This window comes from Ochotona curzoniae, unplaced genomic scaffold, assembly GCF_017591425.1.
Source record: "Ochotona curzoniae isolate NIBS_2020 unplaced genomic scaffold, NIBS_Ocur_1.0 contig_1071, whole genome shotgun sequence".
NCBI classification, from domain to species: domain Eukaryota; kingdom Metazoa; phylum Chordata; class Mammalia; order Lagomorpha; family Ochotonidae; genus Ochotona; species Ochotona curzoniae.
Genome location: NW_024464939.1, coordinates 14,009,450 through 14,153,628, shown reverse-complemented (window position 1 = coordinate 14,153,628; position 144,179 = coordinate 14,009,450). Strand labels below are relative to the sequence as shown.

Here is a 144,179-nt window from a genome sequence, read left to right as displayed (position 1 = left end):
TTACATTTTGAAGTGATTCAAGTTATTTATATTTTCTATATATATCATTGTTTTGGTATTATTTTGAAGAATTTATTGGTTAAATCTACACATTCTTCCCTACAATTGTATCTGCTTAGCTCTTACATTTATGATTACTTTGAATTAATTCTTGTTCATTGTTAGGTAAAGGCCCAGCATCCTTTTGTGTATTTGTATTCACTGTCTTACCATCACTTGTTCAAACTATTGTCTCATTTTCATTGAATTGTCTTGATACCCTTATTGAAAATTTAATGACCAAAAATAAGAGAGTAAAACATGGACTTCTAATCTTATTTCAATAATCCACACATATTGCTATGTTTGCTTCACAGTGTCATTTGTTTTTGAGGATTTGTTTATTCTCTATTGAAAGGCAGATTTATAGAAAGGAAAGACAGAGAGAAAGATCTTTCATCTGCTATTTCACATGCCAAATGGCCAAGCTGAGCTCAAGTCTAAGCTGGGAGCCAGGAGCTTCTTCCAGTCTCCCACAAAGGTGCAATGTCCCAATGCTTTGTTGCTTTGCTGTTTTCCCAGGATACAAGCAGGGAGTTTAATGGGGAGTGGAGTAGCTGGAACATGGACAGGTGGTCATAGAGCATGCCAGTGCTTCCAGGTGGAGCATTAGCCTGTTGAGCCACTGTGCTGGCCTGATGGTTGTAGTATTGTACAAAGCTTTGGAACAGAGCAGTGCAAATTGTTCACCTTGGTTCCCCTTTTCCAAGATGTTTTAACTATTCTGTGTACAACAATTACTTTTGAATGTGGCAAATGTGCTTAGGAAACATTAATTCTTAATAAGTTTCAGTAAAGGTTGTTGCAACTTGTGGTTCATGTTCTTAGCTGTTTTTACTTATCTTTTGTGCATATACTAATCCTTTATTTCCAAGAGAACCCAGAACTCCCAATACTTTTTCCACAAAAGTAAGTGGAAAGATTTTTGTCTTCCATCTCAGGAGAAGCAGAATAATGTTTTTATAATGTCAAAGATATCTATGTATGACTTGAATGTAAAGAACAGATTGAGAGAACTGCCCGTTACATATTGCTTATTCTCAATTGCCTAGAATATGCCTTGTGCATGTAAATCATTAAAAATAACTAGAAGATTGAAAATCAGCTGATAGTATGCTAATCATGGCTGAAGTTCTTAGTTATGACCTAATCAAAGGTTTTTTAAGATATTAAAAACAACACATATGTTTTTATATAAATAATTTATTACTATAAACATTAATAGTTATTTCACATTTACTCTTTTTAATTTTTTTCTGATTAAAAATATTTTATCATTATTATTATTATCATTTTATGATGCAGTTCCACAGGCTCCTGGGATTTTCCTTTATCCTCTCCCCAACCTCCCCATCTAGTTCCTCTATATCATTGCTAAAGTATAATTCTTCATACACAGTCATATGTCCATCATTGTGGGCATGGAGAATGGCAGAGTCCAGCATCCTATTGTCAAAATATAGTAAATAGTTTCATTGTAAGTCAGTCTTTGTCTCGAAGTAGAGATGATGCTACATTGTATCCTCACATCTGGGTATGACAGTCTCCATTACACAGTTACTAGACATCTCCTTAAATGAAAAGCCACAATAGAAAATCAACAACAAGAAGAAAAATAGAAATTTACAATGCCATGACGTTAAATGACATGTTACTAGATATGACAGTCTCCATTACACAGCTACTATACATCCCTGTAAATGAAAAGCCACAAAACAAATTCAACAACAGGAAGAAGAAAGAAATTAATAATACCATGAACTGAAATAACATTCTAAAAGTGTCACTGAAGAAATAAAAAAGAAAATCAAGAACCTTCTTGCAGAAAATGATGCTACCGTATAAGTCATTGAAGAATTTAATCAGCAGAAGAAACTGTTTTGAAGAGATGAAACTAACAAAAACATCAAAATCCATGAGATATAGCTTCCGCTGATTTTGTTGGTGAAATGTGTCTCTTCTAGACAGCAAGTAGATGGGTTTTGTTTTTTAATCCAGTGTACTAATTTATGACGTTTGATTGAGCTTAAGCGTTTTACATTCAGGGTTAATATGAATGGGCGGTAATTTAGTTCTGTCATTTTAGCAATGGGTTGTTCATTGATTTAGTCTTCTGTTGTCATTTTGCTAGGATATTCTTCCCGTTTGCCTTTGGTTTTGGTAGGTGCTATTCCTCTTCTCTGTCAAGAGAACATCTTGAAGTATCCTTTGTAGGGCAGGTTTGGAAGTGGCAAATTCTTTTTTTTTTTTTTTAAGATTTATTTTTATTATTATTATTTTTTTTATTGGAAAGGCGTATATACAGAGAGGAGAGACAGAGAGGAAGATCTTCCGTCCAAAAATTCACTCCCCAAGTGAACACAACGGCCAATGCTATGCCGGTCCGAAGCCAGGAGCCTCTTCCGGGTCTCTGGGTGCGGGTGCAGGGTCCCAAAGCTTTGGGCCGTCCTCAACTGCTTTCCCAGGCCACAGGCAGAGAGCTGGAAGGGAAGCGGGGCTGTGGGGATAGAACTGGCACCCATATGGGTGTGCAAGGTGAGGACCTTAACCACTGTGCCACTGCGCCGGGCCCAGTGGCAAATTCTTTTAAGGTTTCTTTACTGTGGAAGAATTTTATTTCATTTTCAAATACAAAACAAAATGTTGTTGGATATGTTATTCTAGGCCAACAATATTTTTTCTTTTAGAATCTTGAATATGTCACTCCATTCTCTTCTTGTCTGTAGAGTTTCCTGTGAGAAGTCTCCTTTATATGCAATTAATTTTTTTCACGTACACATTTAAGAATCTTTTCTTTATGTTCTGTTGAAGAGAGCTTAATGATATCGTGTCTTGGTGAAGATCACTTTTGATCAAGCCCATTGGGAGTTCTATTCCCTTCCTGGAGGTTGTTTCTCAGTGCTTTCTCTAGGTTAGGGAAAATTTCCTTTATTATTTCATTAAATATAACTGTAAAACCAGTTTCTCTTTCTGCACCTTCCGGGACTCCCATAACTCTTATATTTGGCCTCTTCATAGTGTCTTTCAATTCGTGAATACTTTTTCTGGTCTGATCCAACTCTGCTTCCAGGTTTTTGTTTCCCCCTAATGACAGGAAATATCTTTCAATTCTGAGATTCTTTCTTCTGCTTGCTTCATTCTATGTTGGAGACTCTCCATTGTACTTTTAATTTGCTCTAATATGTTCTCAATTTCTGATATATCAGCCTTGGTTTGCTTTATTGCTGCTATTTCTTGTGTAACAAATTGCTTAAATTCTTTGAACTTTTGTATGTGCTTATCATTGTTGATCAGGAGGTTTATAATAACTTTTCTGAATTCTGTGTCCCCCATTTTCTCAATGTCTTCCTCAGGCAACTCTGAGGTTGGCATAGGGTTTTGCTCCTTTGCAGGGAAGTTTTCAGTAATATCCATTGTGCCTTTGTCTCTTCTTTTGCTCTTGATCATTGTACTTCTAGTTATCAGATTCTTCTCCTTGGGGCAGGCTTCTAAGCTGTGTCACCCACAGGTTGACAGTTCAATTTTACTTACTGCAGTTGGTACACAGCTCTTTGCAGCCAATTGTACCACTCCCTCCAGAAAGTTCCAGGTCTGGGTTTTTATGTTAGATCTCCACCAAGGTTTCTGCAGTGCCAGCTCTTGGTTCAGCACTCTCTACCTCCTGTGTATCATGCTGAGGTTGCACTGTTGTCTCTGCAACCTTTCTCCCACTTCCACTTGGAGCAAGTCCTCGGATTAGGGAGAGACCAGGTGTCTTATATAGCTAGGTTGTTGTTGGTTTTGATCTTGCTGGAACCTGCTGGCAGTTAGGTTTAATCATTAGCCACAGGGACCTATTTTGACTGGTACGATGCCACGGTCGGTATTATTTTCCTATGGGACCAGTGCAATCTATGGAACTCAGTGAGTTCTCAGGAGCTCAGCACATGCACAGTTCACTGTTGTCACCTGCAGTCCTAAAGTGTTTGCCACAGTGTACAAAATGGCGCCTGACATACCACTACTAGAATTCTTGATCTGCTGGCCATCAGTTTTGAGGGCTACCCAGACCTGTCTTGGGTGGAACTTGTAGAATGCCATGTTCATGCAATTCACTGAGTCAGAAATGTGTTCACTCCCAGCTCAGCATATGCTCAGTCTTGCCTTTGACTCGCCTAATTCAGCTGTAGGGGGCTGACTGTGCTGTGAAATCCACCCCGTTCTCACACCGCTGATCTGGGATCTGCTGCTCTGTCTCTGCTCCTGGTCAAATCAAACATACCAGCAGGATGGGCAGTTCTTTGTCTGGGTTCACCTCCCAAGCTCCCAGTGAAAGTCCCTTCCCACCTGATTGCTGGTGGAGTTCAGATCATCATTAGCTAAATGTCACTGAAGTACCAGTCACTGCAACACCACACCATTGTTTTTACTGCTTTCCTGTGTCTGTCAGTCTCCAGGTACCCTCTGCTGTTGTTCTGTCCTCTCCTATTTCCTGGAATATGTCCTCTCTGCTTCACCCTGATTAAATCTTTCTCTGTCCATTCAAACGTGTCCTTACCCTATTCTGGCATCTTGCTTCTCCACATTTACTCTTAAATTATGCTGAATTAATTTAAAATGTTACTTTGATGTTTGCTTTTGTTCTAGACTTATAGACATTTGCTAGGCATAGTGCATTTAAAAGATGACCCGCAAGTGCACAGAGTTGAGAAGCACCATCTTAGAGATTAAAGAAAACAGTTAAGCAATGAACATACTTTGTACTTTCTAAGAGAAATCCTGTGGCTTGAAACTATGTGATATTGCGAGAATTCTCAGAAAACTATTTTATGCAAATCTTAGCAATAAAACATGCAGGACAAAAATAAACATTCCATAATAACTCACATGCAAATATACTTTGCCTTTGTATCTGGTGTTATGATTACTAGAGGACTTTTTACTATCCTTAGCAAAATAGAATTGATTTTCTAAATGAAATGCATCACAGAAGAGTGTCAAGTGAATAATTTTCATAACATTTTATGGAGCTATCTGGGGACTAGCAGTCCTCAGCCACTTACTTGCCCTTGAAATTCAGAAGAAATCGTATCTCTAGTGCTCATAATAAGGGGCTAATTTAACTGAGTTCAAGTTAGCTGTGAACAAATGGATTAACAAGCACCTTATTACATTTTTAATTTACATTTCATTTATCATATTTAATAGAATCAACTTTGTTATTCCACAATGGAGAAAATCATTAATTTCCAAGCATAAATTTAGATGCCCATAAATTTCAAATGTTTTTATTGTTAGATTTTGTAGTTGCTGTAATTATGTAGCCTACATAGCATGGAACTATGAGATACATAATAAAATATTGTACTATTAAAGACCATTTAATTATCTAACAAAATAAAAATATTTATGTTTATACTGCTCATGGATTTTCTTGCCACACTAAGTATGTTTAATTGAAGTAAATTTAAAATTTTAGTTTTATTTTTTAAATATGTAACTTACATGGTTACATATTTTCATTTTGACAAATACTCTGCATCTCTGTTTATTGTTTGAATCATGTTTTTTACTTGCATTACTTATTTTTAAACATATCTGTTTTCCAAATGATGATTTTCTTGGTAATTCATAGTGCATTAATAAAACAAAATGTTATCAAAATGCAGTTTTCACTTGAATATTAGAGGACCAGAAAAATGGATATAGACAAAGTAAACATCGACTCTGATAGGTTTCAGATGGTATTTCAATTATATTTGCTAGAAGTTACTATTTTTGATAAAGTGTGTTGATACTAAATAAAAACTACCATTCATTCAAGAAAAATATTCTGTGTGAAAGTATTTTGTATAATATCAGTGGATAAGAAATTGCAAAAAATGTTGTAGAATACAAGTTTTAGTTTTGATAGAGAAAAGGAAAAACTTTGACTCAATCTCTGGGTGTACTAACTCAGATCTAGCTCTGAAAGCATATCAGTTGACTTCCTAAGTCATATTAAAAGGATATTTTTACCCTTCGCACCTTCATTTGCTCTTAAAATTGACTTCTAATTATAATAATTGAACTTTGATGGTCTTATGAAAAAACTCATGACTCCATTTCCATTATGTCAATCAAAAGGACTTGATATACTTGAAAGAACAACTTTAATCACTTTATAGATTTCTGAATAAGGAAAAATATGTATAGATTTAAATGCTTGTATTCCATTTTCACAATTAGTATCCTGTCAAGATATTTTTTAGATTATATCATTGAAATGGTAAAAAGTAACATTTCCTTAAAAAATGAGACAAGTGATCTAATTTTAATGACAGCAGCTGTTAATGTCAGGCACCAAGATATAGTTTATAATGCTTAGTAATTACTGCAATTTTTCTTCTCTTTTACTAATTATTTCAAGAGAAAGAAGTAAAAGCTTTAAGAATGGGCACAAAAGACAGCTATATTGGATCTTTTTTTGAAAAGCAAATAGCTTTCAAATCATTCCATTAGCTGTCATCAGAGTACAAAAAGAATTAATCAAAAATGACATCAATTTTAAAGGCCTGCCAAAACCTCAGGAGAAAAACAATCTCATCATGAGATGAAAGAAATTAAAGATACTGCCCTGATTCCATAAGGGGATTTCACATTTTCCTACTGTGCACCCTTATTTATGTTATACAAAATCAGATATGATATATGTTTCAAAGTTTCTGCTATGTTTATTATAAGTAACTTATGGGAATAGTATATTAGTTGATTAGTATATTTGTATGTTTTCTGTATGTACCTGGGTTACCAGTTTTCAATGCATTTCTTTTAATTTTGCCTATTTCTCAATCTAATACTTGATCAGATTCTCACAGAATTGTGTAGAATGACAACAGACAACTAATCAAACAGTTCTTGAAAGATAAAGGGAAGATTGTAAACTACTAGGGATGTAAGAAAAAAAATGTCTACAAAGTACTACTTTAATACAATTTATGGCACATTTTTTAAGTACCTGTTTAAATAATAAGACTTTATGCTTTGTGAGAGCATTCCAAATACACATCATTATGCTTGTTAATATCTGAGAACTAATATCCTTTCAGGGATAAATATTATCTCTGTTAATTGCAAAAGTTAACTGAGGATCAGAATCACAAGGTGGCCAAGCTAATTCCTTAATGAAAGGGTGGGTTTTCCGCTTATGCTTTTGTTCTTACATCTTTGTTCCTCCACTCTTGTCTTAGTCTTTGCAAAACACCACATATCTTAATTTTTAGCAAAAAGTAAAGGCAGAAAACACAGTACAATGATTTTCTTTCCTCACAGCTATTTCCTTGAGACACAATTAGTGATCAAAGCAAAAGCTTGTGTCCTGTGAAACATCATAGCAGAGGTAGAATATAATTGAGTAATAAAGGAATAAAACCAACACAAGTAAGATTTGTCCAAATTGCACAAAAAAGTTGGTGTATTAATCGGTTAATAAAAACTTTGTGTTAGAGGCTCATAGGAACCTTTCCCTGTATTTCCCAAGACAATGATTTATATTTACTGAGATTTCACAATCACTTTGTAGAACATAAGTACATTGAATAAGAGAAGCAATTGCACAAGGCTCTAAGATAATTAGTACTAGAATTAAATATTTAATGGCAAACAATTCTAATTATCTTCACCTTCAGGTCTCCAATTACTTTCTATAGTTATTTGCTGAATACTTTGTTAGTACTGTTATAAACACGGTCTTAAAACATCGTTTTAAAAACTACTCAGTAGTTCTGACTTAAATTTCTTAATCTGATGTGATTTGCAGCAAAAACTTCAGCCCTTAATGGTTCTGTTACCTAGAATTTTCTCCTTTTATATATATGCCTCATTTCAAGTCACTATGCCACTAAGCTCATTTCTCTCATTTATTTAATGAGCTCCTCTGTTTGAATTTTTGAGTGTATCCTCATCTACTTAAAAGGCAGTGCAATGAGAGAGAGAGAGAAAGAGAGAGAATATTCTGTCTTCTGGCTTATTCCCCAGAGCAAGGGTATGATCTGGAAGTACAGAAGTCTTTGTGTCTTTAACAGTGGATGGAAGATCTCACTGCCTTGCCCTTCACTTTTTTCTTTCTTTCAAATAAATACTTTAAAAAAAATCTGGCTGAATGGAATAGCTTAAAAAGCAAGATCAGTCTACAGGAAACACAGCTCAGCAATTAGCATGCACAGAGACCCAAGTGGAAGAATGGGACAAGCAGTGTCTGCACATTGAAATAAAAAACCAAAAAACAAGTTTGGGTGATTTTCCTAGTTTCAGACAAAATCACTGTTACAGCATCAAGGATTTTTAGAACAAGTGACAATGGTGTAAAGGGAGACATAGATTCCAATAAAATAATGATGGAGACCAAACAAAGCAATAACCGAGATAACCTACTCTATGGACTAACGGTCTTAGTTGACGTCTATATGGTGATTTATCCTACAGCTTCAGAATACACATTTTCTTCCTTAATGCATGGAGCTTTCTCAAGGATAGATGATACAGTAAAGCACAAAACAAGTATGAACAAGTAAATAAAAGAAAAAGAAAAATTGTACCGTGTCACTTTTCTGACCACAGAGGGATGAAGCTGGAGACTGGTAACCTAAGAAGCTGTAGAAGATGTGCAAGCACATGAAAATCGAATAAAATGCCCCTGCGTAAGCAGAAGGTCAGGAAGAAATCAGAAGGAAATAACAAATTCCTAGAAATAAATGAAGATGATAACACAGCATATCAGATGTACGGAATACAACAAAAGCAATTTTAAGAGGAAAGTTTATAGTCATGGGTGCCTTTATCAAGAAAGTGGAAAGGCATCAAATTAATAATTTGATAATTCATCTGAAAGACAGATGAAATAGGAGAAAACCCAACCCAAAATCAGTAGCAGGAAAGAAATGATTAAATCAAAAAAGTACTCAATACTGAAGCAAAATTACACAAAAGATCAGTGACCTCAAGAGCTTTTTTTTTTTTTTTGAAAAAAAAAATGAACAAAATTGACATACCATCTGTCCAACTAGCCAAGAATGAAAGAAGATAGAAAGTAGTGAAGTCAGTGGTGACAAAGGAGATTGGACAATGGATATTTCAGAAATGCAAAGAATCATCAGGTGTTGTTACAAACTGCTATATGCCCACAAACTGGAAAAATCTAGAAAAAAACTGAGAGATTTATGGATACACACAAACTACTAAAATTGAATCATCAAGCCATAAAATATTTAAACAGATCCATACCCAAGAAAAAGACTCATTCGATCACTTCCCAAAAGACAAATATCTCATTTTCCGACATAGGGTCATTGTATAGGACTCAAAAAAATTGTAGGAATAAAATGGACATCTTGTGACTTGGTTTCATTTTTAGCTCTTGTTTATACCCCTGTGGAACTGTGGTCTTTCTACTTTTCGCTTGTTGAATATCATAGTTAGTGGCACATTAAGCCTGTGATTATAGAGTGGTTTGGAATGATATTTATGCAAAAAAATTTTTTTCAAGAAAAAGGAAAGAAAGTTGGAGATTGAGGAGGTAAAAAAGAGGGGGAGATAGTTATCTTTTAGAACAGTATATTTACTGCTTCTTAACATTTTATTGTGTATGTTTTATAAGTACTTAATTTGAAATTTTATAAATCTTTAATTTAAAAAATTACTTAGTATAATCACTTTAATGTTTAGGACAATTATACTGCACACATGCCACCATTTTGCCAGGATCCAAAGGAATCGCCGGTACCCTGAAAATTGTATTGCTTGTAGGTTAGTAATCTTTGAACTTAAGAAAAAAAATGAATGATGGCACATGATTATTGCTACAGAGAGAGGGACTGGAGTCAAGAGCAAACATGAAATTGGATTCCTGCCTCCATGTGAGAGACCTTGATTGAGTTCTATACTCCCAATTTCTTTCCAGTTGTGTTCCAGCTAGCTGCAGCTAGTTGTAGTGTTGCAGGGTTTTGAGATGAATGTGTTGATGAGAGATATTCTGTGTTTCTGTCTCTCCTTGTCTCTCTCACTGTCTCCATCTCTGTTTGATCCCAGTCTCTCCCACTTTCTCCTTCTCTTCCAATTGTATTAAAATGCTAATTTCATTCCCATGAATGTGTATCTATGTACATTTTGGCCTAACTGCAACGTTATAGCATTTAGTGTTTGCCTTGACCATTTGATTTTACTAAAACTCTAAAAGATTTGAGATTTTACTCTACTGGGAAGTCATCAATTTGTTTTGTTGCCATTTTGTGTATGTTGGAAAAGACATCTAAGATTCTTGAGATGTATTCACAGGACAGGGCACAGTGAGTGCCTGAACATTGACATACTTGTATCATTTTCCCCTTGTCTGATGATCCTGGGGACATTGTGCATGCAGCCAGAGATGTACCCACCCATGATGTATATAATATGAAAGCTTTGGAGAAGATATTTGACTTTATGGAATCTGAATCTTTATAATGGGTGGCATTATGGACCTTTGGTTCTTGTGGAAATCTCTCTCTTCCCCCCCCTCCCACTTTCTTTGACCTTCCCTCCCTCTCTCCTTTCTCTCTGTCTCTCTCACCTTCCCGTTCTGTCCTTTAAGCAAGCAGATTTTGCTCAAGTTGGAGATGATATATTTTCTCCAAGGTTTTCTATTGCACAAATATCCTTGAAAAGAAAATTAGAGAAAAATACAGTGGGCTGCTTTACAAGACATACAGAAATGTGAGAAATCCATGGAGAGTTCTCTCTAAATAGGCAACAGAAATTTATCTTTCATGGAAACTTTGAGGATTTTTTTCTAAGAGCTTATTTTTTTCTGTTTTAATTGCTTGGTATACTATGCCACTCAGTCAGCTTCCCTGCTTAGAAACACACATTTGGATCTTATTATACTGTGGGTATGATTATCATATGAATCATAAATGATGGTATGATATGATCACCACCTTAAAGTAGCAGCAACTCTTATTTCTCTTTAATTGTATATAATTACCCTTAGAAAATTGTATTGAAAGACTAATTTTACATTGGTGTGTCATTTAATTACATATTGCTAGTGACATGGAAAAATTCAAAATATTCTATAAATATTCCTCAAGAAAAAAGGAGAAGCCAAGACATTTCTCACCCTAATGTTACCAAAATAAAGAGTTGTGGATCACTTAGTTTTTTATATAAACTTAGGTCTGGTACTCAAAGTGAGTAACTGAGCTTTGTACAAGTTTCTGATTTCGCTCAGCAAAGCTGTGGGAGGCCCGACTGTCTGCCGCATTGAAGCCCTTTTCTTGGGCCCATAAGTTATTCCTGAGAGCTTCTTCCTTCACAAAAAAAGCATCAGGGACTCAGCATTCTATTTTTTTTTGTCCTCAGATCTTGTGCTCTCATCTGTTCCATCTCCTGAAGCAGTGTTTCCCCTCAAGCCTGATAGCAGAATATAAAGCCATCTCCCCTACTCTCCCTTTTCCAGCTTCTTCAAAAACGAGACACTGCAATGATTTTGTATTGGAGAATTTCAGTCAAAGTCACCAGGAAAAAAAACAACAATGATTCATTCAACATGGAAAACAAATAATTGCGAATTTCTGATGAAGTTTCATGCTTAAAAATGGTACAGAAGCACACTATTTCAGGTTCTGATCCAAACACCCCATCCATAATAGAGCGTTTACCTCTGCTCTCTGCTCATCTCATTATGATTCCCCTAAATGCACCCAAGAGCACGCAGCTAATTTCCACCTCCCATCATGACCTGCTTCTTGTAGCTCATCCACTTCTCAGCACAGAAACACTAGGAATAAAACCCCCAATAGGACCCTTAAGGACCACACTGAAGACACATCGTAGCCAAAGGCATATTTGCATTTGTAGAGTCTTGTGGTTTTAAAAATCGCTTAAAATACTTAAGACATTGTAAAGTCGTGGGTTTAGTCACTTCTTGAGAAGCCTGCAATTCATATAGAATACCAATTCAACTCCCAAGAACCTGTGGTTGACACCTGTGGTTATTAAATAATTGGTTGTTCTCCAGGAACTGCTGGTTATAAATGATCCAACCTGGACTTCGTGGATTTCCACAGGATGGTGAGGAAGGTGAGATATATTTTAGTATTAAATGCTGAAGATGTGAAAAAGAAATGTGTGCCATTGGGGCTGGAGTAATGCAGAGAGATCCTCTCTATTAGTATTACCATTTCTACTATTTCCCTTATCAAACTATTTCTGACTGGATGTTTTCTTTCCTTTCAGCCGATACCTCACATCCTTTAGGAAATTCATCATTACGTTTGTTAGAAGGGCATGTTTTTGCTTTGCGGGAGATGTTGTTGTCCACTATTTTCACTTAGAAGCCATTGGCAAACTTACCCTGCAACCTTATCAATATTGGGTTGAAATTCTTATCAAATCATTTGTTTCTTCTTTACAGAATATGATTTAATCTTATCTTTGTAATCTTGATTGGAACAACCATACTACAGGATTTGACTCCTCCTATTGAAAGACTGATTGAAAAAATCCTTAAGTTCAATGACTCTCCTTGTAGGTGTGTATCAGGGTCATGAAAAACTGCATATAGCGGATAAAAGTCAGGATACCAATACAAAGACTGTGGAGGATTATCAGTCTTGCCAAGGTAGCAAAGCAGTGGGAAAATGGTGGCTTGGCCTAACTTTCTGGTGTATCAAGTGTTGTTTGGTTCCATCTTTTCTCTTAAAATTTTTATGTTAATTTGTGTTTATTTCAAAAGAGTGCATATACACTTTGTATATTCAAAGTGCCTGAAGTCTTTTTTTGAAAGATTTATTTATTTTTATTATAAAGTCAGATATACAGAGAGGAGGAGAGACAGAGTGGAAGATCTTTGGTCTGATGATTCACTCCCAAAGTGACCACAATGGCCGGTGCTGCACCGATCTGAAGCCAGGAGCCAGGAACTTCTTCGAGGTCTCCCACATGGGTGCAGGGTCCCAAAGCTCTGGGTCGTCCTCGACTGCTTTTCCAGGGCACAGGCAGGAAGCTGGATGGGAACTGGAGCTGCTGGGATTAGAACGGCCTCCATATTGGATCCTGGTGTGTTCAAAGCAAGGACTTTAGCCGCTAGGCCACTGCGCCGGTCTGGTGCCTGAAGTCTTTATCAATTAACTACACAGTTATTTGGTGAAGCTAAATACCATTTAGGTAACCACGAAAGATCTTTATGTTTTGCCAGCAACCAAAATTTCAAGATTGGCAATGATCTTTGTTAAGCTTTCAGATATTTTATTTGAAAAGCTTAGGTTATACACACATTTCTATTGTTTGATAGCTACATTAAAATTATAGTTTTTTAAAGAACTTGGTTAGGCATTATATATGTATGTATGTCAGTTTATATGTATCTATCAATCATAAGTCAGTAAAATCTCCATTTGGCAGCTAAAACAATTAAATTCAAAGGAGGAGCTTGGTTCAGTGATTAAGACATCACTTGGAACAGCACATCTTGAAGGCCTCCTTTTTGAGTCCCAGTTAATTTTTTTCCCATCCTGTGGCTCAAACACTTGTTTTCCTGATGCTCAGGTAAGGAAATAAGTCTCTGGGCTCACCCTGGCTCAACTTCAGCTGTTTGGGGCACTGGGAAATGGATCAGAAGAACCATTCTTTCTCTGTCTCTGTCTCTTTGCCTTTTAAATAAAATTAAACACAATAAAAATGAAGGGAAACCTTTAGAAAATGCCAATTCCTCAATAGTAAATAATGTTTTGTGAACAGAAGCGTCAAAACTATAGCTAACATATCTTTCCTTGCAATACCTTAGTTTTCCTCTTCCATTTGAAAGCAAATGTATGAATATCCAATATGTAAAATAATAACACAGATTTTGAAATTTGCATATTTGAGAGCAGACCTCAATGATTTATAGTAAAAGAGACACATAACTTTTTCCAAACCATTTTGAAATTTGAGGGACACAAAGCTCTTTCAAGACAACCTCTCCTATTTTCATTAGAATTCAAGTGCTCATGACCTCATGTGCTGAGTGACAGCTTGTACAAGAGGAGAAAGAAGACTTGTTGTCTTCGGAAAGCACACAACTTCGGCTCAGTGCAAGCAGTGACATACCAGGGAGAAGCCCTCCTTCTCAACGGAGCTCAGTTGCTCAGACATATTTTAGGTTATAGAAACTTTCCTTCAAAAGTTTCTGATTTTTTTTTCTTTTTCTTTGAGTAAAGAGTATTTGTTAAGGGACTAGGGATGAGATGGAGAATCTTGGAGTTTTAGAAAACTAGAATTAATCCTGTAAAGGAAGTACACTGACATGCATTCCACAGCCAAGACTTGAAGCCTTCCATTTTACAGTACACTTAAGATCAGCTCTTTTGTTAAGAAAGGAATATGATCAACTTACAGACCAGGTGACTGTCTTCAAAATTAAAGCTGCATTTCCTGAGGACAGTTTTGTGAACTTGGAATGCAGCATCAACTAATAACAGAGATATTTTTCACTGTGCTCTCTTGGACAGTGGTCCCAGTAGTCTAATATAGAGATACAGTCATTGTTTCACTGTTTAGTTATTCTACACATATGTAATAGATTCCCATTTGCTGCCAGATTCTGCCATGGTACTAAGAGTTCCTAAAATAACCAGCCAGCCATAAACACTGCCCTCCAGAGGCTCCTCCTTCATACTAGGATTGATTTCTCACCTTCTTTGCACTATCTGAAACCCCCAACCAGTGGCATTCTCCTCTTTTTAAAAGTATGAATTTATGTTATTTATTTGAAACACAGAATGATGCAGAGAAAGAATAAGGAATCTTTTATTTGCTAATTGCTGCAACAGACAGCTGTAAACAAGAACCAGGAACTTGATGTGGGTCTCCCATATGGATGACAGTGCCCCAAGCAGGGACCTTCCCCCAGTGCCTTCCAGGTGTATTTGCAGACAATAGAGCAGCTGAAACTTGAAACAAAATGAAACAAAATAAAACAAACAGAAACAAAGCAAAGCAAAAAAAAAAAATCCTCCCCAAACAAACAAAAAAACAAACCCACCCTCTGATGTAACACGGGTTATTGTTGCAAGTGGTTGCTTTACCTAGACAGAGCTGGCCCTCCGGCCTTTATTTCCATGCATTTGCTTCAGTTTGCACATGTAGAAATATGAATAACTTTCTTTAAATCCTATTGATTTGAGTCCTAAGAAAGACTGTTTCATCTAATGGTCCAGGTGCCACAAAAGCACAATTTCCTGCTGTAAGAAATAAAATCTGCACTGTTACCTCCATGTGATCAGGTAAGCAGAATCCAGGTTTGCAAATGAGAACATGTTGGTGCAAAAATCAGAGCAGAAAGTCTATAGTCTCTGTGTGTCTGCAGGTGTTGAGGACTATTAAAAGCAAACTAGTGTTAAGGCCTAAAAACTAGTGTAGACATTTTTAAAGGATTTAAAGTGAATCAAGGATGGAAACAGAGAAATCTGAGCCATGATGACATCACTGTCAAATATTGCGTTGGAAACAAACCAGGGCAAAGTGAGATGCAGTGTTTAAATAACAAGTTAAAAGGATGTCTATAAGCTATATTAGGTGAAAGAGATGATGAAATATTAGGCTGAGGTCATAATTACTGAAATTTATTTTCAAAAGAAATTACACAAATCAGAACATTGGATCTGACTGCAAAAAATATTATTGATTTAAAAGATAAAGGAATAGAGTGACAGTCTCCCCAACCCCATCAGCTGGTTATCTCTTCAAATGCCCGGAAGCCAGGAACTCAATCCATATCTCACCAGTGGGCGACAGGGACCCAACAACTTGAGCCATCCTCTGCTGTACCTCGAGGTAGGCATTAGCAGGAAGCTGCAATCAGAATTGGAGCCAGGACTCAAAACCAACCAGTTTTATATGGATGAGCGTGTCCCAAGCAGTGCCTGAAGACGCTTTTGTGTCAAATGCCTTCCTGGATCTGACCTTTTAGTGTTTGTGCTTGACTTAAAAAAGTTGGACTCAAATATCAGTTTCATTTGTATTCTAGCTTTTCACTTCCAGATAGCTCAGAATGCCATGATGAAATATCATCTAGTGGGTGGCCTATATGTCAGGTATTTATTTTCTTGCAGTTTCCTGAGGCTAGGAAGCTTAAAATCTAGGTGAAACGTGACTTGATTCCTTGATGAGGGTTCTGTTTCTGACTTGCCAATAGCAACCTTCCCCCGAGTTCTCACCTGGTGACAGAAAAGGAAGAGGGAGAAGTCTCTTGTGCAACTTCTAATAAAGACAATAATCTCATGATGAGAATTTTATCCTCATGACCTTCTTTAAATCTAATCACTCCCGATCCCAAGGTCCTATCTGCAAATACTAACACAGTGAATGGAGAGCTTCATCATATGAATGTGTGTCTAGGGGTACAATTCTTTACATAGCATTCTATCTCCAGTCCTTCTTGTGTATCAAGTACCTTCATTTCATCCCCACAGCCCCAATAGTCAGTTTCATTCAGTATCAATTCTGAGTTCCAGAGTCTTATCAAAATATCATTCAAATCCAGTATGAGTGAAATTCGAAGTATGATTCATTTTCAGGTGAAATTTCTCTGCAGATGTGAGCCTAAGAAACAGACCAATTATGTACACACAAAAATGCAATAGAGTACAGCCCTAGTCCCACGCTTCACTGGGACTGGTAGTTTATTGCAACCAGAAAGACTGAAGGAGTGAATTTCACTCACCCAGCTTGATTTCCATGTCCTACAGAAATGTTGACCTCTCCATAAGATATTAGTGATTTAGGTCCTCACAATTGTCCTTTTCTCTTAACTCCTCCTTCTGTGTACTAGCCCTGTTTTGCAACACACATTGAAGAAACTCCTCTGCTTCGGAAATGGACTTAAGATACCCACTTCTACGTAAAATATTCATAGGCACCTTAAACATTACTGAACATTTTTAGTTTAAGGAACACACCCACACACCATGTATGAAAACATTAAGTTCTAGTTATTTTATCCTCAGAGTGTTCTTTAATGCTTTCACTTCAGGGACATTTGCTTTAGTTGATTTTCCATATTTCCCTGTTTCCATTTGTCTTCCTTCATGCCCTTGATGGGTCTTCACCTTCTCTCTCTTCCTGCTTTCTGTTAAGGTGATGATGTTTGGTGTAGCAATTAAGATGTTTTTTGGGATACCCGTGTCCCAGATCAGGTTACCTGGGTTCAAATGTTCATTCTACTCCCAGGTCTAATTTCTTGCTAATGTGTCTTCTGGGAATCAGCAATTTTCTCAAAAATTGTTTCCTGCTTTAAAAGAACTATGATTCATAATATAAAAGTATATAATATTTGCCACCCTAATTGTTGGTCCACATGGGATGCATCCCTCTCAACTAAAAAATAAAATGAATCTATGATTTAAAAAGATAGATAATATTTGATAGATGCATTTTCTCTTCGAAAAGATGGCAGAGCACAAAGAAGAGTAAGATCATCTCTGATCTTACTACTTCCAGATAGATTATAACATTCAAAAATAAGACTTACTTTTTATTTGAAAGAATGAATGACACAAAGGGACAGACACAGGGAAAGAGAGGGGGATCTGCTACTTGTTGGCTTATTAGCCAAATGCTGGTAGCAGCCAAGGTGGGTCAGACTGATGCCATGAGCCGGGAATTCCACTGAAGGCTCCCAAGTGGGTGGTAGAGACTCAAGCATTTGAACCCTCATCTACTGCTTCCAAAATGCCGGGAAATGGATCAGTAGTGGAGTACCTGGGACTCAAACCAGCACTCTGATATTGGACGCTGACATATCATATCAGACATACCATGACCTGCTATGTCAAAAGCCCATTCAAATTCTCATATTTAAATTTTAATTAAAAATATAAGAATTTGAATCTGCCTTCATATTCCATTCTTTTTGTTTCTAATTTACTTTATATATTCATATATGAAAATTCACCAGATAACGGAATATCACCCAATAAAACATTTGAGCATTTTTACCTGCTTAAATTTAACACATTTTTCCATGCCATGAAATATTTTTCTGCCTCATTGTTTATAATGATTCTTAGTATTTTGCTATATGGATATAGACGTGTATTGGTTTCCTACTGTTTTACGTCAACATGTGTTTTTAAGTTTTTGTTAACATAAATATAGCTTTGAAACACATTCTTAGATGTATAACTTTGCTCCATGTGTATCTACCATGATTTTAAAAGATTAATTCCCAGAAGGGAGATAGCTGCATCAAAGGATATTTGTTGCTGCCTTTGACTAGTGTTACAGAAGATAATCCACCTTGTGTTTAATGGGGCCATGTCCTCTAAGCAGATGGGGATGCCAATGGATCCCTGGTAAAGTGAATCTGAGCCAAGAGTTATTTATTGTGGTCAAAATGAGGTTAGGACTCTTAAAGTGAATCCTGTTTTTTCATGACCTAGGGACAGGGACAAGACATTTTTCCAAATGTGTCTACTACTTACAGTGTATATAAATTCTCATAGACAAATATATTGCTGCCCCCACCCCATTTCAGAGCTCGCACAGTCGCACATACATACAATGTTCCACTTTTGGACTGGACAGTGCATATTGAAGATGTAATTGTTGCTTTCAAGCAGTTCCAAGATCTTTTTTAAAGTTTAATTTTAGTTTAGAATATCTTTGGCTTGCTGGAAAATTGTGAAGTATGTAAAAATCACCATTTATCCTAGAGATGAATTTAAAATTGAATTCATACATAGAAATGTAGAGAGGTGTTTGTGTGAAGTGGTACTAGACAATTGTTATCATTGCAGTATCTGTAAGTATCTTTTCAGATGAGTAAAATATTCCCTGTTGTGTCAAGTGCCTTGGAGTTGCACTACAGCTTCCCTCCCTTTAAAGTACCACTTAGTACAATGGGGCGCAATTAAGCCAATCGAGCCTTAGTGGCCTAAAAGGTAGTTCTTTACCAAAGTGCTTCATTTACTCCTCTGTGTTAATAATGAATGGTTTTCCCATTTCAGGATATCAGGGGCAACATAGTAGTAAGAAAATATTTCAGATATAGATAATTGGACATAAATTACTCCATTTCATCAGTATAGCATCAATTCATGTATTCTTTGTTTTTTCTTGCTCTGTTGTAAGGACCAGTAGGGCAGTATCACCTGTACATTGTATAATCCAGCATTTTACAGGGCAAGTCACACCTAGCTCTTCCCTGCAGGGTACTTACTTCTTTCTTTTCTGTATTTTGTCTGTCATTTGAATCATACATTCAGTTAGAAGTGGTGATTTGCATCTTAAATATAACCCTAATGTACTGTTGATGCTCAGCTATATTAATGATAGCATGAAAATTTAGTCCCTTGAAAAATTATTACATTTTCCTTGATCTTAGATTTTATGCCATCCTGCTCATTATACGTGGTGGCTGAGTGATGTGTGTGTGTCCTCAAACTTTTCAAAATATTTCTCGGACCTCATCTCTCTGTGTGGAAAGAACTCCAGCTTTTCAGTACTTCCCAACTCTACAGATACTTAATTTCTTTAACTTTTTGACTGAATGGCTGCTATGAAATGTTTTATAATATCTTGACCACTTTCTAGTCATAACAAATTTTACTCCCCTTTTGGTTTAATAGGTCTATGTTGTCTCAATTATCTTTTCCATATTAGACTTTTTGTAAAATTTCATCTTGATGCTGTATACTGGTGGCTAGCATTTTACCTTTTCTACTTTAAGTTGATGTTATATTCTTTGTTCTCTTTGATTCTATTTGTAAGATCTCTAAGTAATATTTCTTTTCTATATACTTTCCTTGAACTCCTGTTGTTTTTTAAGAACCTACATGTAATCCTGTTTAAAAAATGTTCCAAATATGATATGATTCTAGGCAAAATAATGCTTTCTAAAATTTTCAAAAATACAATCTACGGATTGCTTAACTCCTTTATTTATTTATGTTGAACTTTATTAATATATGATTGAGGTAACTTGATTCTGTTTCCTCCTTACCAAATCCAAAACTCAACACAAACTTTTCTGAATTAGAGAAAGTTAGTTTCTAGATATGTCAGTTTAGAAATTCCAGGTATTGCCCACATTTGCGAATTACATGAGTTCTTGAATGACGTGCTTCTCAACTGTGAGCCCTGGACCATCCCTACCTGCTTGCCCTGGAATCTGGTTTCAGAGACAAATCTCTGCTTTCTCTATGGACCTGGAGTCATAATCCGGTTTAACAAGATATCAGATCAGTCCTGTATTTAGAAGCTTCTCTCTAAAGTCTTGAGAGTTTTGAGTGAGCTTATCAAGGAGGTGCAGGAATATAATCCTCACCTGAATATGGACCAAATGTTCAATGGCTGGATGTTGAAACCAACATTTGTTTTAAGCCAAGGCAGAGAACAACCATTATCCTTATTATAGAGTATTTGGATTAAAAAAATTAATTAGAAACTTTTACCAAAATACATCAATATTAATCATTTAAAGATTTCAATTTTTACAATGTGACGTAATTTGACGTTGTGTTGCTCAACAATACTTTTTCAACACTGCCATGTTTTAGATTGCTCCTGAGGGTAACTAGGTGTTGTACTGTATGTGGATGATCTCTTTCAACTGCTGCCATCGGAAAAACAAGATAGGACTACAGAAAAACTTATTACAAAAACAAAGTTAAATCTTAGAATATTAAACAATTTTGAATAATTTGCTATAGTGCTATTATGATAATGCTATGAATGCTAGCACATGTAATAGTACTTTAAAGACATGTAATTGTTTCTATTATTTAAAATTCTGCTTCATAGGATTATTTTAAATGCTTGTAAATATTAATGTTTCAAAAAGTATATAATATGCTTTGTAATATTATCTAATTAATTTTTTAATATCCATTTACCTAAGTACTAGTCCATGTCCAGAGTGCTCCATTTCTGATCCAGTACCTTGCTTATGGCCTGGGACAGCAGCAGGGGATGGCTCATTTGCTTAGACCTCAGCATCCATGTTGGAGATGCAGAGGAAATTTTTGGCTCCTGGCTTCTTAACCATCACAGCTATTTGGGGAGTGAACCAGCAGGTGGAGGATCTCTCTCTCTCTGTAAAATCTACTTCTCAAATAAAAATAAATGGATAGTTAAAAAATAAATTTTATGTAACTGCTGTTTTAAATATAATTCATTTTGAATTTAAAAAATTGCTTCAATAAAAATTGACAGCTTTCAAAGAGCTCATTTGTTATTTCATTTTATTCTGACACAAAAACCATACAATTATGTGTCAATTACAAACAAATTTTAATGTACCAAACCAGATTTTCTTCAAAAGGTATATTTTTAATATTTTGCCATATATTAAAGTAAATATTAAGATACTAACAACCATTGAAAATTCATGATTTATGCTACCTATGGTTTTGTGACTGGTTACAAAGGATGATAATTTTTGTAATTATATTAAATCAGTTGAGCACAATTCCCAAGCTTTTGAAAATTATACTTAATTGTGAGCTTAAACTACTTAAGCCATAGCATTGACTGAACTCAATGGGCATAAGCCAAAAGTCTCTATTTTGCTTATTTATTAGCAAAATTAGTTCAATGTTTCGCTCAGTGAGTTTTTAAAAACAGTTTTTTGACAAATGGTTTTGTCATACATAACAGCATATATGTTAGTTTTTAGTGTATTAAATTTCACTAGCTTTGATGATATAAACAAAAAAAATTCCTATTTGAAAGGGAATTAAAAATAATTTCTTTATTAACACTACTTAACAAAATTTAAGAAACATTGTCCCATACTTATGATAATTAAGACATTTAGACCCTTTCTAACCATATACAGATAAATAGAACTCGTATTTTTCATCTGTGTTCTTCAACTTTCCGTTTATTTATTTGTGTGAGGCATATTAGAGATGGGGGAAGAGAGAGAGATTAATCTGCTGGTTCACTACCCTAACTCCCACTGCTTCGAAGTCCTGTTTAGAGTTTGAGAGTTTTCAGGAGTGGGCATTTGGACCAAGTCCCTGTGAGTGCCTGGTTTGAGTACAAGCTCTGGCTCTCAACATCCTCTTTAGGATGGTGTAGAACTTGGGATGGAGCAGTTAGCAGTAGGAGGGCTGGCTCTCACACTAACTTAGTGAACCTGAATTTAATTCCGAGCTGCAGGTTCCTCCCCACATATGACAATTTTACCTCTGAGTATCCTTAACCAGCTAACTAACTAACCAAATAATGGATTTTTTTTTCATTTGCTAGTACATTGAAATTTTAAAATTTGAAAGTTAAAGCTAAATAATTCCTTTCATTTTATTCAATTTTATGTACAATTTAATCATTTATAAGTTATTACTTGAATTTCAAAAGTTGCATTTATTATGAATTGTCAAATTCCTGTGAACAGATATTGAATCATATTTTTAAACAACAGAACTTTTTTTTCCCAAAATACACATATTTCTTAGTTTGCTTGTCAACCTAGCTGCTCTAAGGAAAAAAAAAAACTCTGTTTATTATTTATATTACTACATTAAATTTTGTAGTCAAACTAGTACACCAGTAGGTAAAAAGAAGCAGTAATACAGTTCAAGTTTAATATTCAGCAAGCGATCTTAATACTAGATAATTAACTAAATCTCCAATGGTCAAAGAGACAAATTAAGGACTAAATATTGATTTGACAAGGATTAAAAACAAAATCATTCATTTATAGGAATTAGCATCTGAATGTACCAATATCAGATGGCTATCAACTCAAGTGCCAATAATGTTGGCTATCAAGCAATCATAAAAAGGAAAAAATTGTAATCATTTGCATATTTCCACTGGATATTTGAAATGAGGAGGTACGTTAATAGCTTGCAAGTATAATTTCTTGCAATTATGAAACAAAAAACAGAAGGCAGTGGATCAAGGCATAGGGACAATAGATGCTCAGATTTCTGCGGACTAGCTGATACCATAGTTCTTTAATCAATGGAAGAGTATGAGTTGCTTTTGTAATTTATTTTGTGTTGGCCACATGTTGGAAACTGTATAAGGAATGAATTTATATATAAACTTTGAAAGCATAAAGAGGATTATGTATAAGTCTATTAATTGGTATTCACTTTTGAAAGCAAATTGTAGTGTAAATATATATGGCAAAAATATTTGTAAGTGTCTTGCCACTATTTATAATAGAATCAAGATGTTACTATACTCATTAAGTTATTAAAATAGCATGTAGTTTTATCAATTTATCAGTTATAAATTCTTCTAAAAATGTAAAGAAAAAATTGTTGTCTTTAAAGGTTATCAAAAAAAATTTTTTTTCATATAAGGTGACCAATTTGATATTGGTTGTTTTCATAATGGCCTGAACCATGTGCCCTTTGTACTTAGTTGATAGAATAGATGAGATTTTTGCTAGCTTGGAGAAAACTATGCCTTGTCTGCTTGCATATTATCTCTTATTTTAAGTTTTTAACAGATTCAATATAGTTCAGAGATAAAATTTTTTAAAAAAATTAATGTTATAATTTTCTCTCTTATAACCCCAAACCGTGGAACACAGCATCCTTTATCTGCCATTTGAAGAAATACATTTTAAATAGGTCAGGGTAATAAATACTGCTTCCAGTCACTGAGCTCTCATTATTGCTTCATATTTCTGTTTATATATATATATATTTTTGCAGGTTGCAAAATGTAGGATTGTAAAAAGGAGTGATTAGATGACCCCACAAATCTCTCTTAGAAAAGGATCCAAGATCCCTATTGTCTTAAGCCATGTGACTATATCATGACATGGCATGGTGATTATAGAATTTATTGTTCAAACTGAAACACTTCTGAAACGTGAAGGGAGCACTATTAATAATTATACCTGGACAACAGACATAAACTACAACTGTCCTGGACAAACCTGGATGTATGGTCATCCTATTAGCTAGTGACAGTGAAATGACGTATGAATGGGATCTTTCAAGCCTGGCAGGTAGCCTGGTTTGATGCTATCCTCAGTTAAAGTCCTGCCTTGTCTATTTATAAGTTCAACATTATCGTTAGGGTGTTACTTAACTATAGGAAAATGAACCTTGTCTTCTCAATTTAAAATAAATATAATCCTTCATCTATGCTGGAAGCAGTTTAGATGTAGCAGATTATTTGGTGATAGACTGATGTATAGTATCAGTAGTTTCTTGACATTGATAAGAGCTTACCAGGATGTACAGTATCAAAGTGGTTTTTACCCAAAACTCAATCTAGCAAACCTACCATTTGACTCTTTTTAAATGTTTTGTTAATTTCAAGTTTTATTGAGTTATGTCAAGAGGCAATAAGCTTAAAAATGTGTTGAAATTATCATGTGGTGAATTTGAATATAAAGGAAACATATTTTCAGTTTATTACACCTGTCACATTCTACGATACCATAACTTTCCATAGTATGCTCTATTTTAATAACAGTTTATCACACTTTGAATAGCTTTTGTTTTGTCTCTTTTTTTTTCTTTCTTTCTTTTTTTTTTAAAGATTTATTTTTATTATTTTTTTATTGGAAAGGCGGATATACAGAGAGGAGAGACAGAGAGGAAGATCTTCCGTCCGATGATTCACTCCCCAAGTGAGCACAATGGGCCGATACTATGCCAATCCTAAGCCAGGAGCCTCTTCTGGGTCTCCCACTCGGGTGCAGGTTCCCAAAGCTTTGGGCCGTCCTTGACTGCCTTCCCAGGCCACAGGCAGGGAGCTGGAAGGGAAGCGGGGCTGTGGGGATTAGAACCTGCACCCATATGGGATCCCGGGCGTGCAAGGTGAGGACCTTTAACCACTTGCGCCACCATGCCGGGCCCGTTTTGTCTCTTGAAAGGATCATATTGTTGGTATATAGTATAACATGTTATTGATATTATGTAAATTTGTTTAGGACTGTATATATCTTCTTCATGATTATGATATTTTCAGTGCACAATTTAGTCTTTCATTCTGTTTATTTCTTTATTTACTCTATGATACAGTGCATAGACTCTGAGAATTCCCTTTCCCACTTCCCAAAATATTCCCCACTCCCAACGATGCATCCTATATTATTACAATAGTATAGTCCTTCATAAACAGTCACAAACCCAGTATTCTGCTGTTTAAGTACATCCTGACATTGTAGGTATAACAATGAGAGTCCAGCATGCTATTGTCAAGGTACATTTAACTGTTTCATTGAGAGTCCTTCTTTGATTTGGAACTTCAGGTTGTATACTGCATTGTATCTTCATACTTGTATGTGATAGTCTCTATTACACAGTTACTATACATCCCCTTAAATGAAAAGCCACAAAATAATATCAACAACCTGAAGAAAAATAAAAATGTACAACAACACGAAATTAAATAACATGGTACTGAAAGACCAGTGTGACACGGAAGAAATGAAAAAGGAAATAAAACACTTCTTGAAGAAAATGATGGTTTTGCATTACCTATGTAAAGAAACCAATTAGGAAAAAAAACACTTTTTTTTAAAGAAATGAAAATAAAAACAAAATATCAAAACCCGTAAGACCTAACAAAAACAATATCCAGAGGTACATTTGTAATATCAGGTGCTTACAAAAAATGAAAATATCTCAAATAAATGATTTAATAATGCATCTCAAGGACTTATTGTAAAAGTAAAATGTGAGAAGGCCCTAATTTTACTTGGGTTTTCTCTCTTGCTTTTCATTGCTAGTCTGGCTAAAAGTTTATTTTGCTCTTCTTAAAAGATTGCCCTTTCCCGATGCAATTTTTAGTTTTTTTTTTTTAATTTTTCAATTCCATTTATTTTTGCTGTGATTTTTAAAATCATTTCTTGCTTCCTGCTCATTTGTTTGCCTTTCACCCTTATTGGTCCCATTCTCCTTACTGCCTGCACGCCTCACCCACTCTCCGTGTGTCCTTTCTTGCTCTCCTTCTCCTTTCCTTTTTTATTTCTGACATTTAAAAAAAATGCAATTGCATTCTTTCAGTTCACTTGTAGTCACAGTCTTAACACTCCACTAGGTAAGGAATGGAACAACTGGAAAATATAGTAATAATTCATAGTAACAACAACAACAAAACCCTGTTGTTTAAGATTTAAAAAAGGCTGTAAAGAATCCTCAGTTCTCAAAATGTCAATGTCACATGATTAGTGGTTTTTTTTTTCTTGGTATTCCGCATCCCATAATCTTTTAGAAAATCATTCTGTTTTATTTATTCATATCAGTGAAAGTAGGGAAATCTATGTTACACTAATATTTCAGAGGGTGAAAGTCAAAGTTTATTTTCATTTCTCATCCTATCCAATTAACTTTCAAATTCATTTGCCTTCCAATTGCTCTGTCCATAATAAAGACTGCCTTGTTTTAAGAGACTGTTGTGTTGAGCAAAGCTGCTGCTTTTAATGTCATAATTCTACATGGGCAATGGTCGGAGTTCTCATTGCTCCACTTCCATCCATTTCCCCACTAATGACTTGATAAAGCAGAAGAAGATGGCCCAAGTGGGAGACCTGGAAGAAGATTCTGGTCCTGGTTCTTCCTGGCTGAAATTTGGCTATTGTGAAAATTTGGGGAGTGAACCAGCAGATCAAAGATCTCTACCCTATATTATTACAATAGTATACAATAGTGCTTCTACCTAATAAAATAAATCTTTAAAAAATTAAAGAAAAACTGCATTCTAACTCTTCTAATCCTCATTTTTATGAAGACAGTTCATCTTGTTGATTTGCTTGATCTAATACTTTTTGTCTCTTTTTTCTTATATTGCTTGCTCATAAATTTGCTGAGTTTTTCTCACTCCATTCTAATTTCAATATTCATTTTTATCTCTCCCTTCTATTAATCTTCACTTTTTCCTTTCCTTGTTGTTATATAATCAGATGCATGTATTTTTTACTATTAGAAAATAAAATACCAATTTTTACTTCAACAAAATTATAATTACTGGGTTAGATTGCTACTTTTGACATAACAGAAGTATTACAAGTGGTGGTTTAAACAATTGCATTTTAAAAGATTTATTTATGTTTATTGGAAAGAAAGTTCAGAAATATGGAGAGACACAGAGACAAGAGAAAAGGTCTTCTATCTGCTGATTTACTCCCCTAATGGCCACAGTTGCCAGAACTGAGCCCATCTAAAGCCAGGAGCAAGGAGCTTCTAGGCTTCCCACAGGGGTGCAGGGTCCCTAGGCTTTGGGCAATCCTCTGCTGCTTTCCCAGGCCACAGACAGGGAGATGGAAGGAAAGTGGAGCAGCTGGAAGAAACGCAGGCATCCATATAGGTTCCTATTGCTTGCCAGGTGAGGACATAGACATTGAGCCATTGTACCAGGCTACAAACAATTTAAATTTGAGACTGGTGTGGTGACATAGTTGGTAAACCTGTTGCCTATGATGGAAAAATTCCATATGAGTTCCCACTCATGTCCCCACAACTCCACTTCTGATTCATCTCACTGCTAATTGCTCAGAAAAAGCATTGGAAAATGGCCCAAGTGTTTGGGTGCCTGACTTAGTCTTGATCCATTGCCATCATCCATAGAGTGAACCAGAGGATGGGAGATGCCTTTCAATTCCTCTTTCTGTAATTCTTTAAAGGTAAATAAATACATATTTTTTTAAAAGTAGAAATTTGTGATGTCACAATTCTGGAGGCTGAAAGTCCTGAACCAGCGTGTCCACAGGGTTGACTCGTGGTTGTGAGAGGAGTTGGTTCCATCTCACCTAACTTCTGGTGGGAAGTCCTTCGTCTTTTTGGCTTGTAGACATATCTCCACTGAACTCCAACTTTTTCTTTAAAAGATGTTCAATCTGTGTGTGTTTCTGAATTTAAAAAGATACTAGTTATTTTGGATTAGGCTGTCCTAAGTCAATATGGCACCATCTTAAGTAGAGATATAATGATTACCTTTGGAATTAGGACTTCAACATAGAAATTCGGTGAAGTGCAGTGTAGCTCATAGCAAGTTTCCCCCCCCCCCTTTTTTTTTTTTGCCTAGCAGTGAAAGTAGCTCATCTGATTGAAAACACTAAGGAACAGAATTAAGCAATCTTCAGCAAAATGTTAATAGTCACAGGGTAAACACTCAGTTGCCTGTCCTGTGTTGTTGAGTGTCGAGAGCTCCCGTAGCCTCTGGAGAATGAACAATTGTCTTGGTGAAGGTGGCTAGTGTCTAGAAAGAAAATCCATTTACTGATTTGAACAAGTAGTTCCTTTTACATATGTTAACATTATTTGCTACTTACTGCCCTAATCATGTTACAAGTCAACAAATAAATTGGCCCATGCTGCGCCGATCCGAAGCCAGGAATCCAGGTCTTCTTTTGGGTCTCCCACATGAGTGCAGGGTCCCAAGGCTTTGGGTCATCCTCGACTGCTTTCCCAGGCCACAAGTAGGGAGCTAGATGGGAAGTCGGGTCGCCAGGATTAGAACCTGGGCCCATATGGGATCCCGGCATGTTCAATGTAAGGACTTTAACTGATAGGCCACTGCCCTGGGCCCAATTCTTTACTCCCTTTTTAAAATTATGTTTTTTATTGGAAGTTAGATTTTATGAAAAGAAAAAGAGGCAGGGAAATGGATTTTAAATCCATGGTTTCACTCCTCAAGTGACTGCAATGACAGGAGCTTAATCAATCTGAAACCATGAGCCAGCAGTCAGGAGCCTATTCCAAGTCTCCCACAGCAGTGCAGTATCCTAAGGCTTTGGGCCATCCTCTATCATTTGCCCTTGCCTTAAGCAGGGAACTTGCATTTTTAAACATATTTGTTACTCAATACCATGGCAATTAATTCCATAATGTTGTAAATTGTTGTTGATATCATATTGGGGCTTTAAATTGATCGGGATGATATTCTGCCAGCTCTACCTTCAGACCAGAGATGGTCTCCCTAAGAAGCCATTAAACTTATCTGGACAATAAGATGCAGGACTCTATGCTTGGTATGTGTTTGCAAAGAAAGAATCTTGACTGAATTTGAACTGTAATACTGCAACAAGGTGGAAGACTCCACCACGGGGGGGAAGACACGGGGAGGGGTTGGGGGAATCCCAGAGCCTATGAAACTGTGTCACATAATACAATGTAATTAATTAAAAAAGAAAAAAAGTCCAGCATCCTATAGCCAAGATATATTTAACAGTTTCATTGGGAGTTCTACTTTTATTAGGGAGTAGAAATGTATACTGTAATAGATCTCTACTTCCTAGTTTGATAGTCTCCATTATACAGTTCAGCTATGAGAACATATGTATAGCCATGTTTCCATAAATATCTATCTTACATTTTGCATGAATATTACCTTATATCAAAGAGAACATATGACATTTGTGCTTTTGGGATTGGCTTATTTCTCTGAGACAAGTAATCTCTAGTTGGCACCATTTTTTTTTTTTTGCAAATGGTTGCATTTCATTATTTTTGATGTCTGAGTCATATTCCATGGAATAAATGTACCACAATATCTCCAGTGAGATTAGTCTACATTGAGAAATCTAAGAACATCTACTGCTATGAATGTGGGGGGAAAAAGATACCCTACTTCACTGTTGTGGGAGTGTAGGCTACTAAACTCATATGGGAGTAAATATGGAGTGTGCCAAGAGAATTGACAATTGACCTGCCACATGACCCAGCTACCCCAATTCTGGGAATACATCCAATGGAAATGAAATCTGCATACAAGAAAGTGACCTGCAATCTCTATTTACAACAGAATTTAGGCATGAGTAACCTACTTAATTATGCACATAACTGTTCTTTTATCCTTTATTATTGCAAATCTGATTAGCTGATTCTTCTCCTTGGGTCCAGTTTTGAAGCTCTGTGTTCTACAAGTCTGAAGATTGACTTTACTAATCTCTTTCGTGTCCAGTTCTCCATTTGCCATCACTTGCACAGCTCCCCTAATGAATCTTCAGACTCAGGATATCTTAATTTTAGGGAAATTTACTTCAAATACCATTTGAGGCTAATGCATTTTATTTGCATTTTGCTGCATCTGATTTCCTATTGTTTTAATGTTTGAGTTCACACATTTACCTCTTAGTTTTTTTTTTTTTCCCATACACTTTTCAATCCTTAATGTTTTTGCTCTAAATATTAGAAAATTTCTTATGTATGAGGACTCATATGTAATCTTCAAGTAATCTAAGTTTGATTTACTGCTTTTTTTCTTCTGAATGCTTCTGATTAATACTCAAATTGCTTTATCCATATTCCTTGCTTCTACAACTTGAGCTGTTGCATTTGTCTTAGTGCATACACTAAACATATTTTTTACTGGCCATCTCAAAAGTAGATCCAAGTTACTTTTACTGCCTTATATTTCTGCCTCTCTTATCAGACATTCCCTCTTTTTGTTTTAATGCAATGCTTTCCAGTCTATCAACTTGCCTTTTAATAACCTTAGGACCAGGGAACAGGTGACTGGGGAAAGCACCTTTGATCCAACCTCGCTGAAATCATGTAAGTTAGGCAGTCAGATAGTTCCCTACTGTGAGTACCCATTCCTTTCAGTAAAACTGCAACAAATACTCAGTGTGGATGTGCTTCTGCCTTATGATCAATTTTAGTATTTCCCTACCACACACTTGGGTGCTGTTTCTCTTGATATCTGATTGAAAACTCCTCCTTTAAATATAAGTATCTCCTATGCTTTTGATACAACCCCTTGCTAATGTGATTCTGGGATATAGCAGGTGATAGCTTAAGGAGTTCAGTTTGCCAAACTCATAAGTAACCCACATGGCATTTTAGACTTCTGTCTTTGGCCTGATTTATGGCTGTTGATGTGCATTTGGGGAGTGAAGCAGCAGTAATAGGTTTTTCGTTCTCATTCTCTCTCTCCTTTAAATAAATCAATAAACACAAAACTCCCCCAAATCCACGTGTTATAGGTTAGCACAAGTGCTATCAATCTCCTATTTGTAATACTGGTGACATTAGTCTGCTAAACACCTGTTAAAGTATCAGTTTCTCTTCTTGTCTCAAAAGATAACGGATGACATATCGATTGAGTTATCAAGTTACTTTCATGTTCTGACTACGTGGCCACTGTAAACTTGTTTGCAGACATCCACAGTTGTACAGGTTTCAAACTGTCTCCACCACTGTTACTATCAGAATTTTCTTCTGGTTTTTTAGCACTGTTTCCTGGGACGCTGCTCAAAGAGTTGCATCCGGAGCTCTCTTGTTCTACTCCAGGGGCCTTGATATTTTCAGCCCTTGGGTTTAGTGCTAGGGTTGTGAGTGAAGAGTTGGGAAATCACTTCAGGTATCATATTATGACCAAGGAACTTTGTTAAAGCTCAAATCCTAGTTGTCCTACTCACTAGGTGTCCAACTGTAGTCATGCCACTTAAACTCTTCATGCTTTAATTTTTTCACTGATAAAAAAGATGTGATGATGATAGTAACTGTTCTTAATACATGTGTTGTATGAATCAAAAACAGCAGTGGGTTATTCACAATATGTGGAAAGCATTTGGTGGTTATTAACTACTGCTGATAATGTTCTATAATGTAGTCAGATTCCCAATTAAACATGAGAAAATAATGAAAGGAACTTTTTGGCTTCCTGAAAATGTTAAATCCAGCTGTAAATGCCTACTGAAAAGATCAGGGTGGTAGAAAAGATGAAAATCACACGTTTCTATAATTATAACTGAAATTGAAAGCACATGGCTGTGCATGACCTGAGATATAAACCTAAATGCCAAATTGCTTATTTATTTCTGTGCTCATAAATTCATTTATTTTGAAAGCAAACATTCCATTTTAAAACAAGCAATGGACCTGAATAAATAGTGCACAGAAAAATAAGAGAAGAATGTGAAGAATTAATTAATGTTGAACCTCAATTATAGTTTGGAGATCGTTGGAACCCAGGCATCGTTCAGGATCTTCAGTGACTAAATACATAATGTATGTGTAGGACATCTAAACAAACAAGTATGAAGAAAAGAATAAACAAATTATCTCACAAATAATTCTCATTAGTATTTTAGCCTATTGTCATTTTTCCCTATTTAGTTACTTCATATTTTATATGGCAATGCATGTACTCAGTCCTCTGTTATAATTTTTCGAACCTAATTTTGCACTATGAGTTTGCTTCATACCATGAAATTTGAAAATAAATTTCAATGTGTTTAATAAAATATTTTGTGTTATTTTTATTGATGCATACTTTCTCTTTTCAAATTTCACCAGTTAAAATAGTACTTAATTTAAAATAACTAATAATTACCACGTTGGCATTGTTTAACTTTATTTTTTTTAAATTTTGCTTTCAAGCAGGATAAACCAACTTGAGTTGGCCTAAGGAAAAATTAGAATAGAACTATTAAAAGAATGTACTAGAAATTGTACTAACATGCACAAAATTTAAGTTAACATAATGGTTATTATTTTTTATCCTGTGAAGTTAAAATTGCTAGTTATTTAAAATGAGACTTATTTTATATTTGTTTACAAAGCGGAGAGAGAGAGAAAATGAGAGAATCTTCCAACTGATAGTTCACTCCCTAAATACACACAATGGGCAGGTAGGGCCAAAGCCAGGATCCTGGAACTCCTTCCACATCGTCCAGGTGGGCTGCAAGGACCCAAAGCTTGTGACTTCATCTACTTTCTGTGTAGGAATGTTCAATGCAAACTGTATGAGAAGTGTGGGACAAATCAGGCACTAAGGGACAGGCTAGAGTGAACCTACAAGGCAGATTAACCTGATGCGCCACAATACTCATTCAAAATGGCTACTCTTACAACAACTATAGTATTCAAAGCTTACAAGGGCGTGACGGGCAAGATGACTGCAGTCCATCTTGGGGGCAAAGCGGCTGCTCATAAATAGGTTTCCTAAAACTTGCTAACGTTTTCATGAGCCTCCAAAAATAATATGCTTGACCAAGTAGTTTTATGCAAAGAATCTCGTGTAGAAGCAAGCAGATAGACCCAAATGTCTCCATATTAAAAAAAAAAAAAAAAAAAAGCAGTGATTTTTTTTTTTTTGGCAGGCTCATCTGTATACTCTTCACTTTTCTGGTTCCCCTCGAATAGAACTGACCACCTTGCACAGGCAGTTGATAAAAGCTGAATCACGGGCCGGCATGGTGGCGCAAGTGGTTAAGGTCCTCGCCTTGCACGCCCAGGATCCCATATGGGTGCAGGTTCTATCCCGGCAGCCCCGCTTCCCTTCCAGCTCCCTGCCTGTGGCCCGGGAAAGCAGTCAAGGACGGCTCAAAGCTTTGGGACCCTGCACCTGCATGAGAGACCCGGAAGAGGCTCCTGGCTTCGGATTGGCATAGTATCGGCTGTTTCGCTCACTTGGGGAGTGAATCATCGGACGGAAGATCTTCCTCTCTGTCTCTCCTCTCTGTATATCCGCCTTTCCAATAAAAACATAATACAAATAAATCTTTAAAAAAATTTAAAAAAAATTGAATCACAAAATTCCAAAGATTTTGTAGCACTGATATGGTTAAAAGGTGACTGGCATTATTTGTATCCCTAGAACTGATCTATCAGAATTTCAAAAGATTACTGTGATAACATGCACCTCAAACCTCAAAAGAGATTCAACCTTATTTTGTTAGTTGTTCATATTTTTTGTTTTATTTCCTGGCACATTGTTGATTCATGTCCATTCCTCATTAAGTATGATAGTTCTACTTTCAAAGTAAACTTGTAACAACAGAAACAAACAGGTAACTTGAAACTTCAGTCTATCTCCAAGTCATCTGTGATATGCACACAAAAGCTTTGTGATTAATATCATAGACAGTTATTGTTATGATCCTTCCTTTCCTTAATTTTCTTAGTAGATGTCTACCATCTATTGAGTAAAAAAAAGATAAAAGAAAAGAAAAAAAAGTGCAGGAAGCCAAAAAGAGTGTTCTCATCATTAATTTCTCATATTTCATTAGGAAACTCTGATTATACTAAAGAATAATAATAACACAGTTTCTGATGATACTGCCAAATATTACTTGACAATAACATGCTAGGTTTTCAATGTGTATACTTATAACATCATGACACACTTAAAAAGCAGAGTGTTTAACCTGTGACTGATTTTGAGGGGCTGTACCATTTTAATAATATAGGAGACAACAGTGGGGATTGGAATGGAGGAGGAAGTTAGAGGGGGGGATTTCCTGTGCATATGAAAGCCTATTTTTGGAAATAATAATGCAAAAAGAAAGAAATCATTGGGGAGCAGTTATTTAGCAAGTGATTCAGATGCTGTTTGGGATACCTGCAACCTGCATCAGTTTCTTGTGTTGAATGATGGCTCATCTCGACTTTTGGATGGGGGAGCTCTCTGTGTGTCTTTCCGATATGAGTGAAAATCTGAAAGATTTATTTTTGTATCTATCCATAGTAATCTATGGAAACATTTTCATTAATTTAGTTGTTTCTTTACGAGAACTTTGAAGGACTCTTTATATTTTACTCAGCAGCTAGCAAGGTGGTATGTCACAGTTTCACAGATGTTAAATTAGGAATGGACTCCTGGGTTACAAAGGACTTTGTTACTGTTGGCCAGAATCCAGCATGAGACTATTTGTACAAATCTGTTTGGCATCAAGTCCTCTGCAAAGCACGCTCCAGTGTCTGCAGAGGCAGAAAAATCTTGAGATCAGGGAATCTATATTTTTATGGTGGATAGTTCTGTTCTTTGCTCTGAAGTGGATTGTGTCCTGTAGGGCCAAAAGCATGCCTGTACTTTACTCTAGAGGAAGTCACCACCAATGCTGCTCCTGACATACATTTGCTGGAAGATAATTTGGAAAAATTAGGTATCAAAGCACCTCTAAAATGCATGAAAATGTGAGATGGTTGTGCAGGTCAGTCTGTTCTAGTTTTATATTAATTAACATAAAGTGTGTACAAATAATACTTCTAATATTTATTGACATCTTATTCTGTAAAATAATCTTAGACACTGTTGCATAGGAATATGAAATGATGTGAAAACTATGGCTCAGTTCTGATAGAACAAAGGCACACACACACATACTGTAAAATACAGTGTTATACATGTTGCATCTCAGGTAATGTCACATAGAATGTAAAGTTTCATGTTAGGACTTGGTGTTGTTACAGCTGGATTGCTTGCATCCCATATGAGGTTGCCTGGATTTTTTTTTTAACATATTTTGATTATCACTTAATCAAAATACGTATAGGACATTACTTTTTCCTTTAACAAATACAACAATAATAGCACTCAATGCTACTGGTAGAAAATTCAGAGCTTATTTGTAAAATTCTAAGAAAAGAAATTTCAATTATTACTGAATACGACAATCTTATTGTTAAAGATATAAAAGATGCCAGGAAAGAGACAACTATTTTAAAACAGGCCCACCATCTCTGGAACAAAGATTCGCTGTGCTTCCTAGGTATCCTTTCAGAAAAGTTCTATCTGTATATTAATGGAATGACTTAGAGTACCACAAAGTAGATGCAAAACAAGAATTTGAGCAGGTCCTCAAATATATCTGCTGTTACTCCAGTCACTAAAACGAAGTCCATAAAAACACCTGAGGAAGAAAACCACGCATTCCAACAACCAAGCTGTCGGATACCCACAGCAGTCCGCTGCCATTTTTCTTAAGACCTGAGAGTCACTTGATTAGCTAGATAAAAGAAATACAGTTGAATGAAATTTGAAGAAACTGGAACCAAAAGATACAAACTAAAATTTGTTTACTTTTGGAGAAGTCATATGGTTACCACCACTGAGCAAACTGCAGGGCTTTCTTCTTCTGGTCCTCAAAGTTTTCTCGGATCCTTTTCCTCCAAAGTCTTGGGTCTAAATCCAGCATTCCTCCAATGATTTCCTTTCCAAAGTAAGGAGGGAATTTGTGTTGACCTTCAACAACATAGGCAAACCCTCCCTCAAGGCCAAAGTTCACAGAGAAGTATGGCAAGCCTCTAGGTACAGAGTTTCTAATATCTTTTGAAGAGAGACCAATCAACTTCTTATTCATGGACCATTCCTCATCAGATTCCATTATGGCTTTCTTAAAATAGATGGGAACCATATCACCCACTTCCTTAGGCAGAGGAATACATTCATACACCATGTGATACTGCTTCTTCAGGCTCATATCAGTTTCTAAGAAGATGCAGTCCAATCCTTTATCTTCAAACATTTTTACCAAGGATTTCCTGAACATCTGAATTTTCCTCCCAGATGTCTTCGCCCAATAAGGTGGCTGCTCTATGGTGCTGCAAGGGAACTATCAGGCAGTGCCCCTCAGTAAGAGACTGAAAATTGGGTAGACATAAATAAACCTTAACACCTATTGCAACAATGAGGTGCTTAGGAAACTGAGAGCTGTCAAAACAGTAGAGGCATTTTTTCCATTCGTGCAGCAAGACTCTGATGCTCTGCAATAGCTCTTCCGCTCTGATGCTCTTCCTCGTCACCAAGTCATTTTCTCTCAGCTGCTCTGGATACAAACATGTCATCCAAAGTATAATAGTCTCCATCTGCTTTTCCCATAAACTTAGGTGCCATTCTCCTAAAAAGTTTGTTCTGATTTTCTGCTGTTCCCATCTTTTCATTTTTGACTAAATCATTTAGGCTCAGATTATCATCATCATGAAAGTTTCTGACTCTTTCTTTTTTCCTCATGGGTTGAAACCATCTGTCTCTTCCTTCTTCCTCCTCGTGCTTCCAGGGAATTTTCTGACGTGTTCACAGGCCGTACTCTTCCAGACTGATCCGTTCTGACAAGGACCACTTCCTGCCGGTCTTCATTGTCCACTGCAGATTTTTTGGAATATATCTGTGTTACAGTGTCTTTGAATTTATTTGCCTTCTCAAGCTGGGCTTTAAGTTGTTCAGCTAATTCCATATTCCCCATCATCTCTGCCTTGATGATCTTGGCTCCCGGCTTGTTCCTCTCATCAATACTTAGAACGGGGATGGACTCACCCTCTGGACCACCAGCCAATGCAGACTTCGTTTCCTGTAGAAATTCTTTTTTTCCGGGAGTTATCTTGCAAGCTTTCAGGCTGTGATTTCTCATTCACATCCTCTGAAATGTGTTGACAGTCGCTGCTGCTGCTTTCTGATGGCTTCTGGTGCGAAAGTTTCTTGCAGTCTTTACTCCTGTCAGACCCACTCCGTGATGCTAACTTTTCCTCACTGTTTGCTATGGGTTTTCGAAAACCACAATGCAAAGAACCCTCTGCTGCCCCTGATGTCGATAAATGAGATGGTTCAAAGTTTTTGCTTTTACTGTGAAATGATAGTTCTTCATCATCACAGGGCTTTAAGAATTTAGGTCTCAAATTTCCAGGAGAAGAAAACTTTTGATTTTTCCTTCGGGTACGTTCTCTTCTGCAAGTTTCCAAAGACCCAGATCTCATCTTTTTCATCATCCAAAAGTTTCTGCTTACTGCTACTGTTTTCAATATCTGCTGTATTGTAACTATCCCTTGAACTTTTGTTACATTTTATGAAGTCTGATTTTCTACTTTCTTGACTATTCTGTGCTTTATCTGAAAAAGCTGGTTTCCTCCACCATTCTCTTCTATAGTCTTCTTTTTTGGATGCAATTTTTTAATGCTTCTTCTAATTTCAACTGAAATATTTCCATTGACCCATATCTTTTAACTACAGTGTCCTCCAGATTTTTATTTTGTTTCTCAGCTTGTTCTTTCATTCTCTGATAAGACTTCTTTAGCCAGCTTAATCCACCATCGTCTATTCCTGAACTTTGGTAACAAATGACACACTACAGTCTTCCGGGGGAAGACCTGTTCCACCATCCTTTTAGTACGGATTCAGTTCTCTTTTCCAAGAGTTTGGATTGTTCAAGTGCCTGGCCTTTCTCCTGTTCTGCTCTCCTTGGTGACTCCCTTTCAGCTCTTAGTGAAGATGACGACACAGTTTTAATGGACGTAAAATCTACAGTCATCCATTCATCCCTCTGAATAGCTTGGCTGTTGTCTTCCTTTTCTAACTTGTCATCTTTTATTTTCCAGGCCTTTTCCTTGGAAGAAGTCTGGGATGGCACAGCTTCAACCCGCTCTTCCTCAGAGCTAGATGAACTAATGGTTGATTCATTGTGTTTCTCATATTTCTGTTTCTTGCTCTTTTTTTTCTTCTCTTTCTTGGCTGTTTTTGAATGTTTCTCTTTTTTCTTCTTTTTTTTCCACAGAATGCTCCTGTGAGAGTTGTTCAATTCGCTCATTCATCTCAGGTTGCAGCCACGTTTCCTCACCCCGAAATCGCTTCAGTTCTTTCTGCCTTTCTTCTTTTTCAAAGTTGGCTTTAGCCTGCCTCGGCCCTGGCGAGCCGGGTCTGTTCTTTCCTCTCTTCGATACTCCTCTCACGTTCAAATTTACCACTGGCCGTTTGCCTGGATTTTAGTCTAACCTTTGTTCCTCTTCAAGATGCATGCTAATGTGCCTGAGTGGCATTAGATGATGCTTCAAACACTTACATTCTTTGCACCAATGTAAGAGATCCAAATGGCGTTCTTGGTTCTTAGGTTCAGTCTAGTGGATGTTCGAGAAATAAATGGATGGAACAGTCTCTTTCTGTCTGTTTTTCTCACTATCACTTTGGTTTTTAAGTGATAAACTAAAAATTGGATCTGGATGTCAATGGTGCTAAAATCTTAATAGCATAGTGTTCTGAAGTTGGAAATGAATCACTTGAATTCAAATCCCAGCTGTGCCAATCAGTCTTGTATGCAGTGTTTGCCCTCCTAGTTTCTAAACATCCTCACCGTTGAAATTTATATTAGTACTTACCCCTTAACATAGTTTGGAGAATTATGTGACTTACTATGAGGAAGAACCTAGAACAGTTCTAACACATATTGTCTGCTCACTAAAGCTGAACTCTGTAAAATCTGTCATCTATTGCATTTTCATTGTGACTTTAGGAAAAGTTACCTAACTTTCTCTGGGTATCACATTTTCCTTATTTACAAAAGATAAATGATAACGGCTCATTCATTGATTTACTGTTTTTATAAGTTAATAAAAATTAAAAACTAGTAGCTGCTCTTATTAATATGCAAGAAATATTACACGTAATTCATGTATCTGGATTTCATTCTTTTCACCTATTAAATTGTATACTCACATTACAGCTGAAGAATAATGCAAGGGGAGAGGGCAATATTATCCAAGCAGTTAATATCTGGTTGTATTATCCATTTTCTTACTAATTCATTGAATGAAAACAGGGACTGGTATAAGATAAATATGTTTTAGTCCTTTGCCTTCAAAAGGCTCTCAGTTCTGGCTAAAGTTGCTTAGTCTTATATGTAGCCCAGGAAAAGCAAATACGATCAGGAAACAGTATTTCTTTCTTTTTTCTTTTTAAATTTGCTCAAGGAGGACAGCCTGGGAAGTATGTTCATTCACTTGTAGTTTACAATTGAAACGAAGCTGGGATCTGAAATTCCATCTGGGTGTCCCATGTGGCTGACAGGGACACAGATACCTGAGCCATCTCCTGCTGCCTCCCAGGGTGCACATGGACAGGAAGTGTGAATTGGCATGAGAACCAGGCCAAATGCCCTCTGCAGAAGGTGGTGTTTGACCTTAATCAGGAAAAATGAATTGGAGCTTTAAACAGTGTGAACATAGTTAGAGATTAAAACAGAACAAAACAAAACAAAAACATTCTACGTGTTTTGAGAACATCCAAAACTCAGTTTTAGTCACCTTGTAGTCAAAGGAACAAACTGATTTTAACCCGTAGAAGCCAAGCAGTACGAGCTCCAAAAGCCACTCTACATTTTAATTCCATAGGCCTTGTGGATCTATTAATGATATTACTGCTGTGGCTTTAGAGCAAACGGAGGCCAGAACAAGTCGAGAGAAAAAAAGTCATGTTCTCCATCTATAAAGTCTGAAGACACAACACATTCAGCTGTTTGGGAGTTATTTTAACAGGTGAGAAATGCTTTGAATTTAATAGGAAGTCTCTTAATCTTCCTCAGTTGTGAGAAATAAAACTATCTGAATGAAGCCCTAAAATGTAAATACAGTACTGGCTTATGGGCAAAAACAGGCATTTGAGATTAATCTCAGTGTATGGTCCAGTAGCTCAGCAATAAGTGCAGAGTGTAGCTAAGGGTTAGAAGGAACTGCCTTGATGTTTGTGGGGGATGTTTTGTCCCCTAGGCCCCAAGGACTTGCAGTCCTTCTGTTTAGCCACTTAATACAAAAAGTCTGTTCTGTGGGAACTCACTTATTAACACATGATATATTTGGTCAAATGTTTACGTGGCTTTACTATTTTTAGTAGAGTTCAGTATTGAATTGCTAACTGTATGTATTTTAGTATAATGCTGTTACATCAGTGTCCAAACTATCACAAAAATATACTCATTAACTGCTATTACATTCATCAAACATATAACCTCTCTGCAGGGCTCTAGCTCCCCAGGCAAGCCCATCATCAGCCCCCTCACTTCAAGCAAGTGCATAAGCACCAGCTGTCAACGGTGCTTTCAATCCAGCTGTCAAGCCAGGTGTGGTAGGCGCTGAGCTGTGCTCTGATGTTAATGATGGATTAATTAAGGCAGTGTGTGCATGCGTGCGACGGAATCTGGAGAGCAGTTTGTGCACTGCTTTTGCTTGGGCTTCTCCTGTAGTTCTCAGTGTATTCCTTGGGGGCTTCCTCTCAACTTGCCAAAAGGTCTGTATACTACAGTTCAAAAGCAAACAGTCAGCTTATCTGAATGAAAAACAAAGAGCTCCATGACTAATTCTGCAGGGCGTGTGATCTTGACAGAGGAAGCACAGCACTACGTGACAGATCATTAAAGGAGGTGGAGGTGTTCTTTTCGTCTTTACTTTTGCAGCATGATCTGTAGGTATATTGCACATACTTCATAAACCAGTGGCATGATCTGTCATTTATAACTCGTAAGAAAATAAGATTGTGCTATATGTAAGTTTTCTGAAATGTGTGTGTGGCTTTCTCTCTCTCTCTCTGTGTTGTCTGTGTTGGTAAATTATTGACAGAATGCCCCTTGACAACATTGTTGGCTTTTGGATTTATTTCACCTTCCCTAATAGATACTACCTTGTTAGCAATTGAACTCTCTCAAAGGCAATCTGTATTGTTTTCTACAGAATTTGAAACTAGCACCTCTGTCTCACTCACTGATAGTTACCCCCATTTTAGTACATTTTTAAGACTTGAGGGTCTGTTATTTAGGATATCAAATGCATTGATCAAGCATTTCTTCCTTCACATGCTGGCTAAAAAAATAACCTCTACTACGATAAGCTCAATTCAATATCTATTTATTACATGTTGGACTCTTAACTGTAATATTTATATTATCTCAAAGTTAACATAAATGATTATCTTTATTTTATATTTATTAAGACATTTTATAGAAGTTAAAGCCTAGAGCGATTTACTAATTTATATAGAGTTGAGTAGCTCCAATTGGAATGTGTTTGGGTAAGTTGGTTAGTAATTATTTTAGGGAGGAAAAAGGGGAGAAGCAGGTAGGTAGACGACCTGAGAAGTGAGCAGCAGAGTATGGAGAGTTTACAGACATAACTGCGGTGAGGAAGCAAGAGGAGCCTGGTGCTGCCGTAACACACAAATCTTGGGTAGAGAGATGGGATGGCAGAAGATTGGAAAGTGTCATCCTTGGGGAGTGTGAGCCTGAGGTTCTCACAAACAGTGGTGAAAAACATCACCTTCACAAAGTAACAGGAATTAGCCAGATGCAGTGAGATAAGAGGACTTGGTAAGAGAGCAACATTAACATTTCAGCCTTTGCAGTGTACCCTGTACAGGTACTGAGTAAAGCACCAACATGAACAATGTGTGTTCATGCACTGCCGTCTGCATCTAGGAAGATGCCAAAATGGGGAAACGGCAGATAACTGAATGCATGGGTATGCACCTGTTCAGAGTAATAACGGACAGTATTTACACGACTGGTGCAGAGAAAATCCTTCTTTGAAGGTCTTAGGAGGAGTTAAGCATGTCAATTCTCTCTTAAGCTTAAAGGTTCACACAATGAGTTGGAGGAATTATGTGATGAACCTGTAGCAGGTAGGTGTGAAATTTTCTGCATTAACAGCCGCCTGAAATGATATTTTAGGAAGATATCTTCTTTGGTATGTTTATCTTTAGAAGTTCGCAAGCCAGCTGCATTCCCAATGCAATTTTACATTTGAATATTTAGCTTACTTAATGACGAGGTATCCTGTTTTGTATGGGAACTCTCTGAAGATGTTTGGGAGAATTCTTGAGACTGCTTTTATTCATGGATGTTTGACATTTAGAAAACAACAATTAAACCATATTATATCTGGATATTCAGAACTATTTTATATACTGCATCACAAATTCTCACCAGAAAAATAAATTTTGAGTGGCTTGAATGTTCCCCACTGCCAAGTGGATTTAAAACAGAGTAAGAGGCCCCCAAGCAAAAGGGTAATGATAGCAATAATAATGATAAATGGCGATGCACTGAGTGAGGACCAGTGTGCACAGTTGGCTGCTTTTATTTAAGACGTCTTGGTAATGTTCAAGCTGCAGAAACAGTGAGTATGTTGTGTATTACTATCCAAACTATTTTTGCAGATATCTTCATCCTTGCTGAATGCAATTATATATTTTTATCATTACTTAATTAAACATAAAAGTACATTTTAGCCTGCCGAATATCTTAAGTTTGACAAATATGTCAACTATCATTAGTTGTTTGCTTATTGTTGTGCAAACCAGGATGACTGAGCTGCCCAAATGAACATATTCTAAGTTTCAAGATGAAGAAAAAAAATAAGCCTGAATCACCTTTAGTTTCAATTGATATATAACATTTTTCCTACGTTATTACTGTAGGGATTTTTCTGGATAAATGTCATTAGATAAACATACAATGAAACTAATTAGTTTTTGTATAGCTTAAAATAACTATAGTAGACAAATGAAGATAAATTTTAAAACAAAAATATATGTTTTTAAAAGATTAACAATTGGATAGCATTATTATGTATATGCAAATTTTCTTTTCTATGACTCCAATTCTGTAATGGTATTCAGCCTGACAATGTTTACACTTCTTAATGACTTCCTTTATGAGTGATAATTGATCTACTTCATTATCATATTAAATCCTTGATCATATGCCATTAGGTTTGATGTAATAAATGATCTGTGTGATTTTTAGTGTAATGAACTAATTAGACTAATTAAAATCAATATGTGTGCCAATATTATACTTTGAATTCAAATGCCCCTTCTTACTGTTGCTGGCTTAAGATCAGCAACTCAGTAAAAAGGATCTAATGCTGATTTATGAGCACTTGAGGAACATGAGGCAGAATAAATTGCTTGTGGTAGTAGAGACAGCATTAGTGAAGTATAAGATACTAAGTGCATTGTAAGGTCAGCAATAAGTATGTACTTACACATGTAGTTATATAGAACCTTAAACCTCCTCTTAATATATCAGAGCATCCTAGAAAAGAATATTTTGCTCAAATGTCAGCTTGATTATGCTACACTTATTCATAAATAAAAATGCAAAAATGCCAGTATCTCAATTAGAAAACCAATTTACAGCTAATGAAAATATGCATGGTAACGTGGATATACAATTTGCAGCAATCAATTTATTTTTTGAATGAATGAAGGAAATATTCTAAGGTGAAGTTTAAATAGAAACCCATGTGTAATTCTACAACTTTAAGTCATCCATTATTCTTTCAGAAACCTATAATATTATAACATAGAGAAGCAAGGATGTTTAAGAAACTGAGTCACCTTTATATATACTTTCTCTTTTTTTCTAATTTGATATTTATTTATTTAGAAGCAAGGCAGAGGCAGAGAGAGGGAGAGAGAGCGAGAAAAAGGAATTATCTTTATTTCTGCTTCACTGCCTGAATTCAACTGCCTGGCTTGAGCTAGGAAGTCATTCTGGGTAACACAGCTAGGTGTCAGAAACTTAACTGAGAAATCATCTATTCCCTTTCCGAGTTGTAAATTAGCAGGAAGCTGGATTTGGATTTGTACCCCAGACAGGAACCCAGGTATTCTGGACATGGGTTGCGGGTGTCCCAAGCAGCAGCTTAAAGTTAGTATGCCAAATTCTGGTCCCTGATAATTGTTATTAAAGATTCTCCAGAGAGGTTTGTTTTCCATGCAGTTTTAGTTAATCCAAAGTCAGGCAGATAATTTATGGCTGACGTGTGACTTGCCTGTGAAAAGAATCTTTAGTGGTGTGGCTATTAGGAAACTTTAAAGAAGACTCTCAGGGTATATTCTTTAGTCCAAGCAAAATGTCTTTTTTTCTTTTCCCTCTGAATTTCCTATGATGTGAACTCAATGTGCATTCCAACATTATACATACTGATTGATAATTTATGCAAAGCCTTATGCCACATCTTCTGCTACAGCATGAATTTCTTGGTACAAAGCTACTTCCAATTAGAAAGAAAGCTCAGAATGTACATAAATATTTCTGATTTGAAGAATATTTGGTAACTTGTGGAAACAGCTCCAAATTGTAATATATATGTAAAAGTCATCTGAGAACTTCTAGTGTCATGATTTGGGACAAGTTGTAATAGAGGTAACATGCAAATTTCATCTAGATTATTGAGAAAAAGTTTGTCTGGGTAGCAAGAGACCTGAACATTCTGGGACTAATGGAATACACACTGCCTATTCTCGGACAGGGTGAAGTATGAGGGTAATTCAAAAGTTCAAAGAAAATGCAATTAAAAAAATTTAGGTACATTTCTATAATCTATGCAGATTAGAAGGTCTTGGGCCCAGCGTGGTGGCCTAGCAGCTAAAGTTCTCGTCTTTAACATGCCTGGAATCCCATATGGGTGCAGGTTTTAATCCCGGCAGCCCCACTTCCCACCCAGCTCCCTGCTTGTGGCCTGGGGAAGCAGTAGAGGATGGCCCAATGCTTTGGGACCTTGCACCCGTGTGGGAGACCTGGAAGAGACTCTGGGTTCCTGGCTTTGGATCAGCTCAGCAGCGGCAGTCACTTGGGAGTGAAATCAGTGGATGGAAGATCTTCCTCTCTATCTCTCCTCCTCTCTGTATATCTGACTTTGCAATAAAAATAAATAAATGTTAAAGAAAGAAGGTCTTCAGTACGTACAAGAAAACTACATGTTATGGAAAAGATATCTAAATATTTTCAAACTGTATTTTTCCAAAATAAATATCTCTCAGTTGCATATATTTTATGAAATTTTTGAAGGACCCTTGTATTGTAGTCTAGACTAGCTTAGTGGCGGGGATAACAGCCAAAATTAGCACACAGCTATGAATTAGACACTGTTGTTTTGTATTGCTTTTCAATACCTTCAATATTTGTGACCCTCATAAGCAAATTGACATCTAACAAAATCTGAGTAATTTTTAAAATGAAATACAAATATTACTGATTGTTAAAACTTCACATATATAAATTATAATTGCTGTAACAGAAAACTTAAGTTGTAGAATCTGATCCCAGTTGTAGGAACTGGGATCTGTTCTCCATTTGTCCTTCTCTGTATCCTGACCCAAAACTGAGGAGTGCCTCACGTTTCTGTTCTATACAAAGTAAGTAAACTTGTTGAGTCAGTGGGATGTGGTTTTGGATCTGCAGAGCTGTGGCTAGGCGCTGGGTGCCTCGGATAGAGGACTCAAATGTGTTGTTTCTTACTGTGAGGGTTGTGCCCCTCACCTGCCCCTCACCTAAGGGCTCAGTTTTCTTTTATTTATTTATTTATTTATTTTATTACATTGCATGATGTGACACAGTTTTATGGGTACTGGGATAATTCCCCAAACCCTCCCCCTATGGTGGATTCCTCCATCTTGCTGCATAACCACAGTTCAAGATCAGTTGAGACTCTTTCATTGCGAGCTTATACCAAGCATAGAGTCCAGCATCTAATTGTCCAGATAAGTTCAACAGTTTCTCGGGGAGACCATCTCTGGACTGAAGGTAGAGCCGGCAGAGCTCAGTTTTCAATCTGTTAGGATTTTTGTGATTTCCACAAAATATTTGGAACTCAGAAGATTTTATTATCTTTATGTTTCATTTGGGAACTTTGAGCTCAGTTGAAAAGTTTTATCATAGTGATGTCATATTATTCTACTAGTAATCATTTTTTAAACTTTTCCAAGGATATTGATTTTCTAAAAAATATTTTATTTTAAATTAGGGAATGATATTTTGTGATATTAAGACTATTTGATACATAAAGTTAACCCATTCAAATATTTGTGGGGACTAGTGATTTGGTACTGATGGGCTGTGGTTGGCAGAGCAGTCAGCTTGGAATGTGTACCCAGACAGAATATTTTTGCTGTGTTCTTGTCTAGATTTTTTTCCTTACCTAACACCCCACATGTATTTCCAAAGTTGTCCCTCTTAACCCCCTGTTTGTTTTCCTAACTCTCTCGCCTTCCTCCCACACCTCTACTCAGATGAGTCACGAGGATTCAACCATAAGGGCATAGGCAAGATTTCACATTGACAAGATGAGCATACAAATCTCATTTTGCTAAGCATTCATATCTGCCAATTGAAATGTAATTCTTTTGATAGAAAAATGTGTTTTATATTTATAGTATTACACCTACTAGAAACAAAAGATAGTGTTTTTTTTTTTTTTTGTGGTTAATTGTTTGATGTCCTCCATGTGACTCTTCAAACAAGTGCTTAGTAGAAATGCTTGATTCATTCTTTTTTTTTTTTTTGATTCATTTATCGTTATTGCAAAGTCAGATATACAGAGAGGAGGAGAGATAGAGAGGAAGATCTTCCATTCGATGATTCACTCCCCAATCAGCCACAATGGATGGAGCTGAGCCAATCTGAAGCCAGCGGCCAGGAGCTTCTTCCAGGTCTCCCTCACACGTGGCGGATCCCAAGGCTCTGGGCCATCCTCTACTGCTTTCCCAGGCCACAAGCTGGGATTTGGATGGGAAGCGGGTCTGTTGGGATTATAACCAGCACCCATATGGGATCTTGGGTGTGCAAGGCGAGGACTTTAACCACTATGCTATCACGCCGGGCCCAAAATGTTTGATTCATTCTTTCAGGCTTTCTGGAGATCTTTGATTTGTATGTACACTGTAGATACAGGGAAAAAATAGTTGCCTGAGTGTTTCACTTCTTTGAGACAAGCCTATCATTTGATTCCACTAAATGAAAGTGGACATAATTGACAGAATAATAGTAATACTGTTACATTGTAATGATAGACTTTCAGGTCTATTTCACAAGAAAATGGTACCAAATTAGAGGTCATTGGTCTTGAGTTATGCTTTGGGTTGGCCTTGGCTCTACTATTTGTTAGTTGTGTGATACAAAACAACTCTATGAAAACAAAGTATGATGGGATGTCCCACATACAGTGTTATAAAGATGGGATGAAATAATAATATTCATGAATACAATTCATAAAGTTCCAAATATTCATAAATCAATAGAAGTTTACTACACACAACATGCACACTAAATTTTACTTGCACATTCAAATGTGTCATACAATATTAAACTTTCACATGTGTAGGACATGGAAAATGAAAGTCAAAAATTTCTATTTGTGTACTAAGCACGAAGTGTATAACTAAGCCCTTGTCTCCTAGAACTGAATGATGCGAAAACAACAAATCTAGAAGTTCCATGCAAAATATACTCATCTTTCTTTTAAAGAAATTGTTCTTTGTATCTTTTTCTGTTAATTTAAGAGGCAGAGATATCTGCTGTCTGCTACTTCACTCTTTAAAAACCCACTACTTCTGGGCCACTGAATGCGCTGCAGTCAGTAGCCAGGAAGGCCGCCCACATCTCCCGTGTGCCCGTGAGGAACACAGTGCTGCGAGTCCTAACCACTAGCAGAGAGTCTGTTAGCAGGAAGCTGGAGTCTGAAGCTGCGTCAAGTTTCCTCTGGGACTGTAATATGAAACGCAGACATTTTAACCAGCATCTTACCTGCTAGGCTCAAGGCACATCCTCATTTATCTTATTTCTCATAGAGGATAAACTGACTATTCATTTTGAATTAAAAATGTACAACATTTTAATAGTATATCAATGTGTGCCTTTATGTAATCTATACATATTATCATGAGACAAGGGCACAATTTTTAGAATGTAATGTTACAGTTTTGAAATACACACAAAAGAATATCATGAGTGCTTAGGCAATTTTCTGCTGCTTCCAGACTCTTTAGTAGGAAGAGGACAGCCAGATTTGAACTCATGTTTATCTGTGATTCAGAGCTGCAAGTGCTGGCTTTACCCACTGTAGCACAGCACCGGCCACAGGACATTTTCGGGATTAATTAAATACTCTGAATTTGGCAACATCCTAATTTTAGCGTTATTTTGAAAGCGTCATTTTACAAAAACGAATGACTAAAACAAATCATTTTTTATTTATGTATTCTGTGTGTAATTTAGGATCATTTATTTTTAAGGAACTTCCATATTTGTTTCCATTCATAAGCAAATTTGTACTCTTCTGTTTCCTGGGTTGTATTTTGTGAATCTTCTAGAACTCTTTCTTGATGGCTTCCACATGTGACCTGACTCAGAACATATGTCCATGTGGTATTCTACCCCAACCCTGTCCCATCCAACATGAGATATGCTTGCACTTGTTTACTTCTTTGTTTCTTAACATTTAAGTGTATGCGTTATTGTTTTTCTCACTACACCTAAGATCTTGATTTGATAAGATATAAAATTATGTTAAATATTTGAATTATATTGCTTCTACAAAAAATATTACCAGATGAAGAAACAATTCTAGCTTTTCAAGTTTGAACCTATCAGCAGTGTGATGTGGTTTTGGATCTGCAGGGCTCTCTCCAGGCACCGGAGAATATTCATGTTCTTCATTCATGTGAGCAAAAATGTGTCTCTCACATGTTGCTGCATTCTTCACATGCAAAAATTATTATATATTTGGGGTCCAGTAGGTAGCCTAGCAGCTAGAGTCCTTGCCTTGAATGCACTGGGATCACATATGGCCACTGGTTCTAGTCCTGGTGGCCCTGCTTCTCATCCAGCTCACTGCTTGTGGCCTGGGAAAGCAGTCAGGGATGGCCCAGGGCCTTGGGACCTAACAACCGGCACCCACGTGGGAGACCTGGAAGAGGCTCCAGGCCCCTGGCTTTGGATTGGCTCAGTTCTGGCCATTGTGATCACTTGGGGAGTGAATCATCTGATGGAAGATCTTCTTCTCTGTCTCTGCTTCTGTCTATATATCTGATTTTGCATTCAAAATAAAATAAATCTTAAATAATCTTTAAAAAATTACTACATATTTGTACCGAATGCTTCCTAAGATTTTATGAGAATTAAAGAATGGAAGCTGCATGGTGTTCCATGTGTGTCCTGGTGCTCCACTTCCCTTCCACCATGGAAGAACAGTGGAGAATGGCCTGATGTCTTGGGATGCTGCACCTTCATGGGAGACCCAGAGGAATCCCTGGCTCTTGGTCGTGGATCTGCTCAGCTCCCGGCATTTTTGCCATTTGTGGAGTGAACCACTACATGGAAGTTTTCTCTAGCTTTTATTTTCTCTGTAATCTGACTTTTCAATTAAAAAATAACCTTAAAAGAATGAAGGAACAGTCTCTCTGAGAAAGCATTTAATAAATGATAAATTGTTTGGAAATATACTCATCAGTAGAAAAAAATCGAAACTTTCAGTATTGATAGTTACCCATGACGTTATTAGTGATTTTGCTTGTTCTATGAGATATTTAATTGTCTAATCTATTTTCTGTAACCCTTTGACATTCCTGAATTATCCCTATATTTACATTCATCTTTATCTTTATAAATAAGCATGGATTAGATTCCTTCATGAATTTTGCTTCGATGATATCACGGGACATCAGGCATGTGGCACTCACGTTTTATGCACAGAATCCACTTGTTGGGACCTGGTATAACGGGTTCAGCCGGCCCTGGGCCACTGGTTTCCCATATGGGTGATGGTTTCAGTCTCAGCTGTTACTGCACAGAGATGTCTGCTGACATGTCTGGGAAAGCAGTAGAAGATGACCCAAGTACTTGGGCCCAGGCCACTTCTGTGGGAGATCTGGGTGATTCCTGGCTTCGGTCGGACCCATCTCTGGCTGTTGTAGCTGTTTGGGAAGTGACACAATGGATGGAAGATTCTCATTCTCTCTCTCTCTGTCTCTCTCTCTGTCTCTCTCTCTCTCTCTCTCTCTCTCTCTCTCTCTCTCCCTCTCTACTTATCCTGTTCTCTGTGATTCTGCCTTTCAAGGAAGTAAATGCAGTGTTTTAAAAAAGCATCTGTTATCTTTTCTGATAGTAACAACCTAAACATTTGTTTTGGTGTTTTTGTAACGCATTCCAAACTTGGACAGATGAAACAGAGTAGCTAGATTGAAATTTACCTTCTCTTTTGGTTGTTGATTTGAAATACAGCTTCTTAGAAGAGCTGGTTGGAACGGTTCATCTCAGTTTGTTGTTCCTGCACATATTTCCTCAAGTTGTTTACATCCTTTCTAAAACAATCCTTCTTCTCCTCCTTTTTCTTCTACTTCTTCCTCTTTTTTGACTGTAAATCATTCTATATTTTGCTGATAAGTACCCTTGGTACAAATTAATTTCAGTGTTGAATGAAGAAAAGTTCTACATACGTCTAGGTACTTATTAGTATTACTTGTGCCTAATTAGAATGGTTATATGTATGCCTTTATATTCCTCTGAGTACTCAAAAAGTTTGATTGTGATTCTTAATTTGGAATGCATGTTTCTTTACACATTATTTAATGAATAGTTTATCAATAAATGATGTTGGGTTGGAGTAGGAAAAGCAGGAGCATGGATTTGAAATTCTGTCATATTTAGGTTATAACATCAGCCTGCCTTTGTGTAACTAAGGAGAATGACTCAGCATGATTGCAAGAAGATTATTTTGGAATTTCTACATTTTCCGTGTTTAATAGGAATTCCACAATATTCCTTTCTGAAAGAAATTGGAAGTGTTATGTGTTTATGGTCCTAACCTGTTATGTATAAAAAGGCTTGTGTCTCTATTAGATCACTAATTTGCTGTTTATCCACAAGATTTAGCCAATTTTCCTGTTAGAATTCTGAACCTGGTTTTGAACCAAAATAAGATTCAGTAGCAATTTTATTATCTAACCAGATTTCAGTTTTTAATATTTTCACCGATTGTGTTGCGGTCTCTTCTTATTGACCATGTCTGTGTGTATGATGATGGAAAAGCAAATTATCACCTGCTCACTACTTTCCTAAATGATAAAAAAACCCAGAAAATAATAATTTCATGTCTAAGTATGTTTTCTGAAACAGTCAGCTTTTGTCTGAAGAGCACATAGGCAATGCTTTGTTGCTTTTCTAATGGCATGATTTGCGAATGTCATTTTTTTTTTGAAGATATATATTGAAATACGCCACTTAACAGATGGAGAATTAGGTGAAAAAGTTCAGTGATTTGGTGCGTTGTCAGTGCTGCTTTCACACTTGTATTGAATTATAGCCATATTGTGTTTATTTATGTTATGATTATTAGCATCATTATTTTAAATTTGTGTCTCTCTGCTTGCAGACTTCCTCTTGATTGGTACAATGTGACAACAGGTAATAGATACAATGGCACTAAAACAGTCATCATCACTGCTGGGAGGAGAAACCCCTCCTCCTTGCTGTTTTTAACCTTCCTCAGCTGGAAAGTTTTGACATCTGCTGGTTTGGGACATGGCTGAGCAGCTGTCAGCAGTGGGAGAGCTGCTTTCAGCGGCAGTTGGTGGGATGGCGGGGTGCCAGCTTGTACCATCTGTGCGCCTGACATTTCATTCTAATTAACAGTAGGGTTAATTGTTCTGGCAGGCTCAAATGTAGTGTCTAACATTACCCAAGGGAAGCATGTACAAGTGCAGAAGTGGCAGGAAGCTGGGGACAGCATCGCTAACAAACCCATTGAGGAAGAGTGGTTAACAACTAGCGATGATTTTACTAGCAGGCCACTTGCAATAAGGCGGAGGTATTTTTTATTCTGATGAATTATGCCAAACCTGTAATGATGTAGAAGGAAGAAAGCTTAGAAAGCCTGAGACTGCTGCCTTAGGGCAATTGGGAGAGAACAATTTGCATGTTATTACTGCATATTCATACCTAATTGTGTTAGGCTTTGCTAATAGAGCAGAATGACAGTATGAAAAATCGAGCAACTGCTTTAGCGGCAACAAAGCCAATGTTGGTTTTTTTTTTTTTTCACTTCCTACACTATGAGTGCTGAATGATCATTTAGACATTTAGTTGCTCAATATGACAAGTCTACCATTTGTTAGCTTGACATATTATAATTTATAAGCCAGTATTCTAATTTTACTTTTAGTTTATTCTTCTCATTTTATACAATATTCATGATAGCAATTTGAATGGGATATTCATAGCTATTGTGAATAGTTGTGATTCAAATAAAACTATATTTTATATGAAGCATTGCCATTGTTTTATGATGTATTAATTTTAATGTTTAAATAGCTTTTTCTTATGTTAATATAAACCAGGGGTTGATGAGAAATTCTTATTATAGTGGTGCTCATTCACACCGTTATATTTAATGTCTCAACATTTCCATTCTATAAAGACCTATTTTTAGTGTGAGTTGGACAAAGAAATTGTCAAGTGGTACCAAGCCAAGAGTCTACAGTGTTAGAAAAGTGTGTATAGATTCATTGAACATAATGTCTGAAACTGTCTTTAAGTAGATAATATTAGGAGGTTTCAAACACAGTAGCACATTTTTATATTAGTCTGCAATGTGTTTTAAAATATTTTTAAGGAATCTCAAAGAAGACAAAGAATTTAAAAAATAGACTTTTAGAAATACACAATTAAAAACTGGTAACATGGAACTTCACTCCAATTATTTTTTAATCTATAAGGATTTTTGAATCCTTAGGTTGCTCCAATTTGATATTTCAATGTCATTCATTTCAAATTATGAACCATAGTTCATAGCTCATAATTCATATTGCTTTCCAAGTTCAAAAATGTTGCAGAATATACTAATAAATTAACAAGAGTTCCAATAGTGCTGTTTTGTTAAAGTATATGGCAATATAAAAGTTTTAAATACATTTCTTGAAATTTTTATTTTTTGTATCTGATGCGCTTATCTAATAATTTATTTATTTATTACATAGTATACAAAGTTACAACTTAACCTTACTGTAGTATGCTTTCTGATAATATTTAAAAATTTTTTTTTGCTTATGACACACAACTATTTTCCAAAATAAAATGTGGTTGAGTAAAAGATATATATATCATAATTACTTTTCTAACTTGGATTTAAATTTTATACCAAGAATTATGTAAATCTGACATACTTGCAGCTTAATCGTGTAGTAAAATATTAAACAATTGTGATATACACCACATGATAAGGCTTAGTTAATTTATGAGGCTTTAAAATGTTGGCTGTTGGTTGATAATTTCATGACTTTGGACACAGACATTTTGTTTTCCACATATTACATTTCTGTATTGGTAGTTTTCTGAGTTACTGGCAAACAGAGACCTTTGCTGTATGTGCGTCATCTCTGTGCAAGGAATTTACTTAGTTTTCTTCAATGTGATTTTGTTAAAGTCTTTTTTTTCTTTTCCAAGAATGAATGAGAATTAATATATCCATTTGAAATAATATTCTAATATGTCACCTAAATTTTATGCTATTTAGAGAATGAAGTAGAAACCTAAGCATAAGAATGGTCATAGCTTATAAATATGAGTATTCTCTTCAAAGATATGCTCCATTAGATTTTTTTTTCTGTATTTGCATCTGAAGGACTAAAATCAAAACTTTGCAAAGTAAAACAAAAATGAATGCCAGAACAAAACAAAAGCCAAGAGATGAGTTTGACCTGTTTTGTATGAGTTCACATAGAAGAGTGTATTTTAGGACCAAATAAATAGATGCCAAGTAACCATACATTTTCAGCATATTCCTGGTGAACTTTCATTTAAGGGGTTTGCATACTTAATAACTTTTAAATCAGACCATTTCACTTTTGGATATCTTTGATGTACATTGGATTGTGTTAATCATCTTTTCACTACAATGAAATCCTCAAAGCAGACTAACTTCACTAAAATAGGTATTTCTTTAGGTTAGTTTTTTGTGGACAGGGAGTCCTAGATGGGGCAGCTTCATTGACTCTGCCTCTGGAGAGGAATTTCCAGCAGTCCAAATGCTGAAACCGTGTGCAGGATGAGGAATACTTTCTCAACCAGGTAGCAAGAAAGAGACTTTGTGGAGCAAAACAGGCTTTCATTAACAACTTGCTCCCAGGGAATTAACTGAATCCCATGAGAAATAAGGTAATCATTTTCAAGGGCACAATCCAATGAACAACTCTACTTCAAAGGTTGCATTCCATCTTCTGAGAACACTGTCTACCTTGGGGATTTTGCTCCCAACATATGCACTTTTGGGGAAACCAGGCAGTGTTAAAGCTGTAACAGTTGGTGAAGCATTTAATGTGTGCTTATTTTTTTAAAAAGGCAAAGGTAGATGATTGAACAAGAATCATTTTCATTTTATAATTAAGTTCCAAGTATGAGGCATATACTTTGAAAATTTGTTAAAGCAATGAACAACGTAAATGCAGCTAAAAACTTTTGTGGGCATTATTTATAAAACAAAAATTTACTTAGAGAAACTTTCTTTTGCATGATTTATTTGTTTTGTTTGTTTGTTTGTTTGTTTAAGGCAGATTTTCAGAGAGAAAGAGAGCAGAGAGATAGAGCTTCCATTTGCTGATTCACTTCCCAAGTGGCCAATACGGCCGTAACTGAGCCGATCCGAAGCTGGCTGCTACTTCTGGATCTCCCACAAGGGTGCAGGGTCCCAAGGCTTTGTGCCAGCCTCCATTGTGTTCCCAGGCCACATTCAGGGAACTGGGTGGAAGTGGAGCAACCAGGACATGAACCAGTACCCATATGGGATCCCAGTGCATGCAAGGTGAGCATTTAGCCACTGGCATATCTTGTCAGGCCCAAGAATCTTTATCTTTTCAGTTAAATCTTAGCAATTGAAAATACTCTGAAGCTTTTCACTGAAGAAAAATTGCTACCCTAAAACAATAAATGCTTCTGTGGTTGCTTCCTGATTTGGTTTCTCCAGTTTAAATCACCATCATCATATTTGTCACATTTACCAACAACTGGAAGCTTTTATAAACTTTTTTTCTTTCTCATTTTCTCCTTGTGAATGCACTACAACCAAAAAGTCACCAAATGCTGTCCCTTAGAAATTAGCCCACAATAAGCAACATTTACTGAATAACTATGCTTTGGAAATTATCCTAAATTTTTATATATCACTTCATTTAATTCTTACAGTTCCATTGCATGATTGATCTGCACTTTGCCTCAGTTGCAATACAGTAACCTGTGGCTTGGAGAGCCACAGTGACTTTGACCCTGCAATGAATCAGAGAGGAACCATGATAACAACTTTGGAGCAAGTCCTTTTAATTACTACAATAGACACATGAGAAACTAGACAAGGAAGATAAAGAAAGAGGAAAATATAAATATGTCATAAAAACATTCATCAATAAATATAGTTTACCTACACATGTTTGTAAAGAGGACAAAGTCTTGGGAGCCATTTATTCAGAAACAAAGGGTTGGAAATTAAGGCTTTCTGCTTTAAATGCAGCATGATCAAGGTCTCCTCTCTGTGGATGCCTATGGCTCCTCTGAAGGAACATTCTAGGCCATCTGGTAGGAAGAATCTTGGTGCAGTGTTTGGGCCAGGAGCCCTGGGCCCTCATTAGGGATTAATGCCATTTGTAAAAAGCTGAGTTTGGCTGCTGTTTGCTGCTTTGCTCTTTCATACTGTCATGTGATGATACATCAAGAATGCCCTCACTGGATAGCAAGGCCTTAATCTTGCATTTCTGAGCCTCCAAAAGTGTAAGAAATGTTTTCATGTACTGTAAATTACCTGTCTCATGTACCTTGTTATAACAGAAAACAGACCACAGCTTGCAGATTTTGCTGAAGGAAGTAAAAAAAAAAATGTAGTTCAGAAGATTTGTGTGAAAATGAGTAAACTATTTTGTCCTCTGAAAATCAGCAAAAAGGATGTTAATATAAGTTCCATCAGTATCAATAAATGTTATTTAATAAAGATGTGAATTTTAATGTCAAAATTAGAATAAACTCATTGATATTATGTGGAACCATTTGTTCAGCACATTGTTAGTAGCGTTGAGTAACTTTTCCATGGTGTAAGAAACACAAGCTACTATTATGATATTTGGTTGAACATATTCATAGTCTAATCAACCCAGATATAGTAGTACATACACATATTTGTACAATTCATTTTTTGAGACTTCAACTGGTTGGATCCTGAGAATTCAGGACTTCCAATTATTCTCAGATTGGCTCAGCTCCGGCTTTTCCGGCTTTTGTGGCTACCTGGGGAGTGAGCCAGTGGACAGAAGATCTTTCTCTCCTTCTCTCCATAAATGTGATCTTTCTTTCCAAAAAAAATAATTTTTTAAACAAAACACAGTACCAGCTGATTTCCAAGTGTTCTGTGAAAACACCCAACTCAAATACTTTTCTCACTAGTTCTTGAGACTAACAGGAGTCTATTGTTCCAAACGCCTGAGAACTGGGAATACAAGCTTGTCTCTCAAGTGATTGTGGGACACACAACCACTTATGTCCCCTCTGCTCCTTCCCAGGATCTGTTTCGGTAAGAATCCAGCATTGGGAGTGCTTCAGGGAATCAAACGTACGCACTTAGATATGGCATCCAGACACACTAAAGTGTATCAAGCACTACACCAACATGCCATCTCCAATTCAGTTGCTTGGAATTTCCCTGAAAAGTTCTATCCTCTTCAGTTGATCCAGGCTTAGCAGTTTTGGCATTCGTTAGGGAAAATTTGCTCAACTTTGGTTCTGTCACAATTGTGCATATTGACTTGTCTGTGGCTTTTGTTTTTGTTTCTGTCTCTGCTGTTAATTTTCAGTCCTTCTAAATTAGGAAAAGACAATGAGATTTTTTTTTTCTTGAAAATAAATGCAGATTATCTGTTGATATAGTTTTTGCTTTCAACATGATCCCCTGCCTTATGAAGTCAAGTTACCTGTTTGTAAACTGTTGATTTCTTCAGGATATTGGATTCTTTTAAGCACCAATATTTTAGTGCTCTTCCAGCCATGGCTACCATCAGTTTTATGTGTATTTTTGCTTAATTTTCAGTAGATTTTGTGTTTCTCTACAAAGAGCTATTTTTTAAATGAAAGCCTTGTTCTTGTAAGTTTCTCAAACTAGATCCAACCCAAGCATGTTATAACGAGCTAATGAAATTTATTTGGTGGAAAACATTTTTGAAGCCTCTGCAAAGGTTTTTCATAATATGCATTTCCATGAGTTTTTGAATACATTACATATATTATTTCATATAAATAAAAATCTTATAATTAAATAATATAATTCATTTATTAGATAAAGACATTCTCACTGAGAATTCAATGTAAGTAATGTCACGAGTTGAGAATGCTCAGATTAAAGAAATTATTTTGGGCCCAGAGCGATAGTGTAGTGGTTAAAGTCCTTGCCTTGCACGCCCGGGATTCCATATGGGCGCCAGTTCTAATCCTGGCTGCCCCACTTCCCATCCAGCTCCCTACTTGTGGCCTGGGAAAGCAGTCAAGGACAGCCCAGAGCCTTGGGACCCTGCACCCGCGTGGGAGACCCAGAAGAGTTCCTGGCTCCTGGCTTCTGATCAGCTCAGCTCCGGCCATTGCGGCTGCTTGGGGAGTGAACCATTGGACAGAAGATCTTCTCTGTCTTTCCTCCTCTCTGTATATAGCTGCCTTTCCAATGAAGATAAATAAATCTTTAAAATAAAAAAGTTATTTTAATTTTGAAATCGTTTTCATATAATCAATTTTCGAAAGATAAGGTAAGAAGTGAGAAGACTGCTTGTGGAAGTAGGTAAAGAGCTTTATCCTTTGGCTCAATGAGGAAGAAACACATTTTATCTAAGTGGAATACTTGGATCAATTATGTTATTCAGTCAGCTAAATGGGCTGAAAATTCAAATGAAAAGATCATTTAGAAACTTAATGTTTCATGATAGGCTTGTATCTGTGGAATTAAAGAAGTAGTAGATAGGCAATGATCAGTTGAGTTGAGCAAGTGAGTGAATGGCTTTATGGAAAGAATGCTAAAAGATCATTTTGAATCAGAAGATGGATAGATGGGTGTTTGAATTAAATAAATGAGAAGCATACAAATATATATTAGAGAATTAAGAAGCCGGGTTTAGTACTGAACATTTAATCTGGAACATTCATAGGTGCTTGCCATTAGGATATTGGGAATTTGTTTCTGTATAAATTCTGGCAAAAGCAATCCAGTGCTTCACTTGAAAAACTCATTAACGACACTGAAAAACTAATCAAAGCATGAGTGACAAAATTATGAATTTTGCAATGGCTTTTACATTCTAATGCAATAGAATAAAGTAGATGTACCACACTTTCCCTATTCTGCATCGTTTCCATGTCTTAGCCAGTCTAAATGGTGCTGCTGTAAGAATGAATTCCAGGTAGCTCTCAAATACAGATTTCATTGGGTTTGAATATATTCTCAGAAACGGATGGCTGGGTTAAATGGATATCTGTTTTCAGTTGTCTGAAGGATTTTCATACTGATTTCCATTGTGATTGTACTACTTTATATTCCCACAAATAATTGATTTGGGTACCTTTTTTTCCCCCCTCCATGTACCAGCCAGTAATTGTGTTTGATGATTTCTATTATTTAGGCCAGTCTCAACCAGAATTAGGTATGCCTCAATGTGGCTTTTAGTTTGTCCTGTGCCCATTTCTCAATTGGGTTGTTTATTTTGTTGTTGTTGCTGTGTTTCTGAAGTTTGTGGTTGTTGTAATATTGAACACCACTCCTTTATGTTTTGTATAACGTGCAAATATTTTCTCACATTCTGTTGGTTGCCTGCTCATTTTGTTGACTGTTTCTATTACAGTGTAGGTGCTTCTTAGCTTGATTTAGTCCCATTTGCTTATTTTTGTTTTAACTGCCTATGTTTTTTTGTGTCTTTGCCTAGACCTCTGTCTTTGGGCAAGCTTGCCAGTCTAGTTAAGGTTCATCATATGCTCTCATAGCCTAGTTTCAGTGTCATCTCTGAGACTATAATTTAATACTTATAATAGTGGTTGTGATTTGGTATATTCTCATGTATATAAAAGATAAATCTTCAATGGTTGTTGGAACAATAATGAAAGTTCAGAAATTAACATTTCTTAATTCTATCCTGAATACCCTTGATTAGATAGACTAAGGCATTAAAGGGTTTTATGATTAATATGATGATTTATAAAGTCATTTTTTTTAGTTTTAATCAGTTTTGTTGGATATGTAACACTTGATTGTTTATACTGAGGGCAGTGCCACACCTCTGTACATATATACAAATGAATCACTCAAGCTGCTGTTTCATTTCCTTGTGTTTGGAATCTTTCAGCTCTTTCCTTCCTTTCCATACTTACATATCTATAGGAAAAACAAGAAGGAATATAGACTTGGTACATATTTGCATGTGAACTATGAAATAAAATTATTTTTATTCAAGTGGATATTTCTTTAAAATAATTGTCTATTTCATTCATATCAATATTTGCAAGATATTTTTTTGAGTTGACACTGCCAAGTAGAGAAAAATGCCAATATGCTCCTCATAATTATGAAAGTTAAGTATATTTATACCTGAGTATAGATAAATCTCAGAAGAAATAGCAGACAATGCTCTGTACTAGCTTAACCTCATCACAAGACTCTATTTTAATGTTATAATATAGTGCCTCAAAACTCATAAGTTTTGAATTTTGTGACCTCCTACAAAACTTACAAGATAAGTAATTGGCAGTGATATATAAGCATTTTCTGATATTGTGAAAGTGTTACAGATGGAATTACGTTCCCCCATAAAAATATGTTGAAGTTTTTTCTCCCAGAATCTAAGGATGTGAGCTTTATGGGGATGATATCTTAGCAGATGCAATTAGTTAATACAAGATCATAGTACAATAACAAGGCTTCATATTGTAGTGAAACTGGTGTCATTACAAACAAAAGGTGGTAGGAAGACAGAAACACAGGAGGAGAAGACCATTGGATGATGAAAGCAGAGCTGGGCATTATACAATTGAAAGCCAAGACATACTAAGGCTTGACTCCAAATCCCCTGAAGCTAGTTTGTTTTAGGAAAGGTCTCTGTGTAGGTTTCAGAGACAACAGAGAGAAATGATCTTGTAGACAAAGTGTATAAGACTTCTAGCTTTAGAAACTGTGAGGCAAGAAAATTCAGTGGCTCCAATTTGTGGTGTTATGTTACAGAATCTCAGGAACATTAGATATTAAAAATCACTCCAGGGTACCCAAAGCTATTAACTGTAGTTACTTAATGTTCTTATACATTTTTATGGAAGTAGCTACAAATGAATACTTTCATAATTTCTTATATTTAGAAAACTATAATCAAAGTCACAGGTTAGTGTTTAAAAAAATGTCCCTTGATATTTATTTCCAGATACTCTTGTCTCAGTGTTTTCTGTTTGTTTTTAATTGATGACAGTACTTTTAGAAACCATATGCCAATTTGTAATTTCTTGGAATTATTTGTGGCATTAGAGACTGGGCACAAGATGATAGCACAACAAATTCACTCTATATTTAAGTAGAACATTGATAGGTTTTGAAATGAATGACTGATATAATTTCTGGGTTAATGGAAAATCATCAAATATTATAACTAATGTGTTTATTATTCTTTTGTACATATTAGCTTATCACATAAAGTGTTTTGATGTGAAAATATAGTCACTGATTCTTGCTTGAATTTGAAATATGCCAATTAATTTTTTTTTATTTGGCCTATGCATGTTCAAATAATTATTTTGGTGGAATATTTTGGTATGAGATATTATTAAAAATCATGATATCCTTTGAAAGTATCACTCAAATTTAATATTCTAAAATATGTAATTATATATTTTTTCATAGTTAAGAAATATTTTAAAAATTTTTTATTATCATTTTATAACAGATCCATAGGCCTTGGGATTACCCCAAATCCCCTCCCCCCCACCGAATTCTCTGATATTATTACTACAGTATAGTTCTTCATGAACAGTCATATGTCCATCATTGCAGGCATGGGCGAAGGCAGAGAGTCCAGCATCCTATGGTCAAGATGGAGTTAACAGTTTCACTTGGAGTCCATCTTTGTCTGGAAGTAGAGATGCATATTGCATTGTATTCTCACATCTGGAAATGACAGTCTCCATTACACAGTTACTATACATCCCCTTAAATGAAAAGCCACGATACAAAATTAACAACAGGAAGAAAAATAGAAATTTACAATTCCATGAAATTCTCAAGAGGTTTTGATAGTTCAGCAGTCCTGTATTGCTTTCAAGTCTACCACTTGTCTGCCTAGATATTCACTGCTAATGCTTTGGTGGGATGTATGATCGATTTGTTCTGTTCTCTGCCATAATACCTGCTGTCCTCTGGAGGCTCCAATATACTGCCATATCGTCCATGTACATTTGGATATGCTGTCCACTGCTTCGTCCAAGTCACTGAGGAGGCCCAGCTCCGACACATGCACTCCACGGCCAGACCATGGGACCTATCATTTTCTCCATGGTTGGGGTTCTGAATCTAGTGGTTCAGTTATTGGGGAACCTCCAAAGAAATAAGCTTTAATTTAACATTTCTAGTTGAAGAAAATGCTCAGCATAAGTAAACAATAAAAAAGTAGGCTCAATTATAATTTAACCATTTAAAATATTTTTTCACACTATTTCTATTGCCTTATGTAGAAGATTCATATTTTTCTATGATTTTTTTACTTGTCCAATGATAGATTTAGAAGAAAATTATCTATATCTCTCATGATGTTCTCAAAGTAAGTTGAAATTTCTTAAACCATTGTTCCAAAGAAATCTACTATTATTCCTTCATTAATATGTAGAACTATTACACATCACACTTTGAGTTCATATCCTTTGCCATTAAAAATGGAAAACTTTGACGAAATTATAACATCTCCTGTTTTGAAGACCTTTGATCATTCCTCTGTACCTCAGTAACAAAAACACATTAAATGATGATTCATATGCATAGTGTGTGTATCTATGTGTGAACAATTGGTATAGACTGAGCTATACTCAATATGGAGTGAATTATCCATTATTTTAGGAAGAAAAGAACCAATGATTTTGATATGTTCTGAATGTCGGTAAGGCTCGGCTTAGAGCAGTATCTGGAGAACAATAGCTCCTTAGAGAGTGGAAAACATGGTACTCTCATTATCCATAATCTCAGCTGGTCACCATAGTAACAGCCTTTTATTTTCCAAGATGTAAGCCTTTACAGTTTTGTAGAATTCACGTCTGAGGCCTGCAGACACATCAGCGGCATCTAGTGGCTGAGACCTCATCTGATATTTTTGCGCATTTCCGCCTGCTACGTGCGGAAAAGCTGATGTCATATACCTGTGGCTGACTACGTCTATATCTCTTATGTGTCATGAGGGTTGACTTGAATTTTGCACAGAAATACTTTTGTATTGCATTCCAATAAAAGAGAACGTAGGTGCAAGAGAGCTGTTTTACTAGTACTATCAGAATTTTGCAGGTGTTAGGGGAGTGGTAGAAACATCATAGTTCCCTAGATGTAGAAGGAAGTTGGAAAGCTGCAGCCTTCAAAGATGATAAAATGGTTGCTAGGAGAACGTCTGGAAAAAGTTCTGAAATCTCTAGGGAAAGAATGCCTTAAACATCCAAAGTCATTGTCAGTGAATACTGAAAATAGTTAAGTTTACCCACTTTATTTTCTTATTTAAACGTCTAGACTTCAAATGTTTGTGCTTTCTATAGGGTTCACATCATTATTAGGATCAAATTTACTCTTGATCATTAATTGGTGACTCAGAAACTCTGTTTTGTCTACACAAGTTATACCAATTTTTGAAAAAGAAATGGATGCTAAATTGAAACCCAGGTGCAGTCCCATTTTCTACCACTTTGTGGTATATATTCTGGCCCCAAACCTACAGCCATCATTTTAAATCCTGGCTGCAAATTAAGAAAAATGGCATTAACCAAAATTTGCCTTTGACTAATTAAATCAGAGTTGCTGGGAGCAGAGTCAGATATTGGGGTGAGGTGTGGCGGTGGGAGATAAATATTAAATGAAGTCTGGATAACCACACATGAAAATCTCCAGAGGCACTATGTAACAACAAGTGGTCACAGATCTATTTCTTTACTTTCTCCTTACAGCATAAGCCTCTGGCCATTGATGCTAATTAGAGATTTATTAGCAAACAGCTGACATTTAAGTTTGAGTGGCAGTGAAATCTTATGATATACCCAATTCAATATATCTGGAGTGAGTCTGGGAATCTATGCGGTGGAATATTCGGATTTTGCAGTGTATACAGCGCTTTGTTGTAGTTGATATTGTTTCCTGATAGTAACCTGGAGTGCTAAATAAAACAGCATAGTAAAGGAGTGTGAGTTGCAAAATTGTCTATAAGTGTCACTGCTCCTTCTAATCATTATATCAATTGACATTTATTGAATGCCTACTATGTTCCAAATGTTATTACAGAGAAAAAAAGAAAGGGTTGATGTGGATGACATGCCAGGCTAAAATTAGCACACGGCTACGTTTTGGCTTACGCATGTTTTTGAATTTTTTTATTTGTCTAGTCTGTAAGTATGAGAGGAATTTTAATAGAATTGAACTGCAAAGATTATATGTTACTAATGCACAGAATGAGATAAATGCTTATCTTTGACATAAATCTGAATGCATCTTCCCTTTTTATATGAAGTTATACCCTTTTCTTTAAGAAATGGTTATCCTGTTTTACTTGAGTATTTAAAGCAGACATATATTCAGTGAATAATACCAGAGTATTATAAAACGAATGAAAAAGTACATTCTGAATTGTTGGGTCTGATTAGTGCATCACATTTACTACAAAGTTCTCAGTGTTTATACACACTCAGTAGTTATCCTCAACTTGATTAACGAGACATCTCGTAACCAGCAAAAATGTTGTCACCCTCTGAGTAAAATCCTTTTCTAAACTCAAATAGCAAGTTCAGCTCTGCTAGAAATATGTCTTTAAATGTGTTTTGGTTTTCTTCTGATCAGCTGCTTGAAGTTCCCCAAACTCCTTTTCTCTGCTTTTCTAGGCTTACATTTTTGTTAAAAAAGTGATTTAATTTCCATCTTTCCAATGAGTTTATCTTCATCTAATACAGGACTTCTCAGTTTGAAAGCACATGTGACTCAAAATCTGAGCAGCATTAGATGGCACATTTTGATTCAGAAGGGCTGTGGCTGTGGCTGGGGCTGAATTACTGTTTCTCAACAAGTTGTGAGCATCTTAAATTACTGAATATTTCAGTAGTGAGAATTTTATCTGTAGCGTCTCATTGCATGTAACTGACTTTCATTTAAAGTGTAATTTTTCTAATAGAATTAAATTTCATAATTAAATCACATTTTACATTGCAGTGATTGCGTTTGGCATTTTATGCATTTCTCATAGCAGTTAACATATTCCTGGTGTGGTTGAGGGACTTGGATGATATTTGTTGTTTGATTTCAGTAAAGACAGACCAGTATGTGGTTTGTGACATTTTTCAGATCAAGCTTCTGAAGTTTTCAGTGTTCTGCTTGTTGAATGGAAGAACAAAATTAGTGAACAACTTGTTAACGACAGATAAAGTAGTCTTGGTTTCATGTGTTATCCACCCCAAATTGCAACTATTTCTATGTGCTACATGATAAAAATTCAGATACTTCTCTGGGTGTCTTGTCGAGCTAACTATATATCTCATTGGTTTAAGGAATAGATCTTATGCCTTTACTAATGCTCAGAGTTCAAGAACAAATACTTATAATGGAGGACCAAGAAAAAATAGAGTTGTTCATTTTCAATGCTTTAATCCATGTTATCCATTTCCTGTACCTACCAAGGTACAGGGGAAGATGACATCAATGACATCAATGACCAGTCTTACTCTCAGAGGATTGAGAAACAAATGGGCTGTTCCTGAAGAACACCAGCCAAACAATAGTTTTAAAACCAGTTCCAGATCGCACTTGATCCTAATATCTGAGTGATAATTATAACTGAGACTGTTCCAATTTTACTCCTCTGATTAATTCCACCTCCTCTTTGCACTCTCTATTTGCCACTCACTTTTATTGTTCTGTTACTTTTGTCTTGATAAAAAAAAAGTTGCAGATATGAAATGTAACTCTTTTAAATGAATTTATTAGAATGGGCATATGCATAATACAGAAGCCTTATGGAGGATAAACAAGTAGAAAATTCTCTTTAGCTAACTTTAAGTTGTGAGTTTGTTAGTGAACTTGATTCCGTTAATAATGTACTGTGTCACAACTGACTGACTTGGGCTGTTGTCCAGGTAGATATTTCTGCTTTTGTAATCGTTATAACTTTGCATATGTTGGTATAAAGTTTTTGACATTCCACTTATGAAAGAATTCTAGAGACACTTTATAACATGCTTCTAATTCTTTGGGAGGCCAGGGGAGTTAAAACTAAATATGTAATAAGGTACAATATTTTGAAAGAACTCTAATAAGCTCTTTTAGTCAGAGACTACTGAGTTGTGATGACTTTTGCTTGCTACTGGTTGACAGCACATGTATACTCATAAATTGGTTATTTTTTGGAAATTCGGACAGCAAGCATAGCTGTGCATATTGATGTTATTATACAAATCAAATATGTTTAAAGAGACTGAGTTAGCAGAGTTTCAACTTTAAAAGGCCATGGTTGACTCTCTTTTTCTTAATTTCTATATCTCTTTATAATTGATTAATGTTCATGGGTATAGCAAATATGAATAATTAATGATTCATATAACTGCTGGCTTATTAATTGTTTAATTTCAGAGAAAGTAACTATATATTAAGGAAATTTAACTTGTCATTCTGAGCATCCAAATGAATTTATACACTTTGTTAGTGCATAGTATAGAAGTACATCAAGTGCATCAGATATACACATTGCTTTTGCTTCAGTGCTTAAAAACCAGCATATTAATAAAATGTTAAAGACATTTTTATAAGTCTAAAGCAACTGACTTGTCATTGCTGAGGAACATGCCGTATGGTTTGCTATTCACCTCTAACTCCTTTACACATTTTATTCTGCCTCACTGAGTCTGTATAATGTGCCAACCATAAAATGAAATTAATGGAATGAACAATGCTTATTCTTAACAGGGGAACATAATTAAATATGGAAAAGAAAGTTGTAATTAACCTTAGCTGTATCACTACTTCTTTGGAGTTTGGAGAAATGATTTATTGCAATTCTCAGAAGTTCAAACCGGAGACAAAGAATATAAGATAAATTTACTTATTTTAACAACAGATAGGAAAAACATTGCAATCTAAGAAAAATATATCTTGTTCTCATTAAAATTTACAATTGTAAAGCTTTCTACAATTACTGATATACCCAAAGATTGTTATAAATTCTATTTAAAATATTTGTTGACTGCCTCTCCTTGCTTGAAAGCATATTATCAAATACATTTTAAAAATAAAAGTTTTAATTAGCTCAGCATGGAAATAATCAGCAATTTGAAGTACATAAACTTAAGACTTTCACCTTGTTGAGGGGTCACTTTTAATTTTATGTATCAAGGATTAAATTTTTAGTAATGATTAATTAGATTACCGTTTTCCCCATTTTAGAATATTTTTACTGTGAGACAAAATCAGTGTCACGTTAGTGAGTTAAGATTTTTTCTTAAGGTGAAGGATATTTATGGAATGATTTCAATAATTTATTCCCTCATTTATTTAATACAAAACATTTAGCAATCCAAAGAACTGCTACTGAACTCATTAGTGTATAGTGCTAAATTTTGGAAGGAAATGGAGTTTAAGTTTTGGCACCCCGATAGATATTCCTGTTTTCCCATGTGCCTTCTTTAGAAAATTGAAAAGGAAAACTATTAAAGGATGCTGTGAGATTGCAAAAATGAAAGGAGGAAAGAACAACATAGCTTCAAGTTGGAGTATTCAGAAACTTTCATGCAGCTATATATTATTTTTAAATTACATTTTCCATGAATAAAAATTATATTTCCATATTTGAAAGGCCAGATGACACATACAAATGTGCATATAGACAGAGAGCAAGAGAGTGAGAAAGAGAGGGAGAGAAGGAGGAATAGAGAGAGAAAGAGAAGGGGACAGAGAGAAGAGGACAGAGAGGAAGATATTCTATCTGTTGATTCATTCTCCAATGGCTTCATTGGCCAAGGTGGGCAAAACTGAAGGCAGGAGCCAGGAACTTTATTTGGGCCTCCCATGGGAATGAGCCATAATCCACTGCCTTTCCCAATATATTAACAGGAAGTTGGAGTGGAAGCCAAGCAACTGGAACTTGAGTTGATATTTGTATGGCCCAAGCAGCAGCTCAGATCACTGTATTACAATGCTTCCCTCATCCTGCAGGACTGAAGTGCTTACTTATGTGATTTTTGTCAAGGAGGGATACATTTTAGTCATCATACTTATGTCTTACAGTTCTTGCTAGACTGCGAGCTTCAGGAGGATATAGGGCTGCTTTTAATTCAGTGTCATATATACTGGTCTGCATGAGCCAGGAATGCTAAGCCACAGTGTCTAAGGCAGAGGTTGGGACAGGTGAGGGGCTGAGTCAAGCTGTGGCATCAGAGCAACCACTGGCATGCATGTTATCTATGGCTGGGAACAGGCCCGGTTGGGACAAGCCTAGCTGGGTTGAGGTTCCCACCAAAGGGCACGTGGCTTGGAATGGGGGCTGCGTTCTGAACGGGAAATGGTTGTAGTCTCCCTTGGTACAAGTGTGGACTGGGGTTGGATGCACCGAGCCAGGCCAGACTCCAACACCCTCTGGTGTCCTGGAGGATTAGGGTAGAAGTGGGATGGACTAGACTAGGTCTCAAACCCTACTGAGCCATGTGTGAGCCATATGTGTGTATGGACGAGCTATGGCTGGGCTGAAACATCCAACAGCAAGGACCAGTTTGGGTTGAAGGGCAGTCAGGAAAAGCCACTGTTCCTACTAGGACAGGAGGTAAACTGAGTAGGGCTGGCTCATGGACCCCCTGTTATGTGCAAAACCTGACATTGGGAGAGGTTTTGATGGAGGAGCCTGGGCAACTCCTCTAGCAGGACACAGAGCCTTCAGGTAAGCACAAAAACATGATAGGAAACAGCTCAGAACAGGCCATGGAAAGTTACCCATGGGCATACATTAGGCATGGGTCGGGGGAAGACCAGGATGAATCTGTTCACATCACTCACTGGTGCATCCAAGCTCCAGAACAGAGTGTGGGTTGAGCCAGGTTTGGTTACAACAAAAACCAGTGCACAATACAGAATGCCAAGGTGAGGTTGCCTGTAAGGGAAGGGACCGCAGCACCCAATCAGCATGAGAACAAGGAAGGGAGGGGGCAGAGCCGGTAGGGGAATAGTTGTGGTTCCTTTGCTGGACAGCTACTCCCACTGGAGAGTGTGAGCTGGGATGGGGGCAGACCGGACTAAGAAGGGCTACAACACCTGTGGGCCTCATGTGGACTAGATCAGGGAAAAGCCATGCTGGGCTGATTATTCCTACTGGTGCAAACAAAGTTAGAGTGGGTGAGGGTTGTTTGGGCTTAGCCACAGCATCAGCTGGCAGAAGCTGGCACTGGGGACTAGTTCTGTCAAGTCAAACCACAGAACCACCTGGCAAGTGCATAATCCAGGAGTGGGAGAGGCCTGAGAGGGCTACTCCCTCTTGGGTTACCGCTTCCATGGGAAGGCAAGAAAACCAGGACAGGGGCTGGGGTGCATTGGGATGTGGGACAGACTGTACATAATGATGCATGTAATGGCACACACGGGTATCAGGATAGGGGGTGGGACTGGTGGTTATTGTGGGTTGCTCCATCTAGACTGCAGCTCCCATTTGTTTATGCGAGGGCCGAGTATGTGCTGGGCAGAACCAGGCTGGACTACAACACCCATTGGTTCCAGTGGAAGTCCGGGCTGAAAACAGAACCAACCCAGCAATTGTAATCACCAGCTGATCAGGGCGATGGACTGTGCTGGGCCCTGTACTTGCTAGTACATACAAGAATCTGTTCTGGGAACACCTCAGACAAAATATTTTTGGAGATTTCCGCAATTGAAATGCTGGATTCAGAACCCTAACCAAGAAAAAAGAGAAGACAGAACAGGTCAATCAACCATCTCAGCCATATTTTGGCAGCGAAATACGGGGCAAACAGAGACTCTATGATGGACTATGTCAATCAGCAGATTCTTTGGTGCCGTCTTCGTGCTTGCAGTGGCAAGATTGACAGGGATTAATAACTGGTGAACTATCAAAGAGCAAGAACCTCGGAGCATACCCTACCTCTGGGACCTGGGCAGGGTGGGAAATTGGGTTGGGATTCTCCCTTAATACCCCCCTTTATACATGAAGGAAACAATATGGAAATAATAGTCTTACCCACTTTCCTGTAGCCCTTGAAACTTTTTACCATAATTAACTATGTAAAGGTTGTCAAAAATACAATAAAAAAATAGAATATATTTCCAATGCTTATCTGGTGCTATTTTTATAAATTTCAAATAACTTCTTCTGGGATTGTAGATTTTGGGCTTCCTCCTAAAGTACTGGCAACAGGTTAATCATTTGGATTCCATATTTTTGTTTTCTTATTCCATTAACAATTATTTCAGCCTTACATCTTCAAATATTTTTAACCTTTTAACACATTGATTATTAATTTACAATACTTGTTAACATTGTTAGTTAAGGGCATATATACCTCCTTTAAATAACATTTTATCATTGCCTTAAACATTTGAGAAATAGTTTCACTATTATTTCAATGCTACATATTTAACATAATTGTCACTATTTATTTCTGAAACATGTGCTATTTTGTATTTTTAATCTATAAATATGGTGAACATTTTTTTGTTTTTTCTTTTAACAATTACAGTTCATATGTAAACATACAAGCATGTACCAATATGGGAGACTAGGCGGAAGCTCCTGGCTCTTGGCTTCTGTCTGGCCTTGCCCCTTTGCTGCCACTGAGCGGTGGGATAGGGAATAAACCAATAGCTGTAAAAATCTCTTTCTCAATGTAAACCATCTACCAAGTAAATGAAATATGTTTTGTAATGTCTTAAATAAATAAATCTTTAAAGGAAAGATTCTACAATTAAGGACATAAATAGAATAAAAGCAAATCTTGATAGAGCAAATATATGAATGTTTATAATTATCAAATTTTCTTCAAAGGAGATCACTTTACTACCTTGCTTAATTTTCTTTTTTAACATTAATAGTTGTGTGTTTTTAACTTATTATTACTTTTTATTTTATCATACAATTCCATAGGCCTTTGCTTAATTTTCATTGATGGCATTTTTGAAATAAATATTGCTTCATGATAACTTTTTAAGAATTTTGAAGCAATTGAACTTTGAAAATTAGAGAAAATTAATATATGCTTTTCTGGATTCTGAGTCAATATTTTCACCATAGAAATGTTATATATATATTTTCAGTATTTCCTAGTTCCATGTTTTATTTGTATTCTTACTTTACTGAGTGATTTTACTTCTTTATGAAACTATTGAAAAAGTCTTGCTAAAACTGACTAAAAATATGTTATTAGGGGTAATTTTGAGGTAAATGCATGACTATGATTATCTGTCAAACCAAATTTTATTATTTAATGAAGATTTTTTTAAATTCTGAAAATTGTAGCAAATGATAAAATTAGTATTATTCTTTAGAGATCATTGCAGATTTTTTTTTTGTAACAACATAGCATTAAATCTTTATATGAGAAACTGATAGTCTTCTCTGAATCAGTCTTTATTGCCTTAGGTGTTGTCTGTCACTGCTCTCATCAATATTCTCCTAGCGTGGGGAGGGGGCAAGACAATGAGTGACCCAGAGGGGAAGAGGCGACCTGGTGAGCTCTTCAGCGTGTGGAGCACCTGTTATCCATAGATTTCAAAGCACTTAATCCTGTTTGATGGTCCTGTGAGTTAAGAAGTGCTTTACCACTTGGCTGTGAACTTGTCATAGGTCTCCAGTACATATTGGAAAATACAAGCCCTGGGGTATTTTCCTGACTCCTGGGTCAATGTTCAAGTCAAGAGACCGACACTTAAGCCTGGGCTGACAGGAGGATTGGGTGCTGATGGCTAAAACTGCTTGTAATCGATCTAGCTTCCTGTTTACCCATATGTACAAAACTTAGAAAAGTCAACATGTCCGCAAGACAGGATCGCAGAGCATGAAGAATCGTGATCTGTTTGTTTGCATGGGAATCTTTTAAGACATACACAACTGTTCCATGAGCAACTGAAGTAAAGGAATAAAATCACTCAAAAACTGTAGGATAAAATATAATTTGGAGGAACTATGTCATAATATAAATGGTTAATGAGATATTTGTAGACTTTTATTTTGTAAAGCGACTTTGAATTTGAATGTGTTATTATAGAATGGCAATGTATTTCCCCATATTGAATGAGCATTTCTTTGCAGGCAAACTGTGCACAGGCTACAATGAGCTTCAATGAGGTGCTTTCACTGTCCCTTCCCACTGAGTTGAAAGCCTTCTTACATTCTCTCAAGTGTGTTTCTTTTCTGATGGAGGATGTCTTTGTTGAAAATTGCTTCCTCTCCTCTTGATTATTGAATCAGATATTATATTCAGTTCTCCAATACTTTATAGACTGTTGGTGAAAATGAAATATAATGAATGTTATTCTTTTATTTTGAAGACTATCTAGATGCAGTTCTAAAGAATTGAGTGAGGCTAAGCCAGGATTGGAAAAGTGATATTATTTAACTCACTTTTCTCTTTCTCTATAATTGCTTTCCCTAGTGTCTTCACCATAATGATACTCTTCATTCACCATTCCAGAATTTTCTTCTTCATGTTCCTTTGGCCAGAGAAAGCCCTCAACATCTGTTTCCCTTTGTTCCAACCCAGGGGATAATTTGGATGAAAAATGCTTTGTAACAATTCCCTAAAAGACCAATGTCCTCAATTCTGAATTCAAATTTACAGTTTTTCTTTCTTCATTCACCACTAATATTAACCTGATCTAGGAATGCTCTTCATCTACAAAGAAAAAGCAGAAAAAAATTAATCAAAGTGAATTTAGACAGAGATTGTAAAAGTCCTAAACTTTTAGTGTACCTAAAATTTGCTACTTCCGAATTATATTGTTTATCATAAAACTGTGGATTAAATATATTCATACCTATACTTTTGTAATTTTTTTTGTTTCTTTGGGGGGTGATGTGGCAACACTTTTATTTTATTCTTCAAAAGTAATTGAATGCCCGGTGCCGTGGTCTAGTGGCTAAATCCTTGCCTTGAATGTACTGGGATCACATAGGGACGCCAGTTCTAGTCCCGGCAGCTCCTCTTCCCATCTAGCTCCCTGCTTGTGGCCTGGGAAGGCAGTCAAGGATGGCCCAAAGCCTTCGGACCCTGCACTTGCGTGGGAGACCCGGAAGATATTCCTGGCTCCTGGCTTTGGATCTGCTCAGCTCCGGACATTGGAGGCATTTGAGGAGTGAATCAATGCATAGAAGATCTTGCTTCTGCCTCTCCTCCTCTCTGTGTATCTGCAATAAAAATAAATAAATCTTCTATTGCAAATACTTTTATTTGCAATAAAATTAAATAAATCTTCTTAAAAAAGTAATTGAATGTAGTTGTTGAACACAAACTCTGCAGGCAAGCTATCCTAACAATGTGTAGGTCAATTTCTCTATTCTCTGTGCCTCAGAATTCTGAACTATACAATAGCGGTAATATTTCTGTATTAAGCGAATCAATGTATCTGGTGCTTAGCATGGTGTGCATGCTGTGTGGACATTCTTTTTAAGATTTATTTATTTATTTATTTGAAGAAAAACAGTGAGCGAGAGAGATGAGGGAGCAGAAGACACGGAGATCTGTCACTTGCTGTTTCAGTCATCGAATAGGTGCATGTGCCAAACCTGAACAGGTGTGTGGGCAGGCTGAAGCCAATGCCATCGTGGTCCCCTCAGGGGCAGGGCACAAGTGCATCCGCCGTCTTCCACTGCCTTTCCAAGCACATGATCAGGAAGCTGGTTTTGAACTGTAGCAGAGAAGACTCAAGAGGACCCCACCTTGGTGTGGGGTACATACATCACAAGTTGCAGTTTACCTGTCGTAGCACAAACTTAGTCACAATAGCATCAACTAGTGCTAGTTATTAATTATAAAGTACATATTAACTTCTATTGTGTTCCCTCTATGAGTCCTTACAAGTCTAAATAGTGTTAATGGAAACACATGCTAATCCAACTCTAATTCTTTTAAAGATTTATTATTATTTTTTTTTATTGGAAAGGCGGATATACAGAGAGGAGAGACAGAGAGGAAGATCTTCCGTCCGATGATTCACTCCCCAAGTGAGCGCAACGGCCGATGCTATGCCTATCCGAAGCCAGGAGCCTCTTCCAGGTCTCCCACGTAGGTACAGGGTCCCAAAGCTTTGGGCCGTCCTCGACTGCTTTTCCCAGGCCATAGGTAAGGAGCTGGAAGGGAAGCAGGGCTGCAGGGATAGAACCAGCGCCCATATAGGATCCCAGGCGTCCAAGGCGAGGACCTTAACCACTGCGCCGGGCCCCTCCAACTCTAATTTAAGCAAACAATTCCAAATTGTGAGAAAGAGACATGTTGACAAAAGTAAAGAAAATAAATTCAGTTCATAGTACCCAAGGCAGAAATGGGAGACTGAATTTGTTTAAGAATAAATAGTATGTCTTGACTCAGAAATATTTGAATAAAGATACAAAGTTTGACAAAGTTCATCGGGTTAAGAGCAGGAGGAATGTTCCGGAAAGAGGAATTATAGAACTTCAAAAATAGACTTTTGATAGTGAAGTTTCTGAAAAAGCATAAGGAAGATGGATCTTACCTGGGCAGCAGGAACACACCTATTCACTCAGGGAAGTTGTAAGATACTGGAACTAGATTAGCACTGAGGTGGGTGAATGTGTAGGGTCCATGGCAATTTTTCTTTTCATTAAATCTACTTACTCTAATAGGAAGCAAAGCAATGTGCTGTGAATGCCGGTTCCACAAAAGTTATTGTGGGTTGAGGACAGAATAGAAAGTTGAAATCATTGCGTGATGAAATTTATTTGACGAATGGATCCTCTACAATGACTGTGAAGTACAAGCTATCCTATCCAGATGGATCAATAAGTCATACAGAGATACCAGAATTCCTTTCTGTGTGTTTTTGTATGGCAAGATTTAGTTGTCTGAAGTTAGGATTGGAAAAAGTCTTTTGAGACCATTCTTGGGGACTTTCAATATCAGTAACATTCAAATCTGAATCTTTCAAATGAATAAAATGCAAAGGAATGAAGGATAGAGAGTTATGTATTGGAAGTACAATGGTTATAATGATATAAAATTCTGATATAAAAATCTGAGTAGGAATGTAGGTGAGATTTAAAAAAAATAGTTTTAAGAAGTTGGTGAAGGGATGAAGAAGTTGGAGCTTTCAGTGGTAACATGCTTTAGAAGTATAATTAGTACTGCTAGGCAACAACACAAATTATAATTAACAGGGAGTAATCAGAAAATAGAATTCCTAAATTATTACATTCAACATTGGAAGTATTTCAGATATGACAAGATCCAGTGCCTGGGAGAGCAGATGGCCAAAAAAGATTGTGGATGAGAGTCTGCAGAAATTGAGAGCCAGCATATGGAGGGAGTTTTCCATGTGGCTTTTAAAATCTCCTAGGATGAATAAAGAAATTGTAAGCTAAGCGCCAGAGATATTTTTTAACAATTGTGAGGACTAGAGGGCTGGAATCTGACAGATGTGAGTGTGCGCGTTATTCGATAGAATGGAATGAGCTTCAGAAAAGCACAGTTTTATTATGAAAGCATAGGGAATGATTGTCTAGAGATATTGACATGAAAAAGTTCGTAAAAGAAAAGGCAATTTTGTAACTCCTGCTTTTTAAAGAAAATATGGTTTTTGTGATTTTCTCGTAATTTGTCATTAAAATACATTCTTTTGATTTTCACATAATTAAAGGTGAAATGTCAGTTTTGGCTTAAGGCCTAAAATGTCCTTTTAAAACTTGCCTTTCCTTGGAAATTTTAGTATTATGTACTGAGCTCTGATTTCTACATAAACATATACACGCAGAAATACTTTCTATAAGAAGAAACACCATCATGTTACTTATCAAATAATAGCAGATATTTGGTAATATGCTGTAAGATTGTAAATATTTAAAGATTAAGAAAATACGTTAGAGCAAAGTATGTTTGCCAGAATATTCTGAAAAAAACACAGAAACTACATTTTGATAAAGTATGCATGTGTTAAAACAGTAACATACAGTGATTAGTGTTGTGATTCAAAGTTTAAGATACTCATCGCAATGCTGGCATCCCATGTGGGAATGCTAGTTTGAGTCGCAGCTACTCCTCTCTTGATCCAGCTCTTTGCTCATGATGAGCCTAAGAAACAATGGAAGCTGGCCCTAAGTACAAGGTCTCGGCCTTTTCTGTGGGAGACACCAATGGATTTCCAGGCTTCTTGTCTTGAAATTGCTTATAGTAGACATTGCTGCAATTTAGAAAGTGAACCAGTGGATGCAAGATGTTCCCCTTACTTTTCAATGAATCAATCAATGAATGAATCTTAAAAAATAGTTGCATATAGGTCTAGTGCTTTCCCCTAGTGGCCAAAGTTCTCACCTTGTACACATGCTCTGGGATCCCAAGTGATTGACAGTTCTAGACCTGCGGTCCTGCTTCCCATCCAGTTCTCTGCTTATGGCCTGGCAAAGCAGTCAAGGACAGGCCAATGCCTTGGGACTCAGCACTCGCATGGGAGACCTGGAAGAAGTTCCTGGCTCCTGGCTTTAGATTGGCTCAGCTCCAGTCATTGCAACCACTTGGGAAGTGAAAAAACAGGAATTCTTCCTTTCTGTCTCTCCTCGTCTCTATATATCTGACTTTCCAATATATACATATAAAGTTTAAAAAGTTGCACAGTACTTTGTTCATGGTGATGCGTTAGAAAAGTGGCATACTCATTCATAAGATTCCAAACCTCTCTGTGTGTAAACTATAACATTTCAATTGCACAATCAATAAAGGAAATATATGAAGAAACTGAAAAGATTTACTGAAAAGATTAAGACCTAAGTTACCACTGGGAACTACCTCTCTGTACAGCCAAGATCAAGTGAGAATGGTTAAAATCCATCAGTATTAATCTTGTAAGGAAATACTCTGAAGATGGTCAGCTGGATTCATTCTTAAATAGTAAAAATGACTGTCTTCTACCTGTTACCTTCTTTACCTGTAAGAATATCTGTGACAAATTCAATCTATAAGTTAATATTAATATCTTTTTCTCTGAAATTACTAAAGGAATATCAGTGTTTCTCAGAACTTCATAAACTACAGCTGTGCATTACAACTGTTTCCTGAAAATGTTTATAGGCTAGGAAATGTCTACACATTTTTAATGTGCCTTAAAAAAGACTCCAGCTATATTATGGTTTTTAATGTTTAACCAGAATCATCTTTATTGTAAATCTTATCTTTATTCCATTGGGAGGGAAAGGGAGAAAGAATATAAATAGTCTACACATATTATAAGAAACTGTTATGTATAATTAATACCTTAAAATATGTTCAAAATTCTGGGAAATTCATATATCGCTTGCTTCGGATATGTTTTGTTGATGCATAAAAAGAGAACTGTGCTAATAAATGTCTTTTGAATTACACATGGTGTAAGAAAATGAAAGCCTTTGGGTTATGAATCTTGGATTTAAAGAGGCAATCATCAAATATTTAAGATGAAAATGCAGTAACACATGCTAGCTGTCATATGTAAGTTGGGTGAATGTTATGACAAGGTTTTTAAAACATTCATACTTGGAGTATTTTTATGAAAATATTCATTAATTCAAACAGACATTCATATCTGGCAACCTGCATTTTAATCGTGATTTCTGGCTGCGTGAGAAAATCAGCAAAGCCAAGAAGGAATGGGTGAAATATATAGCAATCATGTTTAAATTATACATTATAAGACGTACATATCTGTATGGTGTCATATTATGCATTAAATTTAATGCATAAATCAGATTGTTATAATTCTGATGTCGCCAAAAGGCGCAAATATGACAAACAGGAATAGGCATGTAGATATTATCATATTCAATAATTCAATGAGCTTTTATTTTATGTAAATTAACTTTCTGTTAATAAAAATTATGCTCATTTATTACGCCACTTCCATATGATAATTAAAAATTGTCTTTTTTCCCCTGAAAATCATTACAAAATGTGAATAATGCATTTGTTTAATATCTACATAAACAAGATCTTACCATCAGATTAGTCCTGGAAATGAAAGCTTTATTGATTTCTGTAATAATTTTTAGAATATTGCTGCACTGCACTGCTGTACTGTAACCTCTAATCTCATTTTTGCAGAGAGCTGTATGCATTTAAAGCAATGTGAAAAGTTTTTGAAAGTAAATTATAGTTTCTACAGGGACTGGTAAATGGAAACTTATAAAAAATATTTTTGAAAATAATCAAAGCACTGTGAATAACTTAGCAAAAAAATTTAAGTCTCTATATCAGTACTCTACTGTATTATCAATTAAAGTAACCTCAAAAACGAATCCAAAGAAATCTTGAGGCTTGAATATGACTTTCTTGTTATCTATGAGAGACGTATTGTGGAGGATAGATTAAATAAATTCCCAAATGATTCATCTGAAAAATGTTAATATTATATTATTTTAAATTAATGAAAATGATAATGTTCTTAAAATGTGATGCAACATTTTGTAATGGGAGATATGCTTCTTTTTATTTTTCTTACATTATTGCATTTTAATGGTTTATTCAGGTGATATTATTACATGCATGACAGTTGAACAACTGAAGCATTGTATAGTTTCTAATCAAATCCTGCAGATGTTAAAAAGACTAAGTAAGACTGACTTATCTGTTTGATGTTTTATAATAATATTTTTTCATTTTTCTCGAATGGAGATATTGATAAGCATTGGAGTTATTTTAAGTAAGCTAGAATTTCCCTTGGAAGTAAAGCAAATGTAAGTAATTCACAGAAAAAAATTTACATTTTCAACTTTAGGTGGTAAATATATGAATGAAGTTACAGAACACTTGAGGTACACTACATATTACATATATACTGGAAATTACATAGCTGAGGATTTTGCTTTTGCATATTTAATCATTGAACAGAAATGCTTGAAAAAATATCCACCTGTACTGAGCATGTACAGATGTGCTATTCCTCTTTTTTGTTGTTGTTTTTAAGATTTATTTATTCATTTGAAAAGCATTTATTTGAAATGGCAGAGAGAATGAAAGAGAGTTATAGAGATATTCCATGCACTGGTCCACTACACAATGGTCAGAAAATCTAACATTGAACTAAGCAGTTAGAAGTCAGGAGCCAAAGGCCATGCTGGTTTCTCACAGGGGTTTTTAGGAACCCTTTGGACCATTTTTGCCCATGCGGGCTAAAAGTAGAAGCAAAGTAGCCAGGACTTAAACTGGCACTCTGATATGTGATATGGGTATTACAGTCAATAGCTTAGCATGCCATGCCACAGCACAGCCTCCTAATTATTTTCTCAACAATATATTATAATAACCAATATAGAGAATTTGAATCATTAACTACTGTAGAAATTACTTTGTGTCTGAGGAGGTGATGTGCTTGTAGACTTGTGCAATAACTTTTATAAGACTTAATAATTTCCAGAATTTTTGTTTCATTGAAGAATTTTGGGACTAGTTCCCTGAAGATGGTGCTGAATGATTGCATGTGTTTTATTGCAGCAGTAGATTGTCCATAAAATGCTTATGGTCAAGGCCCAGTGCATTAACCCAGGGCTAAAGCTCTCGCGTCGATGCGCTGGGATCCCATAAGGGCACTGGTCCTGATTCCAGCAGCCCCACTTCCCATCCAGCTCCCTGTTTCCGGTCTGAGAAAGCAGTTGGAGATGGCCCAAAGCCTTAGGACCCTGCCTGTGCGCGAGAGACCTGGAGGAGGCTCCTGGCTCCTGGCTTTGGATTGGCTCAGCTCTGTCTTTCGTGGTTACTTGATGAGTAAATCACTGGAGGGAGGATTTTCCTCCCTGTCTCTTCTCCTTTCTGTATATCTGACTTTCCAATTAAAAAAAAAATTATGTTCAGCCACATGATATCACTATTACTGGAGCATCTTTGAGTCTCAACAGTATCCATTTCATATGTATTACTACACATTTGAGCTTCTGTTTTATAAAATACTTTCTACACAGTACCGTTTCGCAACATGCAATCAACAGTTTGTGCAAGTATCAGTCTTTAAGAGTCTTTACAATGTAAAGGGATTGAAATGAACCAGAAATTTACACTCCAGCCCTGCACAGGAAGGAGTTTATCCATTTTTTACTATTCTGTTTTGCCTACCTTCAGTTCTTTATAGTGGACAATGATATAAATATGTTAATGGCGGTATTCTTGAAATAAACAGAATTTAGAGTTGACTGTTATCTGAGGAGCCTAATGTGATCTCACACTGTTTCTTTCCGTTCTGTTCCGTTCTGCTGAGAATCTTGTTCTTTTTGTCAAGAGGATCCTACCTGTATATGCTACCTGTCTGATAGTCACATGGCCGTCTTCTCAGGTTTCAGATGGAAGATCTCAGGGTTTTGTGCTCCCACTGGGGTAGTCCTTGTTTTGGTTAATGATGGCACCAGAACATTAGAGAAGCAGTACTGGCAGGTGAAAGAATTCAGAAAATGCGAAGTGTTTCTTTGAAGTGAAAAGTTGAAGCATTTTCACTTAATAAAGAAGGATGGAAGGATGGATGGATGGAAGGCAGGATGGATGGATGAATGGATGAATGGAAGGAAGGAAGGAAGGACGGAAGGAAGGAAGGAAGGTCCTGAGCAAAAAAGAAAACTTGAAGTATTTCCTGAAGGTTTTCCAATTTCATAAAAAATACACAGAGGTAGCTGAAATAGACAAAAAGAATGAGTCTTCTATTCTAAAAAGAAGGAAAAGAAGTTAGTGCTGGTGTTGCTGCTGTACTTCAGTTTGCAGAAATGATGGCCTCAGTGGATGGGTGATAAGCAGTACATGACAGATGAAGTAGGCCGTACATAACAGGGTTTGACAATATCTGTAATTCCAGGTATTCACTGGGCTTTGGAACATACTTTCCACAGATAACCAGATACCTGCTCTAATTTCTCTGATTCTGTTCCTTTATTTGTATTACAGAGATGTCACTGAAAGACAGACAAGGTGGCCCCAGTATAAAGGTCAGATCATCTCAGTGGACACAAAATTGGCAATGCTCCCAGGTCCTTCAGGACTCTAGCAGTGCTATAAATCCTAGAATTTTAAAACTGTTTCAGTATGATTCTCTGTAAGTTTTGCACTCAGAATCTCCTTTTCTGTTGGAGAGATAGATGTAGCAGAATCATTTTCCATTATAGCAAAATCCAAACAACATATAATTATATCATCTTTTCAACGGCAAAAGAAAGTCATCAATTAAGCAATGACTAAACAAACCTTCAATCAGCCAACCAACCCAAATTTGTTTTCCAAGATTAATGTCACCTCACATTTTATTGTCTGCAATTGCATCACAGGGCCACACCTAAAGTAATCACAGGCAAAGAGAAACATAACACTAGTATTGTGTGAATTTAATGATAGAATATACTTCAGTTTTTGTATGTAAAGAAGATGCACATTCCAAAGAAATGAAAGCCTGACCACAAGGAGAAAGAAAACAGATGTTTCTGTTGGAATCACCAACAGTTTTATTACACCAATTTATGCAAAGCTTAACAACAAACAAAATTGAAGAATAATAAAATAAAATTCAAGTATTTTTCTCTAATCTATAAAGATACACTAGAAATTACACAGTTGAGGTGAAATGATAGAGATAATTGATATGAAAATATATACAGTAATAATCTTAAGGCAGTTATGAATAATGGTGAATATAAAGTTGTATAAATTGTTCGTGATGTCATTGGAGTGTGGAAAAACCTTAAATTCCAAGACAAGGCATTCGAAAGAAGAGAAATAATATAAGGGCTTTTCTCCAACTCACAAAATTTCTCATAATTTTCAGAAGTTTTCGGAAGTTTGTAGTTGTCATGCATCTAGGAGTATATTTTAAAAGGTATTGAGTTTATAAAGTTTAGGTTTAAGAAACTATCCGCAATAGAAATCCAAAGTTAAGAAAATCACAACCAACAGAAGATAATATAATGGCAATATGATGATGAAACTTAAACATGATTTTGAGGAATAATTTAAATAATTTCAATATAGTTTCAAGAACAGCTACAAGGATAGGAGTTTGTCATCAACTCCGGGATACATTTTTACAAGTTATAAATATATTCTACCTTAATAAAAGAATTTTTAATGTTTTCCAAGGTACCATTGTAAATAAAAAGCTCAAGAACCAAAAAATACTAAAACTGCATCAGAGTTCCGGTATGATTAAAAGCATAATTTAATATAAACTTAGTGTATAAAACTACATGAGCAATTACATTGTATCCTATGTAATTGGAAACTGGCATTGTTTCAAATATTGATACACAAAATATAAATGGTAGGACAATGAATTGAATTATACAGCTGAGCTAGGATAAGCCATTCATTGCTTTTTGATGTCATAAACAATCAAATGAAACTCAACAGCCACGCAAAAATATAATTACCTTGCTTTAAATGAGCATATCTTTTTATCAAGCATGGTTGGAACTCTTCAGTAGCGATTGTATTGATAAGAATTTTTCAATACAAGTGTTCAGCCTGCACTCCCATTTAGTACAATTCTTTTATTGCCCAAACACCTTTTACATAAAGATTGTGCTAAAATGTTTTTATTCTACTTACACAGTGTTTTTAACCTAAGAATTAAATTAAGTCAATTTGTTCATACTACTAAGAACAAAGAGTATGTAGAATTCTAATATAACAAACTAGACATTTCAATCTAGTATGTTTTTGGTACTTAAAAATGCGTGAATCACTTGAACAGTATTTGGGATGACAAGAAATAGGATAAAATTGGTAAGTAACATAAAATAGATTTTAATTCTTTTTAAGTTTTACTGTTTAGAAAGCCAGAGTTACAAAGAGAGACATTGAGGGGAAAGAGGAAGAGGTAGAGATAGAAAGAGAGAGAGACTTAGAAAGATCGTTCATTTTCCCAAATAGTTCCAATAGTCAAGTTCAAGTCAGGTTGAAGTCAACAGTTAGGAACTCCATTTGGTTCCTCCAGTGGGTGGCAGAGGAACAAGCACGTGGGCCATCCTCTGCTGCCTTATCAGGATTGTTAGGAGGAAGCTGAATAGGAAGTTGAACAGCCTGGTCTGGAACCAGCACTCTGAAAAGAGGTGCCTGCAAGTAGTGACTTGACCCCTGTGTCTCCTTAACCTGCTGTGGCACCATACTGCAGCCTAAACTCAATTTTTAAAAATTACTCCGATAAGGTGGTGTGGGGTAAATACCTTGTGGTGCAAAGCAAGGATTCTCAATACCATACAATTGGTGTATTTCATTTGTAATGAATTTTCAGTAATCTGGAAGATAAATGAGGAAAAGTCATTGTATCTTATACATATTAGTGTAAAATGATGATTCTTAAATTTCACCTGAGATATGTTTTTCCTATTTTTTATATTTATCTATTTAATTGAAAATAAGAATTACACAGAGGAACAAACATACACACAAATTTCAATTCTCTCTTTCTCTCTCAATATCTATATCTATATCTAGATCTAGATCTAGATCTTTCTATATCTATATCTATATAGCTGTAGAAAAAGGAGAATCTCCCATGTGTTGATTCAGTCCTCAGGTCCTCAGATCCTCATACCCTCACATGGCTACAATGACTAGGGCAGAGCTAAGCCCAATCCAGGAACAAGGAGTTTTATCTCTTGATCTCCTATATGAGTACCATGGGACCAAACACTTAGGCTATCTTATGCTTCTTTTCCTAGGCTGGGAGGTGGAGTAACTGGGACATGAATGCCTGGATTATAGGATGAGGATTTACTTCCATACCACAATGTTGGCCCTTCTCCCTATCTTTTTGAAATTAAAATGACCTATCTTCAATCAAATTATGTTTTTACCAATCTTCTTACCTTATAAATTAAATAGTGATTGTATTATATTTTGATTTTTAAATTTTCATATATTTTATTCCATGAAATTTGAAGATTTTGGAATAACTGGTATAAACCAAGCACCATAAAGGAGGAGTTTTGAAAATTCAGTTACATTTCTACTTTGTGCAAGAGGAATTATGAAGTTTCTGATTTTTATATAAGAGTTTTTTAATGTACTCAACCATGGGAAATGTTATTCTCCAGTGTGCTAGAGAAGAGACATACAAATGCATGGTTATATGTCTGTTTAAAAGAAGGAATTGGGAGGGTATGTGTATGCAATTACAATTCATTGAGTCATAAAATGTTACTATTCATACTAAACAGATGAAAAAGATTTCAAATGGTATTAATTCAGTGTGTATTCTTAATTATTAATTAATTATTCTTTGTAAAATATATTAATAATTAATTACATTCTTTATTAATTTAATTGTATTTATTAATTAATTTTTAAATTAAATTTAATTATGGTCTTTATTAATTATTCTTAATTAATTATTCTTAAACTTGTTATTCAGTTGCATATATCCTGAAAAACCTAGGTATCCTATATTTTAGAGGAAACATCAAAATTTCTCTGGATTTTTACAATGAAGAAAGCGAACAAGGCAAACACAAGATGATCACAAAATTTCTATGTCCCATCTGATGATATTTGTTTAGTTTATTAAATATTCATTTTTAAAATCCAAACAAAAAATATTATTTGATGTTATGTGGACAATTTCCTTCAGAAGTGAAAAAAATGAAAAATTAGAACGAGGACAGTAATGAACAGTACTAGTTATTTATAAATAAAATGAATATTGTTATTAATTGTCAATTTGATGGTAATCTTACTGTCTCAAAATATAAGGAACTTGTATTAGGTCATACAGATAGGACATTGTTACTGAGTAAGTTTTAAACATTTTAATTTGGACAGAGTGACAGAGACAGGGAGGGATACAGACATGCAGAGAGAGGGGAATGAAGGGTGGGAGAAGCAGAGGGAGAGGGAAAGATCTTTCTGCTCCCCAAGTGATTGAAAAGGGCTGAACTGAGCTGACGTCAGGAGCTTGGAGATCCAGCCACGTCTCCCACATGGGTGACAGGGATCCAAATACCTGAGCTATTCTGTGGGGCCTCCCAGGCACCTCAGCATGAGGTTGGCCCGAAAGTGGTTTCAGAATTCCTGCATGCAATAGGAGCATGCCAAAGAGCAGCGTAATACCGTCTGCACCAGTACTGAGTAAGTGAACAATAAAAAAGAAAAATTCCAGGGTATCTCCTCAGTAGATAAAATTATGGTCTGCATATTGAAATCTAGTATTCTTTTTGAATTGACATAGATCTACCACAGACCATATGTTTCTTAGCTTTTACTTCAACAGAATTTCTTTCTCGTTTTCTTTAAAACTATTATCTTTTACTCAAGATCAAAAGAATAATTAACTCAATATTTTATATGCTAATTTTAAATTGCAACTGTAGCTTGATTCATCAAAAGTGGAAAGACATGAAGTTTATAAATTTGATCACATTTCTTGATTATTTACAGAATGGAGTCTAAGAACTTTGCTGCACAGAATGTAAGACCACACACAATCCTTCAAATGCTAGAAGAAAGCCCAGTGTGGTAACCTATTGGCTAAAGTCCTCAACTTGCAACAACTGGCATCCCATATGGATTGCTGGTTGCTGGTGTCCCAGCCACCTTGCTTCCCAAACAGCTCCCTGCTGGTGGCATGGGAAAGCAGTTGAGGACAGGGGCAAGCCTTGGAGCCTTGCACCCATGTGGGAAACCCAAAAGGTCCTGGCTTCTGACTTCGGATAGGCTCAGCTCTGGCCATTGTGGCCACTTGGGAAGTGAATCATTGGACAGAAGAGCTTCCTCTATGTTTCTCCTCCTCTCTGTATATCTGACTTTCCAATAAAAATAATCTTTAAAAAATTATATAAAGAAAGTATTAAATAGTTTTGTATATGTTACACAAAGAAACCCCTGTCTTGATTTCATTATTGAAAGAAATAAAATAGTTTTCATTCAAATTACAAAGAACTGGGAATTGAGAGTTAGCAAAAAGTGAAAAACAAACAAACAAACCAACAAACAAAAAAAAAAAACCAAAAAAGACAGTTTTAAACTCCATGTACTGCCTGATATTTTTTCCATGCATCACAAGAAAATCATTGAGGCAAATAATTCTGTTATTTGGCAAAATTGTTATAACCCTCATTGTTTGTAAAGCAGTAGGTGTCCTACCAGCAAGAAGAACTGAAATCACCTTTTAAAATAATATCTACAATTGGGAAGAAAATCTGAGGAGACGATAATATGTATAAGGAGATATCCCTCTTCCTAAATGTGAATATGACTACTCTATCTTGTTGAAATTATGGCTCAGTTTTGGAACGTGTGTGTATGTGTGTGTGTGTGTGTGCGCGCGCACACCCAATAACTGAAAGATAGTTGGAGGGCAGATTAAAGTAAAGATATGGGGAAAGAAAATAAACTTTGCTCATTGTTATACCAGGGAGTCAATATATAGTGATAATAATACTTTTTTAAAAACTGTCAGTTTTTGGAAACAATTTCAACAATTTTAATAAGGACAAGGTCTATAAGTTTTGCATTTTGACATGTTACCTTAATCCTGGTTATTATAGATCTCTGAATTCCATGATTACATTTTTCACAATAATTTAATGATTTTTAACTGAAGTTTTTGATTTATCTATTAAACAGATTTTTATGCTCCACCACAGAGCTTTCATCCTTTTGTTCACTCCCCAAATGAGTATGACAGCTGGAGCTTGGTGCAGGCTGGATCCAGGAGCCTGAATTTGGGTCATGACATGCTCCTGTTCCAGACACACTGACAGGGAGCTGAACTGGAAGTGGAACAGCCAGGGCTCAGCTGATGTGGGATCTAATGTCACAGGTGGTGGCTTAACATGTCCTGCCACAATGCCTGCCCTACTTTTGTTTTTTACAGCATAAAAGGGCATAACACATTTTTACTTGTACTTTTCCTTCATATTATTATAGATGTTAGTGATTCTGGACATTGCTCTTCTGTTTTGATGTTTCTGAATGCTTCTGTGGAGACATCAGATACCCAGCTCATCTCTCCCTCGTCTGAGTGACTTCCTCTTTGGCTCACGCCCATAGTAGTCTTTTTTCTTGTCTGTTGATCTTTACAGTTTAATTGGAGATGCAAGGAAACAGGGAGAAAATATACAGAAAAGAGTTATCCATATATAGGTATATAGAGAAAATATGTAGGAAAGAGAGAGGGAGAGAGAGAGAGAGAGAGAGAGAGAGAGAGAGAGAGAAATTAGAGATTAGAGATCTTCCAGTAGCTGAGTTTTTAGATGCAAAGCTGAGATGTGGAAGTCAATCTGTGACAGGAATCCAAATACCTAAACCATAATCCGCCTCCTCTCAAAATGCACATTGGTAGGAAACTGGGATAGGAGGCAGTTTTAGGACTCAAATCTAGTCCTTCTAATATGGAATGCATGTGACCCATATGGTATGCCCCTAATCATTATTATTGAAATTCAGTGATTTTTCGAAGACCATCTTGGTGAGATGATTCCATGTCACTGCTCTGCTAAACTCAGCCTACTACTTCTAACTGAAAATCCATATTTTATTCATGTCAGAAAAATATCTTCTGGTATATCACTAAATATATTTTAAGCTTCATGCTTTTTCTCATAGATTCTAATTTTGTGTTTGTGATTGTTTTATCTGTACTCTGTAGATATAATTTTTATAGGTCTATTCTATGAAGGCTATGTGGAAAATATTATACTAGAAAATGTATCTGTACTTACGTTAGATCAATCTTCTTCACTACATGCTAGTCATACTGCTTATCTGATATACTGAGCGTAGTCTCAGCAACTCATACTTTTCTCCAGAAAATATCTAGGAAAGCAGCACACAGCTTGTGTCAGCTCTTCAAGTGTACTTTGGTCTGGAGTATGCCATGTTCTTTTGGTTCAGCCTTAAATGGATAAAAGTGCTCTTTCAGGAAAAAAAAAAGTGATCTTACTATTTTATGCAGATAATCTTAGAAACAGTGGAAGATAAAGATGAAGAAATGTGTAAGAAGTGGGCATTCCTCCTAAAAGAATACTAATGAAGACTGCTTCCCCACCAGAGTGCCTGAATCTGATGTCCAGCTCTACTCTTAATCCTGGTTTCTTCTTAATGTACATCCCTGTAGGCAGTGGTAATGATCCAAGTGATTGAACGACTCATGATTGAGTACCTGGGTTGAGCTTCTGGCTCCCAGGCATTTTGAGTAAGGTACAGAATGGGAAGATGGGAGCACTCTTTTATCCCATCAATCAGTCCTGAAATATAAAAAAATAAAAATCTGCTGGAAGACCATTAAAGATCTGTAGATGAAGTAACTAATAGTTGCATGAAAGGAACTATTACGATGAAAAGGAAATACCACTAAAAACTTTGAGAATGTATTAGCACTTCCAAATTAATAAAAGAATCAATGTGTTTTTCTATACCAACCTTGCTGAGTATTTTTGTGTGTCTTAGATTGTGGTTGCTTATTCCTATGCTCATTGAAATTTTCCAGCCCGAAACAAGAGACATTATGGATGATTTCACCCTGTTTACCCTTTAAGTACTAACTAACTCCTGTGAATTAAAACTGACTTTCTTTCCTATGATTTTACTAATCTTTTAGTTAAGTATTTTTTTATTCCTTGCTTAGACTATACCAATAGCCAGAAGTTAAATACATGATTCTGTTTTTTCCCTTTAAGTTTCTTACATTCTGCTTCCATTTGCAAACACTGTAATATAGAATTCTTTTGTGCTTTTTATCTGTGTTCAAGAAAGTAAATTGTTGACATAGTTCACATGAACTGTTTCTTGTTAACTATCTTGCTTTTATGTCTATAATTCTTTTTTTTTAATTATCAAAAAGGCAGATTTACGTAGAGAAGGAGAGGCATCAGACAAAGATCTTTCATCCTCTGGATTGCATCCCAAATGGCTCCAAAAGCAGAAGTTGAGAGCCAGTTTGAAGCCAGGAGTCAAGACCTAATTTTGGATCTCCCAAATTTGTGTTCGACACCAACATCTTGGACTATCTTCCACTGCTTTCCCAGACCATAAGCAGGGAGCTGGATGGGAAATGGAGTAAACTGGAAATGAACCAGTATCCATATGAGACACTGACACGTGCAGACAGGGTTAGCCAATGAAGACATCGTTCTGACCCCACCCACCTATTTCTATTGATTTAATTATTGCCCCTCTCTGCATCTCTCTGATACACCATTGTTCACCGACAAATGCTGTAAGCCCATAAGCCCTCTTCCTGCTTCATCTTTTATTCCCATTTTTAAAATTCAGAGCTGCTTGACTGGGAGCTGTTGAGAGCTAAATAGTACGTATGCTAGTTAACTAGCCAACAGCTAGAACTCAACTTAGTTCCTTCATTGCGTGGTAGCAACACAGATCTGAGAGGCACTACTGAGGTTAACAGGAAGCTGGTATCAGGAACTGAAGCTAAGTGTCAAACCCGAACACTTTGATGTGGGCCATAGATGTCCCAACCAGGGGACTGATTCTTGAACCAAATGCCCACTCCTGCTTAATTTTTTAAAGTTTTATTTATTTATTTATTTATTTGAAAGGAAGATTTACAGAGAGAAGGAGAGACAGAAAGACCTTTCTTTTGCCATTTCACTCCTCAAGTGAATGGCTAGTGATTAGCAGATCAAAAGCTAGGAGCCAGGGCTTCTTCTGGGTCTCCCACGTGGGTGCAGGGTCCCAAGGCTTTGGGCCATTCTCTACAGCTTTGCCAGGCCACAAGCAGGGAGCTGGATGGGAAATGCAGCACTCGGGATTAGAACCGGTGCCCATATGAGACATATGAGATCTCGGAGTGTGTAAGGCAAGGATTTATCCACTAAGCCACCATGCCAGGCCCCTGCTTAATTTTTTTTATTTTTAAGTTTTATTTTGTGAATAAATATGCAAAAGCAAATTTAGAAAACAGTAGTACAACAGCTGTTTGCTTTACAGTCAGGAATTATTGTCTTTTCATAATGTGTTTAAGACATTATTTTAATAAGGAAAATAAAATGTTATATGTTAAGATGAATAATTTGCTTCAGTCATGTCTGCTACTTTTTTCTTTGCTCCTTCCTGCCCTATTGATATACATGCTTCCTCATTTATTTACTATATCTTTTTGATCCTTTAAGTATAACTGAATACATGAGTATGTGTGTCTGTATGTCTGAAATCAAGAACACACATAAGATAACTTTGCTTTTTCCCCCAAAAAATATATAAATGAAAGCTAATTATATAAAACTATGCAACTGTATTATTAAATCAAATTATGTTTTAGAGATATAGTGATACTGTATTTCTTTTAAATGTTCACTTGATTTTTCATTTTACAAAGTCTTCTAATTTAAAATACTAGAGATTTTATTTAATTCTGAAAGTATTTAACAACACTCTTGTAAAATAACTTTATTGGACATTTTAGCATCAGAGCAGGATTCTATTAAAATAAACAAACTATTCCTTTGGACAGGTTTTCTTGATCTCAAAGTACTTTTGAAACAATGGATTATATCTAGGATCATCATCTGTATGCTGTTTCTCAAATTCTAACTCAAAATTAGATTTATTTTTCATGTAAAAGAAGATTTAAAATTATGTAAGCCAAATTGAAACCAAACTTTAGAAGTTAGGAGAAGAATGTATAATTTAATATAGAAATTCAGTTGCAACATTTTCTTATGGCCCTTTGTTTTGTCTTATTTCATTCTGTTTCTCTGAAGACCCATCAGGTACATGTGTGAAGAAACAGAAATTATGTATACAATTTCAGGAGCCTGCTTGTGTGTGAGCACGCACACACCTACTGAGTTTGTATATTATTTCAGCAGTGGGAAAGAGTGAGTGCAAGTCATATCTAATTAAAAATGAAACTCCCCAAAGAAATATGCATAGTATTAAATTTCAGTTTTCATAAGCTTAATGAAAATTAAATAACTAAATTAGTATATATACTCTGGAGTTCATCTATCCATCAACATAATTGTTTTTCTTTGTCTTTATTACTTTACTAATCATTCTTCAGTAAGTAAGTGACCTAGCAGTGGTTGAGCATATTCTTGGTTGCTTTCTTTTGTCTGTTTGATGGAGCTTTATGATAATTCAGACTCTCTGTTTTAACCAGTTCAATTAATGTATCGTTATTGAAACAAACTGACTGATTGTGGTATTAGTACCAGCTGTCATGTCCACAGGCTTCTAGAGGAATTAGAATACGATAAATGTCCCCCAAACAATACAGCTGGTTTTCTGTTCTTTGTACCCCCGTGATAAAATTCAATTGCCACGTTTTGCTTCTGTTTGCATGATCTGCTGCACTGAGAGGTCTGCCTTTTGTCTGTCTGGCCTATGTAGAAACGATGGATGCCTTCTGTGTGGTTTTATAGCTTTGACTTGCAGAAATATTTTCTTTCAGCCAACGGTCTAGACCACAGCTTCTCAGCCTTAGCACTTGTGACTTTTTGGACTCCATAAACCTTGGCTTTAGGTGTGGTGAGGGGGGATGATCAACAGAGTCCTTGCTTTTGTTCACTGGCTACAGTAGCTATCCCTTCTCTCCCATCATAACAAAGAAAATGTCTAGGGACATTGTTAAATGACACCTCGATGGGGGAAGAAAGGCACTGTTGCTCCTGGTTGAGAAGCACTGCCCCAGTACTATCTTCTATGTTCGTTATACCAGCCTTTTGTACTTTTGATTCTATTACTTGAACTAAATTTCTGTGCAAAGTATCTTGTTTGATTTAAAGTTTTATTTGATGAAAAAGATGTCCAGTAGATCTGTAGATCCATGAGTCATATCTGCAAAGTCACTTAACACTCTAGCTGTTCTTTGGGATATTTCCTTCATATTTCAAATAATGTAAGAAGGAAAGTATGTGACTAGAACTATAATTGTATAGCTTTGGTTTATTGAAAATAACAAAGCGATGAAAATGCAAAAGCCTGCAAAGTTTGTACAATAGTATGTTAGGGAATAATGTATAAAAAAAGTCACCTGTGACATATTGGAAAATAGATAATGAATTTTATGATTGTTATAATTTTGATAATGTTGTATAATTTATAGTGTTTTTTTTTAAGATTTATTTTTATTATTTTTTTATTGGAAAGGCGGATATACAGAGAGGAGAGACAGAGAGGAAGATCTTCCATCCGATGATTCACTCCCCAAGTGAGCGCAACAGGTCGATACTATGCCGATCCGAAGCCAGGAGCCTCTTCCGGGTCTCCCACGCGGGTGCAGGTTCCCAAAGCTTTGGGCTGTCCTCGACTGCTTTCCCAGGCCACAAGCAGGGAGCTGGAAGGGAAGCGGGGCTGCTGGGATTAGAACCAGCGCCCATATGGGATCCCGGGCGTGCAAGGCGAGGACCTTAACCACTTGCGCCACCGCGCCGGGCCCTAATTTATAGTGTTTTTCTACAGAGTGAATATAGTATAGCCTATTTGCCAAGTTCTTTCTGCAATACAGATTGCAGTATATGTTCAATGACGGTTGGATAGTATGTAATCTCAAATGTAATTAAAGAGAATTGAGTAAATTTTCAATCAGTAGTTGTGTTCAGCACAGTGCAAAGATCAGGTAATTGGGAATGATTTCTTACTCAAAGCTTTTGTGCTTTTGAGAAAGAAAGATGGTTGATCTTGTGTTTCAGTCTTTTGTTTTCACTTCCTTATTTTAATCATTTCTCTTGGGATTGCTTTGCTATTGTTTTTCTAGCTCCTTCAGATGTATGGTTAGCATATTTACCTGGTGTCTTTCTAGTTTCTTGACATGTGCACAAGTTGCAATGAACTTCTCCTGTTAGCACTTCCTTGACTGTGTCTCCAATCTCGATATGGTATGTTGATGCCTGCATTTGCTTCAAACATTTATTCTTAATTTTCTGTTTGAATTTTTTTCTATAACTTGCTGTTTATCCAGCTGCATGCTGTTTAGTTTCCAAGTATTTGCAGATATTCTGGTCTATTTTTGACTTCCTGATCTCCAATCTCACACCAAGCTGGTCTGAGAAGAAGCATGCTTGTTATTTTGATATTTTTACAATTTGCTGAGGCTTGCTTTTGGGTATATAATATGATCAGTCTTGAGGAAAGTTCCATGTACCAATGGGAGAAAAAAAGGTTATTCCATATCTAAAGGATGAACGGTCTTGAAAATATCAATTAATTTGATTTATTCTATTGTCTGGGTGAGCTTTGTTGTATTTTTGCTGAGTTATAGAGTTATTTTTAAGGTGCTTTATATATTAAAAAAACTTCTTGATACAGTAGTTCCTTAGTGCCTTCATCAGTTAATTCTGAGATGAAATAATCACTTGCTCCTTTGTGGAGAATTCTTCAGTAAATTCATTCATTTTGCCTGTACTTGTTTGGCCCTTGACAATTGCAATGTAGATTAGCAGAGTCTTCCTCTTGAAGCCAGTGTTAAAGCTGTGTAGTCCACGGTTCTACAGGGTAACTTTACTGATCCTGTTAAGTGCACAGTTCTTCATTTGGCTCACGTGTGCCATTCCCATTTCCTCCAGTGATCCTGTGTTGTCTCTGCATCACTGTCTGATCAGCTTTTCTCCCTTTTATACCAGAAGTACCTGGGATTAGGGAGAGAGCAGTTGAGACTTTAAACCAGATCACTGAGCTCTCAGTGGTGTCTGTTGCATGGATTTTCTTTCTTTTTTTTTTTCTTTTGTCTTTCTTACCAGAACCTGCTGGAACTTATCTGGAGACAATCCAGCCCTATTCTGGATGGAATTAGTGGGATGCTAAGTCACCTATAAATGGTCTTATAGATCACTTAATCATCGAAGATTCTCAAACTCATCTACGATCCAGACTTGACCATGGATAGCCAAAATCACCCCGACATTTAACCCACCCAAGGGGCATTAGCCAATAACACCAAACATACCCCATATGTTTCTTATTGAATTATTCCAGCCCCCCCCAGAACCTAACCATCCAGATCCAACCACAATAAACAGCACATACCTTTCAACTACTACTCTAGCCAACCCTAAAATCTCCAATAACCCAAATCCACCTACCAACCTAAACCCACCATCATCAATTCTACCCCCACATCATTTTTCAAAAACCCATCCCATCCACAATACAATCATCAGCAGATCCACCTCACACCCCACACAATCCAATTCTTTACACAACTCTAAACAATTTCACCCAATAATACACAACACCACCTAACCCACATAAAACCCCATTAAACCCAAAACAACAAATAACACAAAACATTTCAAAATTATACTCCTAATAAATATGAATGTTGTCACAGACAAGGCAACAAACAACACAACACAAATGACATTCAAAAAACAATCTCAACATGTCCACACTTTTCTCCACTACAGTCACCTCTTATCTACACCCACCAAACTTTAACAACAACAATTCCCCAATAACCTTAAACCCCAAACCAAATCCCACCACTAACCATACACATAAAATATAAACCAACTACGATCAAAAAATATAAAATGCTTAAAAAAATTCTCCTTCCTTTGAGCACTAAAACCACCTTAATCAACAAAATCAATTCACTTAATCACATCAACAAACCACTTATAGTCATATATGTAATAACAACCACATTTTAAAAACAATACCAAATGGATGCAATGGTTGGAGCTGAGCTGATATAAAGCCAGAAGCCAGGAGATTCCTCAGGATTTTCCATGTGTGTGTAGGGTCCCAAGACTTTTGGGTGAGCTTCCCCCAGCTTTCTGAGGTCATAACCAGGGAACTGGATAGGAAGTGGAGCAGCTGGGACATGAACCATTGCCCAAATGGGATGTTGGTGCTTGCAAGGTGATGATTTAGCCAGTTGAGCCATCATACCATGCCAAGATTGCTGTACATTGTCAAAAGCTTCTCCATATCTACTAGGATAATCATTCACTATTTATCCTTAATTTTGTTTATGTTATGTTTATTGATTTGCATATGTTGAACCATTGCTACTTCCCTTGGTTAAATCCCATGTAGGTAGGAGAATCTTTTTGATTTGCTCTATTTATAGCATTTTGCTGAGAAAATTTGCATTTATGTGCAACAGGGCTGCCAATCTGTGGTTGTTTTTTTTGTTTGTTTTAGCCTCGTCTTCCAAAACGCAGATAATGCTGATCTCATAGAATTAATTTAATGGTTTCTTTCCCTTTGATGGTTTTGGAGTATTTTAAGAAATGTTAGTGGCAATTTCTCTTTAAATGTAGTAGAAATCAGTAATGAAACAATATAATTATGGTTTTCTTATTGGAAGTACATTATTACTAATTCAAGTTCACCCCTCGTTATTGGATGATGTAAGAAAAACACAGGGGAAACATATGTGAGTAAGGGGAATAATGCTAATCACTAAATTCAACATTTAAAAAATAGCATGGGAAGGATTATCAAGAAACAGCAATCAGTAATAGAAAAGAGATGAGTCTTAAAGACATACAGTAATGATTGTTAATTTACTTATTCTTTCTCAACATTCATATTAATTTGTTGTCAGAAATTATGATATTAGGTAAAAACCTTTATGAATATTTCAATTGCCTTTCTGATAATTCACAGCAAAAATTTTTAAATCTCTGGGACACATGAAGCACTTCATTTCTGATTTTTATCTACCCCTGAGTTAGCATGTGTCTAATTATTGACCTAACAGTCAAGTCCTGACTCAATGAGATTTTGCTTATACAGCCTCATTACTTTTTTTTTTCTTTACTTACTTTGTAAGAAAAAGATAATGAATTTGGAGAAATTGGATCTGGCAAATATTGCATAAGAACGTGTTTATATTGTTCTTTGAATATGAAAAAATTTCTTGAGTTACTACACAATTTTATAGTGTAGTACAGTTTTGAATTTTACATGTAAAATAGATGAAATATCATCAGCCCTGTCTTCCTTTAAGTTCTCAGTATGAAGTGCACAGAGGCAATAACAGATTGTATGAAGCAGATACATTAATGACACGTATGTGTTGAAAGATCTATGATCTAGAAGAGACATGAAATGCCATACTATTGACCTATTTCAGGTTTTCAAATCTCTCAAAACTGATGGCTCACCTCCTTTCAAGGATTTATCTCTTATCTTCAATGCAATTCTTGTTTCATTAATGTGTTTCTAACTCCTCTTGGTATTCATTTGTGAGAATGATCCTCCTGATTCTATTTCCGTGTACTCATCCTCATGTCATTGTTCATTTGTATTACTTTAATCAAACATGATATCACTTCACACATTATTAGAGGGGTATAAAGAATCAGAAACAATGTGGAATAGCTGTGTTTGTTCTAGCCAAGGAGAGCTAGCAGTGTATGGTCTAGCCTACGTTTAAAGGCCTGAGAAATAGGAGCATTGTTCATGGGAAGCATGGTCAAGGGACAGGAGGAAATCACTGTTCCTACTCGTTACATCAAGAGAGAGTACATTTTTCTTCCTTTCCATATTTTAATTTTTTCGTGGTCTTAAGGGAGTAAGTCTTTTTATTCAAACAATAATCTCATCCATAAGTTTCCTTAAACACATACCCAGGACTAATTCTTAAACAAATATTCGGGCTTCTTATAACTCAGATGAGCTGACATACTAAAATTAATACCATTCAAACGTTTTGCTTACTGCACCAAAACATGCTTTGTCATGTCATCCTTCTATTCTGTTGATCATATAATGTTGTATCTTTGTTCCTTTCCAACTTCCACACTCCTATATAAACTTCTCCATATTTTTGTACCTTAGTATCTTTTCAAGTTCAGATTGTTCCCTGTTTCTTCCTGGGGGCTTGTATGCATAGTTCTTTCCAAGGTTATTCACTTTGAGCTCTGTTACACTAGACTCAAGTTTGGGGTTTGATATTCTTCCACCCTGAAATGTCTTTTTATGGCTGCACATACTTTGAAAAATGTGACAAATCTGATAAGGGTAATCACTTTATGATGCTTCTACATGACTTTCCCTTTAATTTAAAATTTAATTTAAACATGGAATTTTGAAGTCAATCAAGCTAAAATAAAATGATGAAACATTCAAAAAATTAGATGCTGGAATGATACTGTTAAAAGATAAAATTAGAGATATTTAAATATCATTAGATTGTTAAAATTACACTCACTTTTATGATTAGAGGAGCCGCAGGAGAGCCGTAAGAAACAAAATGTAGGGCCTGGCGCAGTAGTCTAGCAGTAAAAGTTCTTGTCTTGCACGTGCCGAGATCCCATACCAGTCCTGGTTCCTGTCACAGCTGATCCACTTCCCATCCAGCTCCCTGCTTGCAGCCTGGGAAAGCAGTGGATATTGGCCCGAAGCCTTGGTACACTGAACCCATGCGGGTGTCCTGGAGGAAATTTCTGGCTCCTGGATTTGGATCAGCTCAGTTGTGCCATTGCAGACACTTGGAGAATGAATCAGTGTACAGATCTTGCTCTTGCTCTCTGTCTCCCTCTCCCTGAATATCTGCCTTTCTAGTAAAAACAAACAAACCCTTTAAAAAAGTGGACGACTATAATGTATGTAGCTCTAAACTCTAATTTCAGCTTCTATCAATAATAACAATTCATGTGCTAGAAAGTATTGGAAGCATTTCTAACAATTTTCCCATCTGAAAAAAGAAGGAAATGATATTTTTCTTTTTTAAATTAAATGAACCAAGACAGTGAGTTCCTCCCCAAGTCTAAATGTTTTCACTTAGATGATATAATTTTTATACCAACGCCTTTAATTAACAATATGTAATTAAATAAGAGGACAGCTTTTTTATGTTGCTGGAAGAAATTTCATAATGAAAAGTAACAAGAAATAGACAATAAAAATCTAGCTATTCCAAATATATATGCTAAGGATAAAAATTAAGGCAGAGAAAGATAATGTACAGGGATGTTAGCTTAAATTTTAGAATCAGTGTACAATGAAGAGCTCACTGAACAAGTGATGTCTACTTTTCAACCAAGAAATAAAAGAAATGAAGGATCTAGCTGAGTGAAGCAAGGCAAAAATTCCCAGATTAAGACCATAACTTATGGTAAGCTAACAGCGAGTCGGGGCCACATAGTAACTAACAGGAAATTCCTTGTGATTATAATGTTTGGATTGTCTTATTGAACATTTAGGGGCCATACATACATGCAATGAAGAGTTTCTGATGTTGAATTTTGTGATTCCTATATTTATCAGTATAGGAAACAATGTCATCAGCTAGACTAAGAAATGGAATTTTAGAAGTCTTGGAAGACATTATCTATGATGGTGGGTAAAAATGAAATTAATTAATAACATATGATAAGTTGACTTAATATGAAATATTGTCAGTCGTTCATAATGATAATAACCAATCAGCACTACTGTACTTCTTTCAGTCATGTTCATCTTCAGGGATACAGAACCACAGGTAGGTTTAAGAAGACAAAGGTAGATATTTTTTGTTGTTGTTGACCAAATGGATAAAATCAGATGTACATTTAGCACAATAATTTATTGCAAGTGTAAGCTGTGTAAATAGTAAAGATAAAATATGACATAAGTGAGAAGCAGTAATAAATAAGGAGGAGAAATTTATTGGTTCTAATGATGTTCAAAGATTGTTAGAACGCTTTTTCCCACATTGGCGTTTCTAAGCTGTCCTCAAATGACCATCTTCCATCCCAGGGCGCTGATGTAGTTTGACAGTAAGAAGCAGTACCCTCCCCCAGTCCTCCCACCCCTGCCGCAGACATAGGAGAATAAAAGGAAAAAAGAGAAACATCCGTCTCACAATACCCTCCCTACCCTAATCAGAGGCCCACTTGGGTGAGCATCCCTCTCAACTATGTAAAAATATTACAAAGAAAACAAAAACTTTTTTTTGAAAAGGAAGGGAATTCTGACATCCACCACATGCTTGAGCATTGAGGACATGCTAAGAGGAAAAAAAAACACTGATAGCAAAAATAATATTTTTATTTTTATTAATAATAGTATATATCTAGATTGATCTAGAGTGATAAATAAATAAGCAAATAAATAAATAGATGTAGACACTTGTACAGTACTACAAAAAATATTGCTAGACTGTAAGAAGAGGTTAGCTGGAAAATAATGGGGAGTAGTAGAAAGAGGTATGTATTAAATTGAGAGGGAAAGATTTTTGCCCTTGCAAATGTTATCAGCAGATGTGCATGATGATATTGGTAGAGTGAAGGGAACAATCATCAAATAAATTAATGAGAATCTGAGCGATCAGGGCACTGGCTTATATTTCCACAAACTTTATGGCAAAACTTCATATTTGGAAACTGAAATCATTAAAATGGAGAGGAAGTATGAAATAGGAGAGAACACCAGTGAGTCGGGATTTGATCATTTCAAAACAAGAGTGGGAGTTCAACAAGGGTGTTCAATGATTACAACAGGGAGGCAGGAGAGCATCCCAAAGGGCATCTAGGTCGTTTGTACTGTCTGAAGCAGAAAGGAGAGAGAAATAATGTAGTATCATATGAAGAGCTTCTTGGAAGCACTGCACTGGGCAAGCCAAATTGCAGTTGACACGGTGGGAGATAGGAACTTTTGTGGAGGTGGTTGCATAGGTACTCTTAGATATTGATAAATAGCCACAAAGATCTGGAATGATAACTTTCAGGGGCTGTGGCTGGAAGAGAAAACAGGTTGATCTGGGCAGCATCGTCCATGGCTGACATGCTTTTAGGCCAAGTGTACAAAGGAACACATGGCAAGGCTGTTACTGATGGGGAAGAGATGGATGTGAAAAGTACAGCACCCTGGAGGAGTAAGGAAGAGTGAGTATTGCGGAAAGGAAGGGACTGTTTGCTAACTCTTATGGGTGGTGGTTGACAGAGAGAATTAACTGCAATTTTCTGGTGACTTGGTTGTCACAGGTGCTTGGACATTACAAATTCAGCATCTTGACAAAGCTGAAGATCAACACGTGGCAAGCAGCATTCTTTTATCACAAATTATATAACTTGCCAAATAATTTGGTCTGTTAGTTTTAGATTTTATTTGTCATCTATGTTCTTTAATATCCAACAGAGAGGATTCTGCTAACCAGATAATCTGAGCAAGAATGACTGAGGCTAACTGCTTTCTGGAAATTGATTTTTTTATAAGGTATAGGAGTTGAAAAGCACAGGTAAGCTTTGAAAATTGGACACCTGAGGAAGTAATAGCTGGTATCATCATTACAGCATTTTATAAATTTTAATTTAATATTATCATTTCCGTCTTTTCACTTTGTAATAATCCTCTCTACTTGCTCTCATTGAACACCCTATTATTTTAGTTGTTTGTCCTCTAATTAGTGACTCTTCTAATTCTTAAGATACATCTTCATTTAAATTAATTCATCATGGAGCATCAATTTATTTTATTTGATTTTATTTGGTTTAATCTTAGTTTCATTCTATGCTTAGTAAAGTCACTCCCTTTGTTCTATACGTGTATGAGCTTTGTGTGTTGCGCAGAAGCACCTCCACAATCAATATACAGAACAGTTTCATCATTGTTAAAAATTTCATCATTCTGCCCTTTGCATGAAAACCTCTCCCTTTGTCCCTAACCCCTGGCAACCACTGTTCTGTTGTGTCCCTACAGCTTTGACTTTTCCAGAATGAAAATCTAATCAGAATGTCATTGGTCTTTATTCATGACAAAAATTACATTCACCCAATTATTCAAGGCAGACGTTTGACAATCATCCTAAACAATCCTTTCCTTGAGTCCACATCTGATCGATTTTTATGTCTTTCCTAATATTTCTGGAGTATCTCCATCCCATTCCATCAGCTGCAGGAAGTAAGAAAAAGCAGTTGGAGGAGTTTTCATTTGTACCTAGAATTCGATATCAATGGTCATCAGCCTTCAGTTTTACTAAGGGATTTTCTGTAGGAAGTGGATCCCTCTGTGTGTCGTGGCCATGTCGCTCCCAGGAGAAAGAGTAAAGTTCAAGACAGAAAATGTTAGATGTAGGCCACAGTTACCAATTGGCAGTGAGCACGCGAAAGAAATGATTTGATTGGTGAGCACATTTTCTTGGGGAATACAATGATCTTAAGAAAAGAACCCTGGTAAAATTGGAATTTAGAGATTCTGGTGGTAGAATCCATTAGGGTCCAAACACACATGATTTCTTTGTTATTTCCTGAAGGTCACTTAGTGCAACACTATCTCTGGCGAGTCGACACTTCCTTTCAAGAAATGCAGTATTTCAAATCTTTCTGACTTTCCTTCTGGGCAGCAAAATGAGTCTGAGCAGGTAGCTTTCTTGAACACTTTAGGAAATAGATCTTTGTTCTTAAATCTTAAAGACATGAAAAGACATCTGGAAAATTATTACATCTTAATACTGTAATGAGAACACCTTAATGTTTAATATATTATTTATGATAAATTATGCTAGAGAAACTCCTTATTAAGGAACTAATGATAACCCTTAACACCATGGTTCAACTGTGTGCTTCAGCCCACACTGCTTTATCCTTAGACTTTTTGTGAAATAGTATATGTTATATGATACTCTGTAAGATACAATGAGTATATGACTCTTACCCTGATATCTGAGCATTTTAAAAAGCAAAATGATTTTATGTATGTCTTGATACTGAACAGAATAGTCATTTTTGTGGTGAAAGAAATATGCTAGCAAAAAGGACACAACTAAGCAGTAGAAAGAGAAAGGTACATGAAAAAGGACACACATAAAATGATGTTTCATGTAAGATGTGTTAGATATCTTCAAAAATCCATGGAAATGTGTAAACAATGAAGCAGTGCATGCATTTTAATTGGGAGGGGAGGAAATGGGATTTTTGGCAATGTTTTTAAGTTTACAAGTATCATCAAATTTTACTACGTATAGAGATTGTGTTGACAAATATTGAATTGCTAAACCTAGTAAATGTAAGTGTTCTTTTAGATGGAGGATCAAAAAAAAGAATGTGAGTAGTATACTCTGAAGATGAATGAAAAAAATTCCTTTTAAGCAGTCAGATAATGTCGTAGGAGTGACAGTTCAGTTGGTCTTGAAGATATAAGGCTCCCTCAGAATCCTCAAATTCTTCAATTTACAAGGACTTAGGTGACTCAGAGCTGCATTTTTGCTAGTGGATGTCCTAGTCTTCTTGCTGGTACTATGGCTGTGATTGGTAGAAAATACAGTTTTTTGGCTTATGGTTTTGAGGACTGAAACGTTCAGGAACTAGAGCCACATCTGAAGAGGTCATTCTTCCTCATGGGAAACTTGCGGAGGTCATGGGGAATACATAGCTAGACAATTTTATCTCCAGCATATGACCTTAAAATTTCACAGTTCTACATGTATGGACCAGAGCCCCAACTATATTGGCTCATTTAACATTAAATATTTCAACAGAGTTCTATCCCCAATTTCCCTTGTTATATTGAGTTTCCAACATTTTAATAACTGCTTGAAGAGAGTAAATTTAAACATAGGTTTTGGCGGTGACATTCAACATTCCCAACAAGATGGGAAAATGCAAAGATTCTTTGTTATGGGTATCTCTGTAACAATAGAATAATCCATAGAGCATGTTCCATTGTGTTTTATACGTGACTGTGGCTTTCTCTATGGGTTTAGCTGTCTGCCTTCATCCATGGATATTCCTGAATCTTGTCAGACTCTCCATTGTTCATCTCTAGTAACTAAATTTGGAAGATTGTCAGCTACTCCACCTGTCTCCATTTTGATTCATCTAAGTTCTATTCTGTGATAAAGGATTAGTTCAGTTATCAAGTAAAGATATCATTTTTTTTACATGTCTTTCTTTTTTGTAGTATCGCTTTACATGTCTTTCTTTTTCATGCCAGAGGATGAAATTACCTGCTAGGTAATTTATTCCATCAATGCAAAATTTTATAGTATAGCAATTATTAACTATGTTAACATGGCTTTTCTATTGTCTGATCCATACGGTCAAATATAGTAGATCAGAAAACTATATTCCTTAATGATAAAAAACTTAATGATGAATTTATTGATTCTAATCATAGCCCTTCCAACAGCTTATTTTTTTGAATATGTCAATTATTGAATTTTACAGCAATATTTTTTTCCATTTTAGATAGCCATGTTAGGTTAGTTGACATCCAAATTTACATGTGAACACATTCCTTTCTCCAAAGAAAAGTGTACACTAAGTCAGACTGATACAGAGTAAATCAAATAGTTAGGTAAGGGTCATTATCTGCAAGCCACAATCCCAAGCCCTATGTTATGCTCAACTCTCACCCATCATTCAAATGACCCCTTCCCCAAGATGTGACTCCCCTCATCTGGAGCCTGAGGGCAGTGGCTTGCAATCATTCACCTTTTCAACTTCATAAGGGGCTGACAACTGTGAGGAGTTCCCTGTCTTACAGCACATGTAGAAGGTCCTAGGATACTTAAACACCTGTCACATCTTTATCCTTTCTGGTCGAGTCTGCCCTTAACATTACCCATATGTGTCTGTGTTTTCCTCTCCTTTTAAACACATTTTATTACTTTGCTTGTCTTAATTCTATCTGTACTTAGAAGACTTCTCTTGCAAAGATGCAAGAGTCTAGCCTTGGAACGTTTGGTATCATCTAGCCTAAAACAGAATGTATGCTACAAAACGTAAATTCTCAGACTCAAGTATGGCGAAGCAGATTGGAAATTCACAACACCTGAAAAGAACAACTGAAAACAGATCCTTTTAAAATATCATGTCTGCATGATCTGAGGTTTACTTACAAAGAAACTAAACAGTGTTGAGGGTATAAAAAGATTTAATTCAAGCAGTGAGCCTTAAAATATGAGTGTTATAGGTAGATAGAAATGAATGAGAACCAAGATTTTTCAAGGGGGTTTAAAATGGAGTTTTTCTTTTTAGCACTATGTTAGATTTGATCCCTGTATAATCAGCTCAAAAATAAAAAAAGAGGAGATAGCAAGTGTGTATATTAAAGAAGAAAGAAGATTAAGTTGGAATTGAGAGGAAGCATTAGTGGACCACTGAGAAGAAAATTGAATAGGAAAAACATAGGTTAAGAATAAAGAAACAAAAAGCAAAGAGACTCAGAGAGCAACTGGAAAAGAAAAGAAAAATGAACATATATTTAAGGAAATTTTGAAAGTGTCCTCTTTAATTTTTTAGCTTATTTCAAATAATTCAAAATTTGAGCTTAACCTTTTCAAAGTAAATTCAATTCTACCGCTCCGATGTAGAAGGTATGCATATAGGGAGGCCATAAACCAGTTGGTCCTGTTTTATTGTATAATACAGGTAACTGGTGCAATAGTACCTAAAGCTGGCATACATATTAAAGGTGGATATAATATCGTATGATTAAACTTAGAATAATTCTCAACAAAAAGACTGTCAAGGCAATGTTTCTTTGTCTTTGCTAATACTACATATTAGCAGCAAACTGTTGATCTGCAAATATTTAGCACTATGAATTAGGTAGTGACAACAAAGTTTATCTCTGCTTCCAGTCTGACAACTATAGAAAAGAAATAGAGGTCCCTACGCTCTCTTTTTTCTTTTTGTAAGCTTTATTTATTTTTATTGGAAAGTCAGTTATACAGAGGAGGAGAAACAGGAAGATCCTCCATCTGATGGTTCACGCCCCAAGTGACTGCAATGGTTGGAGCTGAGCCAATCTGAAGCCAGGAGCCAGGAGCTCTTCCAGGCTTCCCATGCGAATGCAGCATCCCAAGGCTTTGGGCTGTCCTCAAGTGCTTTCCCAGGCCACAGGCAGGGAGCTGGATGGGAAGTAGAGCTGCCAGGATTAGAACCAGTGTCCCTACGGGATCCTGGCGTGTTCAAGGTGAGGACTTTAGCCTCTAGGCCACAGCGCCGGGCCCTACTTAAAAGTTTTTCACAGATTCTACAAAATCCTTCATTTTAATTACCTCATCATATTCTCAAAATGACCTTTCAAAGATAGTAAATACAATTACTATTTTAATATTGTCAATGTGGAAACATAGAAGAACCCAAATTGCACATGGTAAATGTTCTTTATGTGTTTTCATATTCTCTTAGTGATTGAATTATGTATATGCAGTCGCGTTCTTATTTTTGCAGACTCAGGAATTGTGTTCTGGAAATTTCTTTTAAAAAGAATCATTTTATATATTCAAAAGACTAAGGTAAGAGGGAGATAATGAGAGAGCTCAAGGGATCTTCCAAATGCTATTTTACTTTTCAAATGACTGCAACTGCTGGTGCGAGGGTAGGTTGAAGTGAGGTGCCAGGAGTTTCGTCCAGGTGCAGGTGTACAAGGGCTTGGGCTTTCTTCGTTTGCTTTCCCAAGTGTGTCAGCAGGGAGCTGGTTCACAAGCGGAGCTGGCCAACTGGAACTAGTGCCCCTATGGGACGCTGGCGTCATAGGCAGAGGCTAAACTGAATACCTTACAGTGATGACCTTACATTTTTTCACAAGAAGTCATGTTCCAAGTGGCTGAAGTATTTCAGCTGTTCATACAAAACATCGTAGAACCAGGAGAGTAAAAGTATGACAGGCTATCTACCTTTTCCTTAAAAATAATGAATGATATGTTCACATAGTTCCTTGTAGTTATGGAGTATCTTTATGTGTTGTAAGTCTGGAATTTTTGATCCAAATTCAATGGAGATAAAAAGACAGGTAATAACAGAATGGAAAGCCAAATCTGACTCGAAGACCGGCTTGTGGTCATGCACACATTGTTGGAGGAGGAAGCTTAGTGTTCCTTGTGTTCAGTCTCTGTGACCTCTCAAGGTTACTCTCATATTCTCCAACAGGGAATGGTGCTCAGCATAATATGATTTTATGTGCATTATTTTGCCATTGACGACGGAACTTGTTTTATAGTTTTCGATTGTAACTTAAGTAATTTTGCTGGTGGGTGAGTCCCTTTTAACAACTCTACCTTGTGTAGGTTTGAAAATCTTGTCTCTGGGGCCCGGTGCAATAGCGTAGTGGTTAAAGTCCTCGCCTTGCACGCGCCTGGATCCCATATGGTTGCCGGTTCTAATCCCGGTGGCCCTGCTTGCCATCCAGCTCCCTGCTTGTGGCCTGGGAAAGCAGTCGAGGATGGCCCAAAGCCTTGGAATATTGCACCCGTGTGAGAGACCCGGAAGAGCTCCTGGTTCCTGACTTCGGATCAGTGCAGCTCCAGCTGTTGTGGTCACTTGGGGAGTGAGTCATCAGACAGAAGATCTTCCTGTCTGTCACCTTCTTTCTGCATATCCGCCTCTCCTATAAAAATAAAATAAATCTTTTTTAAAAAAAAAGAAAATCTTGTGTCTAGTTCAGTATTTGCAATATGGTTTGTTGAATTATAAATAGATTGAAAGATTTTAGGTCCAATTGCTAATCTAAATGCCCGTATTTTATAGTTATTCTAGATAGATTTTTAGCATATATATTAAAACAAATTTTTTTTCTACAAAACTGTATCCACATAAACACTGGCAGTATGTTTTGAAATTTCAAATGTCATTTACATTCTGCAATGCCATAAGACTAATAATTATTGATTAATGAGTAAATTTACTGGGTCAAAGAACATTTAGCATGAGTATGCTATTTGCTAGCCAATGTGCAGGATGCAACATATATTTTCTGATCGAAGCATAACAATACTCCAGAGAAAATAGTAGAACAAACTGATCCTCTTTACATCAGGAAACTTCCAGAGAAAAGTGAAAATTTGCTTTAGTTTACTATGGCAAACAAATTACATCTGAAATATCAAGTCTGGATCAGTCTGCCTCCAGAACTCACATGCCATTCAGATTTAACTTAATACAGCTATTTATTGTTAGTTTCTGTAGATTCTGTAAGACTTTTCTACATTATATGAATTTTTGCACATAAATCGTGCTAACTCTTTAAATGGAGTGTCAATTTCCCTAAGATATAGCTTGAAGCATGAACATTTTTGATCAGGGATTTACCTCATCTTAATCCTAGTGGTTAAGCTGTTGATTAATATGCCCACATTCCCTAGAAGGATACAAGGGTTAGAGTTCTGGTTCAGCTCCCACATCTAGAGTCTTGCTAATGCAATCTTGGGAAGAGTGGTTGTACTCCAGGTTTCTGTGTCCCTGCCAGTCCCACGTGATTGACTCCCTGCATCCTGCTTTGGGCCTGGCCTGGTCCTAAAAATGGCAAGCATTTGGGAGTGGACCAGTGGTTGCAGCTCTCTTTCAGTGCTGCTGAAAGAAACAAATTATTTGTTCAGCTTATTGATATTTTATAAATTGTTTATGTGATTTTTAGATACCTTTAAATATAAGCAATCCCTTAGACCATTCATTAGACTCTCCTTCAAAAACTTAATAGCAATTTTGGCCACTTGCATTGTATTTTTTTCTTGTTTTGAAAAGATTGATTTATTTTTATCGCAAAATCGGATCTAAGAAGAGACAGAATGGAAGATCACTCCCAAATGCTTGCCATTTTTAGGACCACGATGGCTGGAGCTGAGCCGATCTGAAATCAGGAGCCAGGAATTTCTTTCGGGTCTCCCACGTGGGTGCAATGTCCCAAGGTTTGGGCCATCCTTGACTGCTTTCTCAGGCCACAAGCAGGGAGCTGGATGGGAAGTGGAGGACTGCTGGGATTAGAACTGGTACCTATGTGGGATCCTGGCGAATGTTAGGCAGTGACTTTAGCCATTAGACCGTCACTCTGGGCCTTATATTTCTTACATTCTTACTTACATTCTTACTTAGAGATTGAACAATAGCTAAAATTTGCTTTAATTTGATGGGCCATATTTCTCCCTATTAAATACTAAATTTTGTACTTAAATTTACACATTTTTCTAAGGTTACTATTGTGTGACACATTTATTTTGGCCTGGTTTAAATAATAAAAGGCAAAAAAAGTCTTCACATTTAATGATTGCGGCCATGTCATCTTGGAATAGGCTGAAAATGTCATCTGTGCTTTCTTGCTTAATGGAACGAAAGCATAAGTTACTCTAGATTCATCCTAAACTTTTGGATAAATTTAAAATCTAAGCATCTTTTTCTATTTCATAACATTACCTTACATTTCTGGACTATTTTAAGAGGCATTTTATTTTATATTATTCAGGCAAAAAAAGTACATCTATAATCATAAAAGCTATCATTTTTATGTAACTTCTGGATTTTTTTCCCTGAAATATGATTTTCATATTGGCACACGGAATGCTTAGCTGTACATTCATAGTCATTACGGATGTTCTAGTACCCATTTTTGCTGCGCATGCATCCGTGCAAATGAGCGGACCTTGGATATAACTCTGAACATATTCCATCCAAGGAACAAACTGAACAATTATAAGACTTTGATTAATACTGGTAATTGTCTAAGGGCCCATTTTACATCCTTAACACTGGGGGGAAATACGTTGCCTTCTGTAAAGACAGTGCCTCTTTTGATTCACTTAGCATGAAGAGCAAAAGCATGGAAGATCTCTTGTCTCACAGGAAGTAATGGGTGGCTGTATAATGCCAGTTGCATATATTACCGAACTGTTACAGCGGAGAGGAAATTACCCAGTCAAAATAGATATGTCTCTGTAGCCTTGTATCCGCATTCTAATAGCCACAGAGTTTATCTTAGTCTGAATGGAGCTCTAAGTTATTAATTGTTTTAAAGATTTCATTGATTTCTGTTAATCTCGGTAATGTGCCTTACTAAACTCGGTAGTTTATTTTGCTTTTCAATTAACCTTTTACTTTTGTTATATCATTTTTTATTAAAAACAAAGGTTTTATCTGCATTTTAATGTTATGCCTATCTTAGCATATTATGAATAATATAGGGCTATCTGTACAGCACTTTCCCGAATGCTTCAGGCTGATGACAAGCCATAATGGTTCAGTATTTTTATTAGAGCTTATTGCTGATATGAAACACTTCTTCAAAATCATTTGAATAAATGCTAGAATACCTTCTTACAAAAGATTGTTAAACGGTTGGAAGAATACATCTAAGAAAGAAATTGAATACTTAAAATTGTGCCTTAGTTCCCCAAGGAGGAAGGGATGTTATTATTTTGATTTAATTACAAGTTGTTTTAATTTTGACACATTTAAAAATGTTGTATTGTTATTATAATACAAAATGGTGTTTAAAAAATAAAGTTCAATAAAAAACATGCCATATGTTCACTTTCACTATAATTAAAATATTTCAAAAGAGACAGATTATCTGATATTAAGGTATTGTGCACAAATAAGTTTTTAATTTACTTTGAACATATGAAATTATCACTGTTTTCATACAAAGCATTGGTGAAACGTCCCGTGTGATTTGCAGTAGCTTCTCTATTCTTCATTTCTGGAGAGGTATGTTCATCTATAATTTTTGTACCAATTAAAAACTGTTAATGAGAAAACATTGTAATTGATTAGCCTTTGTATGTTTACAGCTCACTTTAATTGCTGAAAAATGCCATTTGTCAGCTTCATGTTCTATCGACAATGCTATTGATTTATCTGAATTTGGCTTTGTCTTGTCTCTCGTACATAAAACTCACATACGCAGTTCAAATGGGAAATGACTGTATTGATTTTCTTAACTTGAACCCAAATGCTAAAGATTTTTGGATAAGCTTTCTCATTACTTAAGCCAAAATCAATAAGGAAGAGCATCTTTTAATGAAAGAGCAGTTTGAGCAGCGTACCTCAGAAATAGGGTCCTGTTCATTCTTTGCTTTACAAATCGATCCCCAGGTTCCTTAAGTGAGGTCCAATTGGTTGACACTGTGGTTTGTCTTTGTGTGTAAACTTCCAACTTCAGAAAAAAGACGAACCACCGAGCCAGTGGAAAGAAATTCTCTCGGAGAAAGACAATTGTGCACTAGCAGATATAAAATCAAGTGTTGAAAAGCAACATAGATGCAAATATAACAACCATAGCAACGAATTCTTACATCTCCCCAGTTCATTTTTAATACTTTATTTCTTCTCTGACTTATGTTTTTAGTGTATATATATATATATATATATATATATATATATATATATATACTTTTTATGGATGCTATTTGCATCAAACCAATATATTGCAAGGCTATCTTTTCTTTTTGTTTAAAAACTTCTGCTTATTGCTGTAGCTTATTGTTTTTGGGGGGTAAAGTCCAATAATTCAGTGAATCATCTGGTAATTCTTTAGATAACCTAATTATGCTAATTCTGAGCATCAGGTCTCCCATATTCAGGACAATAAGTATAAGAAAGAAAGGTATAAAAATTGAGTTCCTGTTCTAAGGGATAATAGAATAAACCAAGTTACAAAGCAAGTTGTGTCGACAGGCCAGATGTCAGGTACTGTACTATGATATCATTAACTTCCATGAACTACATAAATTAAGCTGATTATGCCTTCGCTTAATTAACTGAGAATGACCTATTGATGTACAGGCCAAGTTATCTAGAGACTGCTTGCTCCACTGTGCTTAATTTATTGGTTTCCAATTAGTTCCTCTATTGCCTGTGACTGTCAGGAAAAAATGTTCACTTACACATATGCTGTATGCTATGTTTTCATGCGCAGTGGGTTTATGTTTAAGGATTTAACTGAAGTAGTTACTTTTCTGGGGCAACACTGATGAGTTTGAGTGAGTATTTTTTCTCATTATTGCATAAAATCTGTTTTTTAGATATTATAATCATGCAGATTCTTTTTGCTAATATCATGCCATCTACTCATATTGATGAGTAACCTCATGTTCATTTCATAAAGATCTTGCTTTGACCAAATTTTGAAAAATTATTTTTTAGAAAAGTATTGTTAGAATATATTTTTGTGGAACAATCTCAATGAAGAAAATTCAAAGGTGAAATGTTTTTTTCTAAAAACTCACTAGTTAGTTTAAAGAAAAGTTTCTCCTATGAACGGACACTCAAATTTGCTTGTGGTGGTACGAATAGTCATGTGTAATAGTTTCAGAGAAAATGTATAATTAAAATTCTCTTGTTTTTTTGAATGTTGCTATAATATTTGATGTTGCACTTTATTTAGCTTTTGTACTGCATTAACTTCAAAGTATTTATTGAATTATCCCCATGTTCTTTGCATTTTCACATTGGAATATTTCATTAGAGGGCAATGGCCTGATTTTAGGAATTATTATTACACAAGTCTGTTTACTGTTGATACAAAGATATTACAATAAGTTCAGTCAACATATGAACTGGCTTAATGTTCCTGAATCTCCAGAAGGGAGTTAATAGAGTTACTACGATTCAGAACTTAATTGAAGTATTTGCCAACTCTCAGAATGAGAGATCTTCAAAACATTTATGAAATTTGTATATGCAAAAATTTTATATCTTTTTCACAGCAAAGCATACTTATTTTAAATTGTATTTTCTGCAAATTTTTGAAGTTCTCTGTGAATGTGTGCTAACAGCATTACCTGTTTGGGAGACTTAAGATGAAAAATATTTCTGTGGGTTGGAGGAGTTATGAGTGAATTAAATATTTATTTGTTCTTAAAAGACACAGGTGAGGGCCTGGTGCGTTAACCTAGGAGCTAAAATTCTTGCCTTGCACACTTCAGGATCCTATATAGATGCCGGTTATAATCCTGGCAGATATACCTCCCATCTATCTCCCTGCTTGTGGCCTGGGAAAGCAGTTGAGGGCGGCCCAAAGCCTTGGGACCCTGCACCCATGTTGGAGACCAGGAAGAAGCTCCTGGCTCATGACTTCGGTTCAGCCCAGCTCAGGCTGTGTGGTTATATGGGGAATAAATCAATGGAGGGAAGATCTTCCTCTCTGTCTCTCGTCTTCTCTGTAGATCTGACTTCCCAATAAAAATAAAATAAATCTTTTAAAGAAAAAATGCACAGGTCCTTATGGTTGAAAAGTCATGTTAAGTTTTTCAGAATTTTATTAATACTTGTAGTCATAGAAGGACTTATCTTTCTCATTATTTGTGAATAATTCTGAAATCCCACAGATAATTATAGTAATGTGTGCACCCATAACTTTGAGGCACATATACGTAGCAACAATCCCCGGATTGGGAGAAATAATTTGGCAGCCATATTTAAAAGCTTCTCATTTTCGATTTATTTTCATATTTGAAGTATTTTGAATTAAGAATCTGACTTTCCTAATTGTGTTCTTTGCCAAATTTCCCTGAACTTGAAGGAAGAGATTACATGTTCTTATAGAACTTACAAATCAGGGGATGTGCAAAGAACTTGGAATGCTTTTTGCAAATGCCAAATGACTATTATTCCTTGAAATCCAGGGTAGATTGGCATGACAGTAATAGTGGAGAAAATGTACATGTTTTGTAAAGATTGTACTAGAAGTTAATTTTTACTTTTTGTAATGTATGAAGTTTTGTTGGCCATCAATATGAATATATGTGCAAACAAAAGCTGAAGTGATGCGATTGTGGAAGTCATCAGTGTACAGATTTGATAAAAGCAAACGAAAAGAGGAGATGTTGAAAAGTGAGTGATGGGGAAAAAATTCTGTGGGTCCTCTGACTTCAGGACAAGGTTATGTGGAGTTTGAGTGAGAAGCAACTGACCAGAGAGTGAGGCTAGAAGAACTGTAGGAGAGCTGGGGGTTCCTGGAAACCAAGGGAAAACAAGTGTTTGAAGAAGAGACAAGGGGGTCACCCGTGTTACACATTGCTCAGTGAAAGGAAATCTGTGAATTGACCCTTAAATATACCCATTTTATAGAGGACCTGGATGACCTCGACAATACAGTTGTAATAATGCATTCGTAGTTACCTTGATTGAAATAATCAGCATAGAAGACAAACTTGTATTGTAGTTTCATGGATGTAAGATCTTTGACTTTTTAAATGCATGTCTAAAATGTTGCAAAAAGTGTGTTTGCTAAATTGGTTTAGCTTAGCTTAATTTGTTTAGATTTGTTTGGACCTATAGACTATGTAGTGTTCCTGTTTTCATAGTTTTTCCTATTTGCTTACTTTAAAAATCAATATTCTTATTACTTTTTTTTGTCATGTACTTTTTTTCCCCCCACATTCTCTCTTTTTTTTGCTTTCTGTATCTGGGGGAAGGGGAAAAAAATAAAGGGAAAAGCCCCACCCAGCTTCCCAACTGTCCCATGGTCTCTGATGTGGGGCATGGTCCAAGGACAGTGCTCTAGTGATTTTAACAGTTCAACAATTCTGAATTGCTGCCCATCTTGCCATTCTAAGTCTGATGAAATTTCTACAGAATCCACTGGGTGACACAGTCCAGCTTAGAGTCTCCGTTGGCCCAGATTTTCACCACCAGCACGTGCCGGTGCCGGGCACCATTCATGAGCTTTTTTTAATATTTATAAAAATAGTCATCCATAAAATTTAATTAAATCTTTCATTGTATAAACTAACAAAATGCATTCAGACATGAGAAAGCTTTCCTACAGTTCTAGGTCATCTGTAGATGTGCTCATAAGTCCAGCATGATGGCATTGAAGTGCATATGTTGGGGTATATAGCTTTGCTAACAATATTCAGTGTATAATAAAATATAATATTAAAGTTTATAAGTTTTTAGAAAAGTTCTCAGTAATGTATGTTGGAACACAAGACTCAGCATAATCATTGAAATATGAAAAAACTTGTATATTCACACTTCTTAATATTAAAAATCTTATTCTAACTCACTCAATTATTTTGCTGCATTTTAAACCCAGTGATCTTAATTTTTGCATATTCTAATTGCTAGCAGCTCCTTTTATTAGCTCATCTTATTTGATATGAAATAATATATAGATCATTCTTCACACATTTTGCTAGAACAGCTGAATTCTCTATTCACCTAATAGTACTTAGGTGGTAATTTTTTTTTTTTCTGAAGGTTCTAAGGTTCTTGATTTTTTTTTCCCTTTCATTAGAGGTTTCATTAGACATGTCTCTTTGGGTTAGCATCACTTTACTGTGGAGTGTGGGCATCCTCCCAAAGGAACAAGCAACCAGCTTAGCAAACAGAATAATTGGTACCATTCTTTTCACACACACAAAAGTAACTTAAAACAGGATCGAGCTTTTATCATCAATTGATTCTTAGAAGTCCTTTCTTGATATTTCAGCCCCAAGGCTTATATCAAAGTTGTTTCCTTCAATGTGCAAACTTCAAGCTTCCAATTCACCAGTCTGCAAACCCTGAGCATCAAAGCAGAACTGGCCTGTGATCCACGGCTAAGCACTTACTTTCTTGAAGTGATGCTTAGCGCTCTGATTCAGCATGGAGATCTAAAGGTGCTGTTATGAGAAGATAAATTAGGGAACCGGACGATTACACCCTTTGGCCTCCACTGAGATCTTCCTGAACAGAAGCACTTGTCTCCCATTCCTCTTTGACCCCTCATTGTTTCCATATGGCGGCCACTGTTCAGAATTCTTACTTGACTAACTCACTGTTCCTGAGAGATTGACATATGTAGAGCCTCGTCGTTCAGCTGGACAATCATTGAGAAGCCACATGAGCCAAAGGGTTGATACAATTGAATATTATCTTCTCTCTAGCTACCATTTAATTTAATGTCAGAATTTGTGTTTTTTCTAATATATTAACCACTAAAACATTAAATTTGATTTTTCAAAATTCTAAGATAGTTCTCATTTCAGTCTATCAGGAAGATAGTGTGGTAGTTTCTTCTTGTTACTGAAATCAATTATCATTTTAAAATCAGCATCATGGTTAGTATCATCGTCTTCCTTATTTCTAACCAACTGAGATTTAAACAAAACCTAAATTATATACAAAACGGTCAAAAATCCGCGAAAAAGGAATTTCATTTTTAAAAAATTTGTTTATTTTTGAGACAGAGAAGAGAGATAAAAAGAGAGAGACGGACAGAGAAATGAAGAACAGTCTATCCTGTGGTTCGATTTCAAATGTCTGCAGCAGCCAGAACTGGACCATGCTGAAGCAAGAGGCTGGAATCCAATTTTGTTCTCTGTTGTGGGTTAAGGTACCCACTGAGTCATGACCTGGTGCTTGCTAAGGTGCAAATTAATAGGAGCGTGCAATTGGGGACAGAATTGCACCCAAGCCTGGGCACTTTGAAATGGAATACATCTGATGTGATGTACTTACCAAGACACTATAAACTTGTGTATTTATTTTGGTGCAAATTGCATTTTTCTTTAATGTTTTTGAACAAAAGTATTTGAATTTTTCAAGGACCCTTATGCAGTTATTGCATTGTATGTTTCTCAGATTTTCCTGATCTCATCCAACTTTCCTCACATGTCAGATTTTGTGCTCATTTGGAAAAAAAAAAAAAAAGAGCAGGAAAGTTGCTCTCACCTTCCGCAGGCTTTTCTCCCTCTTGAAATGTGTGAGACCTGATTCAGGGAAAGAAATAGCCTGATGTGTGCAGAAACAAGGGTGACAGAAAAAAAAAAGTTTAACCAGGAAGCTTTGTCAAAATTCCCTCTTTGCCCATATTTATTATTAGATGAAACCCACTTGTCCGGTCACACTATTTTGTAACTGTTCCTTTGTAAAGCATATTAATTGTTCTACTCTTCCTCACAGAATGTAAAGCCTGTAACATATTGTAACAGTCGAAGTGGAATTAAGAGAAACATTCAGAGATGTGATCCATGGTGCAGCAAGTTGAGCCCTATTTGGAGCACATACACCAGTGTCAGCTTGTATAGCGTACATCAGGTTTCCATTCTGGACTTGGGAGGCTGCTGATGGTCAACAGAGTTCCCAGATTTCTGTCACACTTTGGGAAACTTGGGTGGAGTTCCTGATTATTGCCTCTGTCCTGACCCAACCTGACTGTTACAGGCATTTGGAAAGTGAGTGGATATTTCCAAATCTGGTTTTCTTTTTCTGTGTCACTCTGCTCCTTACAAAAACTGGGAAGTAAGTTAATAAGCAAATATTTTCTAAAAAAGAGAAAGTGGTTGTTGAGGGTGAAGCTGTTAACAGGGGGTAATAGCCGTAGTCCACCTTACTCCTCAAAGCATTATTGAGTTTGAAGAATTTGTGTTTGTATCCATGCTCTTGTATTTTGTTCAAACACACAAGCATCACTATTTTTCATGCACGACTTTCAAATGAATTAAAATTGGTTTCCCAAAAATAAACCATGGTATGAAGGAAAACATAGAAAGACAGTACAATTTTAAAAGAAACTGGGAGTGTTAATATAAAGATTCTGTCTTTTTTATTATTTAGTTTTTCTAACTGGCATAGTGATTGTGACATGCTTGAGAGGCCAATGTGTGTGTGTTTGTGTGTGTGTGTGTGTGTGTGTGTGTGTGTTTAGACAGTAAATATGAGCTCCAGCTCTACTTCTATCAGTTTACTGCTAATGATGTGAATTTAATTCCTGGCCTGGCCTAATGCTGGTTGTTATGGACATTTGAAGAGTGAACCAAAGGCTGGAATACCTCTCTCGCTTTCTCTACTTCTCTACTGTTCAATTAAAATAGAAATAAATATTAAAAAAAATTATGGGTGGATAAATTTCCCATGTTATATGAAAGGTTTCACTTGTTTGAATTCTTGAGTCTTAGCCCAAAAATTTTTGAGAGGATTCAGTGACTGCCATAGAAAAGAAAACTACATAAATGAATAGTGATTTTAAAAATAACAATGTGTACTGTCTATGGGGTGTTCAAATGAATTGAACCCACTTATGTGAATGACAGTACTGTATTTTTAAACTAGCTTATCTGTAATTCCTTTGTTTGCCTCTTGCTTTTAAAATTATTTTTGAAACAAGTATAGTTCTAGCTAATTTTCTATACTCAGTTACATAATTGCCACACAACCTACCTTCCATCAATCTACAAGTAGAAGCTCAGAGTGTTTCTAGACAATTATTGCTTTTTTACATTAAGTTTATAAAGAACTACTGAAAAAGTTGGTGACTCAAGGCCTTATTGTTATAAATATTAACCTACAATACAGCACACAGGTGACTTCTCATAGCATGAATGCTTAGAATAAATAAATAAGTCATTTGAACACTTAAGTATAAAGAGGGAAATCTATTTCAGAAATTCGTAATGACAAGTTTTAACTCAATATTGGAATACAAAGAGAATAAGGGAACACAGAAACTACATAAAAGAGGCTATCTTTGCTATGTTTTATAAGTGATTTCAGATGCTTTGAAAATAAGATGAAGGACAATTTGAAAATAGTCTATTTAACCATACCCAAAATACATAATAATATATGGGCCTTGGTTAAATAGCTAGTTTAATGAAAGTTTTGATATCTAGCAAACGTTCCTTTGTTTCTACTAGAACTTTTTATGTAAATTAGCTTTATTTTTGATAATTTCCAGAGTGTGTTTTCACTCAAACCGTTATCAACTCCAAAAGAGATTTCAGCTGATGGTTCACAGTGCAAGCCTAAAATGTCACATAAACACTTACTCACTTAGCTCCATTGTGTTTACTGAAGCAAATGTATTTGAATGGATGATGTGATATGCAGTAGCTCTAACACCTACAGATGGTACCAACTTTATATACAGCAATTATCTAAATATCCTATCAAATTATGTTGAATACAAATTATGCTCAACAAAGATCAGGATTTTGCTGTTGAAATATATGTAGCTGTCTCTTTGAAATATGATTTTTCCCACTGAACTCACAGCAAAATAATTTCACCACTTAGGTGTCGTGTATAATACTTATATAATTTTATTTAATTTTTCCCCCAAGCACCAAAGTCTGTGTAGAATAATTCTATTATTTATTTTGCCTTAATTTTTATTTACACTGAAGTGTGTGAAACACAGAGGTATAGGAGAAAAAGAGAAATGCTTCTTCGGTTGGTCCATTCCATGATAGCTGGGATGCCTGATGAAACTAGGAGCCAGAAACTCTGTCTAGGATTTCCTGTGAGTGGCAGGAACCCAGGGACTCAAACTGTAACCTGCTGCCTGCCAGCGAGTGCAGTGGCAGGAATTTGGAAATGGGAGCAGCACTGGGATTTGAACCTAATCTGCTATGGGATATGCATGATCCTGAGTAGTATCTTAACTGCTGCACCAAATGTCTGCCCATATGCAAAATACCTTTAAATGTGAAACTGGTAAAGTATGTAAAGCCAGATGCTGTTTGATCAATGAAGGTACACAATTTGTATTATTTGTGGTTTGATATACATATCGGTAGGATTATCCAACTCAAGAATAAACAATGAAACTATTTTTTTTAATGTTTTACATGATCTCAGAAGACAGATCTTTTTTTGGAAAATAAATAAATAAATATATTAAAATGTGCATTTTGATTTTGCAGAAGTGATATTCCATTTTTCCTTTTTAGCTTACACACATTCATATACCTATCCAATTAATGTTCTCTAATTCTTACATAGTTTGTCTCAACCCCTCAACCTGTGTAATTTAAATATAAAACCATTGAGAAACAGGCTGGTATAGCTTTTCAGTTGTTGACACAAGATTGTTCACTAACAATTAATATGTGACATATTAAATAAGCCTTTTAACACTTTCTTAAGCTTTCATTCCACAATCTATGACTATAATCTTAACAAGATGTGCCAGGTTATTTCACAATTTAATCTTGCCTACCATTCTATATTTCTTTTATTATCCTTGAAACAGAAGCATTAAGATCCTTGTATTCCATCATCAGTGAAATAAGCAAACAAATACTCAAGGATTTATGGCAAAACAGCAACAACAGCAACAACAACCAAGTGACTCGTCACAAGGAAGTGTTTCAGTGCTGAAGTCTACCTGACTTTTAAATAACTAATTTCAATCCTTTTGAAACTATTCAAAGCATTTGAAAGGGAGGCAGTCACCAAAACTGTTTCTAAGAGGTCAGAATCACCTTTATTCCCAAGCTAGAAATAAACACATTAAAGAAACCTATAGAACAATATGACTGTTTAACTTAGGTGCAAAAATCCTCAACAAAATGCTATCTAATTGAACTAGCATAACATCAGAGAGATCATTCACCCAGATCAAATGACACCCACCCCTGGTATGCAGGGATGGTTCAAATTATGCAAACCAATGAAGTATTTTGCTACATCAGCAAGCTGAAAAATAAAAGCCATATGGTTATCTCAATATTCTGAGAGAGCACTTGATAAATATCAGCATCCTTTCATGATAGCTTAAACAACTCTGGCATAGGAGGAACATTCCTCAACACAATTAAGACAATATATGACAAAACCATGGCCAGCATTCTATTGAATGGAAAAAAGTTGGCAATGTTTCCACCAAGCCTAGAATCAGGCAAGACCACTCTCCTTCCCCATTGCTATTCAATATAATTCTGGAAGTTTCAGCCAGAGCCATTACGCAAGAAAAAGAAATTGAAGGCATACAGGTGGGATACAGTCAAATTCTCACTTTTCACAGATGATTTTAATAATATATCCATGTACTGTAGATAGATAAATAGATGATAGGTAGGCACACACACACATAAACCAAAATACTACACTAAGAGACAATTGGTACTCATGAGAAATTTTGGTAAAGCTGTAGGAATAAAACCAATACACAAAAAATCAATAGTCTTTTTATACACAAATAATATTGAGATTGAGAAAAACTTAAGATAGGTCCATTCACAATAGCTGCAGAAATGTAAATACATCAAACCAGATTTAATTGACGGTCTAAAAGATCTGTACAATTAAAAGAATATTAAAAGAAGAAATAATCCTAATGCTTATGGATTGGAAGAATTAATATGATTAAAATGTGCATATTTCCTGTCATGAGCGATTCTATTACCTTTCAACAAGATTAAGAGATGTGCACAATCTGCCTTTCAATGCTTTATTTTTATGCAAACAATGCACAATTCACCTCTACTTACACACTAATTTACACTCACATTTAGTACTCAGGTCCTGTGAACATCTTAGTCTCAGGTCAGTGGAGAGAAGAATGTCCTGAGGTCATTGGACTTACTTAATGTAATGTACCTGGAGGGAGTATGGAAGGACAAAGGAGCGGTTGTGGTATTCCAGGTAAGGGTGGCATTAGAGCGGTGCCAGGCTTGCTCTTAGGCACCAGCTCATAGCACCTGAGCAGGGTCTCTTTCTTCAACAAGCTAGTTGAGAGCAATTTGCCTGCTTAGGGCTCTGTCTTTTCTTTACCTTTTTTCATACATACACTATATATATCACATTTTCTTTATCCAGTTAGCAGCTGATGGACATCTGTTTCGACCTTGCTCTGGTTATTGTGAATTGAGCTGCTATAAACATGGTGGGGAGGGAAGTTTTACAGGTAACTCTCGTATGCTGACTTCATTTTGTTTGAATAAACTCCCAGGAATGCAACGGCCAGATCATATGATAGCTCTGTTTTCAGATACTGGAATAATTTCCATATTAACTTCTGTAGTGGTTGTAATGGTTTACCATTCACAAAGCTGTAGATTAAGGTGCCTTTTTCTGCATCTCTGCCAACAGTAATTGTTTTCTGATTTCTGTGAGATAGCTGTTCCAATTGAAGTAAGGTGAGACCTCATTGTCGCTTTTCTTTGCATCATCCTGATGGGTAGTAAATCTGAGTGTTATTTCATATGTCATTTTGGCATTTATATTTCATGCCTGTTCATGTCATTTGTTCATTTTCTAACTAAGGTTGTTTTGTTGGTGATGTTGCGTTTCTTGAGCTCTGAATTGTGAATATTAATCATTTATCAGTTGCACAATCCTCAAATATTTCCTCACACTTTGTTGGCTGCCCCTTCACTTTATTGATGGCTTTCTTTGCAGTGCAGAGGCTCTTTGTTTGGAAGTGATTCCATTTCTAGCTTTTTTTTTTCCCTTTAATTTTCATATCTACTTTGTGCTGGTTCCAACCATTCTGGTTATAGGTACACTCTAGCACATCTGGAAGTCTGTTATTGTGATATTTCCAGGTTTTTCTTTATTGCTTTTATTATTGCTTTAGTTCTTCATGGCCCCTGTTTTTATATATATATACATATATATGTATATGTATAACATTTTTTTGAGATCTGAAAAGAATGTCACAGGCATTTTAATTTGAATTGCATTAATCATATAAATAGCTTTCAGAAGTATGGACAGTCCCATTTTCTAGGAATTTTCTTTCCTTTGGATTGTTGAATTTTATTGGCTAACACATTGCTGAGCGTTTTTGCATTCATATTCATGAAAGATTGACTTGTAGTTTTTCTGTTGTAATATTGTCTTGCTTTGGAATAAAATTCTAATAATACTAAACTTTTAAACTAACTTGTATTATGAATGATTATTCTGCATATTTTTCTGTCCTGAAATACCTTCTGCAGTATCAGACTGGATTTTTCCTTAAATAATTTCTGGAATTTGTCACAGAGTCTTTAGGCCTTGGGCTGTCTTTTTTTTTATTATTATTATTATTTTTAACCCCTGTTTAATTTGACAGCAGAGTTAAAGTGGAGAGACACGCAGAGAGAAAATCTTCCATTTACTGGCTAACTCCTCAGCTGGCTTCAGTGGCCAGGACTGGGCCGGGTCAAAGACAGATACCAGAACTTCTTATGGTCAGCCTGTGAATGCAGGTACCAAAGCATATGAGTCATTTTAGGGTGATTTCCCAGGTGAAGTAGCAGGTGGTTGGATTAAAAGAGAAACAGTGAGGAATACAACTGGCTCCCATATGGGATGGTTGCAGTGCAGATAGAGGCCTAAAATATGACACCACAATCCTGGCCTCTGATTCTGCCTCCCCCTACAGGGGTCATCATTTTTTGAGTTATTTAACAGATACAGTCCTAATCAGGTTGTTAAATTCATATTGCACATATTTTGACATTATAGCATCAACTCATGTCACTTAGGTTATCAAATTTGTGGGCTTACAGTTCCTCATAGTGTTTAATTAATAATTGATTAACTTATATTATTAATTTATTTTTATTTTTAAGATTTTTAAATTTATATTGGAAAGGCACATCAAACTTAAGAAGAGAAGGAGAAACAGAGAAAAAAGAAATCTTACTTTCCAAATGGCTACAATGACAGAGCTGAGCCAATCCAGAGCCAGGGGTCAAAAACTCTTAATCTGCCATGTGAGTACAGGGTCCCATGGCTTTGGTCCATCCTCTACTTCCTTCCTAGGCCACAGGCAAGGAGTCAGATAGAAAGTGGAGCAGCTGGGATATGAGCCTGTAACCATAGGAGATCTTGGCACTTGCAAGATGAGGATTGTCAGTGAACCATTACAGTAGACCTTATTATTGGTGTAATATTCAATGTATCTGTATTAATGCCTTACTTTCATTACTATTATTTTTTCTTTTGATTTTTTATTTCATTGTCATCATTTCTACTCTAATTTCTATTGCTTATTTGCCTCTGTTACTGTGAAAATGCTTCATTTTCCCTTGCCTAGTTTTGAATGCGGAAACTTTGTCAATTTGAGTTTTATCTTATTTTCTCTAATACACGTTTAATGTTATAATTTTCTCTCTAGTTATCACTTTTACTTTGTCTCACAAATTTTGATGGGTCATGTTTCTGATTGGCTCAGTGTATTTTAAAATTTCTTTTGAACTTTTTTTTTCTGATGCATATGTTATTTGGAAATGTGGGGTCAGTTGCCATGTGTTTTAGAATTTTCCGGTTATTATTGTGTTATTGATTTCTAGTTTAATTATTTGTCTGAGGGAAGATACTGCTTTATTTCTGTTCTTTTAAATCGAAACAGTTGAAGGATGTTTTTATGGTTATAAATAAGTTCTATATTTTTAGCCATTGTATGTGGGCTTGAGAAAAGGTTTGTTTGCTATTGTTGCAGTAGTGTACAAAAGTTATATCCGTGCAATGATGGGTTTTTGAGTCTAACTATGACTTTAATGAATTGATATCTATTTGTCTATTTCTGATGGAAAGTTGTTGAAGTTTTCTAATATAGCAGTAGACTCATTTAAGAGTGCAGTTTTATCAGTGTCTGGCTTATCTATTTTGATGAATTGACTCAGAGTTCCCAGATTATTCAAGGATTTTCTTCTTTTTGTTAAGCAAACCAAGTTATGGAGGAAGTATTATATCTTTTTATATAAATTTTCAAACTACTGTTTGAGAGCCAACAGCTAAAGCCACTCTCTGTACTGCAGGAGTCCTGTATCCGTGGCTATTGGCATTTTGGCTGCTTCCTTTTAATCCACCCCCCCTCGGCTAAGGCGCATACAAAGGCAATGGGGGATGACCCAAGTAGCTGGTTGCCTGCCACTCATGTAGGAGACCAGACAGTTGTTGCAGGCTCCTGGCTTTTTGCTGATCTAGTTATTTGATGAGTGAACTAGTGAATCGAAAATTGATTTCCCTTTTTCAATCTCTTCATTTTTGACACTCTCTTTTTAATATAATGAAAAGCAAATGTAAACAATTTTGTATTTGGATTATAGGCGGAGTTACACGGCCAAATTCCTAAATCAAAATTTAATCATAATATGAAGACTTATGTCTACTACCATAATGAATCAATGAGCTATCTACCTAAATGCTTAATCATTATAAAACTATGTGAGATGGCAATAGCCTTTAGGATTACTAGTCTATATTATAATTATATGATAACTCCACTTTCTAATTGGGCAGAAATTGTGTAGGGAACTGTATCAATTCTCCATCCACTAGCAATTACTGTTGGTGTCTGAAAATGGCCACATAACTGTATTAGCATGTCCTATATTCAGGACATTTTTTTTAAAGATTTATTTTTATTATTATTATTTTTTTTTTATTAGAAAGGCGGATATACAGAGAGGAGAGACAGAGAGGAAGAACTTCCTTTCGATGATTCACTCCTCAAGTGAGCGCAACGGCCATCCTAGACTGCTTTCCCAGGCCACAGGCATGGAGCTGGAAGGGAAGCGGAACCCATATGGGATCCCGGGTGTGCAAGGCTAGGACCTCAACCACTTGCTCCACCGCGCCGGGCCCCTATTCAGGACATTTTTAAAACAAATTTCTAGGAAATGATGCCCGATTACACAATTACGGCAAATCTTCACTTAGAAATGCCTATTACAGTGTATTTTTTTGAAATCTAAAACCATATATTTCAAAAATTGATATTTTAAAAAATATAAATATCTATTTCATAAACTATTCATGTGTAGCCATGTAATATGATGTGAACCTAAAGTCTTCTTATGGAAGGATGATTTATAGTATTTAGCTAAGCAGGAAATTGATATAGAAAAGTGATGCTAAGAATAGTTAAATCATTAAGAGCACACAGTTACTACCATTTTTTGCTGTGGAACAGACACCTTGCCCGATGTTTTAGACATGACATGATGTAACCATCATATTTTTGTCAATTATTTTCTCTTTTGTGAAAAGGAGAAAATCAAAACTCTGAGAAACAAAGACATTGAATGATTTGCCAAATGATACCAGCATTAAATGGTATAGTCCTTGGTTTTATCTATGATCATCTATCTCTTGTGTTGTAATTGGTAACATAGCATTTGAGACATATCAAAGTTAAATGAGGAGCATGCTTGTGTATGTGCGTTAGTGTCAATAGTTCATCACTAAAATCTGCAATAAATATATTTGCTTGCAGTAAACAGATTGGCAAGAGTTTTGGCCTGCAGAAAATTTTAACTTTGAAGAATTTTCTAATACTTAAGAGAGAATATTCCAGGCTTCAAATTGAGAATAATGACTATTCACTATTTTTCAGTTAAAACAACATCTTATTTTTCGGCAACTTATTTTGTGGAGACTAGATTGATAAGAGCCATAATGTATTTGTTTTTAAAGTTAGGGCTGGGCATTGTCTCAACATGCTAGACCACTGTTTGGGATGCATGCAAGCCAAACTGTAGTGCCAGTTTGTAGTGTAGACTCCTGGATGATTGTTTTCAAACTAGGTTCCTGCAATGCACTTGTCAGGCAGCAGTGGGTGACTTAGGTGCTTGGGATCCTGTCATCCAGAAGAAAGCAAAGGGTGGGCCTCCCTCCTCACCTCATGCTAGCCTAGACCTAACTTTTCTGGCATTTGGGTATTGAGTCAAGGGAAAAAAGGTTTTGCTCTTCTCTAAATCTCCTTCTCTTTTTCTGTAACTCTTTCTTGTAACTAAATTTTTAAATCTTTAAAAAATGTGATTAGCTTTTGCATCTCATGTTGCCTTTCTTTTGTTTGATTTTATTATTTTTCAGAATATTAGTATAAAATGGGCTATTTAAAATTTTATAGAAGAGAATCATGAAAAAGGGAACAGTGACATCTAGAAAGGCAAATAATCTGCATAGTTGTGATAGGATAATTATTTTCTGATCAGATAAATGTTCACATAGACAAATTCTAGTATAAAAAACAAAAAATGATAACTGTATTATGCAAGTGTCTATTGTTACTTAATTTTCAAGAACCATTCATATGATGATGACTTTTAAAATTGTTTCTAATCCTTTAGTAGGGGTAAAGGGTTTTTCCTCCTATATTCCATCACAGGTCTCAGGGATAGGATAAGTTAAAACATTTGCCCAAGGTCAGAGAGATGGCTCTCATAACAAAAGTACCAAATAGACCTTTTTTATATGTATTATTTTCAGCAAGCTTGATCACTTCTCAATGGAAATTATGGTATTGAAAAGTTGCAACAAAGGAATGTTGTCAAATTAAGCAAAAGCTAATTAAAGTGCAAAATATTCTTAATGCAAAATTTCAAAGCAATTTATGTTTAGCAGCAGTTTACAGGTAATTTTGCAGTTATCTAAGTGGCTTTTATTTCTGAAATTTGCTGTACTGACTGCTAGTTCTTGCTCTTTGCATTCTTTGTCATTTTTAATATCTTTAGTGATTTTGAAATATTTGGTGCTGGATCATTCTGCTGCAAATATGACCTGTCATTCCAACAAATGGACTGATTGAATCTGTCATTCTGGTGGGATTTATAGTAAATTCACCGCAGCACAAGTAAAACCATTAGAAATTGCATTGGTTTAAATGACTGAATGTAAAAGCTCTCTGATTTTATCAGCAGTCTGGCTTCTATTTACCGTCCTAATAACCATGGAGAATCTTAGAATTACATCAATTTTAATGTGCATATGTAGCTGTGTTGATTTCTAGTTCAGATCTGCAACACGGTTTTGGCCTCTAAAATCCCCATCTTGAAATAATTTATGGGAAGGACTAATGAGATTTTTATACTGCAAATGCTTTGCTTTGAAAACAATAAATATATTTAAAATAGGTCTTTCAATTTTTAATTCTGTTATATATGTATACATGCACACATGAACTGAAATAAACTGTTTCAGCATGCATATTAGAATAAATAATTTACTTCATTTATTTTGGTCTTCATACTATGCACAATTAGAGTGGAAAAAATATTGCTATTAAGCAGAACCTACATTCTGAAGAAACATTTTAGGTGTTGATAATTTGGAAATTATTTCAATGATTTTATTGTGAAATATTTAAAGAATATATCATTGTTTACATAATCCTTGCTATTATAATTATGTTCATATCTAATGCCAAAATTAAGTTTAATTCTTAGATATTAATACACATTTCTCAAATATCAAAATATTATTTGTCACATATAAAATATATTTTATCTTGTATTGCCTCTAATTACTTGATATTACTGCATATTTTAGAATTTTTCAGGTTTAATATAGTCATGTTTCAGCTTATTTTACTTTGTTAACCTAACAGTTAAATCTGATAGTATCCTTATCTGAATACTAAGACTAGAATAAAAAGCCGTTTTAATAGTCTTGTAAAACAGGACACATAAAACAGAGAACATTTATTTTACTTGGAGACATGTGCTAATTTTTTTTTACCAAGAAATACATTAAACATTGATACATCCAACCTCTGATTGAACCTTCAGAGTTGTCACATATAGTGGCCATTAAAGATTTATTACACAATATAAAATTAGGCATATATAGTAAACTTGATAGTAAATGACCTTTGCAGACAGGGGACTGTCACAGAGAATATTTGCACAACAGATGACGTTTTGAAACACTATCTGAAGACACCCAAAAATAAATAACATAAAAAAATAGAAAGAGAAAAATAATCTCCAAGAAAATAGATATATAGAAAACAGTTTCTACAATGAATAAATGTTTTAACATTTCGTAGTTATTATACCACAATTTATATTAAAGATTAAGTTGATTAAGTTGAAGCATGTGCATTTCTTTTTTAATCTTGTTATTTTCAAACAGTACTTAGGAAGTATAAACAGATCTCTTGATCCATTAGAAAAGCACAAGTTATTAAAGACCCACGTAAGAGTGAATAGCATGTGTCAAAAGCAGGGTATCCTGTGATTTGATAGGAAATTGACTTTACTGCCACTTGAATGGAATGCACATTTCTTTGTCTTTCCATTTCTCCATTTTCATATCTCCTCGGTTCTTCTGTCTTCATTCTCTCCCTGTCTGTTTCTCTTCCGCTGTCTTTCTCTTATACTTAGATTGATTATCCATCAACATCAGCCTTCTATTGTGGACAATCTCATGTGTCTGTGGTACCATACATTTACTGACACTGCTTTATTTGTTGAGAATGCATGAATATTTGGCTAAAAATTTCTTACAGCTTGAACATTTGCTTGCTCAAAGTATTTGAATTAGAAAGATTTTTTTTCTCTTGCACACAAAAATCAATTTAAAACTTTTGACATAATTTCATTTATTTCTTACAAATGAAACCATTTTTACAAATGTATTTTCATTTAGAGGAAGAAAGAAGCAGACAGAGAAACACAGAAAGTCCTCAGCTGTAGATCAGTGCGCACATGCCTTCCACACTCCTGAACTTGGCTGAACCTGGAAGCGGGAGCTCAATTTGGATTGCTCACATGTTTTGCAAGGTTCCATCGACTTGGGCCATCAACCTCTGCATCCCAGGGCACACTTTAACCATAGCTAGATTCCTCAGCAAAGCCAAGATTCAAACCCAGGCCCTCTGTGAGCTGCGTGCAGCCCTTCTGCTAGATTAACCAATAAGTTGAACACCCACCTCAGCCAGATTATTGATTGAAGAAAAATGATAATATTGTAAGACACTGCTCTGAAATTTATTTATTATTTTTTTTTAAAGATTTATTTTTATTATTTTTTTTTGGAAAGGCGGATATACAGAGAGGAGAGGCAGAGAGGAAGATCCTCCGTCCGATGACCCACTCCCCAAGTGAGCGCAACGGGTCGACACCATGCCGATCCGAAGCCAGGAGCCTCCTCCGGGTCTCCCACGCGGGCGCAGGCTCCCAAAGCCTTGGGCCGTCCTCGACTGCTTTCCCAGGCCACAGGCAGGGAGCTGGAAGGGAAGCGGGGCTGCCGGGACTAGAACCGGCACCCATATGGGATCCCGGGCGTGCAAGGCGAGGACTTAACCACTTGCGCCACCGCGCCGGGCCCACTGCTCTGAAATTTAAAAAAAGCTGTCCTACCACAGTAGAAATTCATTTTTATTTGTTTTATAGAATATAATTACTAGTGGATTTTGTCAAAATTTCTGACTACTGTTCTGAATTATTTTAATTCATATTTTGCAATTCTGTATGGTTATTTTATTACACGATTCCAAGGCTTACAGGGTCCCAAGGCTTTGGGCCATCCTCGACTGCCTTTCCAGGCCACAGGCAGGGAGCTTGATGTGAAAAGGGGCTGCCGGGATTAGAACCAGTGACCATATGGTATCCTAGCATGAGAATGGCAAGGACTTAGCAGCTAGGCTTCCACACTGGATCTGAGAAACCAATATTTTTAAGAGACAATTCCTACAATCATTCTGTTTTCTACCAGTTTGGATTCTAATTCCTAAAAATGACAGACTTTTAATAAAATTGGCATATGCTTCTAGTAATAGGTACTAATTCTTGAGGTACATGATATAAAAATATTCCATAATTTTGATGATCAGGTATAATCATTTGTTTTTCAATCCTAAAACCAAACATCATACCAGATTTAATTTTAAAAATTTAATTCCGGAAGAGATTATGGAAGTGGTAGGAAAATTCTCCCAAAGTAAATGTACTCTGAACACAAAATTCAGTTATATGTGTGACATAGCTTCATTGTAAAATTTAAATTAAACAATGCAATATTTACTTTTTGCTTGGGTAAGAAGTATGATAGAGAAAATAAATACTGGAAGTCAGGGTTGAACTTGACTGCTAACACAGTATCCCCAGTTTGTAGCACTCATTGTATTTCCTTCTCCTGTTCCTCTGAGAGTCAGTCCAGATATTCCACCCTTCTTATTCTTTATTACTTTTGGTTTTCAATTTATTTCTTTTTAAATTGAGTTTATAATTGGCTGAACCTTTCCAACAGAGTAAAAGAACTAGCTTCAGCTCTTTCATCAAAACTAAATTCAGAAGGAAATCTACTGAAATGAAAATCCCAGATGGAATACAATTATTTTTACCTGAATTCACTGTACTGCTTGACCCTTGTCTGAATGTGCTGAATGCCATCCTGTGGACACTTGGACATTACTTCCTGATTTCAATGGAAGTTGACTTTGAAACAATTCTGAAAGGATGCTATTAATGAAATAAAACTAGTAGAAAACACACCATTGACAAATTGATATTCCGTTAACATTGTCTTCACTTCCTACTAATAAGAAATTGACCAAGATACCCCTTTGGCAAACCCACAGTGTTTAATTTTTGATGAACTTCTTCTTTTTGAAAAATACATACTTTGTGCATTTCAAATACAAGGGGACAAAGGCACAGAGATATGTTCTATTTGATGACTCATTAGCTAATTGCTAGTGATCATTTGGGCTATGGCAAGAATTCATGCTTCTAAAGGCATCATCTGCTGATCCCAGTGTGCGCACTGGCAGGAAGCTAGAATTGATTATAGTTGGATCTGGTACTCACAATCAGGCATTCTGTTATGGCATTCCAAATGTAAGTCAACAGTATCTTAACTGCTGTGTTACATGCCCAATTCTCACCTTTCTTTTGATATTTCGGTTGTAGTAAAGTTACCATTAACTTTAATTTCCTGTTCATCATTTATTTAACGGATGTTTACTGAAACCTATTCTATTCTAGTTATAGCAGTGACTAAGGTGAAAATTTTATCTTAAATAAATCTATAGACTACTAGGAGTCTGTAGAAATTATATGGTAAATAGTGATATTAGCAGTAATTACTGTAGTAGCCTATGGAAAGACTGCTTTAAAAAAATGTTTATCTATTTGAAAGTCAAAGTTGCAGAGAAAATGGAGAGACAGAAAAAAATCTACCATCCACTGGTTCACTCCCAAGTTGATGACAAAGGATGAGACTGGGTGGGGCTAAAAGCAGCAGTCGGTAGGTACATCATGCTTTCCTCAGGAGTGCGGTGGCCCAGATACTTGGGCCATTTTCTGAGGGTATCAGCAGTGAGCTGAGTCAGAAGTGGACCATTTGGAACACAAACTTGTGTGCATATGGAATTTTGGTATCACCAAGTTCTAGCTTAACTTTTTCAACCACAGTGCTAGCCCCAAGATTTGATTTTGATTCTTTTCCTCTGCATTGATAACCAGTCATCATTTCTTTCTTCCTTTCCACATTTAATCTTATCTCACTTGTGAAATATCTTATTGCATATTCTATCAGATATATTTACAACTTTAACATGCTTGTTTCAGAATCCCTGCAAATAATTCAATATATCTGCCCTCTTCATCTACTGACACATGTCTTCGCTTGAACATGGATGAATATTTAAAACTAAACTAATGTTTAAATATTCCTGTAATATTAAGATGCATATTTTCGTTCTCTTTAGTGCAAGAAAGAGAGAAAGAGGGAGAAAGAGACAAAATTCTTCCATTTGCACATTCACAAATGCCTTGATTTTAAAAATAATAGTATTAGAAATTTGTATATAAAACAGTAGAAACTGAAGAACAGGGTGTCATACTGTATTAGAAAATTTAAATTGTTCCTTGTTTTCATGGCTCCCTGTTCATCATCTTTTAACAATTGTTTTCTCTTCATTTCTATTTTAAGCAGATTCTACCTCCAAGATTCTATTCTTAGGTTTGACAATAATGTCTACTCTCACTGATCTTGTCTAGTGAATTTTTTGTCTGCCCGCATTGCAGTTTTGATTTTCAAATATTTACCTTACAGTTTTTAAAATGTCATCTATCTATTTAAATATTTTACATGACTATGGTATAAGTTGTAATGCCTTTGTCTGTTAATATTTGTTTTATGTTCCTCCTGATTACCCCCAAATGGGTAGAGAACCAGCAGAGGAGAGAATTTTCTCTGTCTCCTCTTTTTAAATCTGATCTGCTAGGGCCTGGCAAGGTAGCCTAGTGGCTAAAGTCTTGCTGTGAGCGCTCCCAGGTTTCTGTATGTCAGTTCTAATCCCAGTTGTCCCTGGGTGGGTGTGTGGGGGGGTAGCCCTGCCAGCAGAACCCGGGGTCAGCAAGGATGAGGCAGACAGTGGCCTTTGGCCTCAAGAACCACTGGAGACAAACTGGTGAAGAATGTCTGCTTTATTATGCAAAGGTTACAGGTTTTAAAGGGTAAGGAAGGGGAGGGTAGGAGGGAGCCTTCTAGCAGACCCCACACCCACCAAGGATGCTGTAACTGGCTGTATGACACCTCTATCTCCCTAGATCTTCCTATGATGTCAGAGGTCATGTTCAGGTATACTTTCCTTGATCTTCTAGCCACGTTGGAGGTCATACTCCACCTGTCGGCCTGAAGGCTGTGTCTCAGGCCTAGGAGAGGGTTAGGCTTAAGCCACGCCCCTAAGCAGCAGGGCGTGGCCTGGGGCAATTGCCCACATGGCCCCACTTCCCATCCTGCTCCCTCCTTGTGCCTGGGAAAGTAGTTGAGGACAGTCCAAAGCCTTAGGAACCTGTTGCGCTCTTGGGGAAACCTGGAGGAAGCTCTTGGCTCTTGGCTTCAGATCAGCTCAGTTCCAACCATTGCAGCCACTTGGGGAGTGAATCAACAAACAGAAAATCTCTGTGTCTCTCCTCCTCTCTGTATATCTGCCTGTCCAATAAAAATAAATAAAATCTTAAAAAAATATATGGTCTGCCTTTCTAATATAAATAAATAAAGCTTGAACAAAGAAAAAGAATGAAAATTCAATAAAAATATTACTTTTGAGACCTGTGATCACAGAATCATTTCTAGAAATTTGCCAACTTATTTTGAACAAAGTGTGAAAGAATTTAGAAGATTCATATACAGACACTTTCTGTCCTTAAAGCTTACTTTTGAAGAACTCAAGGGTTTGAACAGTTGGTACATCAGTTAAAACACTCTCAATACTCGGGCTGGGCTGAGCCCAACCCAGGAGCTCCAACTCAATCTGTGTCTCTCAGGAGGACGGCTGGTACTCTCATATTTATGCTACCACTCAGAGTACACCTGCTCCTCCCGGAGTGCAAATTGGAGCTGGAACTAGAACTCAGACATCCTCATATGGGAAGCAGATGCTTGGCGCAGTGATCCTACAGCTGTGACAAATGCCTGCCCCTGTTGACTTTATTTTGTAGTATGTCTTCGGTACCTTTCAACAAATATCATATTTTTGTTTGTTTTTCTGTAAAGGCTAAAGCTTAAAGTTAAAAATACCTATTTACATTAAAAAATAACTAGAATTATTTGGCCCAATTGGCAATTACATGCGAATTCTGATGTCCTTGGCAAACAGTTTTCCAGTTATACTGCTGTCTATACAGGAATATTTTTGGTCATAATTCATCATGGACTTATAAATAAATAAATAGAGAAAGCAAATAAGTCAACTTGACTTTACACTGTGGTGTAGTATAAAAAGAAGATGGGAATATAAATTGTGGAAGGAGTAAATATATTTATACTGCTGAGTGTTTGTCATTTATGTTTTTAGCATCATCCTTGTTTTCCAGTTATTTTGTGGACATAATTCATAGGCCAGAATTCAAGAAGTGAACTTGCCTGTTAATTTCCTCCAAGCTTACTTTACTAAGTATACGCTTTTGCCTGGTGAGAATGACATTTTTGCACATTTGACAATGTTGCAAACCACAGCTTGTTTTTTAGACGTCTTGTCCTGTATCTGTTGTGTCATCACCACCTGGCTGTGGCTTCCTCTGATGCCTTCAACATCAGACCTTTGCTGTTACTGCTTGTTGATTCCAAAACCCTTTGATGTTATCTTAAATCCACTCTCCATGCAGGATTTTATTGATTATTACAAACAGTTGTAATCAATAAAAAAAAATGTAACTTGCATTAAAATCCAGTGACAGCATGAATGATAAGGCAAGACATTGTATAAATTTTTATAATTCGAAAGCCATTAAATCCTTGAATGCTTGAATCCTTGAATATTTAGCTCTCATTCTTAATTACAGGGCCTTTAAGTTTTCTTTTGAATAGTATGTATTCATGTTTTCTAATTTGATCAGATAGCAAAGCTACCTGAAAGGAACTGTCTTGGTAATACTAGTTTCATTTTAAAAATCGAAATATATCTATTTTCAAAATTTATTTTATTATTTTAAAGCAGAGTTATATTGGGGGGAGAGAAAAAAGGGATAGAGCGAGAGAGAGCGAGAGACAGAGAGAATGACAGAAGGAAATGGATACTCTACATCCACTGTTTCTTTTCCCAATGACCATAACGTGTGCCCGGGCCCAGGTTGAAGCATTAACAAGGAGCTTCACTCAGTGCTCTGATGTACAAAGCCCCACGCATTTGAACCTCTTCTGCTGCTTTCCCAGGCACATTTTAGCAGGGACCTGGGTTGAAAGTGGTGTAGCCAGGATGGAATGGGCACCTGTATGGGATACCAGTCATTTGAGTAGTAATATAACCCCTTATGCTGAAACATCTGCCCTCCAAAATACATTTTAAATCTCATTGATGTAAATATTAAATAATTTGGTATATAGTGTATTAACAAGAAGCATGTTGAAATAGTTCATGAACTGTTGTAAAATGTTTACTTATTTTGCTCTGATTATTGTCACATTTCCAATGACCTAGAAGAGTAAATTAAAAAAAAATAAGTGAAATTAGGCCTGGCATGATTACTTAGTGGCTAAATCTTCACCTTGCCTCTGCCAGGATCTTATATGGACTCTGGTTTGTGTCCTAGCTGCATCAATTCTAATCCAGCTCCCTGTTTGTGGCCTGGGAAAGCAGTAGATGCCAAAAGCCCTGGGACTCTGTGCCCACGTGGGAGACCTGGAAGAAGCTCCTGGCTCCAGGCTTCAGATAGGCTTAGCTCCGGCTATTGCGGCCTTTTGGGAAATGGGCCTGCAGATAGAAAATCATTCTGTCTGTCTCTCCTTCTTCCGTGTATCTGTCCTTTCAGTAAATAAAATACAATAATAAATAATAAATAAATAAGCAAATCTTTAAAAAAGACTGTTTCCATTTATCCCATGATATCTTTCATTTAGGTCAATAATGCAATCTGGCTTATGATTATTATTAATAAACATTTTCATTTCTCTAGTGAACTCTCCACAAAAATATGGAAGTTCTTAAAAAAAACCAAGGTAAAGTTTACTGGGTTTCCATGGAAGCTTTCTTATTTACTTGATATTTAAACTATGATGTAATATTAAGCTAATACAATTATAAATGAAATAAAATATTTTCACAAGTCAAGATAAAATTTTTCCTTTCATAAATGTTTGACAACCTTCCCGCATTCATTTTGTATATGACCATTCCCGCACGAGAAGCCAGTTTTTGAGAACTTTTATCATCTTTCCAACAAATCTTCACGCCTATTGCCATATCTATTAATTTTCTTTACTGCTTCAACAATGAACTAAGCTCCTCAACTATCAAAGCAAAAAGTTCTGTTTGCCCACTTGTCATTGATTTCTCCCTTTTTCATCAGAGAACTCTAAATTCTCCATTTCTTGATAGGCTTTAAACATTTCCTTCATTTTCAATATATCCTTTGCTTATTCTCTTTTTTACTAATTTATCCTAATATTTCTTCTATTGTCATTAGCAATCAAGCATCATCTGTCATTGTGCTAATGTCATGCATTTTGATTTTCATCTGTATCTCACTCCCGACACATATTTTCCCTTTCATTCTGGGCTAACCTTCATGAAAGTGTTCTCATGTGGTGACTGCTATCTTATTTTCCAATCATTCTACATCAAGCTAAAATTGTGGTTTTCATTTGTACCACTCCAGCTAGATTTCTCTAATGTCACACACCTGACTCCTTAAAGAAGTTAAATGCACAATATTGCTATTGCTTTCATATAAAGCTGTTCCTAAAAGTTCCTGGAAAGGCAGAATCTAGATGATTTTTGTAAAATTGTTTATCTTCCTTATTATTTTCCTAAAAGCAACTGCAAATTCTTGATCACTCCTTTCATTTTTACGCACCTTTCATAACACTATGTTTTGTAGTTTTCTTATGATTTTTCTTGTCAACAGCACTTTATTTTTTCAAGAGCTTCTCAAATGTTGATCATCTTCTTTTTCAAGATTATTTTATTTAAAAAGCAGATTTATAGAGTATGAGGGACAAACAGAAAAAGAGAGATCTTTCATGTGCTTGTTCACTCCCCAGATGGCCCCAAAGGCCAGCTGTAGGCCAGGCTGATTCCACGGGGCTTCATTCAGTCCTCCTGTGTGGTTGCAAGCTCCCGAACACTTGGGGCACCTACTTCTGCTTTTTGTCAGGCTGTTAGCACAGAGTGGAATTGGATATGGAGCCCCACAGTGGATGCTGGCTTTGCAAGCAGTGCAATGACTTTTTTTGCTATGCAAAAATGCTGGCCACTTGAAGGTAACCTTTTAGAAAAACACTTTTAAGTGAAAGTTGTTCATTAACAAAAATCAGTAAAAATTCTCATGTGTCACATTTAGCTCCAAGAAATTTGCACTAAAAGTTCTCTACCTGGATAATCGCATCCTTGTGCTTGGAACTAAGCACTGTATATATGCTAATACATCCCAAATTCAAGTATTCCTTAGATGTCTCTTTTTTGTTTTCCAGACTCAGTGTATCTGACTCCTACTTGATGTTATCTCTTGCTGGCATTTGTAAACATCCAAATTAATGCCTTACCGTATCATATTTTACCTTTCTGCAAAATATGTTTAAAGATTGTACATTTATTTCTTATTCATAATAGCAATATCAGTTAGTCCAGCTATAAGTTAGCATATCATTCATGCAGTTTATCTTTTCACTCTGTTCCTATGAATGAAAATAATTTAAGTAATGCTAGTAGGATCCTTCATAGAATTGTGCATTTCATTTCTTTCTTTCTTTTTTTTTCCCATGATGGTTTCCTTATATTAGAGAACATATGGTATTTATCCTTTTGGGATTGACTTATTTCATTGAGCATAATTGTCTCTAGTTGTCATCTAGTTGTAAATGGTATAATTTCATTCTTCTTAATGGCTGAGTAATTTTCCATGGAGTAGATGTGCCGCAGTTTCTTAACCACTCCCCTTCTCATATGCAGTTTTCATTTCCTTTGAGTGTATTCTTAGGAGTGGGATAGCTGGGTCATATGGCAAGTTTATTTGCGATTCTCCAAGCACTGTCCATACTGATTTTGAAACTCCCAGCAGCAGTAAAGAAGGATTCCTTTCTCCCTACATCCATGCCAGGTGTTGTTGGTAGAGTTCTGTATGTAGACTCACCTCCTTGGAATTACGTGGAACTTCAAAGTGGTTTTTATTTGTATCCCCCTGATGACTAGAAAGCCTGAACATCTTTTTATATGTCTGGTAGCCATTTGAATCTGTTCTTTTGAAAAAGCCTGTTCATTTCCTTAACCTATATGTTCAAAGGGTTTTTTTTTGGGGGGGGGTGGTGGGAAATTGTTTTATTTTTGTTTTTTTAAACTGTTCCTGGGATTCTGAAGCTGTTTGTGAACCATGGATATTAGTCCTTTATCACTTGTGTAGTGTGAAAAAAATTTCTTCCATTCTGTTGGTTGCTTGCTCACTTTGTTAGTTGTTTCCTTTGCCATACAGAAGCTTTTTAGTTTGATGTAGTCCCATTTGTTTATTTTGTCTTTGACTCCCTGTGTTTTTGACATCTTTTCTAAGAAGTCTTTCCTGTTCTTGTTTCCTGGAGAGTATGTCCCATGTTTTCCTTTAATAGTTTGATGGCTTCTGGATATAGATTCATCTTAATACTATAGCTAGATAGAGACACAACAGCAAAAGAAATACAGACTGAAGTTCTTGATGAACATAGACGCAAAGATCCTCAACAAAATGCTAGGCAACACGATCCAACAGCACATCAGGTGGCATTTCACTTACCTGGGCCAGGTGGGATTCATCCCAAGCATGCAAGGATGCTTCAACATTCGCAAATCAGTAAATGTGATACATCACAACAAATTGAAACATGAAAACTGCATGATCATGTCAAGAGATTTAGAGAAGACATTTGACAAAACCCAACACCACAGTATGCTGAAAACACTAAGAAAGATAGGCATAGAAGGAACATTCTACAACACAAAGCAATTTACAAAATAGCAATGCTACCATCATACTAAGTTTATGTTTGTTTTGGTTAATGCTGTAGCAACACCTAACACAGTGCAGAGAATTCCATCGTATTTACAGAATGAATGCTTCCACAGATACACTGAAGAGATGATAGGGTTTGATACAGATATCTTGACCTTCTCACTCTGTAATTTATTCTGCTCTGACATATTTAAGTCACTCAAATTAACGTTTGACTGTCACTAACTTAAATAGTTAGTTGATTTCTTCCTTAGGCCTTTGCTGCTGCAGATGAATTTTCTGTTTCTTCATATCATCATGCTTTGTAATTGGGCTGCCTGAAAACTCAGATTTGGTTATATTTTCTTAACAGCAAATGATTGTATAATGTGTCACTAAGTAGTTTGCTGAAACTCCATCGGCCCATATGGGTTATACTTCCTGTCACTGCTGCTCCACTCCTGATCCAGCTCCATGCTAATGTACCTGGGGAAGCAATGGAAGATGGTCCAAACACTATTGGCTTTCTGCTGGCACAGCCCCAGCTTTGGGGGCATGAACCAGATGGTGGGAGAATTTCTCTCACTCACCCTCTCTCCTTACCCATCTTGATCACTTTCTCTCTTTAAAAAATTAATACCTGCTGTTACATGTTTAAGATGGAGTCAAAACTAGGATTTAGATTATTATTTCAGTTTTAATTACTCAAATGTGTAACTGACCTTTGAAGCATTATTTTTCCTTCAGACCATTTAGTAAGGGTGACGACTGTGGTGTCGAATTAGAAGTTGCCACCTACAATGCTATATCTTATTTGGACCCCATTTCATGTCTGGGGCCCATAGGGGACCCCCTGACTCCTCCACTTTCCAATCAGATCCCTTCTAATATCCTGAAAAATCAGCAGAATATAGTCCAACTAACGGACCACAGATACCCATGTAGGAGATCTAGAAGAAACTCCTGGCTTCAGTTGACACAACTCCAGCCATTGCACCCATTTGTGGAAAAAAAGAACCAGTGGATGGAAAATTCTCTCTCTCTTTCCTTGAAGCTCTTTGAGTTAAATAAACATGTGTTTTTTAAAATCATTGGGCATGAATTTTTCAGTGTAATTATGTGATGGTTGAATTATCATGCCATCTTAACTTGATTATGGAACCCTCAGGCAGCTAAAAACTCATTAATTAGTTTCATTCTTCAGTAGGCTAACTGCACATATCCCTCATTGGCTACAGCAGAAACTGCTGTGGTCTGATTGGTTAGAGTCATCAGCTTTATTCCCAAAGAATAGTGTGTCAGAAGACTGAATGGAAAAGATGCAGTCTCAATGGGATGGGCACCATTGATTAGTTCCGACTCTAGCTGTAATAAAAATGCAATTGACAGGCAATGTTAATGTTTCTCTCCTGGAGCTAGAACATCCCCCTTCTGCTTTTTAGAGAACTGAATTCTAGGTCCTTGAGCTTTAGGAAGCTGGACATATACTCTTGCAGAATGTCACAGTTTACTCCTGAATGGGAGCTACATCATCATCTTCCTTGGTTCTCAAGCTTCCAAATGAGATTGTGTAAATCCTTGTTTCTCCATGTTTGAAAGAACTTCGTAGCACCCATAGCAGAGTAAAGTGAATCCACTAAAATCCTGTCTTGCATCTTTCCACACACAAACACGAAGGATCCTCAAAAACATCATAAAAAAGACTTAAAAGATAAGTATATATTGGTACCCAAAACTCTTTAAATCTATGCATAGTTTTAAATAATATCCATTTTCCATGTTTTTCCAAATGTGGCTTTTAATTTCTGCTCCATGAGTTTCTTTTTTTTTTTTTAAGATTATTTATTTTCATTGGAAAGTCAGATATACAGAAAGGAAGAGAGACAGAGAGGAATGTCTTCCATCCGATGATTCACTCCTCAAGTGAGCACAACAGGCGATGCTATGCCGATCTGAGGCCGGCAACCAAGAACTTCTTCTGGGTTTCCCACACAGGTGCAGGGTCCCAAGGCTTTGGGCCATCCTCAACTGCTTTCCCAGGCCACAGGCAGGGAGCTGGATGGGAAGTGGAGCTACCAGGATTAGAACCGACGCCCATATGGGATCCCAGCGCGTTCAAGGCAAGGACTTTGCTGCTGGGCCCTGCTCCATGAGTTTTTATAAAATATTTGTGAGGAAGGAAGTGATAGTGACATGTCATACATCTGTTCCATTCCCCTACGGACCACACAGAATCTACGCTGAGACACAGGTAGCACAAGTGATAGTCTGTCTTGCCCCTCTATGAACTTTTGCATTCTATACAGCCTATCAATTTGTCTCTCCAGGAAACCTTGACTGTAATAGCTGAAACTGACCAGTTTTAGACCTAGGTTTGTTTCAAATATGTTGCTTAGATAATTCGAATCTGTTGTAACTCTAAATCTCAAAACTATCTTAAGAGTAACTACAGAATCCCTTTCCTGTTAATTCTTCCCAGTGAAGTCCCTTTTTTTTTCTAGGAGTGGACTCTAATAGAATGCTTCTTTTAACAAAGAGGTTCCCAATTCCTATCACTACAAACTTAGCCAGCCCATGTACAAATGATTAGATTAGTTCTTAAGTTTTTCCTGGTCAGTTCTAATAAACGTTAAATTATGCAAAAATTTCCCTACTTGTACTGGATTCTCAGCATTTCCTTCACCCATTCTCAAAAGAAAAAAAAAAATTGGATGAAAGTAGAAAAATCTTAGCTTTTTAATGAAAGTAAAATGAGAGCTTATATCTATTTTTTTCCTTGCTGAAGGCTGAATTATTTTAGAAGGTGTGCTAAATAAGATTACTTTTCTTAGTTGAAATGTGTAGAGCTCTTCAATGCTTAGGGAAATTAAAGAATATTGACTAAATTTTTAACAAGTTCTTTTTTGTAGAAAAAAAATCTTTCAGAAAAGTAAAGGTTTTAGAAGTACTAATAGAAACAATGATTAGGAAACTCAAATGAAATAGCACTTAGTGTAAGACATGAACAGATTTTATGACAAAGTTAGAAAAAAAAGTGTTCTGAGTTTTTGCAAAACATATGTATGATTTTGATGCTTAGTTGTACACACAATTGTGCAGACGATGCTGGTACCAAATAGGAGGCATGTTTATTCATGAGGGTAAAAAGTTTCATGTGCTACAGGAAGATGGGCAAGACAATTAGTTCCGTATTGTTTCCTTATTATATCTGATGTAAAAGGAGATTTAAGGGAGAAGCCCCATCCAGTCTCCCACCGTCCCAAGGTTCTGGTTGTGGGGCATGCTCCGAGGGTCTTGCTCAAGTGGTTTTGATAATTCAACATTTCTGAATTGCTGCCAGTCTCACCACTCCAAGCACGATGAGGTCGTTGAAGAATCCACTGATTGACATAATCCATCACAGAGTCTTGGTTTGCCCAGTTTTTCACTGGCAACATATAGCTGAGATGGTTGGTTGACTTGTTCTGTCCTTTGTCTTTTTGATGCTTAGAGTTCTGAGTCTGGGAGCTAGATTTGGGAGATCCCCAAAGAAACTTTGAGATGTTCCCAGACCAGATTCTTGTATGTAGTAGCAAGTACACGGCCCGGCACAGTCCAGGATTAGCGATGTGGCTGCGATACCTGTCATCCCATTGATCACCAGGGCTGATTCGGCTGATCTGGCTGTCTAGGCGGGTGTTGCCTTCTTCCCTCACTGCTTCGTGTGCGTCCCTCCCGAAGCTGCGCGCTTGGTCGACAAGGACGGCCATCCCCGCCAGAGGAGGACCAGTCTTCAGTCAAGGGAATACGAGTAGCTGCGCTCCCCTGCTAGAACCTCCAAAAAAGCTCTCAAGGTCCATTTCTGTTAAGATTTTTAAAGCTTGAATTACTTGAGACTTTCAAGTAATCACAACAAGCTACTATCACAACATCGAAAGACCTGTCCTATGACTTAATGGTACTTAATGCAATTGCAGTGAAATAACATGTCATACCACGGTTGCATTAGGCTTTTCCAGAGAGACAGAGCAAAAGGGAGATCTATAGGTAGGTCCATAACAATAGCTATGAATAGATAGATAAATGATAATATAGACAGACCAGTGAGAGATGGAAGGTATTTATTGAAGAAATTGGTTTATGGAGTGTTACAGATAAGAAGCTCTAGGGTTAGACAGTCTGCAAAGTAGTAATTCAGGGAATTCAGTAGCATGCTGGATCCACATACAAAGACTTCAGAATTTGGAAAGGTGAATATGGAATGTTCAGTGTGTGGGTGAAATCATGAGAATGGGGAAATGATGCTGAACTTCCTAGAATGCAAAGGCTTTAAAATCTGTAACTCTGTTGTCCAAAGGGTAAAAGGAGAAATGTTTCTTAGTTTCAAAAGAGAGTTTTGCCTTTCTTCTAATAAATTGATTTCCCTAAAAAGGCCAGCAGTGGATTAGTAATATCTGCCCGAAGTGATAATCATAGGCCCTCTTTCCTCAGTCTACTGCTTTCAACTTCCAGTCTCTTCCTGAAATACCCTCATAGACTTGCTGAGAGACAGGCCTTACTAGATCTGCGCTTCCCTAAATCTCACCGAGCTGACACCGAGCCTTTACCACCACAATAATAATTTGTGTCTTTGTCTCACTTCCATTTTCACTCTAATTATTCTGAACCTGTAGTGGTTCTCAAATAAAGAATTAACACCTTCGTCCTTGCTCCAGCTTTTTCTTTCTTTCTTTCTTTCTTTCTTTCTTTCTTTCTTTCTTTCTTTCTTTCTTTCTTTCTTTCTTTCTTTCTTTCTTTCTTTCTTTTCTTTTCTTTTCTTTTCTTTTCTTTCTTTCTTTTTATTTTTACTTTTATTTTTATTGGAAAGGCAGATATACAGAGAGGAGGAGAGACAGGGAGGAAGCTCTGCCATCCGATGATTCACTCCCCAAGTGAGCACAGTGGCTGGAGCTGAGCAAATCCAAAGCCAGGAGCCAGAAGCTCTTTCAAGTCCAACACATGGGTGCAGGTCCCAAGGATTTAGGCTGTCGTCCACTGCTTTCCCAGGCTGCAAGCAGGGAGCTGGATGGGAAGCGGAGCCACCAGGATTAGAACCAGCGCCCATATGGCATCCTGGTGAGTGCAAGGCAAGGACTTTAACCAGTATGCTATCGCAGCAGGCCCCAGGTTTTCCCTTCAAGAGAACATGTTCTAATAGCGTGCCATTTTGGGATAAAGATTACCATATATAAATTCAAAAGACAACAGTTTTGACCAAAGTTTTCACTAAGCCAATGATATACTTCTTTAAGATATTGCAATATGTGGACCCAATGCAGTAGCCTAGCAGCTAAAGTTCTCTCTTTGCATGCATGTCCAGGATCCCATACGGAAGACCTGAAAGAGGCTCCTGGCTCCTGGTTTCAGATCTACACAGCTGGCCATTGCAGCCAGTTGGGGAATGACTCAATGGACGGAAGATCTCTCTCTCTCTTCTCCTCTCTGTATGTGACTTTCCAATAAAAATAAAATAAATCTTTTTTTTTAAAGATTTATTTTTATTATTTTTTTATTGGAAAGGCGAATATACAGAGAGGAGAGAAAGAGAGGAAGATCTTCTGTCTGATGATTCACTCCCCAAGTGAGCACAATGGCCGATGCCATGCCGGTCAGGAGCCAGGAGCCTCTTCCGGGTCTCCCACACTGGTGCAGGGTCCCAAAGCTTTGGGCCGTCCTCCACTGCTTTCCCAGGACACAGGCAGGGAGCTGGAAGGGAAGCAGGGCTGCCAGGATAGAACCAGCGCCCATATGGGATCCTGGGCGTGCAAGGCGAGGACCTTAACCACTTGCGCCACGGCGCCATGCCCGAAAATAAAATAAATCTTAAAAAAAGATATTGCAATATGTATTTAGTTTTACATACGATCTAAACATATGCGTATATATGAATATATATATTCAAGGAACTCAGGAAAGTGAGAAGTACAGAGAGCTAGAGTGTATAATGCAATATTTCACCAGTATTATTCTTCCTAGAGCATCATATATAAAAAAAAAAAGCTCGGTGAGTTTTTTAAATTATTGGTTTTAATTTTCATTGTAGAGACTATTAAAGGGGGAAATATTATTAGGAGTGTATTGTTTACCAGAGTCTTCCAGAGGCTGGCACCTTTCTTGGGACAAAGAAAACACTCAATAAAAATGTGGTGACAGACGGAGGAATAAGGCTGGACCTTATCAGCCGGGAAGTTATCGGTCCTGAGTCACATCACTGCCTTAGCTGGTGACAGTCCTGTAAGTTAGCGTTTGGCTTGAAATAATTTTATTTTCCCATCTGAAGAAGTCTTCTGATAATAGTGCACAGTATTCTTTTGATAATTTGAACAACACAAATAACATTTTTTCAAACATTTAACTTCCCAATAAGCGTTTCAGGCTTTACTTAATCTTTATTCAAAAACAACTTAGTGTTGTATGGGCAGGATGCTAAAATCTTATGAATTCATTCATCTCAAGAAACTAGTTGATTTCCTGAACCAAACTATTCAGAATTGTTGTTTGATTGGTTTAGCTCCTGACTCAGAATGCTCTTATTTCGCTGCCAGGTAAAGAAAGACAGTTTTTTTTTTTTTTTTTTTTTGCCTTCCTCTGTAACTTTTTAAAAGTACAATTTTGCTTACCTTTGCATTTTTTTCAATTTAGTGAAACACGAATTCTTCAGAGGAAGGTAGTATAGAAACAAAGTAGTACATTCTAACAGATGGTTTGCCTCTGACAGGCATCTATGTTCCTGTACTCAGCAATATTCATCAAGTACAGAATTTGTTTTCACTTATTTCCCAACAAATTCAAATTCTTTTCTTCCTGCAGATGTGTAGCTGAAAATCATGGATATGAAGAACTTCTTTGGAAATTCAATCCTTATTTGAAAATAAAGCTTTTGATGTGTTTCCTCTAGGGAATAGCAGGGGTGTAGATTTCTTGCATAACTTTTTGTAGCAAAATGGTCTGTAGATTTACCTATGCATAAAGACCTGAATAAGTATGTTGTGCAAATAAAGCATATACTCAAACACTTTCTCAGGAACAGACCTTTTCCTGTTGAATTGAGGATAGCAACATGTGTTTTATTTGGAGCAATATGAAAGTCTTTTATGACTT

The 144,179-nt window shown here is 36.2% G+C and overlaps 1 pseudogene; it reads right to left on the bottom strand.

Moving 5' to 3' along the window:
- Nucleotides 1–31,065: 31,065 nt before the first annotated feature.
- On the bottom strand, nucleotides 31,066–140,809 carry LOC121164792 (annotated as a pseudogene).
- Nucleotides 140,810–144,179: the final 3,370 nt, after the last annotated feature.